Source organism: Kogia breviceps, chromosome 1 (assembly GCF_026419965.1).
Source record: "Kogia breviceps isolate mKogBre1 chromosome 1, mKogBre1 haplotype 1, whole genome shotgun sequence".
Classification (NCBI taxonomy): Eukaryota; Metazoa; Chordata; class Mammalia; order Artiodactyla; family Physeteridae; genus Kogia; species Kogia breviceps.
Window position 1 is genome coordinate 92,891,759 of NC_081310.1, and position 144,179 is coordinate 93,035,937.

At 37.1% G+C, this 144,179-nt stretch overlaps 1 protein-coding gene and 1 long non-coding RNA gene across 5 annotated transcripts; one reads left to right on the forward strand and one right to left on the reverse strand.

Annotated features, from left to right (window-relative positions):
• Window positions 1–8,409: 8,409 nt before the first annotated feature.
• LOC131743596 (uncharacterized) lies at window positions 8,410–76,583 on the reverse strand. 2 transcript variants are annotated; one of them, XR_010841717.1, is made up of 5 exons: window positions 76,337–76,583; window positions 75,782–75,911; window positions 51,066–51,113; window positions 8,883–9,030; window positions 8,410–8,755 (listed from the first exon to the last, which is right to left on the reverse strand). It is a non-coding gene; the product is annotated as an uncharacterized lncRNA (long non-coding RNA). The 2 variants fall into 2 exon arrangements; XR_010841716.1 differs by lacking the exon at window positions 51,066–51,113.
• NUF2 (NUF2 component of NDC80 kinetochore complex) lies at window positions 76,538–110,893 on the forward strand. Of its 3 annotated transcripts, none has more exons than XM_067040087.1 (15): window positions 76,538–76,796; window positions 79,541–79,646; window positions 80,311–80,453; window positions 81,649–81,723; window positions 82,706–82,782; window positions 83,293–83,354; window positions 90,486–90,583; window positions 91,786–91,859; window positions 93,529–93,625; window positions 94,511–94,573; window positions 97,331–97,468; window positions 99,980–100,120; window positions 101,121–101,296; window positions 102,254–102,389; window positions 108,315–110,893. In XM_067040087.1, the coding sequence occupies exons 3-15, from the start codon at window positions 80,331–80,333 to the stop codon at window positions 108,447–108,449; spliced, it is 1,395 nt and encodes a 464-aa protein (XP_066896188.1). In that variant the 5' UTR covers window positions 76,538–76,796; window positions 79,541–79,646; window positions 80,311–80,330; the 3' UTR covers window positions 108,450–110,893. The 3 variants fall into 3 exon arrangements, with proteins under 3 accessions (XP_066896188.1, XP_058898358.1, XP_066896194.1); XM_059042375.2 differs by having other exon boundaries at window positions 76,648–76,792; window positions 108,315–110,887; XM_067040093.1 differs by lacking the exon at window positions 76,538–76,796 and adding an exon at window positions 76,989–77,081 and having other exon boundaries at window positions 108,315–110,887.
• Window positions 110,894–144,179: the final 33,286 nt, after the last annotated feature.

Here is a 144,179-nt window from a genome sequence, read left to right on the forward strand (position 1 = left end):
TAGTAAAACTAAAATATCATTTGCCTTTTCACTCACATTCTCTCATGAGTGTATTGTGGAGTTTCCTAGAGGCTACATGACAGGTAAAGGTACTTACATATTCCCATTTTTAAAAATTTCTCAGTCTTAATTTCCAATAATGTAAATATTGATAGATATAACCCACATAAACAAAAACTCCTTGGGTTTTGCAGTAATTTTAAGAATTTAAAGAGGTTCCGAGACCAAAAAGCTTGAGAACCATGACTGTAATTGTGAGATTATACCTTAATTTATTTTTTCATTCAGTGTTGATGAGCATTTGTGTTGTTTCCAGTTTTTAGCTGTTATGAATACTGCTTCTATGAACATGACTTTTGGTGAATATATGGACTCATTTCTGTTGTATATATATATTTGGGAGTAGGATTACTGGAACATAGAGTATATATTTAGTTTCTAGTAGATACCATCAGTTTTCCAGAATGTCTATATCCACTCCCACCACCAGTTTATGAGTTTCAATTCTGTATTCTCTTCTCACCAGCAGTAGGTACTGTTTATCTTTATCATTTAAATTATTCTGTTGGTCATGTGGTGGTAGTATACAGTATTTTTCTTTCTTTATCTGACTTATTTCACTTAGCATAATACCCTCAGGGTCCATCCATGTTGTCCAAAATGGCAAGATTTCCTTCTTTTTATGACTGAATAATATTCCATGATATATATCATATATATATATATATATATATATGTATATATATATATACACCACATTATCTTTATCCATTCATCTAACCTAAGCCACTTAGGTTGCTTCCTATCTTGGCTATTGTAAATAATGCTGCAATGGACATAGGGGTGCATATATCTTTTCTAATTAGTATTTTTGTTTTCTTCAGATAAATACAGAGGATGGAATTGCTGGATCTTATGTTAGTTTTATTTTTAATTTTTTTGAGGAATCTCTATCTTGTTTCCCATAGTGGCTATACAAATTTACATTTCCACCAACATGGCACAAGGGTTCCCTTTTCGTCATGTCCTGACCAACACCTGTTATATCTTGTCTTTTTGATGATAGCCATTCTAACAGGTGTGAGGTGACATCTCATTGTGATTTTGATTTGCATTTCCTAGATGATTAATGATGTTGAGTGCATTTTCATATACCTGTTGGCCAACTGTATGTCTTCCTTGGAAAAATGTCTATTCAGATCTTCTGCCCATTTTTTAAAAAATTGGACTGTTTGTTTTTTTGCTATTGAGTTGTATGAGTTCTTTATATATTTGGATTTTAGTCCCTTATCAGATGTATGATTTGCAAATATTTTCAGATATTTTGTGATTTTCTTTATAGCAGAATCTTATTTTATTTTATTTATTTATTTTAAATTTTTTCTTACTTTTTTGGCTGTGTTGGTTCTTAGTTGTAACACTTGGGATCTTTTTTTTTTTTTTTTTTTTTTTGTGATATGCGGGCCTCTCACTGTTGTGGCCTCTCCCTTGCGGAGCACAGGCTCCGGACGCGCAGGCTCAGCGGCCATGGCTCACAGGCCCAGCCGCTCCGCGGCACACGGGATCTTCCCGGACCGGGGCACGAACCTGTGTCCCCTGCATCGGCAGGCGGACTCTCAACCACTGCGCCACCAGGGAAGCCCCCACATGGGATCTTTCATTGCAGCACTTGGGCTTTTCTCTATTGTGGCATGTGGGGTTTCTCTCTCTAGTTGTGGTGCACGGGCTCCAGGGCACATGGGCTCTGTAGTTGTGGTGTGCAGGTTCCAGATCACGTGGGCTCTGTAGTTTGTGGCACATCGGCTCTCAATAATTATAGCACATGGGTTTAGTTGCCCCATGGCATAAGGGATCTTAGACCCCTGACCAGGGATTGAACCCACGTGCCCTGCATTGGAAGGCAGATTCTTTATCACTGAACCACCAGAGAAGTCCCTATAGCAGGATTTTAAATAACAGATTTAATGTTTTAGTAGATATCAGTCTTCAGATTCTACTTCTTTATTTGTCTGTTTTAATAAATTGCCTTTTTGTGGAAGTTATTTTATCAAAATTTTCACATGTATTTGTATAAAGTTCTTCACAGTATCTTCTTTTCATCTTTTTGATGTTCATAGGATCTATGGGAATATTGTATTTTTTATTACTGTTACTGATAATTTTTTTTACCTTAAAATAGTTTTATTTCAAATAGTTTCAAGCCTACAAAGTTACAGTAATAATTAAAGAATTCCCATATTTCTTAATACAGATTCCCTAATTGTTATTTTTTTCACAGTTTCCCCCCATTCTCTCCCTCTACACACACACACACATGCACACATACACACACAACTTTTCTCTGCAATGATTTCCCATCAATGTAAATACTTCAGTATGAGACCAACCAAAATAAGGACACTCACCAACTTTATCACCCTCCCAATCAGGAAATCAATTCTAACATAACACCATTAACCAATCCACACACCCTATTCAAATTTTACTATCTAAACAATGTCTTTTTTTCTTTTTGTTACAGAATCCTTTGTGTGTGCCAAATTTAATCATGTCTTACTGATTTCCTTTAATCTGCAACAGTTCCTCTTTTCCTCTTCTTATGTTTTTGACAATCTTATAGAGTTCAGCTCTTTCATTCTATAAGGTGCCTTTCAAACTTAGTCTATTTGATATTTTCACATGGTCAATTCTATGGAAAACCATAGAACTAATGTTGTGCTCTTGTGGTAGTCTGAATAATGTACCCTCAAAGATGTCCATACCCCAACTCCCTGTGAACCTGTAGATTTACATGGGACTTTTCAGATATGTAGCAGACATTTGGTATCCTGAGGCACTTGCCTCAATAGGTGCATCAATCCAATTAATCACAGGCAATAATTTAAGTGTGATATCATTGCATTCCATAAATTACTAGCATTCCATTTACCATGGTCAGAAGCTCAGCACTGAGTTCAAGCCCAAAGACATGACCAAACCAATCTCAAAATTCTATCTCTGAGCGACTGTTTCTGGGGACAATGAGTTTCAGTTTCTGGGTCAATTACAGTTCAGTTAGGAGGTAAGAATCCCATGTAATTTTTAAAGAATGCAACCTGTTAAATAAGTTTAAAAACTGTTCACAAGGTATATTTAGAGACAAGAAAAAGCAAACAAAATTATCACTGAGGTAGAAACTGTAGGAAGCAGATACCAACTCTAGGAGGACAAAGGGGTAAGGCTGGAAAGATTAAACTGAACAGCTTAGAGGAGAAGTCTATAACTGTAACCCATACATCTGAGGAGAGAACACTGCTCAATTGGTGTTTGTGTCTCCGAGCTCCACAGAGGAGCACTTAGGACTTGGACCAAGACCTCTGAGGAGCAAACCTGTTCCACGAATCTATCGTGGTTTCTGAGATGTCCCTCCACTCTACTAAACATGCTCAATATGTTGGCCACGGAATGTTCTGTGACTTGATTTTGCCCATGAAACAAACACCAATCATGTGTACAAAGAACAGCTAAACTGCAGGATTACTCTCTTCTAATCAACAATAGAAAAATGATTACAAATGGTGCTGAGTTTTATGTGACGTGAGTCTTTGAAGATGATTGCTGTCATATCCAGCTGAAAATAGGGTTTTATTGTTATCTGTGCTTAATTCTCCTAAGAGAGAAAATTAAATAAGCTTCTTGCCTACTCCATAATTGCCCTTCAAGGCCAAAAGTTGTTTTGCTTTTCTCATCTGCTTCAGTTTTTTTGAAAAATCATCATTATAAACACTGGTCATTTATTTAAGTGATGTGAGTGACAAGACAGCAGGAGTGATAGTCCTAAGTGATAACCAGAATACACCACTGTCATTCTTTCCACTGCTAGCAGCCTGGTCCTAGACACAAGCTTCTCGCATATGAATTAGTAACTTAGCCTCCTAGATGTTCTCCATTTCTACGCCCTTCTAAGTGTCCCTTTCAATCTGTTCTTAACACATCCACCAGAGCGATCATGCTGTGTTAAAACCTAGGTCAGAGTATGGTTACTCCTCTGTTAAAAACATCCTGATGACTTCCTATCATGATGAAGAAAAGACAATGCTGGGGTTATAATAGCCTTTAAGGTCTCACGAGACTTGCAGATCTCCCCTCCATTCCCTGGCTCAGTGACTGCTACCTTTCTGACCTCGCTTTCCACTCTTCTCTCCTCACTCACCTGTCCTAGACACACTACGCTCCTTGCTGCACACTGTCCACAGAGGCAGGCATGTGTGAACCTCAGAGCATGTGACCTCGCAATGCCCTCTCCTGGAAAACTCTCCCCAGATATCTGCATGGCTTTCCTCCACATCCTATTTTGGAATTTTGCTCAGATATATTTTCTAAGTGAGACTTTCTCTGTGATTCTAATTAAAATTTTAACACACACACAGACCTTCTGTTCTTATCCTCTTCCTGCTTTATTGCCTGACTTCTCCCACAAAGATCTGAGTTCCATAAGGTCAGGGATTTCTACCTCTCTTTTTTTTTTTCATCACTGAATTCCCAGTATCTTCCAGATACCTGGCTCATAATATGGCATTAACAAATTTTACCAAATTAATAATTAGATGAGCAAATGATATATACTAAACTAACAATTATTGGCTGGTTGGAGGCAAGCCTCTTCCATCTCTCTCTTTTTAAATATTAAATCATAACAGGTGGTACTGAAGAAATTTACCTCTTAGGGGGCCCTGACAACCATATAATCCTGTACATTTGTACAGTGTTTTAAAATTTGTAAAATACCTTTACATATATTTATGTAACTAGAGTCGCGATAACTAGAGCAGTTATGATTATTTTTCTCATTTTCCAGGAAAGAAGATAGAAACACGGCCATGAGGGGGCTTGCTGAAGTTTGTGTACTAATAAAAGACAAAGCCTGTGTTCATATTATGAGGAACTGGGAGGGAAGGATGACTTCTGGGAATGAGGGAAGGAAAACCTCAGATTTTGTGATCCCCAAATGTAATCTCTTGGGAAAAAAACACTTTGCCTGGAGTATTTAACAATAGTAAAGCAAACAATGTTCCAGGAATAAACACTGGGTCTATTTTTAGTTCAGTGGTATGCACAAGGCTACAGTAAGTCTGAAGGAATGTGTTTTGTATGATGAAGAATAAACTGAACTTATTTGGTACTGTTTCCTTTTATCCACTCCCTCACCCTTGAGTCCCGAAGACCATTTATGCTTAGTAAGGCTCTGTTATCTTATGTACTGGGAATAAACAAATGGTAAAATGAGACAAAGCCTGAACGGGAAATCTCTTCAGTGTTAAAATTGGTGACTTAAAATACATGAAGAATATCAGAACTTCCACCTTCCGTTGCTATTGCTGCATGTACAGAAGTAGAGTATTTCCACAACTATAGTAGTTGATATAAACTAAAAGATGTATTTTTCATATTTGAGGGCAAAAATCAGAGAAGTTGAAATGCAGAGAAAAATTTAAAAATAAGTTATGAGACCTAGATTCTAGACCCATCTTTCCTGATAATTGTGTACCTTGAGTAATTAATTTACTCTTACTAGACTTCCATTTGTTTTGTTTTGTTTTATCTTGTTATACTTCGCTTTGTTTTGTTTTCCTGTAAAATGGGGTGGGGATGGGGGGACAGTGAACTAAGTGTCACTTAGTTTGATTTAAGATGTACAACTATAATTCTTTGATAGGTTGTTTTATGGAAAAACTATGGGATGGAGAATGGTCAATTTGTTTAAAATTTAAAGTAGGCACACAGCTTTGGTATCGCTTCATTCATTGTTCATACTCAGTGATATCTTCGTGTGCCTTTTGAAGGAAATATGTCTGGTATAGTTCTGGTATTGTTTTCTCCAGACTCTTAAAGATCAGTACAAACTGGTAATGGGACACCTAGTTTTGTACTCAGTAAGTCTGGGTACAATATTGGCTGTGGTTGGAAGTTTGCTATGTGTATTAGTATAGATAGGTATATGCCTCTTGAGAGATTGGGGGTCAGTGGGCAACAAGGGAGTTCACTAGAACAAAGTGAAGCAATATGTAAGAGTGAAAGTCACTAAACAGAAGACATGCCCAGGCACTGAATCTTGCCTCTTCAGTCTCCTGGTACGCTGTGACTTCCAGTTGATCAACTAACCAGTCAATACAATAAGGTATTACACACAATTGATACTACAAGAGTTCTGAGGAGGGAGAGATGATTATGGACTGAAGTCATTAGAAAAAATTTCAGAGAAGAGGTAGAATTTAAGAAGGAACTTGAAGAAACAGGAGAAAATGCATAGACGGAGAAAATAATAATAATGTTTCTGATGTGAAGGACAGCATAAGCCCAGATGGAAAGAACAGAAATGTCTCTGGGAGTACTGGGGCAGATCAGATTAACTAGCATCAAAGATTAAAAGTGGAAAGCAAGAGGAAGGAGATATGGGGATGTATGTATATGTATAGCTGATTCACTTTGTTATACTGCAGAAACTAACACAACATTGTAAAGCAATTATACTCCAATAAAGATGTTAAAAAGGAAAAAAAGAGTGGGAAGCAGTGAAGACATGTCTGTAAAGGTAAATTAGGTTGAGACTGAGGATGGTTTAGAAAAGAAGTCTGAACTTGAGATTGTAGAGTTCAAGAAGTTGCAACCTGGTGACCCATGACTTGGAACTGACTTTCTGATATCATTTCTTCCTTCCTCCCCTCCTTTCTTCCTCCCCTCTTTTCTTCCTTCCTTCCTTCCTTTCTTTTGCTTTCTTTCTTTTTAATTTTCATAGGATTTTTAAAAACAGGATTTGAATGCAGTAGGCTAAGCATGTGTTATCCTGTTTATGATAGTTTCCACCACTTTTTAGAAACACTTATGACATTATTTGAAAATTATGTAAGAGTTATAGGAACAATAAAGCACTTCTTCATATCCTCCATCTGTACACACACATAGACATCTACTTTTTTTCTGAATCATTTGAGAGTACATTACAAATATAATAACCCTTTATGTCCTAAGAATTCAATATGCATTTCCTAATAACAAGGACATTCTCCTATAAAACTACTGTACTTTGACCAAATTCAGAAAATTTAGCATCAATATAATAACATGATTTATTATACTGCCTATATTCAAATTTTATGTTCTCTATATCACTTTTTCCCTACTTCAGAAGCCAATTCAAGAGCTCTATGTCTTTTCATTGTCATGACTCTTTAATCTTTTAGCCCATTATGACCTTGACATTTTTGGAGAGTAAGGGTCAGTTTTTAGAATGTTACTCAATTTTTAAAAATATTTCTTCATAGCTAGATTCAGGTTATGCATCTTGGACAAGAATACTACATGAGCGATATTTTGTTCTTTATGGTACCTCATATCAAGAGGCACATGGTTGGTGACATTAACCTTCTCCCATTATGAGTCCCATTATTGGTGATATTAGCTTTGATCACTTGATTAAACTGATGTCTGTGAGGTGTCTCCGTAGTAAATTTAACCGTTGCTTAGCTTTGTAATTGATAAGTGATATGTGGGGAGATGTTTTGAAATTCTGTAAGTATCCTGTTCCTCTTTAAACTTTCACCAAATAGCTTTGCCATCTATTGACAATACATGAGCAGGCTATTTCTTGGCTTTAAAAATTCCGAGTGGTAGCAGGATTCTTTGGAAATTTATATGTGAATAATCATGTTATTTTTAAAAATCTATTTAAATCAATCAATATTTATTCATTTCCCACCCCAAGCCTTTTACTTATGTTTCTTGACCTACTATTTGCTAGGACCTCAAGTACAATGTTGAATAGAAGGGATAAGAGCAAATATCCTTGTTTTGTTTTGGATCTTAGGGACAAAGTATTCTGTCTGTTCATTGTAGGATTTTAATAGATGTCCTTTATCAGAGGAAGTTCCTTTCTATTACTATTTTTCTCAGTGTTTCTTAATCATAAATAGGCATCAATTTTCAAATTTTTATGCATCGATTGAGATGACCATAATTTCCCCTTTATTCTATTAAGATGGCAAATTATTGGTTGATTATCATTAGACCAAACTTGCATTCCTGAGATAATACTCACTTGGAACTAATGTATTTTTCATTTTATAAATTTCCTGATTCAATTTTCCAATATTTTCTTAGGGATATTAGCAGGTACGTTCAAAAGGGATATTGACCTAACACTTGTAATAAATATACTTTGTTACATCTGTCTTGCTGACATCAATAAACTAGATGTGAAATGTTCCTTCCTCCTTTATTTTAGGAAGAGTTTGTGTAGAATGGCTTTATTAATTTAATAAATATTTTTTAATTCACTTGTGAAGACAACTAAGCCAAAGGTTTTCTTTGGGAGAAAAATAAAATCAATTTCTGCTTTAGTTGTCTATTGCTGTGTAATAAAGCACACATGCATTTATGGGCTTAAAATTATGACAATTTATTGTTTCTCAAATTTCTGTGAATTGTCCGACTTTGTCTGGGCTCACTCATAGGTTTGTGTTAGGAGTCCCAAGATGGCTTCACCCCAAGTATGTTGGTTGGGGCTGGCTGACGGTTCAGCCTTTTCCTTCATGTTTTCTTTCATCCTGAGAAGTCTCAGAAGAGTGTTCCAAAAGATTAAAAGTGGAAGCTTCATGGCATCACATTCTGGAATTCTGCCATGCCTCAGTAGTTACACACCATCACTTCTGCATATTTTATTGATCAAAGCAAGTCACAGGTCCATTCCAGATCAGGAGCAGGGGAAGAGGCTCTGCTTCTGAATGGAAAGAGTAAAAGGACATGCAGAATATAAGGGGTTGTTGCAGCTAGATTTGCAAATAACCTACCACAGTCAATTAAGGCCAGAATAATCCATATCACTTCCACATGCAAAGCATACTCACACCTCTTTCAGACCCAAAATTTCATCCAATCAGAGCATCAAGCTTAAAGTCCATGATCTCATCACATAAATATTGTCCAGATATTGATGAAATACTTTGGATGTAGTTTGTCGTGTAGTTCCTCCGTACTCTTGCAGAGACCTGTGAACTAAAAATAACATTATCTCCTCCCATTCATACAAGATATAATGTTGAAAGAGGGGTAGGATATTGGCTATAGATAATCCATTAAAAAGGCAAAGGACAGGAACCTCATGGAACTGCTGGTCTGTAGCAATTCTCACCTCTAACCATATATGTGTTATTTCTACCTTCTACACGAGTAAAGAATGTTTCTTGATTAGGGGCCCGTACTAATCCCTGAGAGGAGTCCCCTAACCCATAGTTCTTCTCAGCTCTTGGTTTTTCTCTCTGGGTGTCAGTAGTGTGCTCTAGATATCTTTATTTTTTCATAGGAAATGGCTGGGCTTGTAGCTGACTAACATTTTCAGCTTGCTTTCAGCCTGAAGAGGGTCCCAGAGATCTCTTTCATCTTCCATTGTCTTTGACCCTTCTTAGTATATTCTAATAGCCCTTCCTTAAAAACTTTTTGGGATTTCTATGTATCAGATTCTAGTTCATTCCACAAGCTAAAATCTGTTTACACAATCCATTTTCAGACAGACTTCCCTCTACTTGGAGCAGCATGTCAGGACAGTGCCTTTGAGGTTCTTAGATGCTCTTTTGCTTAGCTGAGAGAGTATAGCAAATATCATCTTAAATCTTTCAAAGAATTTTTAAAAAGGGTTTTACACTCTTGCCCTTGATTTTATCTATATCCTGGGGTGATTTCTTACTTTGAGAAACTTACATTAATTACAGAGACTCAAAATGTGAAAAAGTTTCATTTTCTAACCTTATGTATCCTTGGTCCATATTTCCTCTGAATTGTTTGGAAACTATTACTGCTCTAGATTGTTTCTCTTTTCTCATACCTTATGCAACTTAAAAAAATTGATACTTTCAAACTTCTGCTCGAGAAACTTCTTATCCTTGCTTTGCTACAATCTATTTTTTCACACAAAATACAGAATGATCCTTGTGAAAGTTCATGACAGTGGTCCACCTCTAACACAAATAGTGCTTTTGAGTGAGTTTTAAAAAGCTGTCTCTTCCTGAAGACATTTGCTGATATCTCATGGAGAACTGTAATGGATATACATATCTATGATGTCTACAAATGTGAATGGCAGCCTCTGAAGTTGTACAGTGCAAAATCTGTATACCTCTACGACTGGTTTTGCATTATTCCATGCTCAAAACCTTCTTATGCCTTCCTTTCACAGTCAGAAAGCAATAAAATTGAAAGTCCCATGTATGCAGAATATATAAATAATTCCTACAAACTAATAATGTAACTGGTAAAACACTTGGATAGACTCTCTACAAAGAAAGATATAAAAATGGTCAATATGCACAAAGTATTCAACATTATTAGATGTCAGAAAAATGCACATTAAAACTCCAATGAGATAGTTCTATGTACCCATTAGAATGGCTAAAATGAAAAAAAGGCTGACAATACCAAATGTTGGAGAGGATATGGAAGAACCAGAACTCTTATGTTGCTGAAGGGAATAAAGAAGGATACAACTCTTTTAGAAAGCCATTTATCAGTTTTGTTTCATTTAAAGTAAAAAATACACTTACCCTATGACCTAGCAATTTCAGTTTAAAATATTTACGCAAGGGAAATGAAAAGATATGTCAACACAATGGCTTGTATGCAGTAACGGCCAGAGGAAATAATTCAAATAAATACTAATGAAAATAGATAAATAATTTTGGTACATTCATACATTGGAATACTAATTAATTAAAAGTAAAAAATAGGCTAACCATACATGCAAGAACCTGGATAAATTTCAAAAAACATATTGAGCAAACAAAGACTTACCAAAAGAATGTATACTCTGTGATTCCATTCATATGAAGTTATAGGATGAGTGAAACTAATCCATGATAGAAAAAAAATTAGACTCTATGCTTCAGTAGGCAGGGTGGAGACTGACTGGAAGTGGATATGAAAGAACTTTCAGGGGTGATGGAAACATTTTATACCGTGTTTGAGATGGGGTTAAAAGGGTGAATATAATTATCAAAATGTATCTAATTCTCTACCTAAGATCTGTGCATTTCACTGTATACTAATTTTATTTTAAAAAGAATCAGGGACTTCCCTGGTGGCGCAGTGGATAAGAATCTGCCTGCCAATGTAGGGGACACAGGTTCAAGCCCTGGTCCGGGAAGATCCCTCATGCTGCGGAGCAACTAAGCCCATGCACCACAACTACTGAGCCTGTTCTCTAGAGCCCGGGTGCCACAACTACTGAAGCCCACGTACCTAGAGCCCGTGCTCTGCAACAAGAGAAGCCACCATAATGAGAAACCCGTGCACTGCAATAGACTAGCCCCTGCTCACCACAACTAGAGAAAGCCTGCGCTCAGCAACAAAGTCCCAACGCAGCCATAGACAAATACATTTTTAAAAATTTAAAAAATAAAGAGGAATCAGTGCCTGGGTCCAACATGATCCTTCTCCTGGCTGCTTCCCCTGTCTCATATCCTACCACTCTACTCCTAACTTACAGTGCCCAAGGCACTACGCCCTGCTTGCTCCTCAAACCTACAAAATACACTCGTCCATTCTTTTTTTTTTTTTAATGTCTATTCATTTCTTCTGCCCATTTAAAAAAATTAGTTAATTAATTAATTTTTGGTGGGCTTTCTCTAGTTGCGGCAAGTGTGGGCTACTCTTCATTGCGGTGAGTGGGCTTCTTGTTACGGTGGCTTCTCTTGTTTCAGAGCATGGGCTCTAGTCACACAAGCTTCAGTAGTTGTGGCACACAGGCTTCAGTAGTTGTGACACACAGGCTCAGTAGTTGTGGCTCGTAGGCTCTAAAGTGCAGGCTCGCTAGCTGTGGCACACGGGCTTTGTTGCTCTGCAGCATGTGGGATCTTCCCGGACCAGGGATCGAACACATGTCCCTCTCATTGTTAGGTGGATTCTTAGCCACTGGTAATAGTATTTACCAGAAGAAACTTGAGGTCTACAGTCAGGAAGATAAAGCCCATGTGCTCCAAGACAATGGTTTTACAGTTTTAACAAAGTAATATCCATACACAGAACACAGAATCCTCCAAAGTCTGTTTCAAGTTGCATTCCCAGAAATTACTTCAATGAGTAAATACTTTCTAACTCACTTGTAGCTTCACTATGTCCTGCTAATTCATTATGCTGTTCTTGCTCAGGAATGATCTTCAAAGCATTTAATATAGCAAAGTTTAGCAAACATATTGTTCTCCAACTGCTTGCAGCTTATACCACAACAGCTTCTATGACTCATGGAGAAAGCAAGCTATAAGGATTACAAGTGATTTTTTTAACCTTTTTAAATAACAGAATAAAAAAAAAAAACTTTAGTAGAAACAGTAACATTTATAAGAAGTAAAAAATAAAGCAAATTAAAGAACTCAGAAACTAAAATGAGGGCAGTTTTCCCTCAACTCTGGTTTTGACTCACTGCATTCTTGGTGCCCAAAGGCAAGCAACAAAATATATTCATGGAAAAGAGTAATCCATGAGAGCAAGACTGAAGACTGAAGAATCACAGGACTCCATATATCAGAATCATCCAGAGGGTTTAATTAATAGAAGGCTTTCATTATAATAGTTCATCTATAACAAGTCCAATGATATGGACACTAAAGTATCATTGTCCCAGGCTTCATTGTCATTGGGAAAGACTTGGTTCCATGATAGACATATAGAGTTCCACCTCCTAACTATTCTCCCTCTTTTCGTACCCCATAAAGGCTCACAGACCTTAGATTCATTTCCTTCTCCCTGACTCCCCTATTAGCTAAGTAGACGGGGGTGAGAGAGTACTGGAGAGAGATGATCTGAGAAATAAAACCTTAGATGATGACATTATTGAATGTATTCTGCTGAATAGATTTCCTCCAAATAGCAACAGTGAAAAAGATGTATTCCTGAAATACATCAGCAATTTTATAGCTTTAAATCTATTCCAATATTTTTCTTGGGAAATAATCTATGGTCCTGCTCTTTTCACCCACCTCTACCTTTCAAGCCTTTTTCTCTCTGATAGTCCGTCGTGTACCCTGAACTCTATTCGCTCATCTACCTGTTGACTTCCAAGCATAACCTATACACTTGTTCAAGAACCCTTCCCCAGAATTCTCTTCTTCCCCCATGATAACTTGTAGGAATAGTTCTTTTGAAGTTTCACAAATCTCTTCCAAAGAGGCTTCACAATTGTCTCTTTTTCTTTTAAAATACTACTGTAAGACTTTCTGCTTCTAACAAGTTAGCACTGATGTCATTTTGCTTTCATAAATGTCTGATTCCTCAAACATTGTAATATCTTAGAAATCAGTAACCACAACTTTTATATTTTTGCATCTCCTGAAATTCTTGGCATAATGTTTATTGCATCAGTATTGAGAAGGCAAAAGCAAATCCTAGCTTTTACCACTGACTACCTATGTAAATTTAAGTACAGTATTTTACCTCTTGGAAATTCTGATTCCTCATCTGTAAAAATGATTACAAAAATGTCAATTTCAAAGAGGTGCTGTAAAGACTCACTATGACAGTATATGTAAAACACTTGGAATGGCACTTGACTCATTGCGTGTGTTCAACAAATGATAGCTTAAACAACTTCTGTGTTCTGTACGCTTGAGGTGTAGTAATTATGTTCTCCAGAAAACTCATTCAGATAATGTCCTCAATTTGGCCTGAAATTAAAAGCAGGACAGCCACCTGTGAGAAAGAATACCTAAGTACTTAATGACAGCTCTAATCTACAAGAAGAACAGCTCTTCTTAAGGTGACTTATTGTCACCAAACCCACTTGTATCTATGAACAATTTACTCTGCAGCGAGTCCAGTATTAGCTGCCAATTCCTCTGGGATTTATTGCAATGATAAACTTTCCAAACAATGGAAAGTTTTCCCAAGGGACATTAAATAGCTATCTGGATAATTTAAAGAAAAACTTTGATGGGAAAATGCGAGTTTTGTTCTAGTCAAGTGAATTGGTGGGGTATCAGGGCTCTTTGCAGCCTTGCAGTATGGTACCATTCTTAAGCCATGTCTTTCCAACCATATTGTCTGTGACATGGGTGAATTTATATTTCAGATCAATTTAATATGTAATCAGTAACTATTAGGATTGACTATCAGGCAAACATGTTCGATTAAATTACATTTAACTGTACCATAACATTTCAAATAATCTATATACTTCTTTAGTTTTTGAAATTATATTGCATATTGTAATTGGATTGAAGTATGTACATATTTCCTTTCCTGGAAAAATGGCCACTCATTCCTGACTGATCCCACTGTATATTACACAAAGTTCTTTCACAGCACCACCAATACATTACTGCTCCTGGGGGGCAGGCAGCAACTAATATTTACTCATCTCTTAATCCTACTCTTAGAGCTTAGCACAAAGCTGGCCCATGGTAGAGGATCAATAATTTATTCTTTCAGTCAATTCATATGCTTTCTCAGTTGTTCCTACTCCATCACTATGTTGCTCTGTGAAGTCGAGTAGATCATTTCTCTGGGTAATGCCTCTGTTTCCTCTATGGAAAAGGAAGGACTTGAATCTCTGAAATTCTATAATTTTATGACAACAAGGAAACAGAATGAAAAGAGATATTGAACACAATAGGTTTATCCCTAGGGCACTCACAGATATGTGGGCAAGACAATCCTGGTGCCCAGCTTTCCAGATCTCATTTTCTTCCTACCCATATTATCTCCCTCAGGACAGAGAGTGACAGTGCTAGTAAGATCAGAGATAAAACCACCTTCTTTATTAGATCTGCATGAGACTAACAGGCCCCCCATAAATGTAGACAGTCAGATCTTCCTTGGCTTTAATATGGTTAGAGAGCGTTGCTGGACCTCACCCTTTAATTTTTTAATGAACTGATTACCAGGCCCAGGGATCAAAGACTCCTGTTGTTTATCTTTACTCTTTTAGTTTAATGATTTCTGACACTTGATCAGGGTGTCCTAAAGACCCAGATGAGGTTTTGATTGCCATTCAAGATAAAATAATAAAAAAACTCACCAGGCTCTATAATGTCCTACTATGAACCTAAGGGGTGATGGACAATAGCATTACCCATGTTTAAAATGAGCTATCCCTGATCCTTATTTGACAGATAAGGAACCTAAGACTCAGAGACAAACTGATTTCTTTGTTCTGGGCACTAGTCAAGCAGGGATGTAGGGTTTCCTCAAAATATTAGGGAAACATTTTCCTGGAAAAACACTGCTTGATGAACACAAATCTTTTATTTCTATCCCCACTGATGCTCCTCTTGGAATCCCGGGTGCTAACAATGCTTCCTCTAGGATTATAGCAGGCATAGAGAGATAAAAGGTGGAAAGAATAAGGTTTATTGATGGCTGTTCAGTAAACACAAAATTCAGAACTCCTTGATAAGTTGGATTTGAAATTGTGGCTAGGATCTTGAACCAAGCTAGGACCATCTTAACACTTCGCCCTAAATGTAGACATTGACATCAGTGAAAAGGGTAGGGTTTGATTTACTCATTCAAATGTCAAGGAAGAAACTGGAAAATGGTCCACCTTCAACAAATGGAGGAACATCTGCCCTGTTTATCTGCTTCATGATGGGAGGAAGAGTTGTCCCCTCTTATAAAACTAGGGGCAGAAAGTACACGAGAGAAGGAGAATGAGAAAAGTACTTACATTGTGATTCAATTTAGTAAACGTACTGCAAGTGAAGTTACCCCACTGAGCATGAGGTTCTCGAATTTCAAATCATCTGCACCTGCTTCTTGAGTTGGAACAAAAATGGGTGGAAAGAGACAGGAAGTGTCCACTCCAATAATCTATTTTATGGGGAGTAGAGTAAAAGTGTCTATTCTATGGAAATGTAAGAAAGGAAGAATCAGTTCCTCCTTCTGGAAGCTTTTAGTTTAGGTCTTCATTTCTCTCCTGTAGTATGGCCAATAAGCCTCTTAGTATGTTTATCAAGATTCTTCTAATTTATGTTTTTCACGACATGAAGGAAGGTTTTCTTTTTAGAAGATTAAATAATGCCTCCAACTTTCTACCAAACCTTCAATATTTCCTTGAGAAAGTCATCCACTCTTTCCTTAGATCCCTATTAAATGGGGAATGATGGTAATTGCTGTGCAAGGTTTTCGTGAAGGTTAAATGAGTTAATATCATAAATCACTAGTAAGTACTAGTTATTACTTTCCTCACTATATTTACCTTCCACTGCCTTCTGTCAGCTACCCCTAGCTAAGTACATGGTATTCCAATCAGTAGGTACAATACTACCATTGTTCCTAGGGAAATATGGGCTTGAGCCTGGAAGTACTTAGCTCATTCATTTAATTTAATAACACCTTGTAGATCTCGGCTGACCCAGGACACAAGGCCCCAAAGACATCCATTGGGTTCTCCAGTTTAGTCCTAAGTCTTTCTGCAAACATAGGTTAGGCTATGGTGTTGCAGAGCTAACTGCTGATCATCGAGAACTGAGGCACTACTAGACAACATGACTAGAGACACAGTTGTGAATTTAATATTTTGGAAACAATCACTAGAGCTATGAAATTACCATAAACTGAGTGCAAAGAAAAAAAGAAAGCCAAAGACAAATATGTAAAGAATATCTATTTTAAGAGCAATGACCTTTAACCGTCTTATGTGTCTTGAACGAATCATGAATATTGTCTCAAGTGTTCCCACAGCAAATTTAAGAGGTGGTTAGGGTGAGTCATTATGGTTTCAAGATTAAATGGCTTGTCCAAAGTCACACAGTGAGCTAGTTGCATAGCTACGAATAGAACCTAGGTTTCCTAAACCCCTGCTAAAGAAAAGCTGCTAAAGTCAGGTATGGTGGGACTGGAGAAAGCCTTACTGTTGCTGATGCCAGGGTGAACTTTCAAGATTTGGTCTTTGGAGAAGAAATGCCCTTCCCTGCTCACCTCACTACTTTTAAGCTCTTGGCAGAAAGAAACTGAAAACATAGAAAATATTATTAGTGTTAGAAAAGTGCCAATCTCAGCTAAGCTCTGTTGAGTCAGTAATTCAACATAAGAGGATTGGTAGAGAGGGTAAGAATAAATAACTTCTAAGGTTCTCTGAGCATTTGAATTTATGATCTATAAAATTCCATCCATAAAAGGGAAAAAATTTGGACATGTAAAATTATAGACCAGTTCTGCCCAGGGCTTAGTCACTAGCAAGGGAGTTTTTCATAAATAAAAGGTTGGGGGTGTTTCTGGGTTTTTAACAGACCTAAATGTCTCAGATGTTATGGAAACTTGCTAAGTGGAAGGCACTGTGCAAAAAACTTGATAGGTACTATCGCTCACCTTATGAAGCTTAGAATCAAGAGGAGAAAAAATTCAGTGCTAAAAGTTGTCCAGTAATGCATTCAGATTTTTTTCTTTTTTCCTCAAGTTACATTTATGTAAGACAACATAACACATACCAGAGGAACTCGATCCTCTGTAATGCCTATTAAACATCTTAGCCAATATATTCCTTGATTTAACAAGTTCTTTGTGAAGATGTTGGTTTCTCAGTGGAGCCAGAGTATATATAAGGATCACTGAGCAAGCAGTAGATTTTTTTTTTTTTTGTCTTTAAGGAGATTACAAACATAATAAAAAAGTTTTAGTTGTACATTTTTCATTTTTGAAGTAATAAAACTACACTGAGAAAAATATGAAAAAGAAAAAAATGTCACCTCATAATCCCACCATTCTAACACTCTCTGGTCACATCTTAGATTCTTTTGCTGATCTCTCCTTTTCTCATGGATTCTTAACTATGTCGAGACCTAGGACTTGGTCCTTGGACTTTTCATGTTTTCTATCTTAACTTTCTCCAAAGTGATCTCACTTAATCTCCTGGCTTTGTGTGCCATCTGTATGTTGATGACTCCCAAATGTATAACTCCAGCCTAGATTTCCAGCTAACTCCTTTATAGTTATACCCATCTCCCTCCTTAGCCTCCAGCAACCACTAGTATGTTCACTATCTCTATAATTGGTAAGTTTGAGAATGTTACTTAAATAGTATCATACAGCATGTAACCTTTTGAGATTAGCTTTTTTTGTTCAGCATAATTCCCTTGAAATACTTTAGGTTGCTACATATAGCAACTTGAATATATTGTCCATTCATTTTCTCATTATGTATGTACCACAGTTTATTTAAACATTTATCCATTGAAAGATATTTGAATTGTTTATAATTTTTGGCTATTACAAATAAAGCTTACAAATAATGTTCTATGAACACTCATATACATTTTTGTGCGGACATTTCATTTCTCTGCAATAAACCCCCAGGAATGTGATTGCTGAATTGTATGTTAAGTATATGTTTAGTTTTCTAGGAAGCTGCCAAATTATTTTCCAGCGTAGACTTACTATTTTACATTCCCATCAGCAACGTAGGAGAGATCTACTTTCTCCACACCCTTGTCAACACCTGGTACTGTTTGTCTGTTAGATTATAGCCATTCTAGTGGGTGTATAGTGGTATCTTATGGGGTTTTCCTTTCCTTAATGTTTAATGATGTTGAACATCTTTTCATGCATTTACTTGCCATCTGTATACTTTTTTTGATGAAATATCTTTTTCATGTCTTTTGCCCATTTTTCCAGTTGTATTTTTTTGGGGGGAGTTCTTTATATATACTTGATAAATCTTTTGTCAAATATGCGGTTTGCAAATACTTTCTGCCTGTAGCTTGTTTTTTCATTCTCTTTACAGAGTATTTTGCAGAGTAAAAGTTAAAAATTTCACTTAACTGTGTTTATTCCAGTATTTCTCAATTGATTTTACCATGATTACCTTTTGTTGCCCATAATTAGCATCTTAAGATAATGAGCACCTGCAAAACACAGATTTAGAAATGCTGTTTCAGCCATGTCCTTACTTCTACCTCTGACATCCAAGTGTACATGTCTGATGCACCCAGTTCTCTCAGGGTAGGGGCCAGGAGCTAATCTGAAAACCAAATTTATGACAGTGAGTGCTACGAGAATCCACCATATCCCCAGTTGCATATTGTATTCTGTCAGGGGCTTTCTAGAGGCAAACTCAAAGAAAGTAGGAAGTGATTTGGAAGGTGAAAATTTTAGTCTCCATGGAAGCTGGCAGGGAAAAGACTTCAGATTGCTAAAAGGGAAGCACTAGATATGGATTCTAATCCTAGATTTGTCACTAATTGTCTGTGTAACATTAAATAAGCCACTCCATTCTGGGCCTCAGTTTCCTCATCTGTAAAAGTGAAAGGGCTAGCTACAGCAAATTTAATATTCTATAATTCTAAATTACACCAATATACCAGCTGATTGCAAATATGAATCTCATCTCTGATGAAGCTATTGCATGATTCTACATGGAAGCTCTTAAAGGGGGATAATTTGAGCATTGGGTGTGTTTAAATAAGCCCTTAGACCCCTCCAGGGTGAGCCAATATTTTGCACCACCTTTCTAATAAAGACATAAGGTTTTCACTCTGTTTCTTCTAGGATCAAAGTGTTGAAGCAAGCCTCCACTTCCACGGGCTTCTCATGTCAAGATACTCTGAAATGTACACTCTTGTTCTTTGATGTTTTATTTCTAATCTAAATCAACATTGAAAATCAGTGATCAGGAGCAAATTAGGACTGAATGAAACCATCTTTTCTAGAGTTAAATGGAGCTTGAGGATAGAGAGGGTACAAGAATAGGAGAAGAGGAAGAGGAAGTTGGTGAAAAGGCTAGGATGATGATTAATTAGCCAGTAGGCAGATACACATCCATCCAATAAAAGAGTGCCATTAAGATTGGTTTATAATTAATTGCAACAGCATCTTTGCTTAAAAGGAACTTCACACACAAAAAAAGTACATCACCTAAGCAATTTGGTAATCAGCTTCAAAATATGCTTTTTTTCCCAACCTGTCATCCCAAGACAGGGGAAAAAAGAATACTGTCCATATATGGAGGGGAAAAAAGGATGAAAGTAACTGTCAGTCTAACAATGCTGATATCCTGGTGTGGGAGGATAGAAAGGCAGAAATGTTAAGTGCAAGAAACAGGTACATAGAAGTCTAAGAAAACAGACAGTGAGGGTTGATGTGGAAGAACATCCTCACAAAATCATGCTGATATTTCAAAAACTATTAATTAGATCAATAAAAGTTTAACAATCTCAGATATGAAAGGATTTGGAAGGTAATGTTGTCAGCCACCTTTCCCTTTTTCGTGTGCTCACATTTCTTTTCAACACAATCATTCATTCATTCTTCCATTTAGCACTTATTTTTTTGAAGTCCTACTATGCACCAAGTACTACCATGAATCCTGAGAACACTGAAGTGATTAAGACACAATCCTTTTCATCGAGGAGCTGTCATTCTAGTCCATTCTAGTCTAGATTAGACAACCAAATAAATATTTATGAAATAATGTGATGTGTTTTTTGGCAATACTGACTGGGGGTATTGAAAACAAAAAGTAAGAATTCTGCCTGGGTGAGTGGGAAACCCACAGGAAGGGGATTTGTGGTTTGGGAGGATAAGGTTGGGAAAGGATTCTTAGGATTATTTAAATCTAGAATTCCCTTTGGGGATCTAACAGCACGAGCTTTGTTCTCTCTGAGGTATTCAACTGGTGAATGTGAGGTGGGGAGGATTGGGGATCTTCAAACTACCAGCCTGCCATCAAATGGCAAAATATTACCCTCTTTCTGTTCTTGAGAGCAGCACTATAGAATGTTAGCACTAGAAAGTATCTCACAGAAAGTGACATTTCCAGGAGGAAACTGAGGTCCAGAGAAAGATAGCAACACACACACTCGAAAGTCTAACACAGTTGGGACTAAACCCCTAATCCAGTTTTTTTTTTTTTTTTCCATTACCCCTCTCTCCCCCACCCTATGCCCCTTTTCTCTTTTCAGGCTATACTTATAACCTCCCTAGGGTCCTAGATAATACTCGCATAGTCTGGCTATTTTCATTTTCATGTAATTTTCCCATGAAGATTTTGTTGTTTCCTCTTTCAGACATGACCCAAGACCACAGGCTGGCCTCATTAACTGATCCCTATGGCACCTTAAAGGACAGTCCTCCCTAGGGAGCCACATGGACGGGGATTACTAGTCTCCAGTTAGTGCATTCCCACCAGCCCTGGACCTTTCTGCAGAGCTAAGATGCAAGCAATTTGCAACTCATGTTGAGGAAAATATTTACGCTTGCAGCCAGTTTGGCTTCTTCCAATGTCGTTTACAACCTTTGTGGTTTGAATCTGTTCACAGAATAATTAATTGTTGGTTTTGAATGTTATTAGAGAAGAAACCCAACTAGTTCTCAGGATACTCATCTGGGAAATTTTCAGCTTCAGGAAGAATTGTCAGATGGTTTCAAAAAAATAACTTGACCTATTAATGCCCTTTACAGAAGTTGTGGGTGGGTGGGAGATGGATATAAATCTGGAGTAAACAGAGATGGCTTAATAATGGCAAAGCCCTTTCCCCTTCTGTATCTTTGTCTTTCTACAGTGACATTCAGAATCCTAAAGCCAAAGCCCATATTACACAGAGGCAGAAAAATTCAGCTTTATTTACATGAGATTTGGGAAAGCTAAAAGCTCTCATCTGCTAAAAGTTTTTCTCTCCACTGGCCCTCCCTCTGGTTTGGCCTGATACGTTTCTCTTTTAGATGCACACTCTTTGAGTTATTTAAACCAAACTCACAACCTTATCTTCAGAAAGAGAATACTAAAATGTATATTTTACTACATGTAAAATCACCAGCATCATGCTAGGCACGGAGCCAAAGTGTTCTGTGCATAATGATGATGGTTTATTCCTTCATTTGCTGAATTAAATATCTGAACTTCCAGTTTACATCCAGCACTGTGGTTAAAGATAACCTAAGACAGTTTCAGCCTTAAAGCGCTTACAGCCCCTGAGGAGAGAGAGATCTATAAACAGATGATTGCAATACAGTGCAGCAAGTAATTATAATGGAGGGAACCACAAGTATGATGGAAGATCATTGGTGCAGCTGGAGACAGGGAACGGCCTGTGATGTCTGACTCCTAAAAGCCAGTGGGAGTTATTATTATGTGAATCCTGGCAGTCGCAGAAGTTCTTTATCACTCATAGAATTATAGGCTGGAAAGGGAGAGAGAACATGGCATCAGCAAATCTAGAGTGGCCAGAAGGGGGACAGGGGCTTGCTTGGGAGGAATGCATGAGGGGCAGGAGCCCTGAGTACTGGGCACTCAGATAACAGACTGACTATACCCTCTACCAGGAAGGGAGGTCACCTAGATAAATGCTGGGGAATGGAGGTCAAGTGCAAATTCCAAAAAAGAACACTGAAAGCATCCTCTGGTTGCTTCAAAATATCCCCGTGTTCCACTCTGCTCTTAAACCAGTGACCTGTTACCAGTATACACTCTTTCTGTTCCCACTTCTGTATGTCATCCACACATATCTGTAAGGGGCTACATGTAAGGGAGCTAATTTTTTAAAATAATTATCATGTATTGGGTGCTTACAGTATTTTAAAATTATAATTTATAATCTTCCCAACAGCAAATCAGTGAGTTTGGAATTACTAATCTCCTTTTATGTTATAAGACTGAAAAAAAAAAGTTAAGAAAAGTTAAGTAGCTTGCTGGGATAATATAACTGAAACAGGAATTCAGATCCAAAGCCTATGTTTTTTGTTCATGATATGGTAACACTTCGCAAGTTTTGGAATCAGGCATGTTTGGATTTAAATTAATAAAAATATATTTGTTCCTTGTGTGATTTTTATTCCCTTTATTTTATTAATAAGGTTTTTGGCTAGTTTGTTTTATTTAAGAATCCTACATAAATATTTGCATCTCTCATTTGCCTATTTTGGCTTTCTTGAGAAAATGTTCTTAGCTTATTGAAATGATTGTCAGTGCTCCAAAAATCATGAGTTCCAGTCAAGTCAGTTTAACAGCTTCACTGGGCAAGTATCATGTATTCAAAACTGGTGAATACTCTAGATACCTCTCTTGCACTGATTTATAATTTTCACGTCCCTAATCACCACATAAAATGTCATATAGTTGTTCATTTGGATATTGTTCATCTTTTTTTTTCAGGCTGTGCAGACTGTTTTATATTCTGCTTTAAAAATATTCCTTAATCTTAGTACGTGGAATTTAATATGTGGATTAATTCCCTTACATAATACGTGGTACACTTTCACAGTTTAACAGACCACATAGTTGCCATTTTTAATGTTTTAAATGTTTAATAATTTATTAAATATAATAAATTATATTTATTATAATATTTAATAATTTATTAAATATCTTCCCAACAGCAAACAATAATTGGAACTTCTGCAACTGCCAGGATTCACATATTAATAACTCCCACTGGCTTTTAGGAGTCAGATATCACATGCCCTTCTCTGTCTCCAGCTGTACCAATGTTCTTCCATAATGTTTGTGTGCTTCACTGATTTCCATATCACCAGAAGCAGAACATCCAAGGACAGAGGAGATGAAGCAGTCTGGTTTTGAGCCCAGACCAGTAGAATTTCTGTGATCTCGAGTCCTTGAATGGGGTGGATTGTACATTCTTCTGAGGGCCATCAGAATGTTGTCCATCTCTTGCACCAGACTGTGAACTCCATGAAACCAGGAACATCCCCCGTTTTGTTCAAAGAAATACCCTCAGGAACTAAGCAGTGATGGAAACCCATTAGTGCTTTACAAATATGTTAAATGATTGCGTGACTATTAAATAATGAAGGAAATATAAGGACGTGTAAGACACATTTTGGTCTCAATTTGTGTGCCTTGTAGGGGACCCAAGACAGAAATGCATGAAGTTGCCAACTGACCTAAGTGGCAGTTTACCTATTACAAATCTGAGGCCTCAAATTCAGATGTGAAGTAAATTTAACATTTCTGTTTAATAACTCAGCCTAAACTGGATTTCAAGCCTCTATTCTGCTAGTGTGGCAGAAACTTTGTGTTTCCTCTCCTTTCCCCAGTTTGTGTCTAAGACTTGATGAGAGCTTGTGTAGGCCAAGCCCCACGGGTGAGGATGGTGTCTGAACCTTATTTATCTATGCACACCAGTCATCAATGTGATGATTTTTGGTCCTCTCTCTGCGGCTCCTCCAGGACTGGAGTTCTCTCTGTCCCTTCTTTTCTTGTGCCTAAAGGCACAGAAATCCTTGTCCTGTTTTTCAGCTATCTCTTAAAGTCTGCCTTTGGACCTCTCTGCATCCATACCCTCTCTGAGGTTTTGTCACCTTTGCTGGGCTCTGTCTACAGAACTGGGTCCATTCTCTGCTCTTGAGAGTGCCACAGCCCTCATACCACCTCCTGGGATTATGCCAGAGAAGAAAGGTATAGGGCCATTCTCTCTCTCAGGCCCACAGAACTCTGTTCTAATAAACTCTCCTGCACTCCTCCTTCCCTTCCCAAGCCTGGAAGAGTATTTTTCTAGTGTAGGAAGGAGGAACACCTCATTTCTCTCAATCCATATGTTTTCCAAACATTTTTGTCTCTCCTCTAACCCCTTCCTGTAAGGTTTTAGGAAAACAAAGCCAGGATCAAGAGACTCACAAGCTTTATGCCTTTTCCTGGATTGATGGACACAGATAACTAATACCTTGTATAGAAAGAAGGGAAATGGGGAAATATCCGGGGGGAAATGTTAATATTTCAAAAACATTATTTTACTATATTATTCTTCCAGTAAACCTCTGCATTCTTGTGAAAAACAGGTATTTTTCATCCGGTTGTTTTATCTCTACTCCCTCCCCAAAAGTTTAGGGCCTGGGTCTGTCCTAAATTGGGCTCTCCAGGGAAATAATATCATAATCAAAGCAACCCACTCAAAAGAAAATAACCTAGTCTGTATAATGGAGCTAACAATCTATAGGTCACAAATCAATAGCCAAACTGGCCGAAGTGATTAACACTGGAATTGAGAAGCCAGTTCACATTCTGGGACAAGAGGTGAGCACTGTGTGGTTAATTAGATTTTACTCAAGTACATTGCCTTCTCCTCATAAGGCATTTACTCACAACATTCATTAGTGTCAGTATTTTAGTAGCTATTTTAGTAATAGGGCATGATTTCTTGAGGGTTGTCATGCCCATCAGTGTCCATTCTTGGTCTTAGATGGCATGTTGCTAGAAAGTCTAAGATGCCATCTGTTTAAATGGTTTTATGTAGGGCCGGTTTTCTAGGATTCTTTCTTTGTTGTCAGGCAGCTGTCTCTGTGCTGTAGACACCATGGGACTGGATTGGGATGGCATGGTCTTCGGACGGCAAACATATTGCTTTATGCCGCCATCACCATCATTTTCTACATCCTCTACTGTGTGCGAGGTAGTCCCCTTCCCCACTGATTAGAGAGTCCCCTGCCTCTTTATTCAGTCCCCCAGTGATTGCTCCCACTGTACCTAGAAGAAGCCCTCTCTCCGAGTCACACAGATCGTTGAGCCTTTTGCCATCACTGCTACCAACATCAAAGTTCTTTCTCACCTAAGACATCTCCATGGGCTGGCGATTCCTGTGTCTCTTTGAATAGGGGTGAATTCCTTGCTGGGAGGAAGAACTTGATTTCACAATGTGGTCTAGGTGGTATCCTGTGCAGCTCACCTCTCAGCTCAGCTTGTCCCTCACTCCCCACCTACCCACACCTTATGCGGTAAAGAACCTCGGGGACTTCATTACCTGAATTTTACAGCTCAAGCTCTTTTCATAAAGTGTCATCTGAAAATAGCTTGCTTAACACTTGTGGATCTTACTATTTCTATAATTTTAATTTGCTTTTATCTTGCCATCTGTAAGCTCACTCCATCCAAATTCATGGCAATCTGACCATTAGGCATTTCCCTAAATGGGGGGCCCTTTCTTGAGTCCTCCAAATATTCACTCTAACCTATAGTCAAGGAAGAGATTACTTCCTCAGATTCTTATATTCAGTTCTTTTACCTTTCTAACCTCTATAGAAGTGGTGTTGGGTATTTGTACCTCCCACTGTTGAAATGTTTTTTCTCCTGATGGACAGTCCCCTGACTTAGTTACTAGGTTAAATGTAACTTAGTTACCATTTCTTGAGTGCCTCCCAAATTCCACGCACTACTATTGGGTAGGGAAGGAGCACCAAGGACTCCCCCAAGCCTCATTCCTTCATGGATAAACTCTGGATGCAAAAATCAAAGGAAAGTGGTAAAGATAAATTAATTCTTTTTTTCATTTTTAACTTTCTGCCTTCATAGTTATGGTGAGTCAAACAGCAGGAATAAATGGTCATAATGTTGTACAAAAGTACGGAGTGTGATTCTTCCTCCCAGAAAGCTTGGTGTTTTGAAAACATTTTGTTTAAATAATTATCAGTACTTTTATCTTTGAGAGGAAATTGAGAGTCATTAGAGAGAGATAAACAATAAGATCTGAGCCACCCACTTTTTTTTTTAATCCACTTTTTTATGTTGTTGTTTTTAAGCAGAAATACTTTAAGTAGCATATTGGATGCTCCATCCCTTAGTTTGTGACCTCTTCATCTGACAATTTAAAGGTGTAATCAAGCTGAGTTCAACATCAAGTAGCATTTGTGGTGTGGCAGAAGGTCAGTTCCACTCTACCTTAGGCATCTGAGGAAGGGTTATGCCTCCTGTGTATACATAAGCCTTTTTCCTTGGTACAAACTGGCAGAAAACACTCTTCTCTTCAACCAGAGGCTTCTAGGAAACCATCTTTTACTTAACCAATGCACTTTAAATTACATATTTTTGTATTTTTGGTTTGGATTAAGGCCTTATATCTTTAGAGTACCTCTGTGAAATGTATACTGGAAGAGGTATAATTTTATGTTTTTTAAGACAGTATCTTATCCTGGAAAGAAAAAAGATGTGTAGTCAAAAAATGTGGACTTGAATTCTAGCTTTATTACTTACTGGCTGAGTGGTTTTTGTTTTGGGGGTTCCAACTTAAATCTCTCTTTATCTGTAAAATGGGACTAATAGTCATGTCTGTGTCATAGGTTGTAAAGATTAAGTAAAATAATACCTGAGTAACACAGTGTAAACTCTGAGTTGAATAAAAGATCATCTGTTCATTATTTATCCCATATTACATCCCACATCTCTTGTCATTAAGCATTCTGGTATGACTCACAATCTTCATTTTCACTCCAACTCCTGCCAAGATCACCTATGAGTGCATCAGGCATGTGGATGCTCAACCAACAACATGGTCTTAAGCTCCTTGACCCCAAAATTCTTCCACTTCAATAACCCAAGCACATGACTGAACTTGGACCTTGGAATGCCCTCATCTCTGGAATGGTAAATTGTATTATTCCAAGATCTGACTATTATATCCTATCCTTATAGCCATTTTACTCCCTTATGTCAACCTATTCTTCAACCTCTTTGAGACATTTTTGCTTACATTTTTCCTTTTTGTTCTCAATTCATCATTTTATTTATGCTTTCCCTTCTTTTCATACTCAATCTAAAGCTCTAGTAAGTCTCTTAAATTACTCTCACTAGTACTTCAATGTCCACAGACTCAAACCTCTATATCCTCCCTGTCAATTCATAGCCATGGATAAATCCAGACATGTACCCTCACCACTCATACACTTGAACTGCTGAGCATTACAAAAGGCTATTACATACATATGTGTATTGTTACTACTAGAAATGTATGGACTCCATCTCAGTGGTACCCCCTGTACTCTGTGACAAACCTTTTAACCGTCTCTGCTCAGTCTCTCTTCTATCCCTCACAGAGAGGCTAGCTAGTTCATGCTTTCTTTACACTGCACAGATCCTTACTCCTTCTCTCCCGCAACTTCAGCAGATTTTTATAGGGAAAAAATGAGGAGATCAGAAGCTAAATCCCTTACCATCTTACCTCTGACCCTACAAACCTACAACTTATTGAAGTGTATTCGCCCTTGAGGTTTCTGCTTCTATATCAAAGGGAGCAGTTTCTCTTCTCCAGTTTAGTGCTATTTTCTTCATCTGATTGCCTATTCCTATAAGTGAACTTATACCTTCATTATCCTCTTCTATCATGTATTTACTATCCTTTCATTTTCTAACTCCTTTCAAATAGGATATAAACATGATCAAGGTCCTTTAACCATAATTTTTAAAACATCTTCTCCTTAAACCTTGCATCCTTCTCTATCTGCACCCTATATCTATCCTTCCTTTTACAACTCAAGGCAAGACCCAGTCATTTAACTGGGAGTCAGAAACTTGGAGTCACTCTAGTCTCCTCCCTTTTGTTGATCTGCTCACATTTACTCACCCATTAAATTATATGGATATTCCTTATTTTATATTTCTTGTATTCATCCCCACATGCACCTCACTGCCATCATCATCTCATCATCACTGTTTTCATTCTTACAATTGTCACCTAACTTGACTTGCATCCCTCAAATAAACACCAGAATGATGTTTCCAAAGCATAGTGTTTTTCTTCCATGGTTCCCTACATTTTATAGGCTAAAGTTCAAACCCTTTAGAAGGTGATAAAGGCTTTCAGTGACCTATCTCCATACCTTGCCTCAAAATTTAATGTCCACACCACTCAAATCTTTTGATCAAATACTTTATACTTGAAGATTTAGCTAAAAATTACTTCTCTCTGTGAATTTTTACTCTACTCTTGATGCCCCATAGGTTCTCTCAGCTCCTTCTGGTAGAATGAGTCATTTTCTCTTTTGTACAACTAATTTTCTTTGTCTAGACTTATATATCTGTGTCTTAGATACTTTATTATATTTAGCATTTATCTCATCTAATAGATTGCAAGGCAAGAGAAAGCAGGGACATATCTCATTTGTTGATGTATTTCCAATACCTACTACAGTGCCTGGAAAATATCTAGTTCTCAAGTATTTTTATTGTTGTTTTTTGTTGTTGTTTTTTTGCGGTATGCGGGCCTCTCCCTGTTGTGGCCTCTCCCGTTGCGGAGCACAGGTTCAGGCGGACTCTCAACCACTGCACCACCAGGGAAGCCCCCTCTCAAGTATTTTTAAAGAAATAAGTGGAGGAGTTGGAACCCTAAGTGGGCTTTGGAAGATGAGTGGAATAAAATGATATAGTAAAAAACAAAGTTGAAAGATGCTCCAGAGAGAGAAAGAGACAATAGTTGTGAAAATTATGCACTTTATGATTCTAGGAAGTGCTATTCACATGGTGTTGTGGAATAAATGTTTGTGTTCCCAAAAAATTCATATGTTGAAGCCCTAGTTCCTGATGTGATAGTATTTGAAGGTGGAGCCTTTGGAAGGTAACTAGGTTAGATGAGGTCAGGAGGTAAAACCCTCATGATGAGATTAGTGTCCTTCTAAGAAGAGTCACTAGAAAGCTTTCTTTCTCTCTCTTTCTCTGAGGATACAGAGAGAAGGTGGCCACCTATAAGCCAGGAAGAGAGCTCTCACCGAAAACTAAATGGCCAGCACCTTGATCTTGGCCTTCCCAGCTTCCAAAATTGTGAAAAAATAAAAAATCTGTTGTTTAAGCCACCTGTATGGTGGTATTTTGGTATTTTGTTATGTCAGCTTGAGCAGACTAAGACACATGGTGATTATTGTTAGCATGTAGAGCTTCTCTGGTCAACCAAACCAGAGGTTATTTATCTATCTTATGAGACTCTGAAGTGCCTTTCCCCTCACAGTTTCTTACACTTACATGTTGCAAGATGTACATCTTATCTAAATTGAAAGCATCTGGAGAGCCAGGATTAAGTCCAATTATGAATCATGGCCCCTAGAATTGTATAGCCCACAATCCACACAACCACACATGGCACTTCTATTCTAAATCTATTCCAAAGTTATAATGTATGCAGCCAGATTAGCATTATTGGGGAGTTATGTGAGTTGTGTAAAGGTTAGGGAGGGAGAATAAAGATTTAAGAGCATAGATCATAAACAAAATACATGAAATGAAAATTACATTTTCTGAACTTTTAATTTATGTGTTATAGATAATAATATGAAAATAATACTTCTAAAATTACCTGACTGGTGCCTAGCCTCTATAAGTTTCACAGACATACATGTGACCATATTTGGCAAATGAATCAAGGAGTTGAATATTAATTTTGTCCAACTAAAAGATTAATTTCATTCCTAGTGATTTATCTTTTTTTTGCGGTACGCGGGCCTCTCACTGCTGTGGCCTCTCCCCCTGCGGAGCACAGGCTACGGATGCGCGCAGGCTCAGCGGCCATGGCTCATGGGCCCAGCCGCTCCACGGCATGTGGGATCCTCCTGGACCGGGGCACGAACCCGCGTCCCCTGCATCGGCAGGCGGACTCTCAACCACTGTGCCACCAGGGAAGCCCAGCTAGTGATTTATGTATAAATAATATACCGTATCTGATCCAGCTCATCCTCTAATAAAATTTTAATGAGATTTGTCTGACGCTTTCCCCCACTTCCTAAAGTTTCTGTGGTTTTACTAGATAACTCAAAATCTTTACCTGCCCAGTTCCTATTGAGGAAAAAAAATGTATAAATGAGACACTAAATATTTTGGTGCTAGAGTTGATAGGCTTATCTCCAAAAAGTATAGTTATTCAAACATAAACAATACCTTCTAGTGAAATAGAGCCACAGTTTTAACTATAGCTGTTACTCACTGGCATAAGAAAAAGCTTGAAGCACATAACCCAGAGCCACGGGATTTTTCCTCATAATCAGAGAATATTAGAAATACATTAGAGGCCACTTCTTTCAATACCTTCATTTTACAGACAAGGAAACTGAGGTCCTGAATGTTGAAGCTGCTCAAATAAGGTCTGTGTTGACTATATTTTCTAATTTTCTATACCCTTGATGCTCTTGCAAATGAGGTCTTGATACTGGAGACACTGCCCCTCCTAGGGCTGGCTAATTCTTAGAGATAGCAAATGATTCCCCTGTGTGTATGCTTTTGATACACAAATCAACCAATCCAGAGCTCCCATTCTCAACTATTTCCTTTATAAAACTCTCACACACCAAGTCAATATTTCCCCTGCCCTAAATCACTCCATGGTGCTGGGACTGTGACTGTAAACTTCTTCCCTCATGACACTCATTTCCATGTCTGCTGTCTTATCCATACCTGATTAAAACAAATCCTAAGTACATTTTTATTTTATTTATTTAGTTATTTACTTTTTAATGTATTTATTTTTGGCTGCACTGGGTCTTCGTTGCTGTGTGCAGGCTTTCTCTAGCTGTGGCAAGCGGGGGCTACTCTTCGTTGTGGTGCATGGACATCTCATTGCAGTGGCTTCTCTTGTTGTGGAGCATGGGCTCTAGGCATGCAGGCTTCAGTAGCTGTGGCACGTAGGCTCAATAGTTGTGACACATGGGCTTAGTTGCTACATGGCATGTGGGACCTTCCCGGACCAGGGTTCAAACCTGTGTCCCCTGCATTGGCAGGCGGATTCTTAACCACTGCGCCACCAGGGAAGTCCACCAGTTACGTATTTAGAAGAAAGTCACTTACATTAATAGTAAAAGACCTGTGACTAGGACCAGAGTCTCCAGACTTCCAGACTCTGTGCTTTGTACTAGTCCCCTGGAGCACCTTCTGCAGTTCTAAAAGGGATGAAGACACCAGAGATGTATCTCTGGAGGAGAGGAGCAAAAGAGGACATAAAGATACGTTGCTCTTGGAAAATAAAATATTTTTAAAAGTTTTATACAAGTGTACTGCATTACTACAGTTTCTGGGAATATCTAAAGAAATCTAGGAAATATTTATCTGTGTGCATACTTGTGCTTACATGTGAAAAAGGGTTATTAAGAAATTGGGCTGGTGCTGGAGTAGGGCATCAAGTTTGCTCATTTGTGTTTGTATCTATGAAAGGTTCTATGCTAAGCATAGTGGTAAATTAGAAGATCAAGGGGTCCAATCCTTGCCTCCAGTTGCTTTCAGTCTGGATAATACCTAAACAGCTATTCAACATATAAGAGTCAGAGGGATGTGAGAGAAAAGGCACTACAGGATTACAGAGGAAGGAGAAATCCATTCTGGTTGCGATAATTCAAGAAGGTTCTATGTCCAAACAGTAACTTCACATATTTCATATAAACATTGTTTACCGTATGACAGGGTCACACCTAAACTTACCCCAGAAATCAGTTTGGTTGTTTTATATACATATGGAAACAAAGATATCCAAGTATCCTCCTGCATGTGTTGATATGCATGGAGTAAAAGAGTCTTGAAGTTTTTGTGTTCCATTCCTGAGAAAATTAAAAGATACTGTGTATTTCTAACCAGGCCCAAGAAGAAGATCTGACACCCATTAGAGATAAAAGACAAGGAAAGTGCTAAAAAGGCTGTCTTTATGAGGAACACTGGAATTTGAGGCCCATGAAGTACTGCTTTAGGGCTCAGGTAACAATGTGATGCAGAGACGGGAAAAAGAACTACTCATTGCTCTGAAGAAGTTGGCATGGGGGGAGCGAGAAGATGGCGGAAGAGTAAGACGCGGGGATCACCTTCCTCCTCACAGAGACATCAGAAATACATCTACACGTGGAACTTCTCCTATAGAACACCCACCGAACGCTGGCAGAAGACCTCAGACCTCCCAAAAGGCAAGAAACTCCCCACGTACCTGGGTAGGCAAAAGAAAAAAGAAAAAACAAGGACAAAGAATAGGGACGGGACCTGCACCAGTGGGAGGGGACTGTGAAGAAGGAAAGGTTCCCACACACTAGAAGCCCCTTCGCAGGCGGAGACTGCGGGTGGCGGAGGGGGGAAGCTTCGGAGCCGCGGAGGAGAGCGCAGCAACAGGGTGCAGAGGGCAAAGCGGAGAGATTCCCGCACAGAGGATCGGTGCCGACCAACACTCACCAGCCCGAGAGACTTGTCTGCTCACCCTCCGGAGCGGGCGGGGCTGGGAGCTGAGCCTCGGGCTTCAGTCGGATCCCAGGGAAAGGTCTGGAGTTGGCAGAGTGAAAACAGCCTGAAGGGGTTAGTGCACCACGGCTAGCCAGGAAGGAGTCCGATTGAAGTCTGGAGCTGCCAAAGAGGCAAGAGAACTTTTCTTGCCTCTTTGCTTCCTGGGGCGTGAGGAGAGGGGATTAAGGGCACCGCGTAAAGGAGCTCCAGAAACGGGCGCAAGCCGCGGCTGTCGCTAGGGTTGCTACTGCCGCCACCAAGAGGCCTGTGTGCGAGCACAGGTCACTCTCCACACCGTCCCTCCGGGAGCCCGTGCAGCCCGCCACTGCCAGGGCCCCGTGACCCAGGGACAGCTTCCCCGGGAAAACGCACGGTGTGCCCCGGGCCGGTGCAGCGTCACGCCAGCCTCTGACGTCGCAGGATCGCCCCGCATCCGTGCCCCTCCCTCCCCCCCGGCCTGTGCCAGAGCCCCCGAATCATCTGCTCCTTTAACCCCGTCTGGTCTGAGCGAAGGGCAGACGCCCTCGGACGACCTACACGCAGATGCGGGGCCAAGTCCAAAGCTGAACCCCAGGAGCTGTACGAGCAAAGAGGAGAGGGGGAGGTCTCTCCCAGCAGCCTCAAAAGCAGCGGATTAAAGCTCCACAGTCAACTTGAAGTGCCCTGCATCTATGGAAAACCTAAATGGACAGCGAAATATCCCAAGTTGAGGAGGTGGACTTTGGGAGCAAGATATACTATTATTCCCCCCCCCCTTTTTTTTGTGAGTGTGTATGTGTGTGCTGCTGTGTGAGACTTTGTCTGTATAGCTTTGTTTTCACCATTTGTCCTAGGGTTAGACCGACCCGTTTTTTTGTTGTTATTGTTGTTTTTCTTTAATAGAAATTTTTCTTCTTAATAATTATTTTTTATTTTAATAACTATATTTTATCCTACTTTATTTTGTCTTCTCCCTTTCTTTCTTCCTTTCTTCCCTCCTTTCTTTCCTACTTCCCTCCTTCCTTCCGTCCTCCCTTCCTTTCTTTCTTCCTTACTTCCTTTCTTCCTTCCTCCCTTCCTTTCTTCCTCCCTCCCTCCCTTCCTTCTTTCCTTCCTTCCTTCCTTCCTTCCTTCCTTCCTTCCTTCCTTCCTTCCTTCCTTCCTTCCTTCCCTTTCTATTTTTTTCTCCCTTTTATTTTGAGCCGTGTGGATTAAAGGCTCTTGGCACTCCAGCCAGGTGTCAAGGCTGTGTCTCTGAGGTGGGAGAACCAACCTCAGGACACTGGTCCACAAGAGACCTCCCAGCTCCATGTAATATCAAATGGCGAAAATCTCCCAGACATCTCCATCTCAACACCAAGACCCAGTTTCACTCCAGGACCAGCAACGAACAGTGCTGGACACCCTATGCCCAACAAAGAGCCATACAGGTCTACAGCCCCATCCATTAGCAGAGAGGCTGCCTAAAATCATAATAAGGCTACCAACAGCCCCAAACACACCACCAGACGTGGACCGGCCCACCAGAAAGAAAAGATCCAGCCTCATCCACCAGAACACAGTCACTAGTCCCCCCAACCAGGAAACCTACTCAACCCACTGAACCAACCTCAGCCACTGGGGACAGCCACCAAAAACAACGGGAACTACGAACCTGCAGCCTGCAAAAAGGAGACCCCAAACACAGTAAGATAAGCAAAATGAGAAGACAGAGAAACACACAGCAGATGAAGGAGCAAGATAAAAACACACCAGACCTAACAAATTAAGAGGTAACAGGCAGTCTACCTGAAAAAGAGTTCAGAATAATGATAGTAAAGATGATTCAAATCTTGGAAATAGAATAGACAAATTGCAAGAAACAGTTAACAAGGAACTAGAAGAAATAAAGAGGAAGCAAGCAATGATGAGCAACACAATAAATGAAATGAAAAATACTCTAGATGGGATCAATAGCAGAATAACGGAGGCAGAAGGACGGATAAGTGACCTGGAAGATAAAATAGTGGAAATAACTACTGCAGAGCAGAAGAAAGAAAAAAGAATGAAAAGAACTGAGGACAGTCTCAGAGACCTCTGGGACAACATTAAATGCACCAACATTCGAATTATAGGGGTCCCAGAAGAAGAAGAGAAAAAGAAAGGGACTGAGAAAATATTGGAAGAGATTATAGTTGAAAACTTCGCTAATATAGGAAAGGAAATCATCAATCAAGTCCAGGAAGCACAGAGAGTCCCATACAGGATAAACCCAAGGATAAACATGCCAAGACACATAATAATCAAACTGTCAAAAATTAAATACAAAGAAAACATATTAAAAGCAGCAGGGAAAAACAACAAATAACACACAAGGGAATCCCCATAAGGTTAACATCTGATCTTTCAGCAGAAACTCTAAAAGCCAGAAGGGAGTGGCAGGACATATTTAAAGTGATGAAGGAAAAAAACCTACAACTAAGATTATTCTACACAGCAAGGATCTCATTCAGATTTGATGGAGAAATTAAAACCTTTACAGACAAGCAAAAGCTGAGACAGTTCAGCACCAGCAAACCAGCTTTACAACAAATGTTAAAGGAACTTCTTTAAGCAAGAAACACAAGAGAAGGAAAAGACCTACAAGAACAACCCAAAACAATTAAGTAAATGGTAATAGGAACATACATATCGATAATTACCTTAAATGTAAATGGATTAAATGCTCCCACCAAAAGACACAGACTGGCTGAACGGATACAAAAACAAGACCCATATATATGTTGTCTACAAGAGACCCACTTCAAACCTAGGGAAACATACAGACTGAAAGTAAGGGGATGGAAAAAGATATTCCATGCAAATGGAAATCAAAAGAAAGCTGGAGTAGCAATTCTCATATCAGACAAAATAGACTTTAAAATAAAAACTATTAAAAGAGACAAAGAAGGACACTACATAATGATCAAGGGATCGATCCATGAAGAAGATATAACAATTGTAAATATTTATGCAACCAACATAGGAGCACCTCAATACATAAGGCAAATACTAACAGCCATAAAAGGGGAAATCGGCAGTAACACAATCATAGTCGGGGACTTTAACACCCCACTGTCACCAATGGACAGATCATCCAAAATGAAAATAAATAAGGACACACGATCTTTAAATGATACATTACACAAGATGGACTTACTTGAAATTTATAGGACATTCCATCTCAAAACAATAGAATACACATTTTTCTCAATTGCTCATGGAACATTCTCCAGGATAGATCATATATTGGGTCACAAATCTAGCCTTGGTAAATTTAAGAAAACTGAAATCGTATCAAGTATCTTTTCTGACCACAACGCTATGAGACTAGATATCAATTACAGGAAAAGATCTGTAAAAAATACAAACACATGGAGGCTAAACAATACGCTACTTAATAACGAAGTGATCACTGAAGAAATCAAAGAGGAAATCAAAAAAATACTTAGAAACAAATGACAATGGAGACACGACGACCCAAAACCTATGGGATACAGCAAAAGCAGTTCTAAGAGGCAAGTTTATAGCAATACAATCATACCTTAAGAAACAAGAAACATCTCGAATAAACAACCTAACTTTGCACCTAAAGCAATTAGAGAAGGAAGAACAAAAACACCCCAAATTTAGCAGAAGGAAAGAAATCATAAAGATCAGATCAGAAATAAATGAAAAAGAAATGAAGGAAACAATAGCAAAGATCAATAAAAGTAAAAGCTGGTTCTTTGAGAAGATAAATAAAATTGATAAACCATTAGCCAGACTCATCAAGAATAAAAGGAAGAAGACTCAAATCAATACAATTAGAAATGAAAAAGGATATGTAACAACTGACACTGCAGAAATACAAAAGATTATTAGAGATTACTACAAGCAACTCTATGCCAATAAAATGGACAACCTGGAAGAAATGGACAAATTCTTAGAAATGCACAACCTGCCGAGACTGAACCAGGAAGAAAGAGAAAATATGAACAGACCAATCACAAGCACTGAAATTGAAACTGTGATTTAAAATCTTCCAACAAACAAAAGCCCAGGACCAGATGGCTTCACAGGCGAATTCTATCAAACATTTAGAGAAGAGCTAACACCTATCCTTCTCAAACTCTTCCAAAAGATAGCAGAGGGAGGAACACTCCCAAACTCATTCTATGAGGCCACCATCACCCTAATACCAAAACCAGACAAAGACGTCACAAAGAAAGAAAACTACAGGCCAATATCACTGATGAACATAGATGCAAAAATCCTCAACAAAATATTAGCAAACAGAATCCAACAGCACATTAAAAGGATCATACACCATGATCAAGTGGGGTTTATTCCAGGAATGCAAGGATTCTTCAATATACGCAAATCAATCAACGTGATACACCATATTAACAAACTGAAGGAGAAAAACCATATGATCATCTCAATAGATGCAGAGAAAGCTTTTGACAAAATTCAACACCAATTTATGATAAAAACCCTGCAGAAAGTAGGCATACAGGGAACTTTCCTCAACATAATAAAGGCCATGCATGACAAACCCACAGCCAGCATCATTCTCAATGGTGAAAAACTGAAACCATTTCCACTAAGATCAGGAACAAGACAAGGTTGCCCACTCTCACCACTCTTATTCAACCTAGTTTTGGAAGCTCTAGCCACAGCAATCAGAGAAGAAAAAGAAATAAAAGGAATCCAAATAGGAAAAGAAGAAGTAAAGCTGTCACTGTTTGCAGATGACATGATACTATACATAGAGAATCCTAAGGATGCTATCAGAAAACTACTAGAGCTAATCAATGAATTTGGTAAAGTTGCAGGATACAAAATTAATGCACACAAATCTCTGGCATTCTTATACACTAATGATGAAAAATCTGAGAGTGAAATTAAGAAAACACTCCCATTTACCATTGCAACAAAAAGAATAAAATATCTAGGAATAAACCTACCTAAGGAGACAAAAGACTTGTATGCAGAAAACTATAAGACACTGATGAAAGAAATTAAAGATGATACAAATAGGTGGAGAAATATACCATGTTCTTGGATTGGAAGAATCAACATTGTGAAAATGACTCTACTACCCAAAGCAATCTACAGATTCAATGCAATCCCTATCAAATTACCACTGGCATTTTTTACAGAACTAGAACAAAAAATTTCACAATTTGTATGGAAACACAAAAGACCCCGAATAGCCAAAGCAATCTTGAGAACGAAAAATGGAGCTGGAGGAATTAGGCTTCCTGACTTCAGACTCTACTACAAGGCTACAGTAATCAAGACAATATGGTACTGGCACAAAAACAGAAATATAGATCAATGGAACAGGATAGAGAGCCCAGAAATAAACCCACACACATATGGTCACCTTGTCTTTGATAAAGGAGGGAAGGATATACAGTGGAGAAAAGAAAGCCTCTTCAATAAGTGGTGCTGGGAAAACTGGACAGCTACATGTAAAAGTATGAAATTAGAACACTCCCTAACACCACACACAAAAATAAACTCAAAATTGGTTAAAGACCTAAATGTAAGGCCAGACACTATCAAACTCTTAGAGGAAAACATAGGCAGAACACTATACGACATAAATCACAGCAAGATCCTTTTTGACCCATCTCCTAGAGAAATGGAAATAAAAACACAAATAAACAAATGGGACCTAATGAAACTTAAAAGCTTTTGCACAGCAAAGGATACCATAAACAAGACCAAAAGACAACCCTCAGAATGGGAGAAAATATTTGCAAATGAAGCAACTGACAAAGGATTAATTTCCAAAATTTATAAGCAACTCATGCAGCTCAATAACAAAAAAACAAACAACCCAATCCAAAAATGGGCAGAAGAACTAAATAGACATTTCTCCAAAGAAGATATACAGATTGCTAACAAACACATGAAAGAATGCTCAACCTCATTAATCATTAGAGAAATGCAAATCAAAACTACAATGAGATATCATCTCACACCGGTCAGATTGGCCGTCATCAAAAACTCTAGAAACAATAAATGCTGGAGAGGGTGTGGAGAAAAGGGAACCCTCTTGCACTGCTGGTGGGAATGTTAATTGATACAGCCGCTATGGAGAACAGTATGGAGGTTCCTTAAAAAACTACAAATAGAACTACCATACGACCCAGCAATCCCACTACTGGGCATATACCCTGAGAAAACCATAATTCAGAAAGACTCATGTACCAAAATGTTCATTGCAGCTCTATTTACAATAGCCAGGACATGGAAGCAACCTAAGTGTCCATCAACAGATGAATGGATAAAGAAGATGTGACACATATATACAATGGAATATTACTCAGCCATAAAAAGAAATGAAACTGAGTTATTTATAATGAGGTGGATGGACCTGGAGTCTGTCATACAGAGTGAAGTAAGTCAGAAGGAGAAAAACACATACCGTATGCTAACACATATATATGGACTCTAAGGGAAAAAAATGTCATGAAGAGATTAGTGGTAGGACGGGAATAAAACACAGACTTACTCGAGCATGGACTTGAGGATATGGGGAGGGGGAAGGGTGGGCTGTCACGAAGTGAGAGAGTGGCAGGGACATATATACACTATCAAATGTAAATTAGGGAGCTAGTGGGAAGCTGCTGCATAGCACAGGGAGATCACCTCTGTGTGCTTTGTGACCACCTAGACGGGTGGGACAGGGAGGGTGGGAGCGAGGGTGATGCCAAGAGGGAAGAGATATGGGAACATATGTATATGTATAACTGATTCACTTTGTTGTAAAGGAGAAACTAACACACTATTGTAAAACAGTTATACTCAAATAAAGATGTTAAAAAAAAAAGAAGTTGGCATGTTTCTAGGAGCACCATGAAAACTAAAGGGAAGAGAGCTTTCAAGCACATGAAGGGTTTGTGATGTTGAAAGTGCAGAAAATTAGTAGTCAAGGCAGTAATGAGGGGTCCCACACAAGTGACAGACAATAAGAATGAGGTGAGGACAGAAAAAAGATGAGAAAACTTATTCCTGAGTGTGCATGAGATCAAGATTCCTTGACTGGGGTTGGAGCCTTATGGTCCTGAATCATTTTGGGATTTTAAGGCAGGGAAATTTAGGTTATTAATATTAATATTACCTCATTTGTATGCACCCTAGGGCTATAGGACCTGGAGATGTGTTGGTTAAGTTAGGTTACACATTAATTTTTTCATTTTATCATCACAGTAGCACCATACAATGATTATGTTATTATTAATTCCCTTTAATATATGGAGAAAAAAGAGAATTGAAGATTTTAAATGCCAGAATCACAGTTATTAGTAACAAAATGGAAAATAGCCTCACAGTTTTCTGACTTCTGGTCTACCATTGGCTTCTGTTTCATGTTGTTTCTGAACTATCAGAGTCAGCCCTCTGTATCTGTGGATTCTACACCCATGGATTCTACATTCATGGATTTGAACCACAGATCAAATATACTTGAACAATTTTTTCAGAAATTTCCAAAAAGCAAAATTTGAATTTGCCTTGTATAGGCAACTATTTACATAGCATTTATGTTACATTTACAAATGTTTACATGTTCATTCGTATGTTGAATTCACATTGTTTAAGGTATTATAAGTAATCTAGAGATCATTTAAAGTATATGGGAGGATCTGCATGGTTTATATGCAAATCCTATACCATTTTTTTAATAAGGGACTTGAGCATCCATAAATTTTGGTATCCACAGGTGGTCCTGGAAAAAATTTCCATTGGATGTTGAAGGATAACTGTATTTGGAACATAAAAAAATTATTTAAGCTCCAATCTGCATGCATATAAAACTGACTTGACTGCTTTACTTCCCTAGAATGATTTTTCTTTTCCCCTTAATGAATTCAGTGAATGAGCCATTTATTTTTGACATATTTGACTCTATCAATTCTAATTGGAAAAGGGGACATAATCTCAAATATAGCAATAAAATAGGAGATCTATATTATTAAAGTCTACAGAGTAACTATTTATCAATATATAACTACTTACAATTTTGTGAATGCATAAAGTTATCATGTATGTGCTTAGGATTACTCTCCCTAACCACTCAGAGATCTTTGAATTCTTGACACATTCTTTTTCCTTGCCTAAAGAGTTCACAAGGACATTATAGCCTGCTATTATTTTGTGCGTCCCCCAAATTCATATCTTGAAGCCCTAATCCCCAATGTGATGGTATTTGGAGATGGAACTTTTGGGAAGTAGTTAGGTCATGGAAGAACCCTCAATAATAGGATTAGTTCTGTTATATCAAGAGGCACCAGAGCAATGATCCTTCTGCCATGTGATGATATAGCAGGAAGGTGGCCACATACAAACAGGTAAGAGGGCTCTGAGCAGGAACTGAATCAGCCTGCACCTTGATCTTGGACTTCCCAGCCTCCAGAACAGTAGGAAATAAATGTTTTGTTTGCTTAAGCCACCTAGTGGGGTTATTTGTTATAGCAGCCAGAACTGGCTAAGACATACATAGCCTTATAGTTAATTTAGTCTGTGGGGGTTTCAGAAAGTGAATTTACCTGTTGAGAAGAGAGATTACCGGGCAAATAAACAGAACTACTGGCACTCTGTCTTAAATTTTTAAAAAAATCTACAGTTTTCGTCATTAATATGTAGTCTTGTATGTGGCTTCTTTCACATATCATATTTTAAGGTTAATCTGTGACGTGGCATGCATCATTATCTTTTTCTTTTTACTGCTGAGTAGTATTCCATTGTAGACGCACCAGACTTTAATCATTCACCAGTTGATGGACACTTGGCTTGTTTCTAGTTTTAAACTATTATGACTAATGCTTCTGTGAACATTTGCAAATGACTTCTTTTGTGGGAATATGCTTTTATTTCTCTTGGATAGATTCCTAAGAATGGAATTGTTAGGTCATATGGTAAATTTAAGTTTTTAAAGAAACTAAGTAGCAAATTGCTCTCTAAATTGACTATAGCACTTTACTTTCTCACCAGCAATGTATGATGGATCCATTTGCTCCATTGCCTAACCAATGCTTCATATTGTCTTTTTGAAAATAGACGTTCTTTTGGGTGTGTAGTAGCATCTTACTGTGATTTAAATGTTTATTTTCCTGATAACCAATGATGTTGAATACATTTTCTTTCATATGTCTTCCTTGGTAAAATGCATATTCCTGTATTTTGCCCATTTAAAATTGGATTATTTCTTCTTACTATTGAATTATAAGAGTGTATATCCTGGAAAAAAGTCCTTTACCAGATATATAATTTGCGAATTTTTCTCCCAGTCTGAGGCTTTCCTTTTTGTTTTCTTGATAGTGTCTTTTCTGAAGCACAGAAGTTTTGATTTAATGAAATCAAATTTATCAATTTTTTCTTTTAAAACTTGTGCCTTTATTATATTATGTAAGACATTTTTGGCTAACCCAAGGTCACAAATATGCTCTCCTATGTTTTCCGTTAGAATTTTATAGTTTCAGCCTTTATATTTAGGTCTATGATCTATTGTGAGTTAATTTTTACATAGGGTGTAATGTAGGGTATAATAATAATTAAACCACGAAGCATAATTTTAGGTGTAGGTACTTTGGAGATGCCCTTAAACAGGTTGAGGAATTTCCCATCTAGTCTTACTTGTTGAGAGGTTTTATCATCAGTAGGTATTGGATATTGTCAAATGTTTTTTCTGTATTTATTGAAGTGGTCTTGCACCTTGGGTCCTTTATTCTATTAATGTGTTATATTGTTTTTTTTAAAATGTTAAACAAACCTTTGATTTCTGGGATAAATTCCACTTGGTCAGGGTGTATAGTGCATTTTATATGTTGCAAATTCGGTTTGCTAACATTTAATTAGGGAATTTTGTGTCTTTGTTCATGAGATATTTGGTCTGTAGTTTTCTTTTCTCATGATATCTTTGTCTGGCTTCAGTATCGCAGTAATACTGTCTCACAGGAGGGCTGGAAAATGTTCCCTCTTACCCTGTTTTCTGAAATAATTTATTATAGATTGATACCATTTCCTATTTAAACATTTGATAGAGGTCAACAGAATTCACCAGATAGAAGTCATCTGGCTCTGAGTTTTACTTTGTGTGAAAAAACTTCTTTATGTGGTAGCGATCTATTAAGATTTTCTAATTTATGCTTTTCTAGAAGTTGTCCATGTCATCTAAGTTGTTTAGTTTGTTGGCATGAAGTTGTTCATAGTAGTCCCTTATAATGCTTTAAATTTCTTCTTTAGGGTCAGAAGTAATATCTCCTCTTTTGCTTGATTTTGGTAAATTGTGCTCTTATTTTTTTGGTACAATCTAGCTAAGAATTTGTCGTTTTTTTGGTTTGTTTTTTCAAAAAAACTTTTGATTTCATTAATTTTCTTTTTCTATTTATTGATTTTTGCTCTGACTGTCATTATTTCCTTTGCGTTAGATTCCACCTTTCTAATTTTTTAAAGGGGGGAAGCTTAGTTTTTTAATGTGATACTTTGCTTCTTTTCTGATATAGTTGTCAAAAGCTATACATTCTCTTTAAGCATTGTTTGAGGTGCATCCTACAGATTTCGTGTTTTAGGTTTTTGTTTTCACTCATTCAAAATAAAAACTTTTTATCAGTAAGAAATATCTTAGTAACATTTTGACTACAGGATTTTCACTTGGTTTTCTATAATTTCCATCACTTTGTTGAAATTCTCTATTCATTGAATCATTTCTATCATACTTTCTTTTAATTATTTAAACATGGTTTCCTTTAGTTCTTTGAACATATATATAATAGTTACTCTGACGACTTTGCTAAATCCAACATATGGGGACACTCAGAGACAGTTTATATTGACTGCTATTTTTCCTGTTTCTTTGCAGCTCTTTCAATTTTGTTGTTGAATATTAGGTTTTTTAGATAATATATTGTAGTTAGTATCTCTGAATTCTGATTTTCTCCTTTGATGTTTGTCATTGTTTTGCTTGCCCAGTAACTTGCCTGGAAAATTTTGTGGAGCCTGATTCTCTGAAATGCTGGTCACTGATGTCTTTGTTTTTATCTTTTTCTTTTTATATTTGAGTTTGGATTCCTAGTGGTCACACCTGTATCTGCATAGTTCAGTGTTTAGCCAAAGATTTAGTCCGATATTGTGCTCAAACACCTCACTCCAAAAAAGCATTCAGTCTCTGCTGATGGATTTTGTGTTTGCTGGTATCAATCTTCATTTTTTTCCTCTGAGATAAATAGAAAATTAACATGGTTCACAGTGAAATTGTTTATGTCACAGGTTCCCTGAGGAGAGGTTTATAGGTTTTGGTCCACAGCTGCAAAGTGGTTGCTCTTTCCCTTCTCACCTTTACTCCACTTCACCTCCAGGCAGTTTTTCTGTGTAGCAGTCTAGGTCAAAGGAAATATAAGAATGGTTCCTCTTTCAGCTTTATTCTCCTTGTAGTCTTTATCTGGAACCTGGTCTTTATAGAGACATTCCCCAACCTCCCCCTGTCTCCCCAACCCCACTGCCAGTTATACTACTTTCATACTACCTACACTACTGGGTCTCATCAGTTCAATTAAAGAATCACTGATGAGATGTCAGGACCATGCCCTGTACTACTTAAGTTCATTTATACCCTGGCATATGTCTAAAATAATGGTTATACACTGGTCCATGCCACTGGATTACATGTTATAGCTGGTGGCTACAAGCGTGAAGTTTCTGAGAAGTTATTAGGGGGCCAAAGATCCACCCACCAAGTTCCTTCCACATGCCTTCTGAATAGACAAGCCCTCAAGTACCTTTTTAATAGGATTCCTCCAATATATCCTCCAATGCATAAACCTCATTAGTTTCCACCATAGCTTTCTCATTAATTTGTCCAAATGTTATAAAATTGAGTGGACTGCCTTCATATTTTAAGTCTTCCGCATGTCCTTCTTTCAGTTTATTAAAGATGGAGTTTTATTCTAAATTTTTGTTGTTTGTTATATTCACTGCATTTTCTGAAGGCAGACCTTCAGGGTGTCATTGTAACTTGAAGTCCCCAAATGTATTATTAATCCTTTCTGAACATACTGATAATTGAGCATATTGTAAACCATAAAGACAGAAAATAGGTTAAAAATTTCCTTTATAAATTAGATAAATTTAAAAGCAGAGTTTCGATAAGCCCTTTCCTCCTGATGCTTATGCATTTCATTTTCATTTCAACTAATAGGCACAGTAGAACCTGTAAATTTAGGTCCAAGAAAGAACTCACTGAACCTATTAGCTCTGAAGTTATACTCAACAGTTCTATATTTAGGCAAAAATGCATAGCAATAATAATCATTGGTAAATGGATTTTGAGTCCTTGGGAGAGAATAGAAATGAGAGAGAGTTTAAAGTTTTGTAACGATATTGTATAGTGGGAAGAGCTCTGGACTGGGAGTTACTTCAATCATTTGTTGTTCCACTGTGTAATCTGATTTCCAACACCATGGTTTTGGCAAAGATTACCAAACATGACCCAATAGCCAAATCCAGTGATGCTTTTCAAGCCTTATCTTTCTGGCCTTCGCTGCAACATTTGATATTGTTAACCACTTACTTCATGAGATTCAATTCTCTCCTTTAGCATCTATAATCTATTCTATTGATTCTCCCTTTTTCTTCTCTAGTCATTTCTTGATAGTTGTGTTTATGTTTTACAGATTTTAAAATCAGGGTCCAATAGTCTTATTTATGCAGTCTCTAGTTATCTCATCCACTCTCATCACTTTAACTAAGATCTATAGGTTGATGATTCTCACATATATCCCCCTAATCTGACTATCCTGAACTGGAGACTCACATATTCTTTTGGACATATCAACTTGGATGTCCCACAAGCAAAGCACCTCACACTCTGTGTTCAAAACTGAATTCATTTTTTATTCCAAACACAAACTTTTCCTGTCCCAATACTTAGACACCATCATCTATTCAGTCACTCAAATTGGAAAACTGAAAGCAATCACAGACTCCTTATCCTTGACAATTTTACCTCCTCATATTTCTTGAACTGCCTCTCTCTGGCATTCCTATGTTGGCATATTCCAGTTTTATTACTGTTCTAGATTATGGCCTCATCACTACTTGCCTGGATTGCTCTAATCATTTCCTAATTGGTCGCTTTTCTTCCATACTGCAACCAGATCAAATAAATTCACATTCAAAATATTCTCAGGCTTAAAACCCTTTGAATGCCCCATATTACTGTTCTAAAGAATAAAGTTCAAATTCTACCAATGTTGCCCTCCAAGACCTTGTGCAACAATCTTAGCAAAGCTCTTGTTACATTCTGCTTCCACACTCTTCTACTCATTGTTTCCTGTATACAAAACACCCCTATGCCTTTGCTCCTGCAGTTACTTTTCCCCAGAATGCCCTTCTTGTCATGCTTGGCTTGGCTAACTCGTGTCATCTTCTCCAGAAACTCCATGTCAGGCACTTTGTACACCTCTATCATAGTACTTATGATACCATACTCAATTTTTAAATCTAGGGAATGCATGGAATGCATGGCTCTCCTGTCAAATAGTGGGTAATCAGATCAAAGAAAGGATTTGTCTTATTTTTAAAAATCTTTGTAAGTGGTTAATATAATTATGTTGCATTAAACTTAATTGTGATATTAACTCTGACCTTGTAAAAGTCCATCTTTCTGAACATTATTTTTTATACTTTGAAATGCTATGGTGGGTTTAACTGATCTTTTAGATCCCTTCCTGATCTAAAATTCTGATTACATAATTCTATTACCTTCTGGTTCAGTGCAACAGTATCCCATTTCACATCTAATCTTACAAACAACATATGACCAGTATCTCCTTGTCTCCTGTAAAACTCTTGCCAGGACTACTGCATAAAATTTCTTCATTGTTTACTAAGTCATCCCAATGTATTTATAGAGATGTCTTTTTAATAATCTAATTATGCCTTTATTTGTTGCCAGAAGAGGTTTATATATTCTCTTGTAACAAATATTATATTAGTATTATATTCTCTCTCATGGCAATACATCATATTCAAGTATCATGTCCAGAAGACACCTGCAGCTCACACAGAAAAAAATAATAAATCTTTCAAAAATTTCAGACAGGGCTTCTCTGGTGGTGCAGTGGTTGAGAATCCGCCTGCCGATGCAGGGGACACGGGTTCGTGCCCCGGTCCGGGAAGATCCCACATGCCGCGGAGCAGCTGGGCCCGTGAGCCATGGCCGCGGAGCCTGTGCATCCGGAGCCTGTGCTCCACAACGGGAGAGGCCACAACAGTGAGAGGCCCATGTACCACAAAAAAAAAAAAAAAAAAAAAAAAAAAAAAATTATTTCAGACTTTAGGTTTTCCATAGTTGGAAGAGAAAAAGATAGGCTTTCAAATATCAGAAAAGGTGCTTCTCTTGATTCCTCTTTCATATCTTCACTAAAGAAAGGTTACATTTGATATTCTGAGATCAGCCCAATTTGAAATCTTCTACTCACAATTAAATAGTCTTAAAAATGGCTATTATAATAAGAAATATCACTTGAATAGAATTCTTCGGGTTTAAGACTAGGGAGAAAAAGGACAAAATTATGCTTGTAAGTGGCAACCACAGGAATTTAATAATTTAAAATAATGGAAGAGCTCAAACTATTTGTTGTTCTCCCACCTCATGGATTTTATTGACTTAACCAACTGAATAGAAAGATTTCTTTTGATACCAGATAAATCCTTAGTGTTGCAGATAGCTTCAAGGCATCCATTCTGAGACAGAGAAACCAGGCCATTACAAAAAGATAGGGTACTCTGTTGAATCAAAGAACTGTCTACTACCTCAATCTCTACTGTAGCTTTGTTATTTTCTTTAATGTATTGTGAATTCCAAGGATAAAACACACAGATGTGCCAACACAATTAGTTTCCAAACCCAAATGGAAATGATTTTGATGTTATATAACATTTAGGATTGAACTCATTTCTATCTTCTCCTTTCTCATTATTCTGAAAAATTTGGAATTGTGAACAGATCCAATGTAGAATAACCATTTTACTTGTGGGACTGATAAACAGAATCTTTGTGATGCTAACTAAATGGTGTTAAAGAAAGAGAAAATAGCAGGTGTTCAGGTTCTATCAGACAGGTTACTCTGATAAAACAACATTTGAAACATATTGATATCATCTATTTTTACCATTTAATCCTAGATTGATAGTAAAATCACTGGCATTAGGAATCTGGAGAATACATTCCAAAGGAAATCAGTCACTTCTTTTTAGTTTCATTTCTGCATGTATAATTTAGACTGGATAAGTTTCATTTTGAAGGGGACACAAACATTTAAAATAATGTTTTAATTATTTGTCAAAGTAATCTAGGCATATTTAGGTAATTTAGAAAATATTCAAGAGTATAAAGAAATACACAAAAGTTCCCTATGATCTTACTCTGGAGGCAACTACAATAAATAATTGGGGTTAACCTATACCTATAGTGTTATGTTCTGCCTTTAAAAAATGTAATAGTGTGTTGTGAGCATTTGCTGTAATAGCACTTTGATAGAAAAGGAAACACCAGATTTTATGTAAAAAATATGACTGAAAACTAAAAATAGAAAACCTGTTCCATTAGTCAATTTAGTTTAAGAAATAAATTATGTAGATGTGAAAAAAAGCGGGAGCTTGAGCTATTTCCTTGAAAAGAATTATAGAATCAGCAAAGATAGTGATAGCCTCCTGTTAATGGGAAAGCTAAACTCATTGCTGTGCTATGTAGGGAATTTGGAAACCAAACAAAATCGGGATTGTCACTTAGGACCATAAGTGAAATTTTTGTTAGCTTATCCAACATACATATGTAGCCCAGAAGAGGGGTCAAAATACTTGCATTCTTTCCCCATCAAAACACCACCAATTCAATAGAGACAGACTCAGATAATGTTGGCTAACATTTATAAAATAACTACTTATCACCCATTGTTCTAAGGAATTTACATGGATAATTCATTTAATTCTTAAAATAACTCTTTGAATTCAAGGCTATTATCTTCATTATTTAATAAGGTGACAGATTTAAACTTAGGCATCTAATTCCAGAGAATCTGACATTAACTACCATACCATACTGCTTCCCAGATCAGGATATGCAAGTTGCTCTATCCTTCTCTTTCCTCCCATTTCTTCTCTTCCTAGTCTGCCCATCCCCACTCCAATCTCATGTACTAGAATCCATTTTGAAGGTGCACCATCAAGACATCAAAGTTTTAAGCAAATATCCTGCTTCATCCTTGATGGATGACATCAGATTGATACTGTGGATCTTCGGAGGAGGCTTTTTGATCCTTCAATTCTTCAGAGCATGGTATTTACAAGACAAAATTTCTTTCTCTTTATATATTGACTCTCACTTGTTATGCTAGCCAAGTCTCCACCTTTGTTGTTTTTTTTTTAAATCACATCTCCCTTTTCACAGAAAAGGGCAGGGCAGAGAAAAATGATTAAGGGAGAAAGAGAATTCCATCCTACTACAAGTGTAATCAGAACAAGGAGCAAAATGAAATATATTCCCAAAAGTATATTCAATCATATGATTGAAATATATGCAATCATAACTGAATTTATGATGAACAAATTATTCTGAAGACACTTCTAACAACAGAGCTAATGTTTTATTTTATTTTATTTTATTTTTTGAGCTGGTAATTGTTGATTGCCAAGTCATTTAGGAACATCAGCAAGGTTGGTTTTGCTTGGAAACTGTTGATTTGTTTTTTTGAAAAAAAAATACTGCCACTACTGTTTACTATGGATAGGTTTGTAGATTGAGGTTTTTCTTTCATTTCATTTCTGATTGATTTGACAAATATTTGTTGAGCACTAAAAATACACAAGGCCCAATGCAAGGAATGAAGGGGAAACAGAACATAGAGATATGAAATATCTTTTACACATGTATATCATTTCATTTGGAGTGGCAGAACACATACAAGCATATATGTATATAACAATTAGTTAAATTCCAAATTACTCTAATGACTGCTATTATGTAGTTTAAGTAGATAATTACTTACCTGTGGCTGCTGGCAGGAAACACAATCCTTACTTCCCTTTAAAAGAATTCTCAAATTTTTGTGATAGAAGCACACAATTGAGAGGATGGCCAGTTGTGTGTTTCCCTTGTCCTTACTCTGAAATCCAAACACTATGTTTCACAAGAATTATTAAGCCGATGGCATATTCTCCTTTCTCTTGGGGTAGGCACTGGAGGGATGCAAAAAGGAGCTATAGAGTATAAACTCTTGAAACCATATGATCAAAGTGGACAGTGCAGTTGTACAGCATTGGAAGAACAAATTATCCTCTTCCATCAGAGAAGTGAGTTCTCTTTGAGCAATACCTCAGTGTTTCAAATGCCAGTCTTTCTTCCTTTGTAGCTTTTAAATATTGGGAGGAAATGGCTGTAGAGAAGCTAAGTGGAGAATAGCAACCAACATTTCTCCCTTCTTTTTGCATGTCTTTCCCAAACTTGGAGGGCCTCTGAAATAATAATACCAGCAGAGGGTTATTATTATAATAAACAATTAAGGACCACATGTGAAAATGCCTTGAAAAGCTAGAAGCATATTATATGTACAAGGTACTGTTCTTTGTTGATGGAGAATCTAAAATAAACACTGGGATGTTTTCTCATGGAAGGAAACTATCTACAGGTCACTGAGACGTGAAAATTTTTGAGAAATAATGATTTGGATTCTGTGTCCTAGAGGCCAGTGTTACAGCTTCTGAGTAAACATCATTGCTCTATTATTTTGATCTAGTAGGGTTATTCTTTCCTAACTGAAAGACAGGAAAAGAGTCTTCTACCAATGGTGTTTCCATTGTTTTAAATTACAATTTTACTCTGTCATTGTTTTAGGAATACAGGCTTACCTCATTTTATTGTGCTTCCTTTATTGTGCTTCACAGATACTGTGATTTTTACAAATTGAAGGTTTGTGGCAACCCTACCTTGTCAAATGATGGTTAGCATTTTTTAGCAATGAAGTATTTTTTAGTAAAGGTATGTACATTGTTTTTTTAGACATAATGCTATTGCACACTTAATAGGCTACAGTATAGTGTAAACATAACTTTTATATGCACTGGGAAAATTAAAAATTTGTGTGACTCATTTTATTGCAATACTCACTTTATCCTGGTGGTCTGGAACCAAAACTGCAGTATCTTGAAGTTATGCCTATATTTGGAGAGGTGGCAGAAATCAACCTTTCTAAAATGACTCATACATGTTTTGTTTTTTTTAAAAAAAGAACAACACATTACTCCAGAGTATCAAGTCCCACTTTCAACTTTATAGCATCTAATGCTGGTTTCAACCACCATTTATATTTACCATGTTTAACTTTCATGTTTCCCAAGGTAAGCAGTAAAATTGTCCCTTTCCTAGAGAGGCAGAAAGAGAAGTAGAAAGGAGGTTTTCACTCAGCTATCTCATTACAAAAGTGAGTGAGTGACTTTAGTGAGCCCCAGGGAGATTAAGACTTGGAGAATATATGGGATGGAGGCCAATGGTCTTGCAGTCAGCCTCACCCACATAAGAGAGTGTTCTCTTGTACAGGGAGACAAATGAGAGCTAAGTTCTAAAGCAGCCTGATCTCAGTGTTCCCAGACATTGAATATGATTGGTCCTAATTCTATGATCTGTGGTTAAGTTTTCTTCAGTTTCTCCATCTAACTTTAAATTCAGAATGTCAAGCACTAACCAGGTTTTCAAGTCCTAACCCAAATAATTTGATTAAAATGTGGTGTGATATGCCTGACCATCCTGTTCTTCCTTCTTGTCACAGTCTTATTTTTATGTAGGCTATTTTAAGACTGAAGGTGCTCTAGCAGTTAACTAAGGACAGCCATGACAGGCCTCAACAGGATTCATGAGTCTCACGGGAGATTCACCTTAGAGAAGGGGAAGGGCACCTTTATATAATTGGAAATAAATTTGAGTCTCACAAACACGAACCCAGAACGTTATTAGAAACAAGGCAGAGGCACTACCAAAAATGTCACCCAAGCAAATCACCCAGGGGCTGGTCTTCTGGGACTGATAACCACCTCTGTTTGTTTAAAGTCTGTAGGAATCCTACTGTGTCACAGCTGTGCACTTACTGGGTTTATTGACCCTGAATACAAAGTGTGAGAATGAACCTAAGACACAGCTCACGTTGTGCTGTGCAGAGGAATAAGCTTGAGAGCAAACTGTAGGCCTGATGGGGAGAGACAAGGGAACAGGTAGTTTTTCTTCAGCTGCAAATCTATTTTGGATACTGAGCAATGGGGACCGGAATGAGGTCGAGGAGAAAAAATATGAATAAAGGTAGCTACTGATGAGAATTCATTTTTGAAAGAAAAATGCCCAAATGGGGAGCCATTATCTGTAAACACACAATTCAGCAATGGTGGCTATTTCAGACCATGACAGGGCACTTTGGGTAACCATTCCTCTAGGTGCTATTCTCAGAGAACAAATTTATCATCAGTCTTTGTGGCCCATTTTACATAAACAACTGAGAATTCTAAGGGAAAAAAACAGAAACCAGAAGAATAATCTAGAATGAATCTTTACAAGGGATAAACTGTCCTATTATTCCTCAAGTCTCCCCTTCCCTCTGGCTCTTACAGGCGACACACACTGTTATTCCAACAAGCACAGAGCATCCCTGAGACTCCTTGGTTCACCAGCTGAGGTATAACTTTCACACAGTTTGCTTAGGCCATAGATAAGTAAGTAGAAATGTCTGCTTTACTTAATAATTACCCAGAGACACTCAAGCTCTTCCCAGGATACCCATTCTACCCATACAATATTTAAGTTAGGAAGGAAACCTAGTCTTTTTTTTTTTTTTTTTTTTTTTTTTTTTTTTTTTTTTTTACATGGAGGAACCAATTTAAAGCAAATATTTGGCCCTGATATTCCAAATATTCGCTACTTGGTTCTTCCTGTTTTTGTTTTTGTTTTTTTTTTCAGTTCAGATGGGTATGCTGCTCTTTATTTTAAAATATTTAATTCTTTATAAAGAGAAAAAAATAAATATTTTGAAAGGAAGTTTTCTGTTTAGTGATAGCATCTTCACCTGTTACAAGAAAATAAACTCTGGAAGCTAGAGAGGAATAAGTATTTAGTAAGCAAAATAATAATGCAGTAATTAGTATCTGGTGAGCTCCTACTCTTTTCCAGGTACATGTTCGTACCTACTCACATCTACGTATAACAAGAGCATTGTTAGTCCTGTTTTACAGATAAGGAAACCACACTTCAGAGACAGGAACTACCTTAAGGTCAGAGGGGAAATGCAGATTTGAACTTGGAATGTTTTCACAACAAAGCTTGCAGTTTTCCTACTTTACCACATTTCCTCTCCACTTAGTGATATTTTAAGATATGTTTTTTCTTTTGTGGACAAAGATGACACTAATGGGCTATGTTGTTTTCTTGGAGGTGATTGGTTTGGGCTGATTCATCATACTCTCCTTGTCTCTTTGGCGTGCAGTGTCACCCTGGATCACAAACGTTTAAGCATCAAGTCAAACTCCTTGGCCTATTCAGACTTCTAGCCTCCATCCCTCATATCTGTCTAGGCTCTCTTGGTATGGCCCATACTCACCTTTCAGATGTTCTCTGCTATTATTTCCCTTCATTAATCAGGCTGCAGTCAAACTGAGTGACTAATGGACCTCTCTCATGCTGTGCTGTCCCTCCAAGACTTTACTGAAGCCATGAACTTTACCAGGAATGCCTTCTCTCTCTCCCCTACCACATTCATGTGCCTTCATCCTGCCATCTTTCTCAGTCCAGCTCAGAGGCTTCCCTTGCTTCTTAAGCCTGGAAGTAATCTCTCCCTCTTGCCAACTTTTATAGCCTTCTCACTGTATGTTTCTGATAAACTTGTCACTTTTTGCTTTGTAATATGGTTTTTCCATTTGAGTCTCTTTTGACTCAAGGGCAGGATTATACCTGATTCACTGTTTCATCTTCCCTGAAGCCTAGGTTTTAATAATAAGAATGTCAGATTTAGAAAAACAAAATATTTTTAAAGATACCTAGTTAAATTTGTTTCAATTAAAGATTAATTTTAAGCCTAATATTTGAATATTTAAATATTACTTGGAGCATACTTATAAAAAGTCATTGTTCCTTATTTGAAATTCAAATTTAACTAGATATCTTGTAATTTATCTGGCAACCTTACTAATAGATGCTCACCAAATAGTTTTTAAATGAATGCATTTCACCTTAGTGCTCCAAATCTGACTATGATATCATTAGTGATTGAACTAGCCTCAAATACTCATAAATTACAGATAGCCTTGGAAAGGATCATAGTGGTAATTTAGCCCAACCTTCTAGTATTAGGATTATTTTTTAAAATGGGCTCTCTCTGAGACTTGCTCCAAATCACACAATTAGCCGATGTCTTAGCATACACCTCCTTGAAACTGGAACTTTTAAAAACATAACATAGATCATCAAAGCCTCAGAGGGCTATAAGGATGAAGAGAACTTCAACTGTACTTCTGTATGTGTTCACTTCCTCATTCTGAGGTGAGCATTTGCACCTAGGTCAGCTCTTGTCTTATTGCTCTATGTGTCTATACATCTGCACACATTTTTTTCAAATTGGAAAGCCTTAAGAGTCAGTGACTGTCCTATCTGGTCACTGATTGATTCTGCTACATGAAATATAATTGTAAAAAGAACCCTGAAATAGATCAATAGAACAAGAACAGACCCAGGTAAATTGATCTAGGCTACAGCTTTGGTTCCCCCCACTTCTGGCAGAGCTTCTCTTCCTGGTATCCCTGCTCCTCCCCTGGGGAGGTTCAGGGAGCCCCGTTTTCCAGGCTTACCTCCTTGTAGTGCCTTCTGTCTCTGGCACTCCTTCCTCCCGTCAGAACTTCCCTGGCCTGCTCTCATCGAACTGCCAGGTGGAAAAACAACCCTATAAACTAATCTGAGCAAGGTATTAAAGGTTGACATGGATTTCATAGTCTTAGTATGTACCAACTCCAAGAACAAGCTTAATGTCTTGCTTTCTGTGATGCTTCTATTGATTTCCCCAGGAGGTCAACTGCTTCATCCTGAGAGTTACTCTACACGTCTATCCACTCTCTAGTAGGTCTAGTAGTTCTATGGTTGAGGTATAATTAGCTGTTTATAAACACACACACAATGACCTAAAGGACAGGGCAATACTTTCTTTGTATTTATAATGCCAACAACTAATATGGTTTCTGCCTAATAATAGGCTGCCAATATATATTTGTTAAATAAATATTTTTTGTTAAGTTTATTCAAACAGGGATTCCTAGATATACAACAATCAAATAGTGACTCTTTGATGATTAGAGGGTCAACTACTGAGAATAGCCAAAAAGGAAGGCTTTTAAAAAAAAAAGCCCTGTGGTCTAACAGCAGTTATGCCTAGCATGTCAGCCCTGAAGATCCTTCTGGGACTAGGACTATAACTGATTCAAGAATGTTTACAATGTAAATATTATAAACCTTAAACTGTTTTGTTTCTTCGAATTATTAGCTCCAACTCGGCTATCTTAAATCTCTCATTTCTTTAACAGTATCTTGAGACAGATTCCATAGCTTTTTGGTCCCTTTTAATTCCTAAACACAGACTTGTCAGTTTAAAATGGGAGGGGAGCAAGTGAAGCATGGCATCTCTTCCACTGCCCCCCTCCCCTCTTGGGTCTGTTTTTTCTGAAGTTGGGGGCAGGCAAGAGGGACAGGAGAATCAGAGGTCATCTTACAAAACCATCCATATAATAGACCAAAGTGTAAGGCACTTCTAGAATCTCCCAGGCTTGGAATGGCTCTGTACTGTGTTGGTGGCTTCAACTGATATGATGGTCTCTGTAAGGATGGAGTGCTTACTTCTTGAAGAGGTGTTCAGTTGTCCTAATGCTAGTCTCCCTCCAACCCTGCTGTAATATTTTTTCTGGATGGGGGTTCCCTCCCTTGGTCCTGTGGCTGTCTGAGCTGCTTTAGAGATCTTGTCCCCCACCCAACCACAATATCCTTTCCCATGCAGTCTCATAAACCATGGGTTCTCTTCCGAAGTATTCTTTACTTTGGTGCCTTTAAGCCCTCCCACTACAGGCTACACTAATATGCTTTCTGTTTTCAGAATATCTAAATAAGTAGTAGGCACTTTCTTCCATGTTTACAAACATGATCTTCCTCCGAATTCCTTGTCAAGCTTTCCTAAGAATTCTCTCACCACACTCCACTGTGTTCCAGTGGGAACTCTCAAGCAGGCCTGTAGGTTCTACAGATGAGCCCGGAACAAGAGAACAAGCTCTCCCTTTTGTTGGCATATCTATCTCTACTTGTGATTCTCTTGTACCATGCCTCCCTTACTTTATCCCCTTAGCCAGATTTTCTTAAGTAGGGTCACCAGTCTGCAGCTGATCAGCTGTGAGTGACGCTACAAAACTGTGGTACAGGGTGCCCCCCCGATGCTGATATATAACTACCTTCAGAACGATATGGATGTAACGTGGTCATTGAAAGCTGACTATGTATGTTAAAACAAACTTTTTCACTATTAGCAAACTACCATGTTATCAGCAGTCTGGAGTTTGGGCTTATTTTTAAAGTTGTTTCTAAACTGATACATGGTCACTCTGTTATGTTCCTTTCAACTTTATCTTTGTGTATTCACTAAGTGCACAGTTTTAGAATTCATAGACACTGTCAGTCCTCAGTAAATTAGGATACCCCTCTATGATCTGTTGAATGAAACCTACTTTTCTCTATGACGACTCAAAGTGTCACCAATTCAATTACCTTTGTTTGTTCCCTTTGAAGATATTCAGACAGTGCTTTTTAAGAGTTCTGTTTCTAAGAAAAATAAAATGAACCACATGTACTGAGCATGTTGCACTCAAAGGGCATTAGTAAATATAAAAAATAAGTAATTAGCATTCAATTTAAAAAGGAGGTATAAAAAGGGATTGTATTCTGCTCTGAGGGGAGCTGGCACATTTGTCCTGGTTTGAACCCTCAAGCTATTTATAGATCCTGTTCAGGAAGGCTTTTGTTTCACGGTGTTGTGAATCATGTTTTTATGGATTGAATTATGTCCTTCCAAAGAGCTATGTTGAAATCTTAAGCCCCCAAATCTCAGAATGTGACCTTATTTGGAAACAGGGTCTCTATAGAAGTAATCAAGTTAAAATGAGGTCATTAGGGGAACACTTAATCCAATATGACTGGTGTCTTTATGAGAAATTTGGACACAGATACACAAATAAGGAGAATGTCATGTGAAGATGAAGGCAGAGATTGGGTGGTACATCTGCAAACCAAGGAACACCAAAAATTGCTATCAAACCACCAGAAGCTAGGGGAGAGGCATGGAACAGAGTTTTCCTCAGAGCCCTCAGAAGGAACCAACTCCGCTGACACCTTAATCTGAAACCGAGTCCTCCCAAAACTGAGTTCCTCTGCCGAGTTTATGATTAACCTCTATATCTGAAATTGTATTGCCTTTCTGGTCCCAATCCTGTTCCCCTCAAGATTGAGGAGTATCAAATAAAAGGGGGGATTGAAACCACATACAAGTCCCTATGTCCCTGTCCTTTGAAGTAAAAGGCTTTGCTTTAGTCTCCCACCTCTCCCCAGAGTCTCAAAAGCCTGTCTCAAGAGTTAATGATTAGGAAATGTGAAGATGTAAAAATAAAGAGTAGTTTTGGGTTGGAAACTAGTAACAATTTAGACTATAGACCAGGCACATAGCAGAGTCACTGAACTCCCAGTTCCCTGAAAGATATAGATAAAGGCCTGACACACATTCTTAAGTTGTTTTTACAGGGAGCAGACCTCCATCAGATGAAAACTGCTGACCGCAAGCATGTACACCCCAGACTGGTTGAAACCAGAAGACTGGTGATGCTCGAAACTTCACCTGGATTTCTTCACCAACCAATCTGAGAATTGTGCACAAGTTGATCATGTACCCTGAAGCTCCCTCCCTCACACTACCTTCAAAACCTTTGTCTCCAGCCTGCAACTTGAAGATGGTCTTAGGACCTTAGACCACCATATTCCCAGGTTGCTAGCCTCTTAAATAAAGCAAATTTTCCTTTCCACCTTTCAAACATTGGCCTTTCAAGTGGTAAGCAGCTGAACTTAGGTTCAGTACCAGCCTTGTTCAGTTACAAATCTTGTACTTCTAGTCTCCAGAACTATGACACAATGAATTTCTGGTTGCCAAAGACACCAAGTTTGAGGTACTTCTTACAGTAGCCCTAGCAAACGAACACATAATACCTTTTTTCTAATCTCTTAATTTCTGAATTCATATACAAAAGAACTCATCCCACATTTGCAAGCAACTCCTATAAGGGGTAAGGCTAAAACAGAGGAAAGAGCTACTGGGATTTTGATATGACCAGGCTCCTCAAAGTGTGGTTTTCCCACCCTTATCTCTCTAGCCCCTGCTATCTCTCCTTACCTCATCCCCTTTCAGAGCCAAAGAGATGTCACCATTCAGTAAAAACTAACTCTAGTATATCCTTTACTTATTATTTTTCCTGAAATATAATAGTTTTCTCCAATATAAATCTAGGATTCTACATTGGAAAAGTGATAAATAGTTGGAGAACTTAATGAAGTCTTCTCAATTTTTAATTATGACATAAAAATGAGAAAATTTTTGCTTTTTTTTTTTTTTTAAGCAGGAAGGACCTATCAAATTATCTAGAAAAAGTTCCTATTTTATTGAGTAGGAAACTGAAATAATAGAAACAATATCTTGGTCTTTGCCCTTGCTTCCTGGAACAGAGCTCTTAACACCCTCGTAATTTAAGGGTTTCCTAAGTGATGAGAGCACTAGGAACATCTTTTGTTCTAATAATTGGTCTTTGACCCCAGTTCCTGACACAGAGCCCCTAAATCCCTTGGAATTTCCTGGGTGAGAGGACTGTCTTTGTTCTAATGAGGCAACTCTTGGTGGGCTTCTGGATAGTTTCAGGATGAGGGTTGGTCTCCAGAAAGACCAAGCCATGATTTGAAGCTTGGAACTTTTAGTTCCAACCCCTATTCTCTGGTAAGGGAAGAGGGGCTAGAGATTGAGTTAATAATTAATCACACCTACATAATGAAGCCTCCATAAAAATCCCAATAGTATAGAGTTCAGAGAGCTTCAGGGCTGGTGAATACATCTACATACTGGCAGGGTAGGGTGCCTCAACTCCACAGGGACAGAATCTCCTATGCTCAGGACCCTTCTGGACCTCACTTTATGTATCTCTTCATCTGGCTGTTCATCTGTACCCTTTATTATGTCCTTTATAACAAACTGGTAAACACAAGTATTTCCTTGAGTTCTGTGAGCCATTCTAGCAAATTATCAAACCCAAGGAGGGGTCATGGGAACCCTGATTTACAGATGATTTGTCAGCAGTACAGGAAACAACCTAGAATTTGTGATTGATATCTGAAATGGAGGCAGTCTTGTAGGACTGATTTCTGAATTTCTGGGATCTGATACTAACTCCAGGTAGACAGTGTCAGAACTGAGTTGAATTGTAGGACACCCAGCTGGTGTTGAATAATTGATGTGTGGAAACCAACCCCCCGTCCCACCCCCCCACCCACATCTGGTGTTAGAAGCATTGTGAGTGTAAGTTAAGCAGAAACACAGTTTTTCCCAGACAGAAACCAATACCCAGATATTTTCTAGTCCATTTGGTCCCTTGCTGGTAAGAAAAGGAGCAGCAGGAACCTGGGGATTAAGAAAGTACCTACATTCCTGCAACTTAATGACAAGTAGGATGACCTTGGCTTCAATAGTAGTAAGAAAAAAGAGCTTTAGTAACACACAACTGGTTCAGTAATGAGATTTGCAGTCAAGAGCAATGTCAAATAAATGACCAGAAACTCTCTATTCTACTCACTGAAGCAAAAGGGGATTTCAAAGGAAGGAAAGGAAGTAAACTAGTATTTATTGACCATCCTTATTGTGTTACTACTTTATATTCACTATCTCATTTAACCCTCATCCCAGCAGCCTTATTAATCATATTTTCTAGAACACTCAGCTGAGACAGAAAGATGTTTAGAAACTTTCCCCAGAAAACAATGACTAGTAACAGGAAGAACTGGGTTCTGGACCTAGATCTATATCAACCTGCTAGGTTAGCAGCTGTTCTCGACTCTAATGGACTACCTGCTTCAGAATCACTTGGGGAACAACTTTAAAGTGCTAAAGTTCTTAAACCCAGAGATCCCGAGTCAGTTAGGTCTGTGGGTGGCGTCCAATAATCTGAGTTTTAAACAGTTCAGCACCACACATGATTTTGACAGAAGTCAGCAGTGAGTCACATTAAAATTTTTTTTCTGTGAGAGTGATTCTTAATCTTTAGTTCAGATCAGTCACTTTTCCAGAGAACATGGGCTACTCTACAATTGAATACAAAGAAACCCTCCCCATTTCAATGTTTACCAGCATTTTTTCAACATATTTAATATATAAAGCATCTTAAATTGAGTTGGTACTTAACTGAAACTTCTTGAATTAATGAGCCATGCAAAATGAATTAAAGTAACTAAGTCATTAAGTTCTTATGTGACACCAGTGATGCTCTTTTGGATTATTTGAAACAGCACAAGCAAAAGCTAGATACTGACACAAGATTGACAATTCTGTACTTTGACAAATAGGAACATTTAGAAAGTGGCCATCTATTATTTTAATCATCTTGGAAAAAAATGGTAATTCAACTTAAAAACTGTAGAAAAGACATAATACTAAACTGGTTTTTAAACAAAGTAAATTTAGCTTTATAAAAAATTCACTACACTGTCCTTATTTTTCTCATTTAAATTGATAAAACTTCATCAGGGAGCAAAATAGGTCCATGGGTCAGACCATATTTATAGACTAACTGCAGGGTTCATTATTATAGGGTGTATAAAGAAGAAGCTTCAGTCCCTGACTTTAAGAGTATTTGCAATTTAGATAATCAAATTTACCTGTATGGAACGATGCAAAAGCTATATAACAGTTTTTTCTTTTTTAGTATGTAATTATGTGGTACATACTGGGAGAACAAATAAAAGAAAGATCTGTGGACTGGAGCAGGAAGTGAAGGATTGGTGAAATAAATGATAGCTGAATTGAATTTGGCTAGGTTGGAAAGAGGGGGAGGAGAATCCTAAATGGAAAAGGAACAAAATGCACCAGGTGGAAGTAAGCTACTGAGAGCTGACAGTGATATGAGCCGGGATTGTTGCAAGGAGACAAACCTTGTTAGAACAGAGGTTTTTTTTTTTTTTTTTTTTTTTTTTTTTTAATGTCATATAGAGCTGGTTATTTATTTAGTTCAGGGCCCAACCAAGGTTTACATATTACATTGTTGATTTTTTTTAACATCTTTATTGGACTATAAATGCTTTATAATATTGGTTAGTTCCTGCTGTATAACAAAGTGAATCAGCTATATGTATACATATATCCCCATATCCCCTCCCTCTTGTGTCTCCCTCCCACCCAACCTATCCCACCTCTCTACGTGGTCACAAAGCATGGAGGTGATCTCCCTGTGCTATGTGGCTGCTTCCCACTAGCTATTTATTTTATATTTGGTAGTGTATAAATGTCAATGCCACTCTCTCACTTCATCCCAGCTTACCCTTCCCCTCCCTGTGTCCTCAAGTCCATTTTCTATGTCTGCATCTTTATTCCTGTCCTGCCTGTAGGTTTTCCAGAACCTTTTTTTTTTTTTTTTCAGATTCCACATATATGTGTTAGCATACAGTATTTGTTTTTCTCTTTCTGACTTACTTCACTCTGTATGACAGACTCTAGGTCCATCCACCTCACTACAAATAACTCAATTTCATTTCTTTTTATGGATGAGTAATATTCCATTGTATATATGTGCCATATCTTCTTTATCCATTCATCTCTTGATGGACACTTAGGTTGCTTCCATGTCCTGGCTATTGTAAATAGTGCTGCAATGAACATTGTGGTACATGACTCTTTTTGAATTATGGTTTTCTCAGGGTATATGCCCAGTAATGGGATTGCTGGATAGTATGGTAGTTCTACTTTTAGGTTTTGAAGGAACCTCCATACTTCTCCATAGTGGCTGTATCAATTTAAATACCCAACAACAATGCAAGAGGGTTCCCTTTTCTCCACACCCTTTCCAGCATTAATTGTTTGTAGATTTTTTGATGATGGCCATTTTGACCGGTGTGAGGTGATACTACATTGTGGTTTTGATTTGCATTTCTCTAATGATTAGTGATTTTAAGCATCCTTTCAAGTATTTGCTGGCAATCTGTATATCTTCTTTTGAGAAATGTCTGTTTAGGTCTTCTGCCCAGTTTTGGATGGGTGGTTTTTTTGTTTTTTTTGTTTTTTGATATTGAGCTGCATGAGCTGCTTATATATTTTGGAGGTTAATCCTTTGTCCGTTACCTCGTTTGCAAATATTTTCAATGAGGGTTGTCTTTTCATGTTGTTTGAGGTTTCCTTTTTTTTTTTTTTTTTTTTTTTTTTTGCAGTACGTGGGCCTCTCACTGTTGTGGCCTCTCCCGTTGTGAAGCACAGGCTCTGGACGCGCAGGCTCAGCAGCCATGGCTCACGGGCCCAGCTGCTCCGTGGCATGTGGGATCTTCCCGGACTGGGGCACGAACCTGTGTCCCCTGCATCGGCAGGCGGACTCTCAACCACTGTGCCACCAGGGAAGCCCTGAGGTTTCCTTTGATGTGAAAAAGGTTTTAAGTCCCATTTGTTTATTTTTGTTTTTATTTCCATTACTCTAGGAGGTGGATCAAAAAAGATCTTGCTGTGATTTATGTCAAAGAGTGTTCTTCCTGTTTTCCTCTAAGAGTTTTACAGTGTCCAGTCTTACATTTAGATCTCTAATCCATTTTGAGTTTATTTTTGTGTATGGTGTTAGGAAGTGTTCTAATTTCACTCTTTTATGTGTAGCAGTCCAGTTTTCCCAGCACCACTTATTGAAGAGACTGTCTTTTCTCCTTTGTAAATCCTTGCCTCCTTTGTCATAGATTAGTTGACCACAGGTGCGTGGGTTTACCTCTGGGCTTTCTATCTTGTTCCATTGACCTATGTTTCTTTTCTTTGTGCCAGTACCATATTGTCTTGATTACTGTAGCTTTGTAGTAGAGTCTGAAGTCAGGGAGTCTGATTCCTCCAGCTGTGTTTTTTTCCCTCAAGACTGCTTTGGCTATTCGGGGTCTTTTGTGTCTCCATACAAATTTTAAGATTTTTTGTTCTAGTTCCGTAAAAAATGCCATTGGTAATTTGATAGGGATTGCATTGAATCTGTAGATTGCTTTGAGTAGTAGAGTCATTTTCACAATGTTGATTCTTCCAATCCAAGAACATGGTATATCTCCCCATCTGTTGGTATCATCTTTAATTTTTTTCATCAGTGTCTTATAGTTTTCTGCATACAGGTCTTTTGTCTCCCTAGGTAGGCTTGTTCCTAGGCATTTTATTCTTTTTGTTGCAATGGTAAATGGGAGTTTTTACTTAATTTCTCTTTCAGATTTTTCATCATTAGTGTATAGGAATGCAAGAGATTTCTGTGCATTAACTTTGTATCCTGCAACTTAACCAAATTCATTTATTAGCTCTAGTAGTTTTCTGGTGGCATCTTTAGGATTCTCTATGTATAGTATCATGCCATTTGCAAACAGTGACAGTTTTACTTCTTTTCCAATTTGGATTCCTTTTCTTTCTTTTTCTTCTGATTGCTGTGGCTAAAACTTCCAAAACTATGTTGAATAATAGTGGTGAGAGTGGGCAACATTGTCTTGTTCCTGATGTTGGTGGAAATGGTTTCAGTTTTTCATCACTGAGAACAATGTTGACTGTGGGTTTGTCATATATGGCCTTTATTAGGTTGATGTAAGTTCCCTCTATGCCTACTGTCTGGAGGATTTTTATCATAAGTGGGTGTTGGCTTTTGTTTGTTAGAAGATTTTTAATCAGAGTCTCAATTTCAATGCTTGTGATTGGTCTGCTTATATTTTCTATTTCCTCCTGGTTCAGTCTTGTAATGTTGTGCTTTTCTAAGAATTTGTCCATTTCTTCCAGGCTGTCCATTTTACCAGCATACAGTTGCTTGTAGTAATCTCTCACGATCCTTTGTATTTCTACAGTGTCAGTTGTTACTTCTTTTTCATTTCTAATTCTGTTGATTTGAGTCTTCTCCGTTTTTTTCTTGATGAGTCTGGCTAATGGCTTGTCAATTTTGTTTATCTTCTTAAAGAACCAGCTTTTAGCTTTATTGATCTTTGCTATTGTTTTCTTCATTTCTTTTTCATTTATTTCTAGTCTGATTTTTATGATTTCTTTCCTCTGCTGACATTCAGGATTTTTTGTTCTTCTTTCTCTAACTGCTTTAGGTGTAAGGTTAGGTTGTTTATTTGAGATGTTTCTTATTTCTTGAGGTAGGATTGTATTGCTATAAACTTCCCTCTTAGAACTGCTTTTGCTGCATCCCATAGGTTTTGGGTCATCATGTTTTCATTGTCATTTGTTTCTAGGTATTTTTTTATTTCCTCTTTGATTTCTTCAGTGATCTCTTGGTTATTAAGTACTGTGTGGTTTAGCATCCATGTGTTTGTATTTTTTACAGATTTTTTCCTGTAACTGATATCTAGTCTCATAGCGTTGTGGTCGGAAAAGATACCTGATACAATTTCAATTTTCTTAAATTTACTAAGGCTTGATTTGTGGCCCAAGATATCCTGGAGAATGTTCCATGAGCACTTGAGAAGAAAGTGTATTCTGTTGTTTTTGGATTGAATGTCCTATAAATATCAATTAAGTCCATCTTGTTTAATTTATAATTTAAAGCTTGTGTTTCCTTATTTTCATTTTGGATGATCTGTCCATTGGTGAAAGTAGGGTGTTAAAGTCCCCTACTATGATTGTGTTATTGTCGATTTCCCCTTTTACGGCTATTAGCATTTGCCTTCTGTATTGAGTTGCTCCTATGTTGGATACATAAATATTTACAATTGTTATATCTTCTTGGATTGATCCCTTGATCATTATGTCTCCTGTAATAGTCTTTATTTTAAAGTCTATTTTGTCTGATACGAGAATTGCTACTCCAGCTTTCTTTTGATTTCCATTTGCATGGAATATCTTTTTCCATCCCCTCACTTTCAGTCTTTATGTGTCCCTAGGTCTGAAGTGGGTCTCTTGTAGACAGCATATATACATGTCTTGTTTTTCTGTCCATTCAGCCAGTCTGTGTCTTTCGGTTGGAGCATTTAATCCATTTATATTTAAGGTAATTATCGATATGTATGTTCCTATTACCATTTTCTTAATTGTTTTGATTTGTTATTGTAGGTCTTTTCCTTCTCTTGTGTTTCCTGCCTAGAGAAGTTCCTTTAGCAATTGTTATAAATCTGGTTTTGTGGTGCTGAATTCTCTTAGCTTTTGCTTGTCTGTAAAGGTTTTAATTTCTCCGTGGGATCTTAATGAGATCTTTGCTGGGTAATCTTGGTTGTAGGTCTTTATGTTTCATCACTTTAGATATGTCCTGCCACTCCCTCTGGCTTGCAGAGTTTGTGCTGAAAGATCAGCTGTTAACCTTATGGGGATTCCCTTGTATGTTATTTGTTGTTTTTCCTTTGCTGCTTTTAATTTTTTTTTTTTTTAATTTTTGATAGCTTGATTAATATGTGTCTTGGCATGTTTCTCTTTGGATTTATCCTGTGCTGGACTCTGTGCTTCCTGGACTTGACTATTTCCTTTCCCATATTAGGGAAGTTTTCAACTATAATCTCTTCAAATATTTTCTCAGTCTATTTCTTCTTCTGCGACCCCTATAATTCGAATGTTGGTGCGTTTAATTTTGTCCCAGAGGTCTCTGAGCCTGTCCTCAATCCTTTTTCTCTTTATTCCGCTCTGCGGTAGTTATTTACATTATTTTATCTTCCAGGTCACTTATCCGTTCTTCTGCCTCAGTTATTCTGCTATTGATTCCTTCTAGAGAATTTTTAATTTCACTTATTGTGTTGTTCATTGTTTGTTTGCTTGTTAATTCTTCTAGGTCCTTGTTAAACGTTTCTTGTACTTTCTCCATTCTATCTCCAAGATTTTGGATCATCTTTACTATCATTACTCTGAATTCTTTTTCAGGCAGACTATTTCTTCTTCATTTGTTTGGTCTGGGAGGTTTTTACTTTGCTCCTTCATCTGCTGTGTATTTGTCTGTCTTCTCATTTTGCTTAACTTACTGTGTTTGGGGTCTCCTATTCGCAGGCTGCAGGTTCATAGTTCCCATTGTTTTTGGTGTCTGCCCCCAGTGGTTCAGGTTGGTGCCCTGAGTTTGTAGGCTTCCTGGCGGAGGGGACTGGTGCCTGTGTTCTGGTAGCTGAGGCTGGATCTTGTCTTTCTGGTGGGTAGGACTGCGTCCAGTGGTGTGTTTGGGGGTGTCTGTGAACTTATTATGATTTTAGGTCTCTGCTAATGGGTGGGGTTGTGTTCCTGTCTTGCTAGTTGTTTGGCATGGGGTGTCCAGCACTGGAGCTTGCTGGTCATTGAGTGGAGCTGGGTCTTAGCATTGAGATGGAGATCTCTGGGAGAGCTCCTGTTGATGGATATTACATGGGGCTGGGAGGTCTCTGGTTGTCCAATGTCTTGAATGTGGCTCTCTCACCTCAGAGGCTCAGGCCTGACACCTGGCTGGATCACCAAGACCCTCTCAGCCACACACCTTATATGTAAATGGGTTAAATTCTCGAATCCAAAGGCAAAGGGTGGGTGGCCATCTGCGCTCTGCTCAGTCCTCCAGCCGGGCATTGTCCTCTGGGGCCCGTTGATATGGATAGCTTTCTTTGGATCCAGGTCCAGCTGCATTCCCTAGCATCTAGAAGAAGCAGCTGATGCCCCCATCTTCCCCTATCCCTGCTGCAGGTCATTACAATCCTGGAGTGCCCAGAGGGTATGTTCTAAGAAGTAGTAGAAGACAGAAACAGGCTCACAAAGAGAACAGACTTGTGGTTGTCAAGGGGAAGGCAGGATGGAGGAGGGATGGACTGGGAGTTTGGGTTTAATAGATGCACACTATTACTTATAGAATGGATGGATGGACAGCAAGGTCCTACTGTACAGCATAGGTTACTATATTTGAAGTCTTGGAATAAACCATAATGGACAATAATATAAAAATGAAAGTGTATATACATATATATATGTATATACATATATACATATATATATATATATATATATAACTGAGTCACTTTCCTGTACAGCAGAAATTAACACAACATTGTAAATCAACTATACTTCAACAAAAAAAAGTGTAGTGGAAGATTAAGTTGGATAAGAAAAGTGGATTGGATGATATGAGAAACAGACTAGTACCAGAATAAGGAGTCTAAATTTGAGCAGATAAAAGGACATTGCAGTTTCTCACTGTGATATAATAGGAAATATATATTTGGTCTTAATCCCTGGCTCCTGGCTAGAGCTACTAAGAAACCTACTAAAAAACTGATAAAGGTGCTAGGAGCCTCCTCTGTTCTAATAATTGGTCTTTGACCCTAGTTCCTAACACAGAGCTCCTAAATACCTTGGGTAATAGGAGCATCTTTTGTTCTGAGGCAACTTTTGATGAGCTCCTGGATAATTTCAGGATGAGGACTGATCACCAGAAGACCAAGCCATGATTAGAAGCTTGAAACTTTCAGCCCTGACCCCCATTCTCTGGAGAGAGGAGAGGGGAGAGGGGAGAGGGGCTGGAGACTGAGTTAATAATCAATCATGTCTATGGGATGTAACCTCCATAAAAATCCCTGACGTATGGGATTGTGAACACATCAATGTGCCAGGAGTATGGGGCATTCCACCTCCATGGATACACAAGCTCCTGTGCTCAGGACCCTTCCACACCTCACCCTATGTATCTCACACCTGGCTGTTCCTCTTTATTCTTTATTAATAACTAACCGGTAGACACAAGTGTTTTCCTGAGTTCTGTGAGCCATTCTAGAAAATTATTGAACCTGAAGAGGGGGCCGTGGGAACTCCAATTTTTAGTCCATCAGTCAGAAAGAAGTTCAGGTGACAACCTGGGACTTGCAATTGGCTTCTGAAGTGGTGGCAGTCTTGTGGGACTGAGCCCTTAACTTGCGGGCTCTGACACTAACTCCAGCTATCAACAGATAGTGTCAGAACTGATGCTGGTATCAGAGAATTGGCCATATGGGAAAAAACCCACACATTTGGCGACCACAAGTGAAACAGTGTTGAGAGTAGAGAGCTTTCCCTTTTCACTCACCTAGAGAAGAATACAAAGCTAAAACGTTATTTTGCACTTGTAGGCAATCTCTCCTAATTTTTGGTTCTGAAAGTATAGTGTCTGACACATACAAATATTCAATGAATTCCTGTTGACGGTATCACAGTCATTATCTTTACAATTTAGACAAAATCTTTGCAATCTTGTCAATTCTGATTAACCTAGGGGTTAGAATCTTAGTTTAAATTTCTATTCCCTACTAAGCTACCACCCTACGTGGTTTGCCACTCTGCTTTCTGTCTCCAAGCCTAAAATGAAAACATAACACAGTGAAATAAAATGTCCTCACCCTCCCCCCCAAACAACCACACCCCCACTGTGATTAGGGGAGAAATAAAATGATTTTGAGATAATTCATTGTCACTCAAGTTGGGAATGATCTCCTAGCATAATATAGTCTGGTTTATTCCTAAGAAATAAGTCAAAATTATGTTAATACTGTGATTATGAATTTCTAATGTAGAGCAAATAGTGGTTTTCCTAAGGAAATTAATCCTGGGGGTGGAGTAAATGCATTAAATGTGTTTTTAGTTAATATTAACTCCATTAAAAATTTTTTTCGTGGACCCCGCATCAATGAGCAGAACCAAAAGCAAATGACAACCAACAAATGGCTATAGCTGTGAAATTTCCTGTGAAGACAAAGGCAGAAACAGAGAGCCTGGAAATTTATTCTTTTTCTTTGGAATGATCATAGGTCCCAGGGAAATAAGGGCTGGGAGAGACCCTGGAAGCTGCCAAATTGTGGGAAAAGAAGGTTAGGAATGTGAGAATACCTACATAGGACATCTCTGAATGCCTGGAATGCCCTTGTGAGGCAGGCTGCCAGTCTACCCCAAAGCCTACAAGGGGCCATAATCCCTAGAACACAAGGGAAAAGGAGATCAAATAATCCAATCAACTAAATCCCTCCCCAAAGAACTGCTCAAGGCTTCATAGGTATTTTGTGAGAATTGTAGGGGGTTGGTAAAGGGTGGAAGGTATCTAGGGATACAATCTTTCCTAGAAGGACCCGGCAACACAATCTGAGGAACATAAAAAGAAGGGGTCTACTGCTCACAAAAATTAACACTGTCCCTATCAGTTATAGGGCTGAAGATTAGGGAGCACAGTAGAGCAGATAAAGACAGAGCTTACCCCCATTAGATTATGTGGGTTCAAATTTTGGCTCCGTTTTTCTAGATATATGACTATAAGAAAATTGTTTTCTTAAGTGAGTTAAGGTTTGGTTTTTCATCTGAAAAATGGGAATGGAAACAACTTCATGCAGTTGTGAGAATTAATGAAGTAATACATGGAGAGGACCTAGCACCTAGAATATCTTCTATGAATGTGAATTATTATTTAAGTACTGTATGAAAAAGGTATATAAATGGAAATTGTCGTAATGGGTTATCTTAGGAGCAATATTCAGGTATCAATTTTGAATTTATATGGTCAACCTGTTTATCAGGTTGCCTGCTTAATAAATAGTCAGTGAAAACTGAAGGGTGATTTTTTTCAAATACTAACAATGAAATTAGATACTCTTTACTTGGTACTTAATGTAGAAATGTTTTGATAAAACACTCAGATACAGTCTCCTTTTTGAGAGAAAACAGGATTAGGGGCTATGAAAAGATGTTGAGAACTCAGAAGTTATTTCCTTCTAAGGGATCATTTAATAAAGTCCATCCTAGAAGATTTACTGTAGATAATAGAAATCACTAGTTAAAAAGAATCTATAGGAATGATAACATGACACTAACACTCTGACAAAAAAAACCTAGTTATCTCCAGAGTTTTCTGATTTGTGATACTCTATCATTATTGGTTCTGTTTTTTTAACTTCCTTTTCCAAAATTTGTTATGATTAACATAAGCGTTCATTAATATTAACATTTTCCCCCATGAGAATCTTTTAAACTCCTTTGAAATAATTGGAAACACCACAGAATATTATGATACCAAAATTGGAAACACCCAGAGAATAAAAATTGCATTAAAAAAAGTCACATTGGACAAATATTTTTATCAATATCCAATTTTGGGGGCTATTAATTCCTAAGGCTCTCCATACTGTGTTAAAATAATATAGGTTGATGTGAAAGTTGGTGATAGAATACTAGGAGGTTAGAGTATAACGTACCAAATTTTTGCTTCCTTAAATCTGCTTTAGAGTTCATTGCAAATTAACAAAAGACAAATATATTATGGTTTCAAACTGAATATTTCATCTGAAACCAAAACAAAGATACTGTTTACAGTACCTCAAATGTATAGCTCAGTTTCCAAATCTACTAACAAAGATGAACACAGCTGAGGAATGAAGTAGATTAACAGGTCTGGAATGAGTAAAAGGTAATAAAAAGCAGACAGCTACTTTGAATTCAATGCTGCTTGTCTTCTTAAGCCTGAACTCTAAACATGTATCTTAAAGCCAATAAATTCAGAATCTAATTTTTTCCACCTAGAACATTGTGTTCAATGTTTATCACTCTAATTCTATTTACTTATGTAAAAGAAAATGAAACAGAACTTCCAAATTGTGTAAGGTTAACATTAATACAATAGCGCCACCCAGTGAATATGCTGTGCAAATAAAAATGTTACTAGAATTTACCACTTGAAATATTAGTGCATCTTCAGTATACCTATAACCGCAACATTTTAAATAAAATTATACACTAAAATGTCAATTCACAAATATATAAAAGCATTTTTACCTATTCATTCATAATTAACTACAGTTAAGACGTGTAAAGGATATTCCAACACTTGTAAATAAGGGTTTTGCATATTAGATACTACTTGTAATGTTGGCGAGCAATGTTAGCTGCCAGGTCAAAGAGGCACACTGTTTCCTCTCACATGAATTGTTAGGCAGATGTAAAACTATGACACTCATTTGCTTTAGTAGGTTTTACCTATCCCTCACGATACATCGTTTCAAAGATTTTCTGATGCCCTTAATATAAAGTATGTGTTCATAATTTCACTTTAGCCTGCTATTCATGGTTAGTTATTATTTTTAAGACATGAATAAATATTAATCGTGTAAGTGAACTGAACAATGGCATCAATGATAGTCATCAAATCTGTAAACCAATTGATAATGTGATGTGGTCAAAAAATGCTAGTATGGGGCTTCCCTGGTGGCGCAGTGGTTGAGAATCTGCCTGCCGATGCAGGGGACACGGGTTTGTGCCCCGGTCCGGGAAGATCCCACATGCTGCGGAGCGGCTGGCTGTCTGGAGCCTGTGCTCCACAACGGGAGAGGCCACACAGTGAGAGGCCCACGTACTGCAAAAAAAAAAAAGCTAGTATGACATCAGATATCATTACTATTCTACTTATACCAATCAGATCATAGTTGGAGTACTGTTTTCAGTTTCAAGTTCATACAAATAGAACACTTTTTTCTCATCTTTTCATTTTTCATAAGAAATATAAGCACATGGGGGAAAAGTATAAAGAACCAAAGTATATTCAATAAAAAGAAAATCTTTTCACTCTGAGCCCCAGTCTCCCTCCTCAGAGGCTACTACTATTACTAATTTCTCCTGTTAGATGGACCATGTTTAAAAAGGAGTCATTCAATTCAATAACAAACATTGACTGGGTACCCAGTTTGTTGTGCTAGACACAAGTGTTAGGAGCTAGGGAATCAAGTCATTTAGCATCAGCCCTGTGCAATAGTGGAGAGAGACACAAAACTGATCATTTCAATAAAGTATAAACTTTTATTTTTTTCAGTATACAAAGAATACACGTGAGATCTCTCCCAATCGCACTGTATCTATCATTTTCATGTGTATCTCCCATAGGCATCTTGAGCTAGACATATCCAAAACTCAATCACCAGTCACCTCCCAAAATGAGTTCACCTCTATATTTCCTAAAGCAGAGAATGGCATCCCATTTATCTAGGGGCTCAAGCCAGAAAACTCACTCAGCAGATATTTATCAAGCATCTACAATGTCTAAAGACGTCTAGGTCATGAACATATGATAGCAAATAGTGTCCTCACTCAAAGTTGTTTATGGAACTCTATCCTTGACTTCTCTCACCTCTGCCCTCCCAATTCAGTCATCAAGTCCTGCTACTTCTACTTCCTGAATTTCAGTGGGATCTATTTCCATCCATGCTGGCAACACCCTAGTATAGGCTGCAATCTTCTTTCCCCTGGATTATTACAATGAGGTCATAACTGGTTTTCCTTCCTTCAGTCTTGCCACTCTTCAATTCTATTTTCTCACAGCAGCCAGTCATCACCTAAATACAAACCTAATCTTGTTGAAGCCCTTCAAACTTACTATTACTTTTAAGAAGTCCAAACGCCTTAACATGACTAGTAATACTCTTCATGATCTGGTGCCTCTTTACCTCCCTAGCCCTGTGTCTAGAATCTCTGTTCCTAGGCTGTGCTCTCCTCTTATGTCTGGGCCTTCACAGTTGTTATCTCTTTCTTGCCCTCCACCCGTTAACCTGGCCAATTCCTAGCTATTCTCCTGCATGGAGTCACTCAGACTAAACCACAATTTTTTTTTAAATTACTTGTCTCCCTTCCCTATGAGAATATAAGCTCTATTAGGTCAATTAATATATTGATTATTATCACATTTGCTTGTTCATTATTATACTTCCAGTACCTAGTTTAGTGTCTTGCATAAAATAAGAGGCTCAATAAATATTTTTTGAATGAATAAATCTATCCCTAGAAAGTCAGAAGGAAAGTCAACTAGTTCAGACTGTGGATTAGGGAAAGCCTTCTTAGAAGACATCTGAAAAGTGTAAAGAAAGTAGGAATCAGGCAAAGAAAATCAAGACAGTCCAGACAGAGTCAACAAGAATAAGAAAAGGCCTCAAAGTATAAAACAGCCTCAAGAATGGGAGGTGGGTGTGATGGGAGATGACAGTGGAAAAATAAACAGTGGCAAGATCATGGAGGTCCCAGGGTGCAGGCTATGGAGTGGACTTTGTCTTGGAGGTGATGGTGGGAGGGGTTGTAAAAGCTTAACCAGACCAGTGAAATAGTCATATTTACATTTAAGACTGATCATTAGGCAGCTACTTAGAAGACAAAGTGGGAGATGCAGGTGAGGGTTGTATGGCTGGAAGCAACAGTGAGATAGATTGGGCAGTTGAAAAAAAGAAAGGGATAAATTAGAATTTGAATGGCTCATGAGCCCTCCCAAATGCATCTATCTAGTAGGCAAGGAAATAAAAATCTGAATATCAAGGAGGAAGTCAGGGATAGCAGTAGTTTTTGGATCCTTGAGAAAATAGATTAAAACAATGAGAATGGATGGTACTCTGAAGGAGAAGATTTATGCAAAAAACAAGAAAAATCAAGGTTGAAACTTATACTGTATAAAGGGCAAGCAGAGAAAGAGCCTCTTAAGAAGCACGAGATAGGCAGAAGACACAGGAGAGAAGCAAAGGGACTTAGGTTTCAAGAAGGGTCTGATTGATGGTGTCAAATGTAGCAGAGAGGTCTAGAAAGAGGCACTGATCAATAGCACAGGAGGAGTAGGCACTATTCATCTTCTGAGATCAATAAGAGAGAGACAGATAAATGTGGTGGTAAGGGAAATGGGTGGGCAGGAAGTTAAGGAATATGTTGCATGATGGCTTGAATTTTCTCTATTAACTGGGAACAAGGTTGCTGGAAATGTCTGTGGCCCCTGGGAAATCTCTATATTCAAATAAGTGGGTGCTTGATGGCAAGGAGGGTGTAAGACCCAGTCTGACTATTTCATCTATTCTTACCACACTAGACGAAGTGAATCAACTGTTCATCCTCACTGACCCACTTAAAACAAAGCAGAAACAACAATTTGGAATTCTTGTCACTTAAAAAAATTTTAACCAAAAGCACTAGCTACCACAGGACCGCCACGTGAATTAAAGATAAAGTCCTAGCTGCAGGCTGCCATAGTCTCACTGAGCATCCCATCTTGTCAGCCAAAGGTCTGCTCAGTCCTTACAGGTCTGTCATCCAGGATTTAAAGTGCAATCTAGAAAAGGAACATGGAATTAAAATTAGAAAAGAAACTGGCATAAAGGTCGCCGATGCATGTGAATGTGTGTTAAGTGCTTGAAAAATATCTTTTACACTACTCTAGTCACCTTCGAATAAAAAGAGAAGTTGAAGCTGAGGATGGAGGTAGTTATGAGAAATCACTGCAAGTTATAAGACAGGGAACTGACAAATGATAAAGTAGTGTCAAGAACTGGGAGTGAGCTGAAGCTGCAGACCAACAACCTGTTGTACATCACTTTGTACATCCATTCTATTCTTGGTTTACATATAGGTCACTCTTTCCTTGTCTGGACTCTTAACAATGGTGCAGGCATTTGTCGAGCACTTACCGTTTGCAAGATATTTTACTAGGACAATGTATAAATAATAATAGTCAAAATAACAGGTAATACTTATCGAGTGCATACAATTCTGCCAGACACTTTACATGAATGAATCCATTTAATCTTCATGACACCCTATAAATAAGATATTATTGCTACTTTAACGATGCAGAAACCAGTTTAGTTAGGTTAAACAACTTGCCTGAGTCCATACAAATAGTAAACAGTGTTATGAGGGATTTTTTTGTTCGTTTGTTTGTTTTTTGGCTGCATTGGGTCTTCGTTGCTGCGAGTGGGCTTTCTCTAGTTGCAGTGAACAGGGGCTACTCTTCGTTGCAGTGCGCGGGCTTTTCATTGTGGTTGCTTCTCTTGTTGGGGAGCACAGGCTCTAGGTGCGCGGGCTTCAGTAGTTGTGGCACTGCGAGCTCAGCAGTCATGGCTCACGTGCTCTAGAGCGTAGGCTCAGTAGCTGTGGCGCATAGCCTTAGTTGCTCTGCGGCATGTGGGATCTTCCTGGACCAGGGCTCGAACCAGTGTCCCCTGTGTTGGCAGGCGGATTCTTAACCACTGCACCACCAGGGAAGCCCCGTGATGAGGGATTTAAACCCAGCTCTTTCTGACTCAAGAGCTGAGCTCTCAGCGATTGTGCTAGCTATGGTCCTTTACCCTGCCTCTAAGAAGATACCGCCTAGTGGAGTATGTGCATGCACTAGTAATCAGTTTGATTTGGTAAGTGCCAATGAGAAAGGTCTTTTTTCTCTCCTCTCCTCACTCCAAGTATTGTTTAAAAACTCGATTTTCTAACTCACTTTTGAGTTTTACTAGATTCTGACTTTTGAGAATTACATCAGTAAATGGACATACAAAAGGGAAAAGGAAGCCCTAAACTAATGAATATGAAATGTATTTTTATTTCAAATCGGTATAAATTTCTATATCAATAGGTATAGCCTCCACCACCCCCCTACAACAAAGCACCAGAATTTGTGTACTTTCAATAGTCTTCCCAGTATTATTTTTCACTTGATTCAGGGCAGACTTCCCATCCAATACACCACCCTCACTAGATAATACTGAATGCTGCAGTCAGAAGCAAGTCCTATTACGGCTTCTAGAGCTCCAAGCCATAATACAACTAAATGGTTCCCCCCCACCCCCGACAATTAGGCCAGTCGTACCTTCTGCTGCAAGACCCAGACTTGTGATCATGTATGAAGTGCCACGCATCATGTGAAGAATACAACTCACTCGGGGACGTGCAAATTTGGGGAACAGTTCAATGTTGTTAGCACCGGGAGTGCCTTGCTCCTGTAGAGGGATGAATGAAGGGAGGGAAAACAAAGGACACGGGTTCTACACTAGATAGTGCCACTTACTATAGAAGTGGAAACAAATCACTTTTGAGCCCCAGGTTTCTTGCCTGTAAATGTGAAAGGATTTGACCAGATGAACTGCTAAGACTGCTCCCACCTCTTGAAGTTGGGCTCACCAACGCAGAATCAGATGATCTGTGTCCAAATCCTGGTTATGCTACTTGTGAACTACTGCGCACAGCTTTGGGCCAGTTGCACAATCTCCCTGATTTAATCCCTCATTTGATGATGGTATCTATTAGCCCCCTTTCCCTTTTTAATGAAGCCTAAATGAGCCTATAAGCATCCAACACAGAACCTGGCGTCTCAATCAACGCTCAAAAAATATCGGTGTTATTACTCTGAGACTCTGTGACTTACCCTGCCCTATTGAGAGCCCCACGTCGTCCTTCCCTTGTCACCTTGAGTTTAGCGCGTCTCCAGAAACCCCTTACTCACTTTCGCTCTTCACCTCGGACGCCAAAACTGTTCAAAGGTCTCACGGAACTTCGTATCAGCCCCAGACTCCTCCCCCAAACCGCGGCGCTTCCATTTCCTGCGGAATTTAGATCCGACTAGACGCCAACTCCGCGAAAAATAGATCCGCTCGGAGGCCGGCGTCCTCTCTCGCAACTCCAGCACCAGCCGTCTCGTGTCTATTGAGCCCAACCGGCACCCGGCGCGGCGGAGAGCAGGAAGTGGGCGGGGCGGAACGGGGCGGGAGTTCCAGTAGGAGGCGGCAGGTTTGAAAAGTGATAACGGTCCGTGTTTGCTGATTTTTGAGTTCGCCCGTAACTACTCCGCGGACTCGCATCCTTCCTGTGGGCGGCTGGTGCGGTAGGTGAGCGCAAACAGACAGTCGCGGAAAGAGGAGGCGAGACTGAGTGTGCCCTCTCGCTCCGGAGCAGCCGGCCGGAGCCCGGACGCGGAGCCTGGCAGTGTTTTCGTTACGCTCAGAGCTTGGGAGGAGGCTGGAGAAGCCAGCCCTTGGGAGGTGGGGGAAAGCTCATAGGTCGTGTTTATTGGATTTTAGTCCCCCAAACAACCTGAGCCCAGTTCCTACGAAACGAATGGGTGTTTGCTGGTACAGCATAGACTACGGGAAAAGAAACTTGAGGTGCAGCTGGTCAGTTAAATCTTGTATTTGTATATTTTTAACCCAGTTATTTTAGAAGGTTATGGGGGTGCAGATGCTGGTCCACTGTCTTTGTAGACAAGTCTCCATTGCTCAAACATCGCTTAACCAAAGTCAAACCCAGAAATCAAAAGGCAAAAATATCATACTTAATCCAAAAGTCAGAGGAAGAGAGCGGTGTATGCATGGCGCTTTGCATGCCTGGCACGATCATTTTCCCTAAATGAGTTCAGGAAACTTTTTACTTAAATTTTTGATGTTGAGAGTCTTTTCTCTTTGCTTTTGTTTAGCCTCTGCTTCCTGGGATTTTGATTTCCACGATCTAGTTTATTTTAGAAAAATGACGTGTCTGGAATTTAATCGGTATTCTTTCAGTACCTACTGTGCACAGGATCGTGGTGTTGCAAATAAATGAGGAACGGAGGGGTAATTAGTAGTAAATGCCTGCTACTTGGTAGGTGATCTGTAGGTCACTGTACATATACTAGGTCATTTATGCCTGCTACTTGGTAGGTGATCTGTAGGTCACTGTACATATACTAGGTCATTTATATACTTTATCCCACCAGAGCTCAAACTGTATTGGAAGGCCTCTCTCCCCCTTTCTCCCTTCTGTCCTTTTCTCTCCCTCTCCTCTGTCCAGCTCTCCCTCCCTCTCTACGCACACACGTGAATGAATTGGAACTGAAGTTGTACTATCAAAGAAAGATAGAATTGGATATGGGAGGTGGTTCCAAAAGGAAACATTGGAAGTTTGGGAAACATCTTGAAGGAGACTAACTTGTAACAGAAAATTCATTAGGTTATTTGATGTGGTGGGTAGGATGAGTAATTAAAGTATTTTTGTAAAGATGTTACATGATGCATTTGGTGTTCTATACAGATTCATCTGATAGCACAGTGTGCAAGACTTTAGAAGAGAGGGATGTGCGATAATAATTAATTAAGATATTTTACACCTCTTTCTCTATTGTGATCATCTCTGATCCAGATATAGTTTGTTTTGGAAAGTTGACTTTTTCTGCAGTCTTTGGGCAATTGATGATTTTTAAATCTATGACTTAGGTGAAAATATAGAATGCATATTTATGTTGAAAAGGACATATAATATATGAGGTGTCAGAATCTGGATCCAAAAAGATTCTGGCTGTAGAAGGAAAGTTTGGAATTATGAAATTCAATAATAGGAAATAGGAATAATAGGAAATTCAATGATAGGAAATGCAAATTACAAAATTCAATAATAGGAAATAGGAATAATGGGAAATTCAATAATAGGAAGTGCAGATCCTTGCTTAAGGTTCAAATAATCAATTATGTAAAAAGAACATGAAGAAGTCCTGGCTTGTTGGCTACGAAGTCGTGTAAGAAGTCATGGAGAAGTGGGCTATGCTGAAGAAGTTCTCGGAGTTTCAGTCAATCACACACACATATATATATATATATTTGTCAGTAAGTGTTATAGTAGCACAAGATCAGCAGTGACCATCATCAACTGTGTTGATATTCTGCCCTAAGCAGACCATATCTGGAGTATTGTATTCAATTTGAGCATTACACTTTAAGAAGACATTGACAAAACAGTTTTAGAGGAAAGTGAGTAGGATGGTAAACTTTCTAAAACAAAGTCATAAAAGGAGTGGCTATTCTTAAATTATACTTACCTTAGACAAGACAGGGCTAAGCAGAGATATGATAGCTTTCTTCACGTTTTTGAAACTGGAGTCATAAAAACAAGGATTAATATATTCTATGTAGTTGCAATGACTAGAAGTAGGACCAGAAGGTAAGAGTTACAACAAACATATTTCTTCACAGTATGAGAGAGAGTTATCTAATTATTAGAGACATACTAAGGTAGACAGAAAGTTTCCTTGAGACAGTGAATTCTGTGAAGTTTGCAAGTGTTTAAGCAGAACTGAGAAGTTATTTGTTAATCATCTTTTAGAATGGCTTCCTGCATTTGTCAGTGGTTTAAGTTGCCAAAGCTGCCTTTTAACCCTAACATTTGGAGAAACATTAGGAGCCTAAAGAAATAGATTTCCAGAATTGTGGGTCATTTCAGTTTGTTGCAAAAGTGAGTGTATTCACTTTGGATCTCTGGCATCACACTGCTTCCCTAGAGAGTAGGAGATCCATAAGTAATGAACCAAGTATTGTTAACTGAGTGGTGGGGAAAGTGGCTTCTGTTGCTGCTGCTTCTACTACTACTGTTACTATTGCTATTCTGTTAGGCATAGCTAGAGATATGGAGAAAATTAAAGTGTCTTAGCTTACTGTTGGCTCACAATGCAGTGCCAGAGTTCTGTAAACATTATCACAAAACACTGTGGCAAGTATTATAACAGAGTTCAGTGCTAGATGTAGAGTAGGATTTCTTAACCTCAGCATTATTGACATTTTGAACTGAATAATTCTTCGCTGTTGATTGGCCCCCTTATGCATTGCAGGATGTTTAGCAACATGCTGGGCCTGCTACCCGCCAGATTCCAGTAGCGTCCTGACAACCAAAAGTGTCTCCAAAGTTGTGAGAACTACTGCTCTAGGAGAACACAGGTGCGAATATTTTACTATCTAAGGACATTAGGGGAAGTGGTTTTTTTGTTTTATTTTATTTTATTTTTCAAGTTCTCACTCTAGTGATTGGAATTCCTGCCAATTACAGTTGTTGTTTTTTTCTCTCTGTTCCTACTTACATCTCAAACCTTATTAATCATCTCAGTGTGTGTACATTGAATAGAATGTTAAATCAGAGTACAGTTTTAGTATTTATGCTGTTTTGCTGTTGTCTGTGTATAGATTCTGCTGATAGTGTTGCCTATGTATCTTACTTTGAGGATTAATTCTCAGGATAGATCTTATTAAACTCTGTGCCCCCCAGATTTAAAGAAGTTTCTCATCTGTCTGTTCAACCTGTCTTCTTTCCCATATGAAAGAAAACAGCATTAGGAGAACTAGAAAATGACTGTGTTGCTTTAGAATAAAAGTTATTTTAGGAGATATATATATATATATATATATATATATATATATATATATATATATATATTTGTCTTTAATGTTATCTTACTAGGATGTTTGATGATTTGAAGGTAGTTAACACTACTATGAATATAGTTCAACCTTGGGTTGTTAATTTTGTCCTTATATTTATCAGCTTCTAGATAATTGAAACTGCTAGTTGTGCCATGTTTCTGATCTTTGTTTTCAATTCCTTCAGACTAACAGAAGACTCCCAAGATGGAAACTTTGTCTTTCCCCAGATATAATGCAGGTGAAATTGTGGTTCATATTCGAAACAAAATCTTAACAGGAGCTGATGGTAAAAACCTCTCCAAGAATGATCTTTCTCCAAATCCCAAGGTAAAATGTAGTTGTGTTTGCATGTGGTTAATGTTATTTGAAAAGAAATTAAACTACTAGGTCTATAGAATGTGGAGAAAGGCATGTATATTACTATTTGATATAGGCTAGTTATTTTAATCCAGAGAAACTCTCTTACCTAGTATAATTTTGCAATAACATTAAGTTTATATGTGGAGCAACTTCTACATTCCCATTAGGAATTCAGATCTTTAATATGGTTGTTTTCTCCCCCCACCCTGAAAAAAAAGCTTCTAAACCATAGGCATATTAAAGTATATTCAACTTGTTATTATCGGAGTAGTGGTCTGAGGGTATCATTTATTGGTAAAGCTTGAAGGAACTTAACTCCAAGTGGTTGCCAATCAGAAAAAGCGCTTAGAAACAGTCTTTGGAAGCTTACAGATTAATTTTCTTGCATTATGCCCCAAGGAGGAATTGACTTGTTTTGACAGACACTGTTCTTGATATCTTTAGTTATTAAATGCAAAAAAGAACTATTCATGTGTCACAGAAAATCCCAAAGTCTCCTTCCAGTTTCTTGTGTTCATCTTGAAGTGATAACATAATAAAACCTCGTTTAATGATGTAGAAATTAAACTTTTTGATATTGATGCCTCTTTAATTCTTTAAAATAGAACAAATAATCTCAGAATAAATGAACTTGTATATGGATGAGAACAGGTTCTATAGGCCAGCATTTGGGAACCACTGATTTAGAAGATAAAAGTTAAAAATCCCATACTATCCTATTAAATTTATACCTCCTGGCTCATAGTAGTCATTCTAACAGCTAAGGCATCTTAACCTTAACATCTGAGGCATCAAACAAGGTTTCCCATGTTCTTTTTAAAAAAATACACCCTCATTATTTTTGTCATATGTCTGACAACCTGTTTTGAAAGACTAACCCATCTTCCATTCCCTAATGTGGATAGATTGCCTGGACTGGATTTGAAGATGCTTGCTAACATTCTGTATATAAGCTTAAACAACTGATCTTATTGACACTTATCACATGTGAGCAAACTGATAAGTATATAAGATGTTTTAAAATTTGGAAAAATTAAGAAATATTTCAAGGAGAATGGAATAATGTTATCACTCTTTTCTTCTTTGTATCCATTTACTATAATATTGGACAGTAATGGTGATAGTGGTACAACAGAGTATTAAAAGTTATTTTTCTATTTAGCCTGAAGTCTTGCATATGATCTACATGAGAGCTTTACAGATAGTATATGGAATTCGACTGGAGCATTTTTACATGGTGAGTTTAAGATGAGGCAAAATTATGGTTTTAGCTGCATTTCTCGTGCTCTCATTGAGTACTGGTTTTCAGGATGGGAAGTTCTTGACTTTATTTTTAACAAAATCAAGGCTTATTTAAAATTAATGTCACTTACACGGTACACGGGAATCTTAGGCATAATAATGGCCTATACTGATAGCTTTAGTAAGATGAAAACTATTACTAAAGACCTAAATGACACAAGTTATTGATGCTATGCAGTTGACAGATGTACAGTTTGTCTTCAGAGACTATAGTAAGCAACAACAAAGTCTTTACAGATACTGTTCTCTTCTCAGGAAGGACTCCCAAATTAGAGTAGGAGATATGTACTAAGATTGAAAACAATTGAAATAAGGCAATTGAGCTTTTAGAAAATTAGTTATTTCTGGTAGGAAGATTATTTTTCTTAATCTTTTTGCTGTTGTTGTTAAATCATCAGGGCATCATCTGAAGATGTACAAAAATGTAATATCTGTAGAGTCTCACCAATATTATATATTATTTAAAAATCTAAGGGTTTGTCACTTACTTGCTATGAAACCTTGCTAAAGCTTAGTTTCTTTGTCTATAAAATAGGGATAGTACTCTGTCCTACTGTGGTTATAAAAATTAAGAAAGAATATATTGAAAATGCTTAGCATAGTACCTGATATTTAGTAAATGCTAACCATTACCCCTATATTTATTTTTTTTAACATCTTTATTGGAGTATAACCCCTTTATTTTTTAGTTCATTTAAAAAGTCTTTATTGAGCACTGACTGTGAACCTAGTATTATTAATTTTAATGACAACTCTAGTTTTGTGCCAGGATCTGTATTGTTTGCTTGTTTTAAATTAATGATAATAAGTTAATATATTTTGATTGTAATCTATGATTAAGATTTCTTGAGGTTGAAGATTTTTCTCATTTTGTCTAATCAATGTATAACTTAGATTTTCTGGTTTATTACATTTAGATGCCAGTGAACTCTGAAGTCATGTATCCACATATAATGGAAGGCTTCTTACCAGTCAGCAATCTGTTTATTCATTTGTGAGTAAAGAGTCATTATTTTCTTAGTCCACATTCATATTTACATTACATTCAGCTTTCTTAAAGACATGATTTTCTTTGAGAGGGAATTTCTACTATTTTTCTTTCCACTCCATCCCATAAATATCCAAAATTGTACACTTTCAGCAAACACAACTAACTGCCTCCACCTGTGGCACCTTCAGTTCATTCAAATGATGTATTAAGATATTGTGAGTCTAAAACTGTTGGAGGGTTTTGCATTCTTAGAGAGTCCTAGTACCTCAGAGTGTGGGTTGTTTATTAGAATCTATAACGATGCCTTGGTATTACATGAATATTTGTGTAATATACAGAAAAATTAGATTTCAGTGCTGTAGGATTATATCTTGTAGTAGACTTCTGACTTGGTCCTTTGACATTGAGAAATATATCCAGAAATCTTTTTGAAAATAAGATGTTTATGCCCTTTGGCTTAGTATGTAATTCACAGTACACTTTTCAATATGCTTGCTCCACTTTATCTTCAAGGGACTCATTTCTGCCCATCTGTCGGGTGAATGACTTCGAGATTGCTGATATTCTATATCCAAGTAAGTGAAAATTTAAAACAATTTTTAATGTTTGGCTTCAATCTAACATTTTACCTTTCCATCAATAAATGTGAAAAAAAAAGAGAAAAGACTTCAAGGAACTTGGATTTAGAAAGTATATCTGATTCTCGAGAATGAATTTTTTCATATCCTATTATTGGAAATTTTTCCTTTGTAAAGCCACAGAAAAGCTGTTTTTCTGATTAGTTTTTCTTAACTCCTTACATTTGAAAAATGTCCTGTAAATTTGAGAATATGAATACAAATAATATGCAGGCTATGATGTTGCATAGTGGGTTAATTATACCAGTTTTATTAAATATAGTAATTACTTTTTACCATGAAGAAAGTACCTTTTAGTACTGATAATAGTCATGATATTATATTAAAATGTAAAATTCTCCTAACTTTGTGTCCGTTTATTCATTTGACCCTTTTGTATTTATATATCGGGTTATCTTATATTGGAAGATATTTGGTGTGCTATGTAAAACTTTGTTTTTTATCCTCTTTTGGATCTCCTCCTTTTTGTTGTTGTTGTTTATTGACATATAATTTACACAAAAGTTCACCAATTTTAAATGCATAATTGAATAAATCTTAACAAATATATACAGTTATATAACCAGTGCCACAATCATGACCCCTCAAAGTTCCCTCACATCCCTTTGAAGTCAGTTTCCTTTGGTCACCCCCTTTTACCAGCAATCACTGATCTGCTTTTTATCACTATAATTTTTTGACTTTTCAGAACCTCATGTACATGAAAGCATATAGTCTGTAGTCTTTTGTGTCTGGCTTCTTTAACTTAGCATAATGCTTTTGAGATTTGTCCATGTTGTTGCATTTACTAGTACTTTGTTTCTTTTATTTTGGAATAGTAGTGTATCATAAGTATATACCACAATTTGTTTGTCCATTGTCCAGTTGATAGACATTTGAATTGTTTCCAATTTTTGGCCATTGTGAATAAAGTTGCTGTGAACATTAGTGTACAAATCTTTGTTTTCGCATGTTTTCATTTCTCTGGGTAAATACTGGAAGTAGAAATTCTGGTTCATGTCGTACGTATATGCTTAACTTTGTAAGAAACTGCCAAACTGTTCTTCAAAGTGGCTATATCATGAAGCTAGTGCATTACCACTAGCAATATGTGATAGTTTCAATTGCTCCACATCCTCCCTGGACTTGATATTGTAGGTTTTTAATTTGACATGCTAGAGGCTGTCTAGTTGTATCTCATGGTTAATTCACATCTCCCTGATGACTTGATAATAATGAGCATATTTTCTTATGCTTATTTGCTATCCATATGTCTTTGGTGAAGTGTCTATTTGAATCATTTACCTACTTTTTAAAAATTAAATTGAATTGGAAGGCTTCTTCAGATATTTTGGAAACAAGTAGTTTATCAGGTATGTGTTATGAAAATATCTTCTCTTGGTCTGTTGCTTGCCTTTTTAATTTCATAACTGTGTCTTTTCAAAGCAAAATATATTTCAATTTTGTATATTCTAATTGATCATTGTTTTTCTTTTGTCATTCATAAAACTATTTTTGTGTGTTCTACCAAGAAATCTTGGCGTCAAGGATTTATTTGGCTAAACTTTATCCTATATTTTGCTGTAAGCGTATTGTACTTTCAGCTATTATTGTTTAATGCCTGAATTTTTGTATATCATCTGAGGCAAAGGTCAAGGTTCATTTTTTTTCCTTTATGCATATGGTTATAAAATTATTCTAGTACCACTCTTTGAAAAGATTATCCATTCCCCATTGAATTACCCTGGCACTTTGGTCAAAAGTAATTGATTAACCACTGTACATCTATTAGAATGGCAAAAATCTAAAATACTGACAATACCAAATGCTCATGAGGATATGGAGTAACAAGAACTCTCATTCACTGCTTGTGGGAATGCAAAATGGTATAGTGATGTTGGAAGACACTTTTCAGTTTCTTACAAGACTAAATGTATTCTTACTGTATGATCCAGTAGTCATGCTCCTTGGTATTTACCCAAAACGTGTTGAAAGCTCATGTCCACACAAAAACCTGCAAACAGATATTTGTTGCACCTTTATTCATAATTGCCAAAATTTAGAAGTATCCAAGATGTCCTTCAGTAGGTGAATGGATGAACTACATCAAGACAGGGGAATATATTCAGTGCTATAAAGAAATGAGCTATCAAGCAATGAAAAGACATGCAGGAATCTTAAATGCATATTACTAAGTGTAAGAAATCAATCTGCAAAGGCTATTTACAGTACCATTCCAGCTATGAGAGTCTGGAAAAGGCAGAACTTATGAAGATAGTACAAAGATCATTGTTTGCCAGGAACTGGGGGGAGGGAAGAATGGATAGCCAGGGCACAGAGGATTTTTAGGGCAGTGAAACTATTGTATATGATACTGTAATGGTGGATACGTGTCATTATACATTTGTCAAAACCCATAGAATGTGCAGCTCCAAGAGTGAACCCTAATGTGAACTATGGTCTTTGACTGATAATGATGTGTCAGTGTAGGATCATCTTTTGTAACAGATATACCACTCAGGTGGGGGATGTTGATAGTGGAGTAGGCTGTGTGTGTACAGGGACATAGCGTATATGGAAACTACTGTCTGCTCAAGTTTTCTGTGAACTAAAGTGCTCTAAGAATTCTGTTTTAAAAAGTCAATGATCATATATATATATGAGTATTTCTGGCTTCACTCTTTGCTCCATTGATCTATATGTCTGTCTTTACACCAACCATACTACCTTGATTACTTTAGCTCTATAGTAAGTCTTGAAATCAAGCAGTGGAAGTCCTGCAACTTTGTTCACTTTTTCAAAATTGTTTTAGTTATTCTGGTCTTTTGTATTTCCATATAAATTTTAGAATCAGCCTGTCACTTTCAACCCCCCTCCACTCCCCATAGCCTACTGGAATTTTGACTGAGATTACTTTGAATGTATAGTTCATTTGGGGGATAATTGACAACTTGATAATATTGGGTCTTCTAATCCATGTGTATATCCCTCCATTTATTTAGGTTGTCTTTAATTTTTCACAACAATGTTTTATAATTTTCAGAGTACAGGTCATAGACATTTTGATAAATTTATCCCTAAGTACTTCAATTTTAAGTGATATTGTAAACTTCATTTAGTTTAAATTTCTGATTTATTGGTCATTGCTAATGTAGAGAAACAATTGATTTTTATATATTGACCTTATTTCTAGTAGATTCTTTAAAATAGATTCCTTAGGGTTTTCTACATGGACAATCATATTGTTTGAGAACAAAGACAGTTTTACTTCTTTTCCAGTCTAGATGTATTTTAGTTATTTTTCTTTCCTTCTGCAGTGGTTAGGACTTCTAGCGTAATGTTGAATTAAAATGGTGAGAGCAGGCATTGTTGTCTTGTTCCTGATCTTAAGGGGAAAGCATTTAGGCTTTCACCAGTAAGTATAATGTTAGTTTTAGGATTTTCTTAGAATGCCTTTATCAGGGTAAGCAACTTTTATTCCTAGTTTGTTTCGTGAATGGGTATTGACTTGTTTTAAATTGCTTTTCTGCATCTAGTGAGAAAATCAAGTGGTTTCTCTTTTTCAGTCTAGTGGATTACATTGTTTGATTTTTGAACATTAAACCAACTTTGTATTCAGGATGAACCCCATTTGATTATGATACATCATGTTTTTTAATATATTGCTGGATTTGATTTGCTAATATTTTGTTGTGTTTTTGTGGTGATGTTCATGAGGGCTATTGGTCTGTAATTTTTTTGTAATTTTACTGCAGTGACAGACTTTGGATATCAGGGTATTGCTGGCCTCTTAGGATGAGCTTAGAAAGATTCCCTCTTTCATTTCCAGGAATAGTTTTATAAAATTTGTGTTATTTCTTCCTTAAATGTTTGGTAGAATTCACCAGTAAATCCATCTGGGACTGGAGTTTTCTCTGTGAGAAGGTTTTAAATTAATTAATAATTCAATTTTTAAAAAAATAAATAAAGGGCTATGCTGTTTGTTTATTCCCAAAGCTACTGAATGAAGTTTATCCATTTCATTTAAATGGGCAAATGTATTAACATAAAGTTGCTCCTAATTTTTCCCATATCTTTTTTTTTTTTTTTTTTTTTTTTTTTTTGCGGTACTCGGGCCTCTCACTGTTGTGGCCTCTCCTGTTGCAGAGCACAGGCTCCAGACGCACAAGCTCAGTGGCCATGGCTCACGGGCCTAGCCGCTCCGCAGCATGTGAGATCTTCCCAGACCGGGGCACGAACCTGCGTCCCTTGCATTGGCAGGAGGACTCTCAACCACTGCGCCACCAGGGAAGCCCTTCCCATATCATTTTAATAGTCTTTGGGGTTAGTAGTGATGTCCCATCTCTCATTCTGACATTAGTAATCTGTGTTTTCACTCTTTTATTTTTCCCTGATCAGTCTGGCTAGAGGTTTATCAATTTTGTTGAGCTTTTAAAAGAACTAGATTTTTGTCTGACTGATTTTTATGTATTTTATTTCTGTTTTCTGTTTATTGGTTTTTGTGCTATTGTTATTCCTTCTTTTTTTCATGCTTGCTTTGGGTTTGCTCTTCTTTTTTTTTTTCTCCTAGTTTTTTAAAGGTTAGAAGCTGAGGCCATCAGTTTGAGATCTTCTTTCCTAATATAGGTGTTTAGTGCTAATAAATTTCCCTTTAGCCCTGCTTTAGCTGTGTCCCACAGAGTGATTATAGATGGTTTTGTGTGTGTGTGCGCACGTGCGTGTGTACACGCACACGTGCATTTTGGATTATAAATTTAAGCTCATCTTCAACAGGATAGTCCTGTGCTTCTTTGGCTTCTGGGGTTGAGGCCATATCCCTCCTGAGGTATCTTTTGCTTTTGGAACTTACTCCAGGATTATCATTGGCTAAAGACCACTTTTTATCTTAATTCCTAATTTCGATAGTTCTTGGATCAAATATATAGTTTAACTTAAACCAAAAACCCATATGGCAATGGGCCCAAGGTTTAGAATTCTCAGAGGAGACTATTTCCTTACTAGAGACAAGGCTGAGCCACTAGTAACTTTGTCATTTCCCTGCACTGATATGAGAAATTTTTCTTTCTTTAATCTACCTTTTCTCTAAGGATGTAGCCTTTCTAGAGCCACATCCAGTTCCCTGTGTCATGTGAGTCCAAGGCATCATCAACTGTTTCTGTATGAAAGTTAATAATCTAAACCACTTGCTTACTCAACCTGGAGTTATTCTCTCTTGGTTCTCCTCATTTCTGGCTGTTTGTTTGTTTTTTTAATAAATTTATTTATTTATTTAATTTTTGGCTGCATTGGGTCTTCGTTGCTGTGCGTGGGCTTTCTCAAGTTGCGGCGAGCAGGGGCTACTCTTCGTTGTGGTGCGTGGGATTCTCACTGTGGTGGCTTTTCTTGTTGTGGAGCACAGGCTCTAGGTATGCAGGCTTCAGTAGTTGCAGCACGCAGGCTCAGTAATTGTGGCTCATGGGCTGTAGAGCGCAGGCTCAGTAGTTGTGGCACACGGGCTTAGTTGCTCCGTGGCATGTGGGATCTTCCTGGACTAGGGCTCGAACCTGTGTCCCCAGCATTGGCAGGCAGATTCTTAACCACTGTGCCACCAGGGAAGTCCTTGTCTGGCTGTTTTTAATAAGACTTTCTCTTTATCACACGTTTTCAGCAATTTGATTATAATGTGCCTTTGGGGATTTTATTTTATATTTTTACCCCCACTTAGATTTGCTCACTTCCTTGGATATGTTTATAGTTTCTATCAAATTTGGAAAATGTTTAGCTATTTTATAAAAGTTTATTCTGCCATTCCTTTTTTTGTTTTGTTTTTGCGGTACATGGGCCTCTCACTGCTGTGGCCTCTCCTGTTGCGGAGCACAGGCTCCGGACACGCAGGCTCAGTGGCCATGGCTCGCGGGCCTAGCCACTCCGCGGCATGTGGGATCTTCTTGGACCGGGGCACGAACCCGTGTCCCCTGCATCAGCAGGCAGACTCTCAACCACTGCGCCACCAGGGAAGCCCTGCCATTCCTTTTTGTAGGACTCCCAATTACACATTTGTTATGCTGCTTGATATTGTCCCTCAGTTCATAAGTTCTCTATTATTTTTTTTCTCTCTGGCCTTCATTTTAGATAGCTTTTATTTCTATGTCTTCAGTTTCACTAATCCTTTCATCTGTAGGTCTAATCTGTTCTTAATCCTATCTAGTGCATTTTTCATTTCAGGTATTTTATTTTTCAATTGTAAAATTTGATTCAGGTTTTCCCTTTCTCTCCTTATAATGCTAATGCTTTTCTCTACCTTACTGAACAAATAGAATATAGTTATAGAATATATTTATAAGCTGAATGAATTCAAAGGCTGAATCAAGAAGATAGAGTTTTTATAAATTCTAGTTACCTTGGCCTCTTCAGACTCTAAAAATTATAGTTGCTTTGGTCTCTCCAAACTCTAAACTCTATCTTCATGACTCAGAAAAACCCATGAGTTCTGTTTATATTTTACCTCCCTGGGGTACAGCCTGAAAATTCCCTTAAGTGGTGGGCTAGTGCATTCATTAATAGGGTTCACCTCATTTACTTCTCTTGTGGATTGCTGTTTTATATTGCTCATTGTTCATTGTCTAAAATTTGTTGTTTTATATATTTTGTCTGGTTTTCTGGTTGTTTGAGATGGGATAGTAAATCTGGTCTCTGTTGTTCTTTCATGGTCAAAGTGCTTTTTCTTTTGGTTAAGATAATTCTGATCATCAATTTAGAGCAGAAGTTCTTCAGTTTGGTTAATTAGCATACACACATTTTTGTTCTGTAACTATGAGCAGAATATATGGTGGAAAAAGATAAATTTTCACTTTTTTTTTGTTTGTTTGCGGTACGCGGGCCTCTCACTGTTGTGGCCTCTCCCGCTGCGGAGCACAGGCTCAGCGGCCATGGCTCACGGACCCAGCCGCTCCGCGGCACGTGGGACCCTCCCGGACCGGGGCACGAACCCGCGTCCCCTGCATTGGCAGGCGGACTCTCAAACACTACACCACCAGGGAAGCCCAAATTTTCACTTTTATATTATATTGTTTCAAAGATTTATTTAAGGAGTCTTTCTTTCTATTTTAGAGGCAAAACGGACAAGTCGGTTTTTAAGCGGCATTATCAACTTTATTCACTTCAGAGAAGCATGCCGTGAGACATACATGGAGTTTCTTTGGCAATATGTAAGATTTAAGTGTATTTTTTCGGTCACATACCAGGTCAATAACATCATTTGTACACCACTAATCTGTTTTGAAATGGTTGTCACAGATACCTAATTGTTTTATGGCCATCAGAATTAAATTTACATATCAATATTATATTCATATGAAATTGCAGATTTTAGTAAGCTGATCTCAGAATGAGATTTTCTTCTATATTTGGTATCATTAGGGAGAAGCTGGGGTTTTTGTTTTAATTTTGTAGCTGAGACTCCTTTTCCTTTATTAGGAAATGTAAGGGAAGAGAATAGTGATAACCCATTCCTTTTCTTTGAAGTTTAATAGATAATGTAGTGTTCTTTAAATAATTGAGATATTTGACATTTATATTTGCTTTCTAAATAATGGTCTAATTAGGTGTTTTGTTCTATTTATCATGCTTACTCAGCATTGCATTATAAGATTCAGTTCAAGTAAATCACTTTAACAGATAGAAACTCATTTCATCAACAGTTTAGGGAATTTGGAAAGATTATGGGTCATCTGTGTGATTTGTTCCCACCTGTCCTCAGTTTGAGGGTACCATGCTTTTAGAAAAGCACCAGAGTAATACCAGAGAATTAGGCCTTTAGTGACAGAGCTACGTTGATAAATATTTCCTTGTACAAATCATGTTCAGCTTATACCACCTAAACATCACATACTCTCCAAAGTGTACAGATGTGTGTACCGGCACATACAAACACACAATTTTGTTTGGCTAATTTCACTTCATTTTTTTAAGACATGGCTCAGACATCTATCATTTCTTTGAACCGTCTGCGATACACCTTCCCAGCCATTGCCCAAGTTGGATTGGATGTCAGTATATTCAGTTCTATGACAAGTTGTTTTGTAGTTTTATATTTGTGTTTCTGACTCGTCAAAGAGACTGAACTACTTAAGTCGAGGAACTATAAGTTAGTCTTCTTGGGGATTATTCCTGATACCTAGCACAGGGCCTGACTGCAGTAAGAACTCAACATTTGTGTGTTGAATAAGTAAAGGAATTCCTAAGTCACTTGTCGTAAATGCCCAATTCTTTCTTAAATTTCTTATTTTTCATGGTGAAAGTTGTAGAGTGAGGAAGGATTTTGTAGCCAGTACCGGTAGATATTTTTTTAAACATGTCTCTGATTATGGTGAAAAACACTAATATGACATTGTTAAAATTGCTTTAATAGAAATCTTCTGTGGACAAAATGCAGCAGTTAAATACTGCACACCAGGAGGCAATAATGAAATTGGAGAGACTTGAGTAAGTAGGAGATTTACAAATAAAATAAATGCGATTTCAAAATGCAAAATGAGTGTAAGTAGTATTTTACAGTCTACAGTCTACTTCATCTCTTTTATATTCCTTATTAAATAGTAGAGTGTTTAAGTTTACCTTTTTTGAAAAAGAAAAACAAGCTTTTCTTCTTTCTAACTTTTAGTGCATAATTTACTCTTTTACTTCTTATTTGTTGTTAGTGCATCAGCCAGACATGTTTAAAGCCATTAACTTACTCTCCTAAATTATATCTAGTGCTATTTATCTTACATAGGCGAGCAGTAACTGACAGGATTCTCTTTTTTCCTTCAGATCAGTTAATTCTGTTAAAATTTTTATTCCTTCCACAGAGGTTTGCTGTTTTGTTTTGTTTTTTTGACTCAAAGGTCAGATAGGAGAAGGAATCATTCAAGGGTTATGATTTCTTGGCTTTATATATATTGATTTTGAACAAAAGGATTTTTTTATCCCTTCTAATATGTTGATGTCTTTGGATTTTTCTGTTTCAAGTGAGAGCTCTTTTTTAGCCTGCCCTGGCATAAATTGCCTTTAGAGACCGCAGTAAGCTGAAAAGACTGGGAGTAGGAGGCAGATATTAAAATTTAACATGGTAAATTCACCATAAACCAAGTCAAAAGAGAAATGACAAACTGGAAGAGAATATTTGCAACATATGCCGCAAAGCCTTACTATCTCTAATAACAAATGCCATGTAATATTCTTAATATACAAAGAACTCCTACAAACTGATAGGAAAAAGATAATGGAAAAATGGGCAAAGGCTATAAACAGGGAATTTACAGAGGATTAAGTACAAATAGCTAATTAAAAATATGTAAAGATTGTTGAACTCAATAGCACTCAAGGATTGTAAAGGAGAAACTAACACACTATTGTAAAACAGTTATACTCAAAGATGTTAAAAAAAAAAAATAGCACTCAAGGAAATGAAAATTAAAGTAACAATTCTACACCATGTTTTAAAAACTAAAGTTGAGAACATTCATATGGAAGAGGCTGAAACATGCGTTAAGTGCTGTTAGGAAGCATTAGTAGAGCAAAAGAAATGGGTGATACAGGAGAGAGATGTGAGAAAATGAGAGCCAGAGCAGAGGTGGAGGAATCAGCATTAAAATTAGGAGTGGAGGGCTTCCCTGGTGGCGCAGTAGTTGAGAGTCCGCCTGCCGATGCAGGGGACACGGGTTCGTGCCCCGGTCCGGGAAGATGCCACGTGCCGCGGAGCGGCTGGGCCCGTGAGCCATGGCTGCTGAGCCTGCGCGTCCGGAGCCTGCGCTCCGCAACAGGAGAGGCCACAACAGTGAGAGGCCCGCATACCGCAAAAAAAAAAAAAAAAAAAAAAAAAAAAAAAAAATTAGGAGTGGAGTCAGAAAGGGTAGGTATGTATGCAGATGAGTCCACACAGAGATTTGGTGGGAGGAAGTTGAAGGAGCTCATTTGATTTTTATTTTCTCTTTGTAGTAGAGGCCAGCCAGGTCATGGATTTTAAATTACTGTCATTTGGAAGAATGAGAACTCATAAACATGAAAGCAGATAGTTTTTTTCTTTTCAGTTATTGGAGGGCAGAGACTGTTTTTGGCCTTTCAAGGTTAAGAACTTGATATATGTTATTTTAATTTATTTGGCTGTGTTCAGTTCTGTTCCAGTTGAAGAGCAAGCGGAGTTCAAGCAGCTTTCAGATGATATTCAGGAGCTGCAGCAATCGCTGAATCAAGAGTTTCGTCAAAAAACGGTATCTGTTGTTGGACACCTTAAACTTTTTTAAAGTTTTTTTGTAGATGTGGAGGAGCTAAGATCACATTGCTTTCAATTACTAATGAAATGGGGTATATCACTGTGTCCATTTGTGTACCTTATAACAGATATATACTTCTGTTGTCCAGGTCAAACCATGATTATTTATTGATGTTGTCAAAGGTATATGCTATCTTGTTGACTAGAATTTTTAAAGATTTTTCTGTGTCTAAACCTGATGTTTCCAAACTGTGTGTTGAGGCACCCTGGATACTGCAGCAAACCCTCAAGGGTGCTTCAGGATATTTTAAATTTTAAAGGGAAACAACATTCAGCATCTGTCATACACTGCTTGAACTTTTCTAGCTCAAGGTAGTTCAGAGTTTCAACATGAACTCACATTACCTTCCTTTTGTATCTTTGTGAACATGGGTTTTTGGCTTTTGCCATGACGAAAAGCAAGTGCTATGTGAAAATCATTGTGCACAGGAAATAAGAATTGTCTGTGTCCAATGATTATAAGATGTGTGAATTTGTGCAATGCCCAATTTTTGCAGTACACACATCCAATTTAGAAGTAGTTGTGGCTGTTTAAGAATAAAATAAAAATAGTTTTTTTCTTTCAATTTGTATGTATTACTTTTTCAGAGGGCTCCTGAGTTATTAGGACATACATACTTATTCAGTTATTTGGATTTAACTACTTAATAAAGGAACTGTTAGGTGTTTCTTTTGGCCTTAGGGTCATAATGAATAGAAAGTTTGAGATTATCTGGTCTAATCCACTTAATTCCTCTCCTTTCTTACTTTTATTTTATTAAAATCATTGACTAAATTTAAATCTGTTTTGAATCATAAAGCAATTGTTGGCTTCTTTCCCTAGATAGTGCTGCAAGAGGGAAATTCACAAAAGAAGTCAGATATTTCAGAGAAATCCAAGCGTTTGGTAAGCATCTTTTCATTTAACTAGCATTTAAGGTTTGAATCTTTTGTTTGGAGGAGTATTTTAACTGTGTGTTATTATTGTTAAAAGTTTCTCTCTTTTTCCCTTAAAGTGAAACTAATTTAACTTTTTCCAATTTAAATATAATAGATGACTATTGTTTTAAAAAATATGGAAACACAAAAATGTATGACAGAAGTGAAAATCAGCTGAAAGCTCACCACGCAATCAGATACATGTCATAGATTACATTTCTCTGTGCAAATATACACATATATGCATAATTCTACATAAATATTATATTCTACATGTCTCAAACCTGCTTTTTTTTCATTTTACAATATAGTTAAATAGTTATGTCAATATATAGCTTCATTATTTTAATAACTGCATATAGTTGTGCATTCTATGTATATACCTTAATGTAGATTGTTTCAGTGTCCTATTGATAGACATTCACATTGCTTCTAATTTTTTTGCTATTGAACAATAGCACATGTGTGTTACACACCTACACATGTACCTGTATATTTGTGCCAGGCTGCTTTTTATCATACAGTAGATTCCTAAATGTAGGATTTCTGGGTTAAAGGGAATCACATTTAAATTTGGCCCACATTGCCAAACTGACTTCTAAAAAGATATCAATTTGCACTTCTACCAGTAGAATATGAGAGTATTCTTTTCCCTACATTGTTGTCAAAAGTGGATGTTTTTACTTTTTTAAAATTTTTATCTTTGTCATTCTTATAGGAGAAAAAAACACCTCATTTTAATTTTGATTTTTTTTTTTTTTTTTAGTGATTTAGACCACCTTATTCAGTGATTTGTTATTTCTTATTTTGTGAATTACCTGTTTATGTTCCTTGTTTATTTCATTTTTTTTATAAAGTCCATGAATTAGGGGTATTAACTCTATTTGTCTTTCAAATTCATCATTTTTTCCTATTGGCAGGTTTATGTATTTATGTAGTAAAATTGATAGATACAGTATTCTATATTTGGGTTTAACTCTATACATAGAAAGGCCTATCTCATTCCTCATTTTTTTAATTCCATATTTTCTCTTGTACTTTTATTATTTCCCTATTATTATTTTTTTGTTTTTAAAAATAAATTTATTTATTTATTTATTTTTGTCTACGTTGGGTATTCGTTGCTGCATGTGGGCTTTTCTCTAGTTGCGGCGAGCGGGAGGCTACTCTTCATTGCAGTGCACAGGCTTCTCATTGTGGTGGCTTCTCTTGTTGTGGAACATGGGTTCTAGGTATCCAGGCTTCAGTAGTTGTGGCTTGCGGGCTCTAGAGCGCAGGCTCCGTAGTTGTGGCACATGGGCCCAGTTCCTCCGCAGCTTGTGGGATCTTCCCGGACCAGGGCTCGAACCCATGTCCTCTGCATTGGTAGGCGGATTCTTAACCACTGTGCCACCAGGGAACTCCCCCTATTATTTTAATGTTTATACTTTATAGCTATCTGAAATTTACTTTGGTATAATATATTCCTTATTTTTCTGTCATTTTTTATTGGCAGATGTTTTCATCAGAGTAGTATTAACTGTGGTTCAATTTTATTATTCATTTCTCTGTCCCATTTAAATCTATATTAAAACAAAATCACTTTGTAGTTAAAATAGCAAATTTAGGCTTTTTGTAAAGGGAAGAAAATTGATGAAAGTCAATGCTAATGTAAGGAAAATTATCTCTAATTTTGTAGGGCATTAAAAGAGTAGATAATGTGGTGGTGTGCTAAATTCTAAGAATAAAGTAAATAATATTGTTTCAAACATTCAGTTTTGGCCTCTGAGTTAGTTGATGAAAAGGTAAGAACTTTTTAAAATTTTTTAGTTAGAAATAATTTAGGCAAATTATACAAGATGTATAGTAATACATTCCTATTGTAAAATACTCAGATAACACACATATCCATATATAAAGAGAGGGAGAGAGAGAGACACATGAAAGGCCCTCTTCTCTCTGCCAGCTGTACCTAGAGGTTACACTTTTCCAGTCCTTTTTCTGCACCGTTACATGCACAGATATAGGTGCATGTAGTCATTTGTTGCTGTTTTGTTGTTCTGTTTTCATAGGAATGGATTTGTGTTATATAAGATAATTCTCAGATACCCTTCATCTTAATTCCCCCAATGGTTTGAAATTCAGGAGAAGAAAATTTGTTTTAGTTTAGTAACTGTATACTGAGTACCTTCTCAGTGCTATTATTTTCATTGGGTTCTGGGAAAGCAAAGATAACTGTTCACAATCCCAGGTTGCTCAGTTAATTCAGAAACACATATTAAATACATAGTTATAGTATCACATGTACAATAACTGTTTATAGAAGGAATACAGAGGAAGTAGGAACAGGATTTTCAAGGATTAATAGAAACTCACTTGCAGTACAGGAATGGGATGATGATACTCAGGAGGACCATACTGTCAGAGAGAGATCACTTATAATTGTCCAGACATAAGACTGACTGTATTACCAGATTGTAGAGTATAGTAGGAAGCCGGTGGAAGATGACACTGGAAAGGAGAGTAAGAGCTACATAATGAAAGATCTTGAATAGTGTGTTAAGGAGCCTGATCTTTGGCCTGCAGACAAATGTGAACAATCAAGCAGGGGAGTGATGTGGTCAAAATTTAATTTAACCCCCACTACAACAAACACAGACCCATTTCTTTGTTCTTTTCCATTACTGTAGTGGCTAATCACCAGTTTTATTATTATATCTAACATATAAAAATGTTTTCTCAACAGAATGAACTAAAATTGTCAGTGGTTTCTTTGAAAGAAGTACAAGAGAGTTTGAAAACAAAAATTGTGGATTCTCCAGAGAAGCTTAAGAACTATAAAGAAAAAATGAAAGATACAGTCCAGAAGCTTAAGAATTCCAGAGTGAGTTTCCTTTTTATTTTAATGCTTTTCTCTTTTTCTGTTTAGCAACTCTTGTTTAATTGTGTGTTAATTCTCTAATTTCCAGATTATCTATACATCTCTTCTTCTTAGGCTTTTTGCCCTTGTCTTTAATTTTTAGCTCTTCTCTAAAATGGATGTAGGAAAAGAAGTATAATTTCAAGACATTTGTTTAATTATGCAACAAATTTTTGAGTCTTTTGCCCTGGGTGATCAAAACAGAAATGACCTGTCCTCGTGAGACAGGTCATTTACTTTATCTTACTTTATCTTAAGGTCATTTACTTTATCTTACTTTATCTTTTTTTAAATTTTTTTTGCGGTACTCGGGCCTCTCACTGTTGTGGCCTCTCCCGTTGCGGAGCACAGGCTCCGGATGCGCAGGCTCAGCGGCCATGGCTCACGGGCCCAGCCGCTCCGTGGCATGTGGGATCCTCCCGGACCGGGGCACGAACCCGTTTCCCCTGCATCAGCAGGCAGACTCTCAACCACTGCGCCACCAGGGAAGCCCTATCTTACTTTATCTTAAGTGAGAAAGGTGTTAAACAATTTTAAAATCAATTATATAATTATAGATTATAATATGTATTATGAAAAACTATAGGGTGTGCATGTGTAGGGGCAGGAAGTATATGGGAACTCTCTGTACCTTCTGCTTAATTTTGCTATGTACCTAAAACTGCTCTAAAAAATAAAGTCTATTTTTAAAAAAGCACCAAAAAGAGAAACAAACAAAAAATAGGATAGGGTGCTTCAAAATAACATAATGAAAGTAGCCTAGTTTAGTATTGTGGAAATCAAGAGGTGGAGGTGGGAAGGAATGGAAATTTATGTTGACATCTGAAGGATGAACAGAGGTTATATTAATATATTGATATTGGAAGAGCATTCAAGGCAGAGGGAACAGCATATGCAAATTCTATGAGGTAGTAGTAGAGAGTAAGTTATAGTCAAGGAAGAAAGCATGATATATAAGAAGAAGAATAGCATGAGTTGATGATGGAAAAATGGACAACGGGCAGATTATTCAGGGTGCTGGATTTTACCTTAAGAGCAAGGGCATACCACTGGCTAGTTTAAAAGGGGAGTGTTGGAACATGGTATGATTTAAGTTTAAAAAGATTATAGGTTACTCTGGGAGATGGATTGAGGTATGTGGGACAAAAGTAGAAGTGGGTAGACAATTTATCATCCTTTATGAGGAAAGGGTTTTAAACTATTAATTAAAAAGAACATTTCTGGTTTATCTCTGAATTTGTTCTTCAAGTCATTCCTGATAATTGAGAATTATCACACGGGAATAGACAAAGATTACTAGAACAGAAATGAGAGCTCAGAAATAGACCTGAGTGTTTATGAGATCTATTTATTTAATAAGCAATTCTGATTCAATTGGCAGTTCATCTAGGCGAAAAGCAAGTTGGGTCTATACCTTGCACCGTTTACAAAAATAATTTTTCTTTTCTTTTTTTTTTTTTGTGGTACGTGGGCCTCTCACTGTTGTGGCCTCTCCCGTTGTGGAGCACAGGCTCCGGACACGCAGGCTCAGTGGCCATGGCTCACGGGCCCAGCAGCTCTCTGGCATGTGGGATCTTCCCGGACCGGGGCACGAACCCATGTCCTCTGTATCAGCAGGCAGATTCTCAACCACTGCGCCACCAGGGAAGCCCTACAAAAATAATTTTTAATTGGATTGAAAATTTAACAAGTTTAGAAATTTTAGGAGAACACTTGTATTATCTTGGACTGGGATAGAGTTTTTAAATTAAGATTGGAAACTCAGAAGCTATAGAGAAAAATAGACCTGTGGAACATATATATAGTGCATATGACATTATGCATATGACATTATTATATCCATGTTATGCAAAGACACAAAAGAGTATTTACAAATTAGTAGGAAAAAGACAACTTAATGGAAAAATGAGCTGAAATATGATTAAGCATTTCACTGAAGACAAAATCCAACTGGTTAATAAGGTGGGAGGAGAGAGAGACTAGTGGGGAAAGGAAAGAAGCCTTTGTATTGTTGCAGTGCTTGTGGTAAACATATGCCCATTTCCTAATTTTAGAAGAAGAATTAATCTTTTTGAAAGAATTAGCTGTAAATAGTTATTATACAAATGAATAAGAAGATTATAATTGGTAATATAATTGCCCAGGAATAATTAGGAGTAGTTTGAGTATTAGCAGAAATGAACTCTTTTAAAATCATTGTGAATAACCTTTGGAAGGTACTTCAATGAGTGATTTAGTAAAATTATGGTAGTTTTTCTTTGTTCAAGGATATTTGGCAATTAGGAAGCATAATTATATGTGCTTAGACACATGTCAGTAATAGTGCTTTTTTACTTACCTAGAAACTTAATTGTTCTCTGCTCTTTAACTTTCAGTATCGAGTACAGAAATTATTTAAGAGCAAACAAATTGACATTACAGCGGTTTCATAAAGGAGAGTGCCAACATGGTTTCTATGTTTTTTTTCTTTCAAAGCAAGAAGTGATGGAAAAGTATGAAATCTATCGAGACTCTGTTGACTGCCTGCCTTCATGTCAGCTGGAGGTGCAGCTATATCAAAAGAAAATACAGGACCTTGCAGATAATAGGGAAAAATTAACCACTATCTTAAAGGAGGTTTGTATTGTATGGAGTTTTTATGTCTTTACTACGTAATAGTTTACTGTAGTCCCTTGAATTTGCTTTTACTTTCTATTGCTATTTTCCTACAGAAAAGCTGGGTCATTCTACATTATAATAGATGTGGCAATGTGTGCTCAAGGATAAAACACTGTTCTTTTTAAACATAGCAATAGTAGACCCATTTTAACCTTCAGATGAAATGAATAATAAATTAATTAACATAGCATATTACCATGTATATTTTGGAAAAAAGTAATGGAATTTTAAACTTGTTCTGACAGTTGGAAATGATCTTCTAATCAGTAAGCATAAAGTCCCAACTTACTGCTTAACACTGTAGCTAGGATCTCTAAATAGATTTAAAGTTTACGACACAGACCCTGCCCTGAGTGAAGATGGACAGCTAAGGCCAACGTTTTTAAGTTTCTTAGGCTAGAAACTTGAAAATCCTTTTCACTTCATTGTCCTAATCCAGACTGTCCCCAGGATCACTGACATAGCGTTTAATGAAAGATTTCTTTCTTGAGGGAAAAAGGAGTTGAAAGGTGAGTAGCCTGAGATATTCTTTCCCAGCTACACACTTCCCTTATCTCCCATCAAGAGTCAGCACAAAAAAGGATTGAGATCCACTGCTTTTGTTTCTAGGGTCTACTCTTTCCTCTTTATTCCTACTACCTTAGTTCAAACCCTCACCCCCTCAACTTAGCTTGTTGGCTGATCTTATTAATGTGTTCCTCTATTCCAGTCCTTGCTGATAAAATGACATGATAAATAACACCTCTCTAGGTGTCAGGTTCTTTCTCAGTATCCTTAGTGCCTTCCTGTTGTCTGTTTTGTTCAGTCTGCATTCTTGTGCTGGGCTTTCAGTGTTTAAACAGTTTTATCACATTTTAAAATTGTATTTTATTACAGCTCATCCTAGAAAATAGTCCTTCATTTTATTTGTAAATCCTAATTGGTTGTATTGACTTTAAATACATCTCATAAAATACAGAGCCTGAACTTGGAGGACAAAATTGAGAGTGATGAGTCAGAACTGAAGAAATTGAAGACTGAAGAAAATTCCTTTAAAAGACTGATGATTGTGAAGAAGGAAAAACTTGCCACAGCACAGTTCAGAATAAATAAGAAGCATGAGGATGTCAAGCAGTACAAACGTACCGTGATTGAGTATGAACTTATTTTAAATTTAATGTATTAGAAAGTAATTAGAAAAACCTAATTCACTTTTTCCCTAAGATTCCAAATCTCCTATAATTTCAAAAAGGTATTCCACTGTTAGGTGACTAAAACAGATGAGTTAATTATGAATCTCATAATGTTGCTATATCTAGATTTAGAGATGTTTTAGGTATATACTAGCATTTTTTTCTTTTCCTGATATCACAATTCCAAATCCTTTGCACAATTCTTCAGAAGGGTTCTGGCGCTACTGCTTATTTCAGTGCACTTTAGAGACTGGTCTAGAGTTGTATTAGAGTGAATCATTTGGTTCATTTTATTGTCCAGCTGGTCTGTAACAGCATATTTTGAGAAAAAGTCTTATTTTTTTATTCATATATGAAGTAGTACTTTGCTAAGCATTTTGTCATGGCCGTCGTCATCGTTGTTGTTGGCCAGTACGTTTGGGTGTTTCATTGGTAGAGTCTTCTTCCCATCAGTTGCAAAAATGTGTTTTTAGAATAAATGCCCCAGATATGTCTATGAGATGACACCATTTCAGCCTCTAAAAGGTGTATTAGGATGGTCTGAAGATTTCCTTTGCTCTTCTCATGCAGATGAAGCAAAAGGGCAGAACCTGAGGGTTTTAATTTGTTGCCACATGCCTTGCAGGAAAGTTGTGCTAATACACACTCCTAACAACAGTACATGAGTGAGCACACTGGGGAGATGTGACTTAAGATCTCCATGTTAAATAACAGCTTTGTGTGGAAGAGCTTACTCTATGCCATGACCTGAATATAGCACCACCCTGCAATTCTCATGTTTGCTTTTGTATCTTGAGAAGAGTTTTAGGTCAGTCAGTCAAATACAAACAGTCTCTTTGGAATCAAAATTAGAGTTAAATGCTTGACTGTTTAGATGCTTAAGAGGAATTATAATTTAGCTGTCTCTATTTTCCTTTAGAGATTGCAATAAAGTTCAAGAAAAAAGAGGTGCTGTCTATGAGCGAGTAACCACAATTAATCAAGAAATCCAAAAAATTAAATTTGGAATTCAACAACTAAAAGATGCTGCTGAAAGGGAGAAACTGAAGTCTCAGGTGAGTATATGTTCATAAGAAATTAATTTCAGATAATCTCACAAGTTTAAAATGTAAATTATGTCATCCTCATTTTGAAGATTTTGTCAGTTCTCCAGAGTAGAAATTGACCCCTCAGGTCTGTTGCTTTTATTTCCATTACCCTGGGATAGTTTGCATGTATGTCTCCTCATACCTTTTTTTCCTTGCCTTTTTTCCCTGTTAGCACCTCGAATTGTGCTTTGCAATGCGAGTAGGTGCTCCATAAAGGTTCTGAATTTGTTTGATACATGAATTTAGATGGTGATTTAAAGTAATGTCTTCTAAAAACTTTTTGCATTTTTTCCTGATAAAAGGATCTCAAAAGTATTTCTTATCATCAATGTTAAATGTATTTGAGTTGTTACTGGTATTTTGATATATTTTTTTAATGATAACTTTATCATAATTACCTAAAGTTACTCTGCTTGTTTCAAGTGTATTGTTTCATAAACAGTCTCAAGTTTAATGAGGACAGGCATCTTGTCTTCTACATTTTTATCTTCCAAAATGTCAGTATAGTGCCAAACATAATGTTTATTATGTTTATTTCTCTTTTTTTTGTTGACTGCCAAAGACCCAAGGAAGTAGTCTATTCCTGATACCTTTATCACATCTCATTCTATCCTTAGCCTTTAAAGTTTGTCCAGTGTCCTCAAGATTGTCCCAAACTGCTCTACCAGAAGTCACTAAAAACAGCCCTTTATCATGTAAAATCCCTTGGCCTCTTTTTTTCTCATTCTTCATCTTGCCTACATTGATATCTTATCCTAAACCTCTGAAACCTGAAAGATACTTAAACATGCTATCATTACCTTTCACCATTCACATTTAATTTGCAAGGATTCTTAACACTAAAAGAACCATAGTAGGCAGCCCCCTCTCTTGTTCTCAGGAACTTTTATCCTCTGAAATATTAGATTGTTATCATGTGCACATGTAAGTGTATATATACATAGTGAGGATTGTCTCAAGGCTACTTTAAAAGGAAGGAAAGAAAGGAATGGAAGAAAGAAAAAGAAAATGGCTAGGTTTCCCCTCCCATGGTCTGCCCAGTACACTGTCCTGATCTTTTCTATTCTTCCTTTTCTTTCTACATTCCAACTACTTTTTTTTTCTGCCCCTTAACTGGATATCTACCAAGCCTTTGGCCCTCTGTTTATCTCTAGAATGGGGGTTAGAAAGACCTTAGGAGATATTTAATCCTACTTCTTAACCAAATCAAATGAGCAGATATTTTTTTGTTATCACATGGTCAGATACAATTAATGAACCAGTTACTAATGTAAGTACCTTTTGTCTATAGGTCATAAAAGGTGCCTATGCCTGCCTTAAATTCCATTTAGTTTTGTGCATATATGTCTTGCCAATAACATTTTACGTTTCTCAACAATAGCAATCTTATTTTTTACCTTAGTGTGTCATGTCAAACCATGCCTAAAATGCTGCCTTATATGTAGTATGCTTTCCATAAATATTTGTAAAATTGGAAAGCCATCTAGCATGCTGTTTCTTAAAATTAGCCATGTAGTAGAACTCAATGAGGAATTTAAAGATGAGCAACCCCCCACCAAAATATGTTGAATTAGAATTACCAGCAGTGGGGCCCAAGAGCCTAAATTTTTTAGCATGGCTCTTGAGAACCACTGATGTGTTCTGCTTTGTTGTTTTCAATATTATAGAGCTCATCACTACCCAAGCTGTTCTACTAGGATAGCTATAGTTATTAAAATGTTACTTCTTATTTTGAGTTTAAAAATTTTCATTTCTGTACTCTAGTGAACCAAGATCACCTCTCTGGAACAAATCTGTATCCTCTTCTACTGAATAAAACTGTACTTAAGACAATTGAGGGTAAAGATCATGGGTTCTTTCAGCCTTCTCATCCAGGTTAATTAGCCCTAGTTTTCCAGCCATTCTTTATGTAGTTTAATTTTTTGATTCATTATTCTGTTTACTGTCCTCTCTACTGTTTCCTGCTTTTTAAATTCTGTTTAAAATATAGAACCCAGTACTAAACATAGTCTTTCAAGTAATGGTGTGACCAGCCCCAGAGCACAAGGCTACTGTTAATGAAGCATAATATTGGGTTGGATTTTTAGCAGCAGCATCTTGCCCTTGGCTCATATTTTGCTTGTGATCAATTAAAGGACCTCTGTCTTTTTCATATGAGGTTCTGCCAACTTAAAATTTTTTCACCACACTTTAATACAACTATTCTTTTGAAATTTTAATTCTGGATTTTACTGTTATTTATTTTAGGTTTCATGTTATTATTTCCACCTAGATTTCCAAAATTTCAAGGTCAGTTTAAATCTATGTATCATTCACATTAACTATTTCTCATGGCTTAGCATCACCTACAAATTTGACCAGCATGCCTTTTGCTCCAGGGGAGATAAATGTTGAGTAGAACTGGGCCCTTTGCTGTGTTGTATTTCTTCCTTCAGAATGGCCTAGAACTATTGATCAAAACTTTGGATACAGTTATTCAACTTGCTAAGTTGTTCTAACCATACCTTTATCCAGACAACAATGTGATATCCATTTGTTCCAAAATAGCTTGGGAGAGTCTCTAAGTCCCCTGGTGAAATCAAGATGTATTTTGTCAAAGAACCCTCTTTAGCTTACTTCATAATCATCTTTCATGAAAAGGAAAGAAGGATATGTTAAGATTGCCAAACTGTCCTTTGTGTAATTCTGTTGGATCCTAATGATCATCATATCCTTTTTTCCACTAATTATTCTTTTCCATAGATATTTCATCTCTTCTAGTTTCAATCATCATCTTTATTTAGATAGCTTTCAAAAATCTGTTTCCTGTTCTGTCTACCTCAACTCTACTCCTTATTTTAGAAGCCTGATGGATATTTTCAATGGATTAGCTATCACAACAAAAATAAACAATTATTAAATTACATTCAACATCTTTAGTGTCTTTCCTCTTCCTCACTTTCTTCTTCCCCCTCTGTCTCTCTCTCTTTCCCCTTCCCTTTCCCTCTCTCTTTCACTTAGTTTCTTCATATTCTTCAGTGGCATCATCATTTTCAAAATATCACAAAGAATTGCAATTTTGGATTTTCTTTGGATAATCCTGATATCCAATCACCAAGATAATGTCATTGATACTGTTCATAACAACCCCTTTCTAATCATGCTTCTATCACATAACTTTCTAATACTCATGAATTCCAGCAAAATCTGGCTAAATTTCTTCCTTGACTTAAGATTCTCCTGCATCAAATCTGCCCTGAACCCTAAGTATTGCCAAATTTAACCTGCTAAAATATCACTCTTATTACTACACTTTCTCGTTTAAAACGGGAACTCCCTGCTGTCCTGTAGTTATTCATGCATTTAGTCAGTCATTCAACAAATGGTCTATGCACCTACTAGATGCCAGCCTTTATATTTGATTCAGGGAGTAAGTATGAACAAGGAAGGCATGATCCCTACCTTCTAGGATTTTTAAAGTTTTGTATCTAAGCTAATCATTTTCATTGTTTAAGGTTTAATGGAAAGTGTATTCTCAATATAACTTTCTCTGGCTCCTTTCAGATATCTTTGATATCTCTCCTTCTCAAATACTATAGCATTTTTAGTCTGTTCTGATCTGTGCTGTCCAGTGGGGTAGCTACTAGCAACATGTGGCTATTTACATTTACTTTAAAATTAATTAAAATGAAATAAAATTTAAAATTTAGTTCCTTGTTTATACTAGCTGTATTTTAAGTGCTCAGTATCCTGTCTGGTCTGGATTGTATGTTTTTTTAAGGTAGAAAGCATAATTGCACGTTCCATTGTACTGTTGTACTATTTACAGTGCTACTTGTAGAAGGTACTCAGTAATATATTGGTTGATGAATTAATACATACTTTGTGGGTAAATGGCTACACTGGCCATAAAATTCCATGGATGTTATATCATCTTGAATTCCTCTGATTTGAAAAATGAGATAATTACCTAGACCAATGCTGTCCAAAGAACTTACTGCTAGGAATGTTCTATACTGCTCAGTACGGTAGCCATTAGGTACATGTAGCTACTGAGCACTTGAAGTGTGGCCAGTGCAACTGAGGAACATGTAGCTGTTTAAATGTAAATTTAAATAGTCATGTGTCCCTAGTGGTTGTCATATTAGGCACTGTAGAACTAGAGTTTGAGTTCAAAAATATTTAACTTCAGCCAAGCTATCACAGTAGGACTTACTTATTATGTGAATGAATATGATAAAGTTCCACTTGGATACAGAATTTAATTGGAAAGTGAAATATGTAGCTTTTGTGAGGGCTGTGATCTATTGCTATTAATATCCTGTGAGGGTTGGCTTAGAACTTCAAATGTTTGTTTGCTTCTGTGGATGTGCCAGTGGAATTGGGCTTTAATGTTTCATTCATTTATTGTGACTCTACCTGTAGGATTTGGTTCCTCCTTGAGAATATAGTTGTTCTCAGCAGAAAATTGTTCCTCTGAGTGTATTGAAATGGTTGGTTCAGATATTTACAGATTGTATATCTTTATTTAACCACACTTCATTTTAATAGTTTCTCATGAGTAATGTCTTTCTACCAAATTTATTCAGCTTTCTTTTTGGAATGAATAAATACATATCTCTGTAGAGCCAGGAAATTAAATTGATCTGTAGCTGCTGAAACGTGCTGATTTTTTTAAAGAAATGGTGTTAACATAAGATAGCAACTAATTCACCTTATTTTTCCTACAAGATTTAAGAAATAAAGGTATCAAAAACTTGATTTACTTTCCTAATGATTAATATTCCATCATAGTTATAGTAATTTGATGCCTGATTTAGATCTTGGGAATCTAAATACCCTCTTCTATTTTTGTATTAGGATTTAATAATGATCTATGTTTAGATTTTGGGAAAATGTTTAGCCTTAAGCATCTATTTATATTCACTTAATCTAGAGCAGTAGTTCTCAAACTTGCATAGGTGGCAGTCTCTGGAAATAGTGTTGTTCTTTTTGGGAACATTTTGAATCCATACTATATTAAATTATAATCTATATAATTTGCTCAAAATCAGACAGTATCTATACTAGAATTTAAACTAAGATAAATAGTAGCCAAACTATGGGTTTAAGAAAAGTTTCATGGGAGCAGCACTTAAAATTAAGAACATTTATACCCATTATACCCGTTTATTGCTTTTTCCTTCCATTGGAAAAGACCTGCTGTTTTATTTCAGTGGTGAAACACCTTTTATAATCTTTCAGAATACTACTTTTTCTTGTATCAAGGTTTGAGAATTGTTTTGTTTAAGAAAAATCAATAATAAATGGATCAAAATTGCATTTGATGAGTATGAGATAGAATAAAATGTATGCAAAGTAGTTCATTTATTATTTTATTCAGTCTCTAGAAATTGTTTTGTAATTTTTCCTTAATTCTTAACACATCCATATAGGTTTATATGAAAACTCACTATTGCTTATAGTAGGACTGCCTGATCAGTTTGTTAAAACAATTCTAAAAGGTATTCCTATATTTCTCAGTCCTGTAGATTACTTATTAAATCTGTTTACATATCATTTAAATAATGATCAGGGTCAAGTGCAGAGTACAGTAATCTAGGTATTTGTCAAGTAAACATGAAAAGCTCCAAAGTAAAAATTTTTCTTTGATGATTAAAAATATGTTCTTAATGTCTTGGAATTCAAGCCATTGTTAATGTCTCTGCTTTGTTCTTTCTAAGTAGCTGAGCTTCTGATGCATCTGCACAGCTTAATAAGAGTAGGCATACGAGTGTGTACATGTGCATAAGGTACTTTAGGCTTTAAAATATTATTAATAAATATGAACGAGACTGTTGGAATTCTTGTAACTCATTTTTAGTTTAGGTCGTTGCATGGAATAATTCTTATTATATTTCATTTTCTACTTAGGAAATATTTCTCAGCTTGAAAGCTGCTTTGGAGAAATACCATGAAGGCATTGAAAAGGCAACAGAGGACTGTCATACTAAAATAGATGAGAAAACAGCTGAACTGAAGAGAAAGATGTTCAGAATGTCAACCTGATTAACAAAATTACACGTCTTTTTGTAAATAGCTTGCCAATTTTTAATTTTCGGAAAGGAATAGTTAAGTTGAAGTTAATGGAAGTATCAAAAGTACCAAATAATGTTGGCTCAGTTATTTTTTATATACTCTCATAGGTTATTATTTTGTAAGATAATGCATTTAATGTAGACTTTTATGAACTTAAACTTAAAATGGCTTGTGCAGCCATTCATGTCTCTACTCTGCTCCTTGTTGTAAGTGGTGGTTGGAGTAAAACAGAAATAATTGCATTTGAAATATATAATTTTTCTCTGTTATTATCATGGCTGTTGCTGCTTTGTTTGTCGACATACGGAGGTATAGTATTATTGAGCCCTGACTTTGCACTAAGCATTGTGGGATCTCATTTGATCTTCACTCAAGCAACTCTAGGTAGACATTTTTGTAACTACTTTATTGATGAAGTAACTATGAAGGTCCTGAGCCAAAATTTGAACTGTGCTCTGTATGAGACTGAGGTCTGGAATGTTTCTACTGTACCACACTTTCTAATGTAATTATTTAAAAGAGAAAGTATGAGTGTGGTAGTCTAATTCTTCACTGATGCCATGGCATTTTTATGAGGAAAATAAGTTAAAATGTGCAAACTGCTTAGAACAGTGCCATGGTAGACATGTATATGTCTGGTAGACATATGTGTATATTAAGTATTGGTATTTGGAGTTCCAGGTACTTTTCTCTTTGTCAGAAATACTAAAATACTGCGGTAAGTAGAGAGTAGGCTTTCAGTGACAAGAAAAGCCCTGGAATAGGAGGAGTTGAAAGAGCTGGGTGTCCAGGGAGGAAGAGTTGGGACACAAAATTGAGCTATTGCTCTATCCCTTTCTTGCCTTTTTAAAATAGAATTTTAATCCATAGAAAGGTCTGTTTATGAGGCTAGGTAACGGGTGTAAACATGACCTTGTCTCTCATTTTATATTAAAAACATTTTAACTCCCCTGGACCCATCTCCACCTTCAGCTCTTGCTCTTTTCTTTTTCCACAACCAAATTTCTAGAAAACCTAATCTGTACATGTACTTCTACTTCATTCCCTGCCCATCATGGCATTGTTACTTCTCTCCATACTAATTCACTGAACTTTCTAAGATCACATTAATAGTTATCAAAATTCCCTGGACGTGTTTTAATCTTTATCGTCCTTACATTCTACCTGTCCAGTACTTTTTTCCCCTTTGTCTCAGTAACACTGCTCTCTTGGTTCTCTTAATTCTCTGTCTGTTCCTTTTAAATGTTTTTCCATGAGGGCTTCATTCTCTGTTCTTCTCTGAAGTGTTTGTGTTCTCTAGACTTCTGCCCTTGACCCTCCTCTCCTCAACCTCTGTACCGGTCCTTGAAAATTTTTATCAACACCCCCCACTTCAATCACGAATTAAACATGCATGCAACTTCTACTGCATTATATACATTTAGTTACACTTGTCATATTTTCCCAGAATTTCAGACTTGGGTAAAAGTGGACAAGGGTCCACTCTTACGTGAATTTGTTTCAATATGACTATATGATCCACAGTTGGTTGAATCTGTGGATGCAGAACCACAGATACAGAGGACCAGAGCATAAGTTGACAAAATCTGAGGTGGGTCCTGGGACCAATCTCCAGCAGATACTGAGGAATGACTGTAAATGGTTTTAACCTTTTGGCATTCTGGTGAAGCCTAATGGACCTTTTCAGAGTAATGTTTTTCATGCATGAAATAAAGCACAGGGCTGCAAGTGATTAGATTCAAATATGATTATCAAAATACTTAAAAACATGTTATGGAAAAGGAACTCACCCACTTCTTATGCCACTACCCCTCACTCCTTTATATCCATTTAGTTAGCAAGAGCTCCACTGATGTACCCAAGTCTCCTTCTCTCACATCTTTGCCCATGTTGCAGTTTACATCATCATCATTTCTCAGCTGGCGTACTTGCAATAATCTTTTTTACCAGGCTTCCAGTCTCTAACCCACCTCTACAAAGGTATTAGGATATTCTAAACATGCAAATTAGATTATGTCAGTAATTTTTACAAAGTTTTTTAGATTTTCAAATTGTGCTGCTCGGGTGCCATAGTGAACTCACAGAGAAACCATGCAATATTTAAATTTGCAGAGAAAACAGAGTGATAGTTGCTATCTGTTGGACACCAATGTGAACTACTAGCTCAAGGCAGTTCAGTTTCAATGTTAGATCACACTACATTCCTTTCAATGATATATCTTTATGAAGCTGGGGTTTTGGCATTTGCTGTGATACAAATCACATATCACATGAAAATCATTATGGAATAAGAAATGAGGGTGGCAATATCCAATATGATTTCAGGGTTTGAGAATTTGTACAGTGCCGGATAGGCATGCACATTCAATTAATAATTGGTAATGTAAGAGTAGAATAAAAATATTCTTTCAGTTTATGTGTTTTTCTTTCTTAAATACACATGGCTAGGGCATAAATACCTATTAAGTTGTTTGAACTTAGGTTCAACTTGATACTTGAAACTGCTTGATAATGGAACTGTTAAGTTTCTTGTTTTTTGATTTTTTTGGCCAAGGGGCACAGTAAAAGAATTTCTGATACACTAAGGGCTTCATGAACGGAGGAAGTCTTGGAACCTGTCACAGGAGAAATTTGCATGAGTTTCAAGACCCTTCATACTCTAGACTCTCATGTCTTTTCTCTTTGCCAGTTCTCATTTGAACTTTATCCGCAAGTTATACTGAGCTGTTTTAGCTTCCTTTGCACCTCACACTTCTGTGTGTTTTCACATTTCTTCTCACAGTTTTTCTTTTGTATGTCCAACTGGAAAATACGTATTTTCAAGTCTCCACCCGAACTACAGCTGTAATACCTTTCTTTCTTTTTTTGGGGGGGGCGTTACGTGGGCCTCTCACTGCTGTGGCCTCTCCAGTTGCGGAGCGCAGGCTCAGCGTCCATGGCTCAAGGGCCCAGCCGCTCTGTGGTATGTGGGATCTTCCCAGACCAGGGCACGAACCCGTGTCCCCTGCATCAGCAGGCGGACTCTCAACCACTGCGCCACCAGGGAAGCCCATGTAATACCTTTTTAAATGTCAGGTTTTCCTTTTCTTCTGTTATTATTTTCACTGTAACTTGTATCATTATACTGAAATTTTTTACACGTCCTCCACTGTGCTAGGCTTCATGTTTCTTGAGGCCAGTGACTGTGTCTCTTTTTTTAGTACTAATAGTATAGCGTAGTGCCAGGCACCTGGTTAGCCACTTTGTTTACTTAAGGAATAGCCATTTTTCTCTCCTATGACCAAATAATATAGCCATTGAGGCCAAGTTATCTTAATCCAAGAAGAAATACTTATCTTTCATGCATTTTTTTTCACATCAAACATCAATAGATGTTCTAGTAGTTCAGTATCTTCACTCTCATCTTTTTTTGCTCCCAAACAGATAAAAGCCTTAATTAAGAAGACCTCAGTATAATCCACATTAAAACCTATATTTGGCTGTTTAGATTGGAGAACAAATGACAAAATTTAGAACTTTTTTCTAACACCTTCTTAGAAATGACTATTTGGGCTATGTAACCTTTAAAAGTTTATTAATATAGGGAAATGAATGCTCTGAAGGCAGTGGCATCGTGTATATGTGACATATGCTGAGGCCTGATCTTGAAGGAAATTCTGTGTCTATATAGACTTTAGTTATCTTTTATGAGTCCAGCTACTTATTAGCTATATGTAGAGCAAATATTTAATTTCAAGTTCAACTGACATATTTCAAGGAGCTAATCCATTTTATGACAAAGCAAGGGAAATTGAAATATGCACCTTCATAAAGCTGAAGTTAATACATCTGATTTTAGTTTAACGGGATGTTTCCTATTTTTAGTAAGACCAGAAAAGTTTTATATGAAATTCCATTTCAAGTTCAGGGCCTGCCACCTATTTCAATTAAGTTGGCTCTCTTTTGATTGAAATATGCTTCTCATCTTCCTATCCATATTGCCACCAGGGGGCATAACACAACTTGTATAACCAATGCTAGAATAACTCGATTTTAATATTTGAAGCATCAAAGCTGAAAAATTTTAAAGTGATAGTAACTCAAAAAATTGTCAAAAGGAACTTAAAGACAATCTATTGGATTGTTGAAATCTATAGAATTGAAATAGGTTCTAAACAGTATCTTAAAATTATTTTAAAAATTTGCTAAAAGGATGATCCTTAGGCCAAAGCTCCAATCCTGACCCTATTTTATCATCTTTTTTAGATTATCTTGTCTAAGTTATCTTCCTAGTACTTGTTCAGGATTTCTAGCTCAGATTCCATGCAACTCTTAAAACTGAACTTTCCTGAGACAAGAATTTGAGATATTCATAAAACAATGAGCAAGTCACTTAGGGAATGAACCCTAGACCACCACCTGGCATTGATGTCTCAGTGTGACATGCTTTTTTTCTGATAAGATGATAAAGTCAGTCTCTACTACCACCATCCTCCTCTAATCCATTCATAGTGCCACTACATAGATCTCCGTAAAATACAAATTTAATCATCTCTTTGCCACTGCTTTACAAATCTTTGATGCTAACCCATTTCATGGTAAGATCCATAATACTTTGAAGGCCAGTACTTTGATGGAGGCAGTGTGGTGTGGTATAGTAGTTCCCAAACTGTAGTGTGTGTAATATTTGCCTGGGGTACTTGTTAAACATGCCTTGATTTGGTGGGTCTCTGGGAATCTACACTTGAAACAAGTACTCTAAGTTCTTGTAACAATGATCTTTGGAGATCACTTTAAGAAGCTCTGCTGTGTGATTAAAAGCATACAATTCAGAGTCAGTATTTACATTTCTTATAAAGTGAAGATAATAAATACATCTATAGCTCATAAGGATTGAGTGAGTTTTATAAAACAGCACACCGCCTGCTACACAGCGAATACTCACATGGTAGCTGGTGCTGTTCTAAACATAACATAGTAGATTGCTCCAGGGGCCAATCTGATATGTTTTCTATTTTCTGCACAACCTCTATTGGCAGTCCTTTACACCTACTTGGTGATGAATGAATAAACGTTTGCTGAATTAAAAACTCTAATCTGCTTGACCAAAATGAATTCAGCATCCTAAAGCAAATAGTTTACAGGGAAAGAAATCAGCTTTGTATTTTCAGTGCAAAAAACACAGATCATGACGGTTTTATCTTACCAGGGAAAAATAGCAGGTACACTCACAGAAAACGTGCAAGCTTCCCTTGGCTCCACAGGGTGTCACTGCTGACTCCTCTTTTCTGGTTGAACATATAAGTGTGAGGACTGTGTGGCGTTTGGAGGAGGGTTCTCAAAGCTCAGCTTCCATCAGAATCACATGGAGGGCTAAGACAGATTGCTGCCCCAGTTTCTCATTCAAAAAGTCTGGGGTGGGATTCTAGAATGTTCATTTCAATCAAGTGCCCAGGTGAAGCTGACACTCCTGGTTCAGGGATCCCACTTAGAGAACCACTGCAGTAAAGAAATCCACCCACAGCTGGGGATAGGTTTTTTTCATAGGTCTTCCACAGCAGTAGGAGCACACTGATGTGCTTACAAGTCACCTAGAGACCTTGTTAAAATACAGATTCTCATTCAGGTGGTTTGGGTGGGACCTGAGATCCTGCATTTCTGAAAAGCTCCTGGGTGATACCGATGCTGCTGAACCACAGACCACACTTTGAATACCGAAGTCAATAGCCCTCCCTGTCTCTCCTCATTGATTCCACATTCATATCACCAAGTTCTTTGCCCTTCAAAAGAGATGGTATATATAAAATGCTTGACACAGTACCCAGTGCATAGCCCAGCACTTTATATTGTGTTAGCAATTATTAGGATGAGATATTTAGTGCAGTGGTGAAGAATGTGCATTTTGGAGAGACTTTCAAATTCCATGTTTGCAACTTACCAGCTGTGTAAACTGGGTCATGTTACAGAATGGCATTGAGCCTTGAGTTCCTCATCTGTAAGTTAGGGATTATAGCAGTCTTTATTTCACAAAGTTCTTGTACGAATTAAATCAGAAAATAATTGTGAGCTACTTAGCACTCTATAAATGGCTATTATTACGAGTGAAATCCAAGAAATATATGTGATAAAAATGGCTGCAGCAGATGCTAGGTGAGATTTTACAATTTGAAAGAAATATAATCTAATCAGAAAAAGACACAAGATACTCATGATTATGACTTACCCACCAGTAATATTTATTTATTGCTCTCGGGTATGTCACCAGGCATACCTCAGAAAGGATTCAGAAAACACTGAGATACTTAAAACCATCTTTTAGACTAGACTTGAAGAAGAAAATGTTATAGAAATATTAATATCTTTTTAAAAGTTCTCAGAAATCAATTGCATTTTATCTCAGAGGCAAATTTGTCCTCATGTAATCAAGGCAACTTTATATCACTGCTCTTTCAAGCCAGAGACTGTAATTTATCTTTTAATCTACAGAATTTAGCATACAATGGAAGCAAAACAATATTTGGTGAAGAAACCCCACTGGATTCAAAGGTGCTAAGGCTGTCCCTTGTTAAGTTCTCCTATTAATTTTCCATTTTTCTTAGAAGGGTTCCTTTAGTTCTCTCACTGTCCCAGTTTTAGCTCTGAATGCCCCACATTCCAGGAAACTGGCTTCTGAGAGAACCTGGATGGTTGGTCTCCCTAGACATATATATTACATGAAGACCTATTTGCTCCCTTACTCATATCCATGGTTGGGCTCCCTTTACTTTCGCAGAATTTAGGTCTCATCTTCAATCAATATCTCAATGGTCATTTACTAAGAGTCCACTTTATACCAGATGTCATATGAGTATGTACACTGGAAGAAGTCAAATGAAAAAGATAATTCCTGCTCTCAAGAAGTGTCCATGGACATTGTAAACTCTTAAGGACTTTCTCTCCACCCAAATGTTATTAGTCTTTTTTTGCCCAAATCCTTTATTAATTATCCATTGCTGTGTAACAAATTAGGTTACCAGGTCCCAGACACTTCTGGAGAAATCTCTCCCAGTACAGAGAAGTCTGACTTTTTTTTTTCTTTTTTTGCTTACCTTTTATGTTCAGGGTGAAGGAAACTACCAAACTTTCTGTAAGCGAAGTTTATTTTTCCAACTGCTCAGAAAGGCAGGTGGGGAACAAAAGCCAGAGCTCCACATGCCTTACCCACCCAGAGGTATGCCTCTGCAGGGCATCTGCCCAGAGGTATGCTTCCTTCCCTCACTCCCTAGCCATCTGCAGAGCCAGGGAAAAAGCCCTTCTTCTTTCTTCACACTTAGCCCCAAAGTCACACTTAGCCCTCCCCTTTTGTAGGTATATGAAAAGGAAAAATAAAGCAAACCATGGGGTTTGGGCTTGAGTTCCCCCAGTTGTGACTTTTAACTATGTAACAATGTATCAGGGAAATAGTTGATGTTCTAAGGCCCTCTGTGACTGTACATTCTCTATATTTGCACTTAGAAATATTAAAGATTTATTTAGTTATTAACAAAATTTCCTTCCAAATAGGATCTGATCTTCTTTGAACTTTTAATAAAAGCAAACTCATATTAGCCATATTTCTAGAATTTAGGAACGCATAGCCTGAACTCTACAAACCAGGTGAAATTCCAGAAATCTCGATCTGAAAACTTTGGGAAGTTCTGTTTGTCTCTTTAGCTGGGGTGCCTATATAAGAAACACAAATATGGTTTTGGGATGCCCAGTTTGATGCCTTTATAAGATACAGATATGGATCTTTTCCTACCCTTGTTTCTATTGTGGCAGTCTGGGATTACCATGTCCCATATATGTCTTGGTTGTCTGCACTTTTTCCTTGAGGACTCCAGACCAGCCTGCCCTACACTAGTCCCAATGATTTGATAGCTACATAGCATGCCCCAAAGAGTGACTCCTCCCAAAGGTGATTACAGAGTAAACTAGTTCTTCCAATGTAGTCCTGCTTTCATCAACCCCATGAGACGTGTCCCCTCAAAGTCTTTAAAATAGGTCATTGCCATGCGAGGTTAGGTGGCACTGCTATAGTGGAAGAAGACTAGGAATCATAGTCACATTTGTAAGTATCCTCTGAGAAGTTTTCCCTGACTCTTCCGGATAAAATTAGTTTTCATTTTCTATTTTCCTTGAAGTCACCATCTTTTTTTTTCCTGGTTAAAAGTGAATTTCTGCTAAGAAATTATAATCATCCTACATGGGGCCCTAGCCCAGAAACCCTGACATAACATCAATGAAGGCTACATTTTAATTCATACTCCACCAAATCACAGTCACCAGCACTATTCTCAATGTAATGAAAAATCTCTAATGTGCTTAATTTGTCATCAGGAAGCGGAATCTATTCTGGATATTCAGAATGTCAGGCAGACTCTTTAGTTTGTTTTTTAAAAATTCGGTTGTACCATTTAATAATCAAAATCTTTACATAATGACTGAGCATAAAAATGTTTTTGTTTTCCTTTAAGAAAGATATTATATTTCATAAACACATAAGGCTACTGCATTGTGAATAATAATGAACATCTATGGACCATCACCCAACTTAAAAATAAAGATATTAGCAATACAATCGAAGCCCTTTCCATAGCCCCCATGATGACAAGCCCCAGTCACTGCTCTCAGGTAACTATTATCCTGAAATTGATATTTATTATTTCCATGAATTTCTTTATACTTTTACTGCCTAGATGAAGCATCCCTAACAATATGTAGGCATATTATTGAATGGCATACTATATATTCTCCTGTAACTCATTCTTCACTTAATGGGAACAACTTGAGGGTTATGACTTTTCTGTTCAATGCTGTCCATATGCATAACACCTAGAACAGTGCCTGACACATAGGAAGCCGGCAAATATTCTTTGAATGAATAAGCATTCTATTTTTGATCTATGTTCATATTTATATGTGTAGCTATTTTTGTTTCATTTTCCACTTCTGTATAGTATTTCATTGCATGGCTATATCACATATTCCTGTTGAGGGTCAGGAGTTTGATTACTTCCTACTTTTTTTTTGGCTATTGTAAATATGCTAAGCACTAAGAAAATTTGTTTACATATTTCTTTATCCACTCATGGTGAAATTTCTCTGGGATATATACCAAAGAGTAGAATTCCAGGGTCTCCAAAGTGGTTTGCCATTTTTCATGAGTACTAGCAGCATTTGTGTGTGCCAGAGATTTCATATCTTCATCACCACTTGGTATAATCAGACTTCTAATGTTTGCCAATGTGATGAATGTGAAGCGGCATTTCACTTTAGCATTCATTTTCCATTTTCCTGTTTACTTAGTAAGGATAAACATCCTTTCATATATTTATTGACCATTCAAGTTTCCTCTTTGGTGAACTACCTGTTCATGTATTTTGGTCACTTTTCTATTTGGTTACTTAGTTTTTTCCTTATTACTTTCAAGGATACATATTCTTATATTCTGGATACTACATTTTGTCTGTTGTATGCTTTGCAAATGTCTTCCATTTTTGGCTGGTCTTTCATGTTCTTCTCCCCACAGCACTTTTTAAAAACTTTCACTGTTGTACTTGTTCCACTGAATTGTAATTTTTTAATCCACTACATCTATTAAACCCATTAAAAGTTTACTCCACTAGACTGTGAGATCCTTGAAAGCCAACTATTTATCATTTATGATTGAGGACCTTGCACCATGCCTTGTACTTACTGGGACACAATCAATGCTTTTTGATTTTGAGTTTTGATTTTTGAAATGAATAAGGCTCTTTTTCCTCAGACAAGGTGAAAAGTAGCTGGTAGGGTTAGTGCTGGGTTTGGTAAACCAGAGTCCATGGGCCAAACCAGCCAGCTCCCTGCTTTTGTAAAGAAAGGTTTAATAGAACACAGCCAAGTTCATTGCTCACATATTGTCTATGGCTGCGATCATGCCAAGATGGCAGAGTGCAGTAGTTGTGACAGACACCATATGACCCACAGTTCCAAAAATATTTACTATTTTTGGCCCTTCACAGAGGAAGGTTGTGAGCCCCGTCTAGTAGATAAAGGTGGATGCACTGGGAAGCATGCTTACATCACATATTTATGGCTTCAAAAGAAAAAGTACACCTCATCTCTTTTCTGTCACTTTCTTTACATTGCCAGACTATGTATGTTGCAACTTCTTACTTCATCCTACCTTAAAATAATGAATAACAAATTATATAGAAGAGTTTAAAATAATCTGAATTAATGTAGGTCCCAAATAATGCCATCAGCCCCCAAATAATGTCATCATTCTATCTTTAATCCATCAATACAGAAATGGATCTTATTTCATAAGAATGTTTACCAAAAATTGCCTCCTGGATCATCAACTACTCAATGGCAGAGCGAGTGTCTTTGGATTCCTTTGTAATCTACCTTCCCCCTGTCCTCCTCTCTTGGCACCTCATTCAGTGTTCTGGTCACTGAGGTCACTCCATAAATGTTAATTTGTGGCTGTTGATGTTACAGTGGGTTATTTACCTTATTATGCTTTGTAAGAAATAATTGTGGCAGACAGACAAGGTGTAGGATGGGTGTGGGGCAGGCAAAGCGACAGAGGGAAGCAATGGAGAAAGATAGTCCTAAAAGCATTTGCTAATTTACAACCCCTGGGGCTGCTGAAACCACTTTCAAATTTTGCAGCCTTTGACATTTTTGCAATTTTTCCATGTCTTTGCTGCTGTTCTAGTACCACAGATAAGAAACCCTCAAACCTTGCTCTGTTCTTGAATAATGAGATTGGAAAGAAAAGATCTTTTTCATCTTTTTAACATTAAAAAAAAAAAAAAAAACTAGTCAAAGCCCAGCAGTTCAACAAATATTACTCATGTCACGGCAAGAAGAAAAGGGGACTTTTGAATAAAATAAAAAAATGGAAAAGACGAACACAAGAGGCATTGTTTGCATATCAGAAAAATTAATCTACATAGGAAAGTGTAAGAGCCTGCAATTCAGAAAGCAAAGAATTAGGACAGCCCAGCTGAGAATAATTTTCTAGCCAGTTAATTTAATTGCATAAATCATTCCTTTGTTAGCAATAAAGAGATATAATTAAAATGAGATTGCCTCTAGTTTCTATTCTCTAGAAACTAAAGGAATTGATTTTGGGCAAAGCATTCTTCCAAATACCAGATCGGCAAATTACATTTACCTTTTTAGAAAAGCTAAATTATTTTGCCGTAATATCATGGTGGGTTTAATTAATTATAGATCTGCCATATGATCTTAAAGAAATAATTTATTTAATGTCCTTATAACAGAAGTTTGCAATCATGTGTGTATCCCTTTGGTAGATGGTGTGCAGATTTTTACAAACAGGTCAGAAGTTTAACAGGCAGATGTCAGGAGGAATTTGAGGCAGTATAACGATTGTTTGGGGTTTTGGTTTGCTGTCCTTGTTTAAAATAAAAAACGTCACTGCTTAGTATTGCATAATTTAACTGAACTCATTTAGATTGGCTTTATTCTAAAATTGCTACTGGTAATTATTTGCTGTCTCTGAACCTTTGGGATTTAAAGAGCCTATAATTGTCTATTAAATAGGGGGAAATCAGATCAAAGAGGATTGCAAAAAGTCTCCTACTATAAAGCCCAGGTCTGCTGATCAGTCAATTGAATGTCAGAGAGAATTGCAAGCTGTGACAGAGAAGAGGCTCATTTTTATGGTAATGAATTTGAATTTTTAAAAATGTACTAAACTACAGTTGCTTGCTCCAGATTTTTGAAATTCATTGGCATTACTTAGCAACAGGGATTTACACAGAGGTGGGAGGGGATTCCACCAGACTTCAGAGGGCCTGGGCTCTGGGAAAACTATGCCCCTGCACTATGGCTGCTGTCAAGTTTTCATACCACATCCTACCCCCGCAGAGACCGGTGGCCCTCTTTCCTGTTTCAAACTTTAATTTCATAGCAATGTTTACCTGAGAGCAGTGGGGGAGCTTGTCATCTTGGAGGGTTACAGAAAGCGTTTCAATTATTGCTAATGTTTTCTTTTAAATTAGACGTGGAACATGGGTGGTCATTATTAGTCACTCCATAGGACGATACAGATGGATCTGAACTCCCTTTGCTTTAAAAGTTGCAGAAGATTCCTGTCTCTGTTGGGCAATCTATGTTTATGGACATCTTCTAGGTAGGTACTGCTAGAGCATGTCCAGAACTTCGCTCCCAAATGCTTTGTAGACTTTTTACCTAATGCCACAACTTTCAGTCTCACATTTCTTCTCCTGGCTCATTGCCTGACACCATGAAGACTGGCTGGTCCCTCATCAACCCTTTCAATGTGCTCAAAGCCGGCAATATCTCCTTATCTTTGTGACTAAGACCATTGACTTGAGCAGGCTATTGGTGCAACTAATAACTAAAATGTAATGTTTAGTTTAATCAACAAATGTCTTGATTTATTTGGAAAGTCTGGACTGGAAGATTCATCTGGAGTAATATTTAGTGTTGAAATGATGGCATCAGCCAGAATGGATATGGAATTTAAATAATATTACAGTGTTAGCATTAGAAACAGCTCTTTATCCTCTAGTAGTTTCAAACTTATCACCTGATTCTGGATAATCTCTGTTAATTAATTTCAATTTTAGTCCTCCTTCTACATATTGTTTGTCTTAGTCCATATCAATCAGATGAGGATTCTGACTTGCTCCACCAATAATGTGATTTTGGTTTTACTTTCTATTCAGTAAGTTCATTCATGGGTGGTTCAGATAATGTTGCTAATTAATTGGGTATATCAAGGGACATTCCAAGATGCAAAGCTTAGTCCCATGTACTTCAAATGTAATGCCTGTCCTGAAGATACATCTAAAAGACATATTAGTGTCACCAGGTGTAACAAGAATACTTAGGATATCTTGGGCCATCCCCTGAGTGCTTGGTCTGCTTCTGAGACATCATGACATTCATCCTCAAAACATTCAGAGTGTCACATGCCATTAACTAGATTACTGACTGGGGACCTTAGGGTCAGAGCAGCTTAATATCACACGTTTAGCCCAGGTACAAGGAGCAAATTATCAGCAGTTCCTAGTAGCAGTCTCTGGCTTTCCTACATTAAAACTTAGACCCCATTCAGTCAGCTGTCCTGCACCAGGTAATGGTGAGCTGATATTTAACCGAATTATTTTGCATCAGTACCGTGTATGGCTCTCATTACTGTAGTGTTTGAGAATAGGTTCAAAATACCCGCCAGTACACAAATGTTTTTTGAACTATTAGGAGTTTTAAGGGCTTTATCTTTGCAAGTACTGATAAAGGTTAGTAAAATTACTTGATATAACCTGTCCTAGGGTTAGGCATTTGGGCTGCAACCTAGGACCAAACTCACCACCTCCTCTCCATGGTGTTCCAGACCATTACTACCACTTCTCTCTTCTGTGCCCCACAATTCCTTTACCTACCTCTTCATGTCCCACAGTAGCTTATTATTATTTCCCTGTATGAAAAACTTCACCATCATCTATGAGCTCTTGCGCTTATTCACTGTTTAATTTCCAACATCCAGCACAGTGCCTGGCATAGAGACACTCGATTACTGTTTACTGCCATTATTAACCAATAGGGAATGGGGGGTGGGGTTCCACATCCTTGGCCTTGTGGCATCCTATTCACGTCCTTATCTTCCTATACACAGTTCTCATCAAGAGGTATGTTGAATGCATTATACCATGCCTAGCACAGGACCTTTCTCATGCTGGGTATTTAATAAATTTTGCAGAATGAAAGTCATCCTGCACCATGACAGGCCTTTTAACATCCACCAGGAGATATGTTTAGAGGTTGTCTAGAGAACATAACATTGGACATGAAAAACCACCATGCTCCTGGGTCGCCACAGCCTGGCACTCCTTAGGGCTGCGTCTGAGGCCCTCTTTTCATTCCCTGCACTTTCCCTAGGCTTTGTCTGCTCTTCTGATAACTCCCAATTCCACATGTCCAACCCAGACCTTTCTTCTGAGCCCCAGGCCCATGTATGCAACTTCCTGCTGGGCGCTTGGATGTCCTAGGGACCTCAATCCAACACACCTGAAATATAACTCATCATTTTTATCTCCCCTTCTTAGCAAGCAATACCACCAGCCACCCAGTTGCACAAGACAAGGGAGAAAAAAGACTTCCCTCATTCCTTTTTCTCCCTCAAGCCCCACAACAAACAAATCAACAAACCAACCAACTCTTTTTTCCAACCTGATATTTTTTCCCCATCCCTTGGGCCCATCTGCCACATTCTGTCTTGCTCTTCTCCATTTCACGTGCTACAGCAAAGCCAAAATAATCATTGTTTTTTAAAAAATTACTCATCTCCTTAAAATACTCTGATGTTTTCCCATTGCCTTTGGGATAAAGCCTAAACTCCCAAACATGGCTTTCAGAGCCCTTGGTGGTCTTCTTTGTCTCATGATCTTCTTGCCTTCCCCAAGCTTTAAATGGTCGCTTCCTCTCAATGTGCAGATCTCAATGCAAATGTCATCTCCTCAAAGATATATATACTTTCTGATCACCCTGGCTAAAGCAGCCCTGCCCCAAACCCACTCAAACTCTGTCTCATTATTGTATTTTTTTTTCCTTTGAGGAGTTTATCAGTACATGAGGTTATCTTATTAATGTTTCCCTGTTTGTTGTTTGTCTTCTACTAGGATTTAAGCTCCTCTTCAATGCCTGTCATACTCAAAGCTGCAACTCTAGATTCTAGAACAGTGCCAGCACATAGTAGACACTTTGTAAATATTTGTAGATTCTCTGAAGCCGGCTTTATGTTCTGGTTATTTCCATGACACACCATACTCTGTCTCTCTCATTAGGGACCTTTATATATGCTATTTCGCCCCCCTACCCCATGCCTAACACCCATTTTTCTTTTAAGCTTGATAGCTGCATAATTTACAATATACAAGATATGGAAGTAACTTAAGAGAAGGTGTGGTATGTATATACAATGGAATATCACTCAGCCATAAAAAGAATGAAATCTTGCCATTTGCAACAACATGGATGGACCTAGAGGGCATTATGGTAAGTGAAATAAGTCAGAAAGAGAAAGTCAAATACTGTATGACATCACTTATATGTGGAATCTAAAAGACAAAACAAATGAACAAGCATAACAAAACAGAAACAGTTATAGATACAAACAGGAAGTTGCAGGGGGTGTAGGGAAAGGGGGAGATTAAGAGGTAAAAACTTCTAGTTGCAAAATAAATGAGTCATCGGTATGAAATGTACAATGTAGGGAATATAGTTAATCACTAAGTAATATCTTTGTATGGTGACATATCATAAGTAGACTTATTCTGGTGATCATTTTGAAGTGTACAGAAATAGTGAATCACTATGTCATGTAAGAGGAACTAACGGTGTTGTAGGTCAATTATATGTCAAAAACAAACAAACAAACAAACTCATAGAAGAAGAGATCAGATTTGTGGTTACCAGAGGCAGGGGCTGGGTGGAGGGGGAATTAGATAAAGGCAGTCGAAAGGTACAAACTTCCAGTTATATAAATAAGTACTAGGGATGTAATGTACAATATGATAAACATAGTTAACACTGCTGTATGTTATGTATGAAAGTTATTCAGAGAGTAAATCCTAAGAGTTCTCATCACAAGGAAAATTTTTTTCTGTTTATTTTTGTATCTATATGAAATGATGGATGTTCACTAAATGTGTTGTAATCATTTCATGATGTGTGTAAGTCAACTCACTATACTGTACACCTTAAGCTTATACAGTGCTGTATGTCAATTATATCTCAATAAAAGTGGAAGAAAAAATAAAGTAAAAACATTATTTCCTCTAGGAAGACTTTCCAAACCTAGGTAAGACCCCCTGAGGCATCCTCAAACATACTATACTTTTCTTATTGAAGACATTCAACACTATTGAAATAAGTGAAGAATTAACTGCCTTCCACACTAGACTATAAGGGGCATATTTATGTTGTTCACGGTCATATTCCTAGAGCCTAGTATAGTACCTGGCACATAATAGGCTCTCAGTAATAACGGGAGTGGAAGAATGCATGAATGAAATCTATGTTTCTACTCCGTGTTTTCAGATCAGATCCCAAAGAGAAAGCACTGCTTCCTCCCAGGAGCGTGGATAAATATTCTCCTGTCATCCCAGCATGCAGACAATCCAGTGGGCAAAATGCTGATTGCACAGGCAACTCAGATTAGAAAACTGCAGCACCAAGCAGACAGATAGAGAAGCTATTCCTAGGGTGGTAAGTAATTAGCATACACTTGGCAGAGTGTATTGGAAGGAGCAAACATCCTTAGCAGTACTCTTGGAAAATGCTCAGAACTTAAAGCTGAGAACAAACAATGACCAATTGCAGACAGACACTAAGAAAAATCTTCACATAGTAATAAGAGCCTTATCATTTGAAGGCATCATTCCAGAAAGACTAGTAGGACAAGAACAGAGTGTAATATATGGCAGAATCTCCAAAATTAGAACTAGGCAGAAGAGGAGGAATCTGGCTGTCACTAGAACAGAGCTATTTTTCTTCTCTTGGCCACACAAGCTAAATAATTTTTTTCTAATTCCTTAATGAGGAACAAATTGAAGAGGAGTGTTCCAATCTTATTTTATGATTGCTCTGGTTGATGTATAGAGAGTTCTTCCTAAATTGGTCATATTCATTAAGGTGAATATTTTCATTTGCAGTTCATATTTTTTAAAAATAACATCTTCATATTTTTAAAAAACTCCAATACCATTGTATATTTAGACCAAGTAGCTGCTACTCTGACTCTACCAGTCAAAATGCTGGCCCTCAAGTGAGCAAATTAGGTAATTTGTAGTTTTGCTTAAACAAGCTTATTTCTCTCTGGGTAAGCTACATAAAATTCAGTGGAATCATTTGGTAGATAATGAACTCCATCAAATGACTTGCCCAACCAAAGCATTCTAAGGTGTACTGATGAAAGAAAATGCAGCTGGGGTCGAGAACAGGAATTCTGCCCTAACTGCATAATTCAGACACAACCTCTCACCTCCGTGTTCTCCTATGCCTATTAATAGTCCTGTAGTTTCTCTAAAGAAGAGCCTTTGCCATCCCAGCAAAACCTTAAAATTAGGGTTGACAGATAAAATATAGGGTGCCCAGTTAAATTAGAGGAAAACAAAGAGTAATTTTTTAATGTAAGTATGTTCCATATTTATACTTATTGTTTATCTGAAATTCAAATTTAACTGGGCATCCTCTTGTTTTTATTTGCTAAATCTAGGAATCCTAATTAAAATTCATTCATCATTAAAAGGAAAATACCGTTCCTCTCAGTTCTTTCTACCCATAATCACATGAAACCACAGAAAGTTAGAGAAGGAAGTGAATGAAGGTTCTTTGAGCTCTTACTAAGTGCCTATTGCTGTCACATGAAGCATAAATGTTACATTACGTGGACTTCTTAGAAGGGAGAAGAGTTAAGAATCTACTGAGGGAGGTGGAATTTGTGAAGCTTGTGACTGGATTTCCACACGTGGTTTTTCGTTGTTGTTCGTATCTCTGTTGGCAAAGCAGCTTTGTGTGTTTTGTAGCATTTATCTCCTTTCATAAAAGCCAGGTACTGATGAAGCTGTGAACTCAATTTTCAAGAGTATAGGGTGACTCATTAGGGACCTCATTAGGGACCTCAGTTACATTACTCTGGGAAAAAGAGGGGCCCTTTGATAAATTGTAAACAACCAGCTGATTTATTGGTACCAGGAATTTAAATATATAGACATTCATTATAATTAAGCACTTCACTGGAAAACACATAACATAGACTATAGTCTCTAGAACTGTGACAGCTATACTGCAGGTTTATAACTCCAAATTTAATCAGCAGGTGCTGATTAACTCTGCTTTAAAACTCTTCCATAACAAGGCAGTTGCCCAGATTCTCTGTGCTTCAAAAGGGGAAGCGGGGGTGGGTGGATGGGGGGTGGTCATTGCTAAAAACATAGATGGTCATCCTTTTATTTTTGCTCCCTCGTTCTCTGGGAGTTTTGATCTCAGCTGAAGGCAAACTACCCTCTTTAGCATATGTGTTCATATAACCATAATTTAATATTTTTAATGACTTAAAAAAGAGTCCTCTCTTAAAATTATCCAACTTGGAGTTTATAAAGACTGGGTTCAAGTTTTCATAGCTCACTTTCAGTCAGTTAAATATAAGACGCCTCCTGGCACCACCTTCCCAGACTGAGGCCCCTCCTCAGTTTGGTATTCTCCCCCCAAACTGCACAGGGCTTCTCCCCTTGACCCGTTCTCCTGCCTAGAATGCCCTCACTTTCCTTTGTTTAGCCAAATGGTCTTTATACTTCTGTCAACCTCCAGCTCAGAGGCTACCATCTCCTGAAGCCGGCTCTATGTTCCCCCTCAGACTGTACCAAGTGTGCTTCCTCTGTGATCCCACAGTCGCTTTGATGTGTCTGTATCACTAGATGCATGTACACTAGATTCACATTTTAAAATATTTATTTTTAACTGCTCCTAAAAGTAAAGTTTGCTTGCAGAAAATGGAAAATGGAAAAGTATAAAAAACTAATAATTCTGCCATTCAGAAATAACAGCATTAATATTTGGATGTATTACCTTTCGGACTCCTCTCCACGTACATTGTGATCCGTTACTTACAAACATTTCCCCAATTCTCCCCACCTGCATGCAATTCTTGTCATTTGCAATGTGACTTTGAAGGTCCTTCTGTCAAGAGGTGAGGTCTATTTTCCCTCAGTTCTGTTTGGGTTGATCTCCTGACTTTATTTGGAAAATAGAATATGACAGAAGTGAAGGTATGCCAATTCTGAGCCTTGTACACTTCCACTCTCTCTCAGAACCCTGATTCACCATGAGAACAACCCCAGGCTAGCCTGATGAAGGCTAAAAGAACATTTGGAGAGTAGATGAGTCATTCCAGCTGAGGCCATCCTATATCAGCCAGCTCCCAACTGACCAGCTAATCAAAGATGCGCAAACAAGCCTAGTTGAGATAAACCTAGATGAAAATCGCCTAGGTGAGCCTAGCCTAAAGTGACTGCAGAATTATGAACTAAATAAATGGTTATTTTAAGCCACTAAGTTTGGGGAGTAGTTTGTTATGCAGCAATAGCTTACTAATACATATATATGGACAGTGACCTATATATGCAACAGTAGTTTACTGATACATACATACATATGTATACATATATACATTTACATAGTAGAGAGTACAGCAATTACAACAAATTTGTATCCCGCTCTCCCTGAACATTTGAAATAAAACCATACCATTAAAAAAATCTTGCCAAGGATTATATTTAACACTGTATGATAGTCTATTTTTTGAATGCAGCATATATAAAACCTTACATTTTTCTATTTTTCTGTATCTATATTGTTTTTTCTTTCATTTTTATAATAGAGAGCAGTTTAATGGACATCTTTAAGGTAGAAGTAGAATTACTGGGCTAAAAGCCATATGCACATTTTGAAAGCCCTTGATACACATTGAGTAATTTTTTTCCAGAAAGATGACAACTATCTACACAGTCACTGGTGCTGCCAGAGACAGCTCATCTTACCATGCTCTTGCCACAGTTAAGTATTACTTTTAAATAAATTGTAAATTTGATTGCCAAGAAATGCATTTAATTATATTTAAAAATTTTTTTATAAGTGAAGTTGGATTGCTGTTCTTTTTTTAAATTAGCTATTTGTATTTATTCTTTTGTGAGTGGTCTCTTCATGCACATTATTCATTTTTCTTTTTTTTGTAGTTTTGTATTGATTTGTATGCTCCATATATTAATAGCATATATTACCAATAGCTATTATTTATTTCATGACTACGAAGAAGCAAACACCTCATATAAAGTATCTCACCTAAATTCTCACAAAAATCTTTTCAAGGTAAATTTTAGTATTTTCCTTTTTACAGATGGGAAAAGTGAGGCTGGAGAAATTTCGTATCTTGCCCAAGATTATACATAGAAGATCCAGGTTCCAGAGTCTGGCTTTTACCTTTAGATACTGCTACTTCACTTTGTTTATCACAACTTTGCAAGAATTTTTTTTTTTTTTGGTCCTAACTTGTCAGTTATGATATTATATAGAGATTATCTCTTTACAAGTTCATCTGTCTTTCTCACTATACTGTAAACTTCTTGTGGTTGGAATATATCTTTAAAGCTGCTGCACCTAACATGGTCCCTCGACATAATATACATTCCATAAATATTTGTTAAACTAAATGGTTTGTTCTCACATTGGCACTGATATTTGATGGCAAGAGTCTTTGTCTAATAGGCTTTTAAATATATTAGAATTCCCTCTTCCTCAACCAGATATTATAAAATTAGCAGGCTAATTACATTAGATCATTTTACTTAGTCAATTTATTTTTCCCAGAATCAGGTAGCAAATGATGCCAGATCCACAGCCTATAATCATGATTGAAAACAAATAACGTTGGGTTTTAGCATTCCCCAAATGTCTACGATCCCGATCCCGAATGAGGTAGAAAATCATTCACAATATTCCTCGATCCACTTCCATATGACTGGAATTTGGTCAAAAGTACATTGGTGGTAACTTTACCCCTTCTCCTTAAAAATCGTTAGTGGTCAATCCGACTATTCCTTGAAAAATAGTTCTGGAAAAAACAAAACTTAGCTACTGAATACAAGATCTGTGCACAACTTTTATGGTCTTTTTCATATATCGGTCACTTTGAAAATAAGATCCAAAACTATGTTTAAGAAGATATTAAGCTAACATAATGATACACTGAACTGATGATTTGTTTTACAATACCAACTTAAAACTGTGCATGATTCCCCTGCTTTTACATTTTAAATTCACCCTAAATTGACCCAATTTTGGACTTTGTAACTTTTCTGAATGCCAGATTATACCTGTTACTTCTGTGAAAGTTCTTCGAAATCTTTGGTCAAAATAGAAAAATTTCTGATCAGATTCATAAGAGAGAGCCTCTCCAATCTGCACGCATATTGTCTGTGGGTACAGTGAAATCTCCTTGGAAACAGGAAGGATGATGCCATATATATTTATACAATGAAATAGTTACTAGGTTAACAAATGAGTTCTCATAGGCGCTTACTAAAATTTGTGTGTATATGCTTTCTAAAGCAAATCAAAATTAAATAAGCAACACTCTTTTCTTTCCCGGTGGGATGTTTAGCAACCTTGGGGATAGATTGACAGAACTGCTAGCTTCAGCCTAGGGAGGGGTTGGAATAGCCCGGAAATGCTGAGCTGTGCCTTTGTAGAAATGTGCAGCACCTGGCACTAGTATTTTAAAACCCCCTGGAGAGAGTCACCAGTTTTTTAAAAGCTGAGCAACAACTTGCTGGGCTCCAAACTAGGTCAGGGAACGTAGAAGGTGGGAACTTTCTGTTAAGATCAACTTCTCATTATATTTAACAAGAGTTTCAAAAACAAGGTGGGGAGGGCATGTACATAGGATCTCTCAAATGGAAAAGACCACCTGGCTCCAAAATTCTGAAGTCTATTTAATGATACTCCAATCTTTTTTTTCTATGTTTTACAGCGGGGTGATTAACCAATAGATTGGAATCCTTTAGCAAATACCTTTTTCTCTTAAAAATGAATATACTATCAGCTCAGAAATATGCAACTAGATCAGCTCAGTGGTATAGTATAAATAAATAGCATAGAAAAGATATTGAAATATATATGAATTTATTAGATGATCAGTGTGACGTTTCAAAATGATGTGCAATGGCTGGTGTAGATACCAGAGGCTACTTATCTATTTTGAGGACACAAAAGCCAAATTCCTGCCTTGTACCCTGCATAAAAGTAAATGTCAAAAGAACAAAGCATTAAAAGTCAGAATTTTTTTAAAAAAATTACAAATCTCGTGCTGTGTTCTTCATTAATCCTGCACATTGCCTTACATATTTATTTCTGGATACTTTATCCTTTTTCTGCTGATGGGATACCCTTTTCAATTATACTTTCCATCTGATTTTTAAAGATTTTTTTGATGTGGACCATGTTTAAAGTCTTTATTGAATTTGTTACAATATTGCTTCCGCTTTATGTTTTGGTTTTTGGCTGTGAGGCATGTGGGATCTTAGTTCCACAACCAGGGATTGAACCCACACCCCCTGCATTAGAAGGTGAGTCTTAACCACTGGGCCACTGGGGAATTCCCACCACCTGATTTGTTAATATCAAGGACAGCTGTTTAATGTTAATCTTATACCCAGTCACTTTCTAAATTCTCTTAGTTCTCATAGTTGTTTTTATTTGGAGTGAATCTCTTGGAATATATATATATATATATATATATATATATATATGTCTTTTTATTTCATTAGCTATTAACTCCAAAATACTGTTTAACTGGTGAAGACAGTAGGCATTTCTCTCATTTTCGGCTTTAAGGAAATATATCCACAGTTTCACTATGTAATTTTACTTTTTTTTTTTTTTTTTTTTTTTTTTTTTGCGGTATGCGGGCCTCTCACTGCTGTGGCCTCTCCCATTGCGGAGCACAGGCTCCGGACGCGCAGTCCTAGCGGCCATGGCTCACGGGCTTAGTTGCTCCGCGGCATGTGGGATCTTCCCGGACCAGGGCACGAACCCGTGTTTCCTGCATCGGCAGGCGGATTCTCAACCACTGTGCCACCAGGGAAGCCCTGTAATTTTACTTTTGTTATTGATTTCTATTTCATGCTCTTTGTTGTTTTTTAAAATTTTCATTCTATCACTATTTTGCTTATGATTCTTTTAACGAATTGATGTTTATTTTTATTATACATTTTTAACAGTCATTGTTCAATGTTTTTTTCTGTTAAATAACAAACATATTTAAAGTGAAAAACCACTGAACACTAAGATTTTTTAAAGCATTTAATAAAAATACACAAGTAATATTTATTGCTACCTTTTGCTCTTACTGAAACTTCTCAAAATAAGTTCAACTTGGTCATGATTAATTTTTTAATGCATTGCAAGACTCATTGCTAATGGTTTATTTGGATGTTTCTATATCTAAATTCATAAATGTTATTGGTCTATATTTTCTGTTCTGTGTTTGCTTCCACCTTTTCTAATCTTTGATATTGTATACAATATCCTCTCTTATTACTGGTCTATTCAAATTTCCATCTCACCTGAAATAAGTTTCAGGTAATTTATTTTCTTAGAAATATGTCTATGTCATATAAAGTTATCAAATTAATTATTATACTTTATATTTTAAAATAATTATTTTATATTTAACTGTATTTGTAAGTGTAACAACTTTGTTTTTGAAATTTGTGTATTTTTTCCCCTCTTTTTTTGTCTTTTATTTCCTCTTTGAAATGTGTTTATATATAATTTTCAAGTTGTTACAGCTTTGTCATTGTCTTTTTGTTATTTTCTAGTTTTATTGCATCATTCTTAAGAGTTTTGGAGTCTACTGTCTTTGTGTGCACAAATGTGTATTCTCCTTCAGTTAGATACAAATATCTATATATCCACTAAAACAATGCATTATTTGTGTTAATCAAGTTATTTCCTTATTTATTGAGCATCTACTATGTGTTGGGCGCTGTGTGAAGTTCCAGGTTCACAGTGGAAACTAAAATAGACATCCTCCCTGTTTCAGATTTTAATAATTTTAATGAGGTAAATTTTACATAAAATAAACTGTTCCCACTCAAAGCACACAATTACATGAGTTTTGTCAGGTGTGTATACTCGTGAAACCACAGCCACAGTCATCATACACGACATTTTCATCCTTCTCTAAGTTTTCTTGTGCCTCTTTGCAATCCATCTCATCCTCCTGGTTCCAAGTAACCAGAGATCTCTATTCTGTCACTATAGGTTATTTTGCATCTTTTAGAATTTTCTATAAATGGGCTCCTACAGTATACACTGTTTTGTGTTTGGCTCCTTTCAAGCTGCATAATGATTTTTGAGATTTATGTAAGCTTCTGTATATGTCAATAGTTCATTCCTACTTAATGCTATGTGATATTCTATTGTACGGATATACCACAGTTTGCTTATTGATTCACCTGTTAGTGGACATTTGGATTATTTACAGTTTTTTCTATGATAGATAAAGTTGCTGTGAACTTCTGTGTACAAGTGTTTCTGTGGACATATGTTCATTTCCTTTTGGGTAAATAATTAAGAGTGAAAGCCTGAATCCTAGGGTAGCTATATTAGATTAATCTTTATAGACAGTACAGACTTAGATTTTGGCTTTGGAAAAATGTGTACTTTTTCTTTATAACAATAGAATTTAATCCATATATATTTATGGGCCCAACTGAACTATATATTCTCACTTATGTTATTTTGTTTTTATATGCTTTTTTTTCACTTTTCTACTTAAATGTTTTCCCTGATAATTTTTTTCTTTCTGGTGTAACATTTCCCAAAATATGTACTGTAGAATAAATAGTCCTATTGAGAAGCTTTAAAAAAAAGTAGTTTTCATAATCAAATAAACTGAGGAAATGCTTCTTCTTAAATATTTACAATTCATATTAGTATTTTTTTAACTTATTATTTACTTATTTTTGGCTGCATTGGGTCTTTGTTGCTGTGAGTGGGCTTTCTCAAGTTGCAGCGAGTGGGGGCTGCTCTTCGTTGCGGTGTGTGGGTTTCTCTTTGTGGTGGCTTCTCTTGTTATGGAGCATGGGCTCTAGGCACGCAGGCATCAGTAGTTGTTGCATGTGGGCTTCAGTAATTGTGGCATGTGGGCTCAGTAGTTGTGGCTCATGGGCTCTAGAGCACAGGCTCAGTAGTTGTGGCACATGGGCCTAGTTGCTCTGCGGCATGTGGGATCTTCCTGGAACAGGGATTAGAAGCACTGAGGATTCAGCAACGTTTCTGTGCCCATGTCGTTTACCTTTTGGTGGGTCCAGCCAGCCAATAAATGTCTAAAAGTAAACAATATGTCAAGTGGTAATGAGTGTGTGAAAAAAAGAATGGAGCAGGATAAGAGGATAGGGTATGGTACTTTGATTTATAAAGGTGGGCAGAGAAGACATCTTCCATAAGGTGACATTTGAATGAAGATCCAAGATGAGTAAGCAGTGCTGCTGTCTGGGGAAGAGAATTCTTGAGAGCAAACAGCAGCGGGTAAGTCCCTGGGGTGAGAACTCGTTTGGCAAAGAATTGAGTATAGTGGTAGCAAGAGGACTGCCAGGGAAAATTGTGGGTGATGAGGTCAGAGAAGGTGGGAGGAGGGGCATGATGTTGTGCAGGACCTTGAAGGTTCTGCTGAGAGCTTTGAATTTAACTCTGAGGGAGATGTGAAGGTATTGAGCAGAGCAGGGATATGATGTGATTTATTTCAGAAAGGTCACTGGTTCTTGTGTGGAGAATATCTTAGGAGGAAGGAAGATTGTTAGAAGTCTTTTGTAAAAATATAGATGCAAGACATAACTAGGTAATGGCACACATAGTGGGAAATGGCAGGATTCCAGATATATTCAATATAGAGACACCAGGATTTGCTAATGGATTAGGTTTGGGGTCTCAGAGAAATACAAGAGTCAGCCATCACTTGTGGGGTTTTTGGCTTAAGCAACAGTTCAAATGGTGTTGTCACTTATTGAGAATGTAGATTGTGAATGAGGAGACCTGAGTTTGGTTTGATCTTGCTAAGTTTGAGATGCCTACTAGAAATCCAAGTGGAGATGTAGATTAGGTAATGGCATATATGAGTCTAAAGTCAGGGGAGAGATCAGGGCTAGAGATATAAATTTGGAAGTCAGCAATACATTGATATTTTTTAAAACTACTGGACTGGATAAGTTCACCAAAGAAATGAGAATAGATCAAAAAGGAAAGGAGTTCAAAGACTAAATCTTTGGTTCTTTTTTTTTTTTTTTTTTTTGTGGTATGCGGGCCTCTCACTGTTGTGGCCTCTCCCGTTGCAGAGCCTGTGCTCCGGACGCGCAGGCTCAGCGGCCATGGCTCACGGGCCCAGCTGTTCCAAGGCATGTGGGATCTTCCCGGACCGGGGCACGAACCCGCATCCCCTGAATCAGCAGGCTCATTCTCAACCACTGCGCCACCAGGGAAGCCCTAAACCTTTGGTTCTTTAGTGTTATATCACTCAATGGTAGTTAAAATTGACAACCTCACTATCTAAGAAAATAAAATTGCCATAAAAAGCTTTTCTCCTTGTTGCCAAAATTTTTTTTTTATTGTATGAGAAAAAGTTCTCTTCTCCTTTCTTTTTGAAAACATATTTTTACCATTTAGATCAGTATATGCTAACAGCTTTCTTGTCTTTTTTCGTTTTATGTTGCTTCATTCCTCAATGAATAGCACATATATATGTATCTGTATAACTTATTCACTTTGCTGTACAGCAGAAACTAATACAACATGGTAAATCAACTATACTCCAATAAAAATTAATTTAAAAAATAGCAGATGACTTACACATTTTCAAGATCGGTACATAAATGATATCTTTTCTTAGTCCTCATGTATTTGAGAGTATCTTTTTCTTAACACAGATATTACAACTTCACTGAATATGGAATCCTTGAGTTATAGCTATTTCCTTTGTATGCAGCAGTTGCTGATCTCTTGTCTTCTAGTCTTCTGGCATTTACTGTTAGAAGGAGAGATCCTGTGTTTGTTGGCTTTTCTTTACTTTTTTTTGTTGTGGTTATAGGTGTTTGCCTTTTTTCCCAGGACTGGATACTCATGGGGTTATTTCTTCATTAAATTAAAAAAGTTACCACAATATACTGAGGTCTTGATTTCTGTAATTTTTTTTCAGATTTTAGTATTAAAGTTATGCTTTCTCCATAATGTAAATTATAGAACTTCTCCAATTTTTTTATGGTTTAAAACAGTTTAAACAATACCAAATATAAATGATAGAATTTTAATTATTTTCCAAATTCTTCTATGGTATCTGGGCCTTTTCAAATTTTCTATTTCTTCACAGGTCATTTTTATTCATTTACATTTTATTAGTAAATTAAACATTTTCTCTAGGTTTTTCAACATAGCTCCACAGAGGTGCATGTTATATTCTATTCCAATTTTCAAAATTTCTTCTTCATTTCTTTTTCTTTTTTTAAGTTTTATATTTTTACTCATTTCTTTTCACCTTAAATAAGATTGTGTGGAGTTTTTTTTTTAAATTGTTCTTTCAAACAGCTTTTGGAGTTATTAATATTCTTTAACATTTGGGGGTTTAATTGTGGCATTTATCTTTACTAATTCTCTTCTACTACTTTCTTTTGAACCCATTTGTATCTTTATAAAGTTCTTAAATTGTGTACTAAGCTCTTTTGTGACTATTATATATATATTTTTAAATAAACTTTCTCTTTTTTTTGCGGTACGTGGGCCTCTCACTGTTGTGGCCTCTCCTGCTGTGGAGCACAGGCTCCGGATGCGCAGGCTCAGTGGCCATGGCTCACGGGCCCAGCTGCTCTGCGGCATGTGGGATCTTCCCGGACCGGGGCACGAACCCGCATCCCCTGCATCGGCAGGCGGACTCTCAACCACTGTGCCACCAGGGAAGCCCAAACATTTTATTTTTTATTTATCTATTTATTTATTATTATTATTATTTTGGTGGTACGCAGGCCTCTTACTGCTGTGGCCTCTCCCATTGCGGAGCACAGGCTCCGGACGCACAGGCCCAGCGGCCATGGCTCACGGGTCCAGCCGCTCCGCGGCACGTGGGATCTTCCCGGACCGGGGCACGAACCCGTGTCCCGTGCATCCGCAGGCGGATTCTCAACCACTGCACCACCAGGGAAGCCCTTAATGAATTGAAAATAAATATTTAAGTAACATTTACTGAAATTTTCCTTTGAGTAGAAATTTAGCTATTTCTCATAAGTTACAATATGACACTCTTTCTAGAGATTGTAATTTCAATTTTTACTTCATTTTGGATCAATGGCTTTGTATCACTAGAACTACTTTTAATAATTTCTAATGAGTTAAAAATTTTATGCCATCTTTATTTTTATTTGCATTGAAATAGATTATAAAATCTGTTCTCTGAGAATTGTTAAAGTTTGTTTTACGGTAGTTACATAGAGTGACATTTATATCAGGCTGGGGAAGACAGGAGGGTAGGATAGGGAAGGCATGATATGCTTAGATGTAGGTTCCGGTTGCTTTCTTACCAGTTATTTTAGGTAGGGTTTCTCGGGTGTTTGTAACATAATTAAAAGTAATGAACAAAACATTCAACTAACTAAATAAGAGTAAGCTATGAATGGACCAATGGTGATAAGAATATATCATGAACTAGGAATTATGAATAATCCAGTTTTGTGAGCCCAGGTTCAAATAAAAACAATAAACATGCTTTTAAAAAATCAACATATAGCTTCCCTCTTTGATTTGTTAATTTAAACAGTACCCCATCTGATATTAATCTTGATTCTGACTTGTTTTGTTTGTTTGCATTCGTCTTGTACCTCTTTGCCTAACTCTCTATTTTCACTGTCCTTTTATAAAATTGTTTTAAATATGTGTCTTGTAACATAATATTTCTCAAACTTTAATGTGCATGTGAATTACATGGAGATTCTTTTTAAACTACACCTTTTGTTCAGTGGGTCTGGGGTGGGACCTGAGATTTTGCATTTTTAGTCCAGGCGATGTTGATGTTGCTGGTTCTACACACTTGGGGTAACAAGGTTGTTACAACTGAGCTTTGTTTTTTTGTTGTATTTTTCCTTTGAGCTTCGTTTTTTTAACCAAGAAAACCTCAATCTCTATTTTAACAAGGGACTTCAGCATATTCACATTTAACAAAAACAAGGAATATAATTGGTTTTAATCTTTCCATTCTACTTTATTTAGCATAATTTAGCATTTTATTTTTTATGTTAGTTGAATCAAGTTACTATTTATTCACTCATTCTCTTGCTTGGAAGTTCTAAAATAATTTTCTATTCAACTCATGGTGTTTTTCTCTTTCTCAACACCTGCAATTTATTACTTCATCAAATATTAATAAATGCCTACAATTAGTTATTGAGTGTATTTCTTTACTATTCTTTGAAAATAAAATGCCAACTATTTCCTCCTTCCATACAGGATTCATCCACTAATTCTCCCACCCCAATGAAATTAGACCTTCAGACTATTTTCTTCCGCTCTTTCCCAAAAAGGGAATATCTTTATAATTCATTCAACCCATCCCCCTAGTCTATAACCCACAGGTATTGCTGAAGTAGTGTTATACCTTTAAGTTCAAGCTATATTTAGGTTTTGCCTTTCAGCATGTGCCTTTTATTCTATGAATTTTAGCTTCACAGTGATGCTGCTCATTACCATCACCCTGTCATTATACTTTTAGATTCAATTTTGTAAGTTTCATCCCTCACTTCTTTTTCCCCTCCTTTTTGTCCTCCCCCGACTTACTTCTTTCTTGGGATTCATTCATTGTTTAAAGTCCCTTTCATTTATGTTTCTCTCAGGGAGGGTATGTGAATGGTATATTTTTTAATTTCTTATATATCTTTCTCTTATTCTGATAGATAGATGGTTGCTATCTTGGCTGGATATAGAATTCTCGGGTTGCATCTACTAACTTTTAAAATTCAAAACTTACATGTCAAGTTCTAGGAAGTGTCTGTCCTTTCATTTACTTTCCTTAAGTGTTCATAGTATTATTATTACCATTATTTTCAAATTATGTTCAAATTGCCATCTCTTACCTCCAAGAGTTCTTCTTCACTAGGAAAGAGTTTGTGTGGGTGCTTGGCTTATTATTCTTCTCTATGAATACTTGTTTTTATCTTTTTTCCTTTTATGTCATTGCTCTTTTAGACCTTGGGGCTCAGGTTCAGCCACTATGTGCTCTCCATGGGGTCAGTGTTGGTCAAGAAGTTAAAATAGTGATGTCTATCCCTATGGACCAGGACCAGGAGTACAATGGCCAGCAAGTTACCTCTCCATCTCTCAGCTCCAAAGGCTAGGGCTCTTTTAATTTAGATGCCAGATACTTCTGCAGTTTTTCAGGAGCTGGGGAGACCAGGTGGTCCCAACACCACTTGTTCATGTTCACTCTGTTCTTTCCCTTGTGGGTTCATTCTAAAGGAAGACTAAGCTCCCTAAAGACAGATTAATCTGATAGTTCTTCTCCTATGAGCATTCACCTCCACATTATCATCAATACCAGGATCCCTACTATAATAATTTTCAATCCAGAGATTGTTTCCAAGATCCAGATGGCATGAGTAATTGTCTAATCAGACTGGGCAGTTATCTGATTACATTAAATTATGTCACACATCCAGGTGCTCAGGGCTCTAACATGATATCAGCATAGAATAGAGTTTTAATAAGATATTTTTCTGAAGGAGTGCCTTTGTTAGTTTCTTAGAGATTAAAAGCAAGAAAACTACTGGACTACCATGGCAAATTGTAAAAAATACAGGAGTTAACCATAACATTTAGACAAACAAATCAACTCTTACTCCTCTTTAATGTTTCTAAAGCAGTAGCTAGTGGAATATAATTGTTTTTCTTTCCATTTTAAACAGAAAGATCTGTATTGACCACCTTGATAGGAAGTTATGGTTAAAACAGTTTTGGAATGAAAAACTATGCTGATTGCCCTGGGAAATTTATTGATTAATTTATTGTGACATCAACTGCACAGATACCTATTGATTATCTGCTTTGGGTCTGCTGCAGCAGTAATAGCTTGGACTTAACACTTATGTCCACCCTCCAGATCCAGTTTCTTAATTTGAACAATTAGGGATGTTGATATAATTTTAGCTCTTATCACTCAGACTTCATAAGTCTTTGTATTTTGTCACTCTTAATATTTATATGACATCTAGTGAGTGATTGATCTTCTATAGGACCCTATGGTCATTCACATTTGCTTATCATCGGCACATGGGGGCAATCCACAGATTTATGGCTGCCAATAAAAGTTGTTACCAGGGCTTCCCTGGTGGCGCAGTGGTTGGGAGTCCGCCTGCCGATGCAGGGGATACGGGTTCGTGCCCCGGTCCGGGAGGATCCCACATGCCGCGGAGCGGCTGGGCCCGTGAGCCATGGCCGCTGGGCCTGCGCGTCCGGAGCCTGTGCCCCGCAACGGGAGAGGCCACAGCAGTGAGAGGCCCGCGTACCACAAAAAAAAAAAAAAAAAAAAAAAAAAAAAGTTGTTACCAAAAGTACAATTTCTTTTTTTCTGTGTGCTAATTTCTAATAACCCTTGTGCATGAGAGCAATTACTGACAAAAGTCAGCCTCTGTTAATAAAATTTATCACACTTCATCATATATCCTTTGTAGTTGGAAGCATTTTGACAAGCCCAGGGTTAATTAAAACCAAGAAGACAATAAAATACACCTAATCAAACATTACAGGTACAGAAATCAATTAGCAGATTTATAGCACTTTGGAGGTTTCCACAATGTATAAAATTCAAAGAAACTGTCGTTTCCATTTCCTCAGGACAGTGTAATTAAATTTCTAATTGAAACTATTTTTCAGTAGGTAATGTACAACCCACCCAAGTTTGATTTGCATTAAAGTGGGGTCTACAGAGGTTGAAAGAGCCTAAGAAATTAAAGAGATCATCAAGTCATTTCCATTACTGTTATTTTGTCTACCTGAAAGTTAGGAAAAGTTATACTGGATAAAAAGGGAGGAGGGAAAGTAGTGCTTTGCATGATAAAGAGAATAAGTGAAGTCATCCTATATATCAAGGATCTCTGTCTTTACACAGGGCAAAAAAAAAATCAGAGGAGAGTGCATATCTCAGATAATTCACTAGATTTGTCAGCATTGTTAAATAATAAATCTGACTTATTTGTTTTCTCTAACTTGACTGGTTCTTTTGACTGGATTGATTGCAATGATTTGTTGTTTTGGTATCATGTAGATGTGGCTTTAAGTAAATCACATCTTTTTGCAGTTTTATCCCCCACCCTTACCCCTGCCTCAGCTAGGTTAAATGTGGTGCTGATTGCCATGCCTGGAACACATTGTCTCAATGGGGAGTGGGCAGGAGGATAGGGCAGGCAATGTTTATTTGTTGAATGTCTGCAAGGCTGTGTTCAAACTCCTTGCGGGCTAGCTGACTAATGGGCACATTTCCCCTCACTGTCTGGGGTTTTCTCCTTTAGCCACTTGTAAGAGTTATTAACAAAATATCTTACCACTAGCTAAGCATAGAAATGATCATATTCTTTACCTTGCATTCAAAATGATCCCTGTTTTGAAATTTCTGTGCAATTGACATTTGATTTGAAGAAAAAAAACTTCTTTTTCTTTTAAGTACCATCCTCAAATGTAATTATTATATTAACAACAACAAAAATAACTTGTACTTATTTCCTGAATTCAGAACCAAACCACACCCATTTTCAGGGTTTTACTTTTACACTCTGAACAAATCAAAATTTACCATTCCTTTCATAGAATGATTGCTATAGAACAAACCTCAAGGTTAAATTTAAGCTTTAAATATTTCTTTTGGTTTGTGGGGTTGTGCCTACATAACGTCAAGAAAATCCAGATAATTTGAATAATTTCATGGAAAAAAATCAGTTGAAACATTTTGGGGGTTAACATAGACAACAGCTAATTAATTATATTTTTCTGTTAAAAGTTAAGATATGTTGTTAACAAAGTAAAACAAATGAAAGATCCAAATGTACATAAACCAGTTTTAAGTCAAGCAAAGGCAGATATAATAATGTTTTCATAAATCAGACATCGGGCTTCTTCTTCTTCCCTAATGCTACCCGTTTTCTGGCCAGTTCATTATTTTCAACAACTTCAGTTGAGTGTTAATGGGCATTCAATAGATATGAAAGAGGCAATGATCCAGTGGTGGCTGATTTACATTGCAACATGTCCCTAGGTTTAGAATGGTGCTGTTTTCTGGGCTTGCTCTGCTGTTGGTCAGTGGACGGTGCATCAGGAACAAATTAAGGCCAAAATTAGATTTTAAGCTTGAGCGATCTTTGTTATTTTCATGTACAGTCATCCCTCGCTATCCGTAGGGGATAGGTTCCAGGAGCCCCCCTGGGGATACCAAATTCCATGGGTGCTGAATTCCTTTTTATAAAAAGGAGTAGTATAATAAATACATTTGGCAGTCTGTATCTGCGGGTTTCATTGCCACAGATAAGGAAGGCTATCTCTAAACCTTTCTCAGTTCTTCACTGGTCCTTCTTCCTTCTTCTACTCCGTAACTATGAACATCTATTTGAGACTCAGCCCTCAATTCTGATTCTTACTTTCTTATACTCTCTTCATCTGATAATTCTTTTATTCTATGGTGTCAACAAATTTTACTTTGCAAATAACAAATCTCTATTTCCTGTTGAGTCCTTTCTCTTAAGCTTTGGTCCTGCTAGCTGCCTAATAGACTTTTTGCTCTGTTTTAGTATTTTCTAAACCCCCAAATGAACATCCCCTTCCCAACTCACTACTTCTGTTAGTGGTGCCACCATTCCTCAGACAATGGTTAGATTGTCTGATTTTTAAAATAATAGACACAAAATGTATAATGATTCAAACTCAATTGAAGTTTTCTCTTTACAAAACAGTATAGGGTAGGGAACAAGTCTGCAAAGTAACCCTTCTCCAAGCTGTCATTTTGGAGCCCTGAGGCTTGTCTCCATTTCAATCAAGTAATAGGGAGGAAGAGAATGGAAGATTGCCTGCAGGGGGTTTTATGGATGAGGCCAAACTTGACCTTAAAGCATTTCATAATCTCTGATCTCTCAATTGCTAGAGCTCCGTGTGTCATGGCCACACCTAACTGCCAGGGAAACTTGGGAATGCAGTCTAGCGATTTTCCCAGGAAGAAAAAAGCAAATGGAGTTTGATGTGAAGCTATCAGTCTCTGCCATAGCCATCTAAATTTAAAACTGTAGATTTCAACTTTGTTTCATTTCCAGTATCAGGTCAAAGACCAAATCCTACCATCTTCTCATTTAAATTGCCTATTACATTATCCATATACTTCTAATGCTATCTCATGGTCTGGGCTCCTATCACCTCGCATCTAGATTACTACATTAGTTTTCTAGGTTATCTCCACAACTACAGCCTCTTCTTCAATTCATCAAACAAACGATTTTCATACCTGTTTTCTTTATGTACAATTTTCATTGCTTTATGTCATAGTTCAAACCCTTCAACAGCTCTCTTGTCTAACATATCAAATCTCATCTCTCCTGCTTACCTTTTAAGAACTGATGTAAGTTAGAAACTCTTCTTCCTACATCAGCCAATCTAGAGCAACTGCTTTTATGTTTTTGGAGGGTTTTTCTGTACCACTCAATTTAGATGTAATATAAACTGTCTTGTGTTGTTTAATATTACTTCATGTGTTTTAGAGCTGTCTTCCCTACTATGTTGTAAGCTCCTTGAGAAAAAAAAAAAGGATGTCGGGTATTCTTTTGTTTTGTCCCCCAAATAGCCTAGCATGCTATTTGGGGATGATGCTGCTCATTGCATACAAGGTTGGTTTCCAGTGAATACTTGTTGATGACATGGCTAGCTCTAAGAAGGAATTAATTATTATACTGATTTTTATGAAATTTTACTCCCCAAATGTGCCAGTCATATTGGCAAATCTTTGTTACAAACTGCCATTTATCCATGGAAATCTACTCTTAATTATTTTTATGCTTAATTTTAATTGATGACAAAGTCTCTCAACATAACCAGATGTAAACTAAAGACATTTTATAACCTTGGGGAAACTAATTTCAATTAATTATTTCTTTCATCAGTTCAACCAACAGTTTAAATTCTGGTCCCTGTCCGGAAAAGCCTCACAGACTGGAAGGGAATTAAGGATTCCTGCACTTTCTGGAGACAGAATTCTAAGGTAGCCCTCCCAATTCCTGCCCCTGGTGTACGTGCTCTGTGTAATTCCTTCCCATAAGTGTGAGTGGGACCTGTAAATATGATGAGATATCACTCCCATAATTACATTACATTATATCACAAAAGAATTGTATAGATATAACTAGAAGTCCTTAATCAATTGACTTTGAGTTAATCAAATGGAAGATTACCTTTGGTGGGTCTAACCTAGTCAAGTGAGCCCTTAAAACAGACAGGAAACAGCTTTCCTGTGGGCCTGGAAAAAAGCCAAAACCATGCTGTGAACTGATTATGGAGGGGGCCACATGGCATGGACCTGAGGGCAGTCTCTAAGAGCTGAGTGAGTTCCCCAGTGAAGAGCCAAAAAGAAAGTGGAGACCTTTGTCCTAAAACTGTAAATAACTGAATTCTGCTAACAAACCAAATGAGCTTGAAATAGGATCCTGAGCTCCAGATGAGAATGTAGCCCTGCCTACACCTTGATTTTGGCCTTTGAAACACTGAGCAGAGATTATGCTATGCTCAGGTCCAACCCATGGAAACTGTAAGATAATAAATATGTGTTGTTTTAAGCCACAAAGTTTGTGGTTACAAATTTGTTACATAGCAACTGAAAATTAATACATACATTTCCTACAACATGCTATATAATTACTATGAAACACAGTTTTATATGAGTTTAATCATTTTGAGAGTCTATAAATTTTAATTTTTTAAGATTTGGATTAATTACAATACAGTCATATATCAAACAAAAATACTTTTGGACTTGAAAATACTAATGCTATTTATTTTCATTTTCCTGACCTTGAGTCAGTTAACATCTAACCCACAACAAGG

Bases quoted from the DNA above. Each gene is read 5' to 3' on its own strand.
- NUF2 (XM_067040087.1), top strand. From the start codon at position 80,331: ATGGAAACTTTGTCTTTCCCCAGATATAATGCAGGTGAAATTGTGGTT. The intron at 80,454-81,648 runs GTAAAATGTAGT...TTTTCTATTTAG, and splicing joins ATCTTTCTCCAAATCCCAAG to CCTGAAGTCTTGCATATGAT. The intron at 93,626-94,510 runs GTATCTGTTGTT...TTCTTTCCCTAG, and splicing joins AAGAGTTTCGTCAAAAAACG to ATAGTGCTGCAAGAGGGAAA.